The sequence below is a fragment of the Phocoena phocoena genome, chromosome 19 (genome assembly GCF_963924675.1).
Source record: "Phocoena phocoena chromosome 19, mPhoPho1.1, whole genome shotgun sequence".
NCBI lineage: Eukaryota > Metazoa > Chordata > Mammalia > Artiodactyla > Phocoenidae > Phocoena > Phocoena phocoena.
In genome coordinates this window covers 15,594,474-15,714,764 of record NC_089237.1, presented here as the reverse complement: position 1 = coordinate 15,714,764, position 120,291 = coordinate 15,594,474, and the positions used below count along the sequence as shown (strand labels likewise).

Genomic DNA, 120,291 nt, shown 5'->3' with positions numbered 1-120,291 from the left:
TGCTGAGCCTGTGCATCCGGAGCCTGTGCTCCGCAACAGGAGAGGCCGCAGCGGTGAGAGGCCCGCGTACCGGAAAAAAAAAAAAAAAAAAAAACCAGGAGTAAGGCACTAAGTTCCAAAAGAGGGAGTTGGACCCAGGCGTTGTTGTACTCATGCCACTCAGGATAGGGAAGGTCTCGAATATTATTTATTTATTTTTATTTTTTAAAATAAATTGATTTATTATTTTTATTTATTTTTGGCTGCGTTGGGTCTCTGTTGCTGCGCGCAGGCTTTCTTTAGTTGCGGCGAGCGGGGGCTACTCTTTGTGGTGCGCGGGCTTCTCATTGCGGTGGCTTCTCTTGTTGCAGAGCACAGGCTCTAGGCGTGCGAGCTTCAGTAGTTGTAGCACGCGGGCTCAGCAGTTGTGGCTCGCAGGCTCTAGAGCACAGGCTCAGCATTTGTGGCACAGGGGCTCAGTGGCTCTGCGGCATGTGGGATCTTCCCGGACCAGGGCTCGAACCCGTGTCACCTGCATTGGCGGGTGGATTCTCAACCACTGCGCCACCAGGGAAGCCCATCAAATATTATTTATTTTTATCAGGACCAAACTGGATTCTGCCTGATCTGAGGAAAAACCCTGACTGCAGGTCATTTTAAATGCCTTCGTAGTCTCTGCAACTCAGAAATAGTGGTTTTCCACATCAGTCAGCTGTCTGGATTCAACCCCCTACACTCATACATCACAAAGCAAAAAAATAACAAAATTAAAACAAACCAAACCCCCAACCCTCATTTCATTTCCTTAGAAAACAGTCCAGGTTCAAGGTCTAGTCTAGTAGGGAATGTCTCCTCTCCTGATCTGTTTCTGGATAGGCAGGGGAGCAAAGTCCCTTTTCCTCTTCTCCGTGACAGGGTGTCGCACAGGGCTCCAGAGAGAAATGTCCACCAAGGAGCAGAGCCGGACCCAGGGCTCCTGTGCCCGTGACCTCCCTTGAGTTCAGTGCTCATGAGAGCAGTGGCTACTGTCAGGCACCGGGGTAGGAAGATGATTAGGAACGGATCCCAGAGACCCACACACAAACCACTCACCGTAGGAAAACACAATGAATGCTCTTTTGCAGTGGGAATAAAGTGTTGCAGCTGCACAGAGAAAGAAGGGAGAGGGAAAAGCTTCGGTGGTTCTCAAAATGGTTCCCAGGCCCGCAGCAGGAGTGCCACCCAGAAGTTCTTAGAAACACAAATGCAGGCCCAGCCCAGACCCACAGAGTCAGAAGCCCTGGGGGTGAGGCCCAGCAAGGTGTGTTGGAAGACACCCCCCAGGCGATTGTGGTGTGAGCCAAAATTTGAGAGTTATGAGGGGGCTGGCAAACTGCCTGTTTTTGCAAATAAACTTTTAACTGGAACACGGCCACAGTCATTCAATTACGTATCATCTGTGGCTATCTTCCTGCCGTGCTGGCAGGGTGAGGCTTGTAACAGAGACAACATGGCCTGCAAAACCTAAAATATTTACTGTCTGGGCTTTATGGGGGGTGGGGGATGGGGGAATTGCTGCCCCCAAGGAGGGGGGTGGAGACACCTGAATCCCCCTTCTGTGGCCGGTGCTGCTAGGGCCTCTGCAGTCATGCTTCAGTCAGCTCAGTGCTGGGACCCAGCTCTAGTCTGGGGACTTACGGAAAAGACTAAACAGTCCATTTGAAGTGTGAACAATATAAAGAAGCCCCCAGTTACTGAGTCCCTGTTGTGCTCAGTGCTGTGCTTGATGCTTTAAGGGCCTAACTCCACCCTCTAAGATGGGCATTGTATCCCCCTTTTACAGATGTGGAAGGTGAGGCTGGGAAGATGAAGTAACCAGCTCAAGTTCACGGAGTCCAGGACAGGAGACCTTGGACTGGACCCTGGATCAGCTTTGCTCCCAGCTCAGGCTCTCTGCCTCTCACCTACCACCTCTGTTTTCCCAATTATAAGATGGAAACTCCCTCAATGGACAACGGGGGCAGCTCTCAGGAATCTGTTAACATAACAAGCACAATTTTCATACTTTTTCCACTGGGGAGATGAGTCACCAGGGGCTGGAGAACCCAACCCAGGCCTACATCCTGGAGGTGTCCAATCCTATGGGGAGCACGGCAAGGGGAGGGCAGGAGATGTAGGACCCACAAGGACACAGGACCAGCTCTCACCTGCTCTAGCCGAATGGGGCAGGTGGGAGCATGCAAATGCTGAATCAGTGCCAGGTGGGATGCAGCCTCTGGGCACTGTTACCACCAAAGGCCTCCCAGTGCAGCCCCTTCCCCACATTCCAATCCCACAGGTCCTTCTGTCCAGCTCCTGGATTGTCAGTGTGGAGATATGTATAAGGGGCGCCCCAGGGAAAAAGGACTTCGTAACTTAGGTGAGTCTTATATCTGTGGTAGAAGAAAATAACCTATCAGGGTATTTCCTGCTCTGATACAGGAGTGGAACGGATCAGCTGGTCAATAAGATACTAAGCCAGTAATCAGATTGGGGAACCTGTTACTATGTAATATTGCAACATCGATGCCGGTGATTGAAACAGCAAAAGTAAAATCTTGCCCTGCTACCATTTAAGAAACGTGGGAGCTAAAACACCACTATCTGGGTGGCTAAAACAGTGACCAAGAAAGTCTGTCCCCCATGCACATATGCAGTATCTATTTTGGCTTCTGAATATTTTGTTAGAATAGGAAGATAAAAAACATTCTTAACAGACACAAGAGCTTGGTTTGTCAGGCAAAAGTTAAAACCTCTGAAGAAAGAAAGCATTTTGAGGAGAAGACTAGTGATAAACTGCTTTCTCTCGTCAAACAAATCAATGACATTTAATTATTTTAAACAAGCATCATTGGAGTGTCTTCTGCATGCCAGACACCACACTAATCTTTCTGAACCTCGGTTACCTCATCCCATCCTCACATCAGCTCTAAAGGGCAGGTCATGTGAGCAGCCCCATTTTACGGGGGGGCGGGGGGTTCAGGCATAGGGGAGGACACTTGGCTGAGCGTCACCCAGCATGCGCGGCAGAGCTGAGTTTTGAACCCAGGACTTGTGACTCTGCGTCTTATATTCCTTTCAGAGCATCGCATTTACTCTGCAACTAAAAACTAATCTGGACAAAGCACAGGGAGACCAGGGAAACACAATAGCCAGAGTCTGTGGATGGCTTCACATTGAGGCAGTATTTATTAGGGCAGTGGTTCTTGGACCTGATGGAACCACACTCCCATTGACAAGGGCTGCTGGGCTGCTGCGTGAATGGGCAGTGTAGGCTGCAGATCGTGTGCAGGGCCAGCTGTACTGTCACCGTCTTTCCCTGTTGCTTAAACTGTTGTTTTAGGGGAAACTTGCCTTGAAAGAATAATTCTGTTTTGCATTTACATGACACTTTTTTTCCCCCCTAAATTTCAGAAGACTTTTTTTTGTTGCTGTTGTTGTTGTTTTTGCGGTACGTGGGCCTCTCACTGTTGTGGCCTCTCCCGTTGCGGAGCACAGGCTCCGGACACACAGGCTCAGCGGCCATGGCTCACGGGCCCAGCCGCTCCGCGGCATATGGGATCTTCCCGGACCGGGGCACGAACCCGCATCCCCTGCATCGGCAGGCGGACTCTCAACCACTGCGCCACCAGGGAAGCCCCAGAAGACTTTAGTGTGTTAACTGACTTAATCCTTAGAGCAACGCTGAGAGGCGAATAGGTGTTAGTTCCCGGTTTGATAGAGGAGGAAGTTGAAGTAACTTTCTGAAAGTCTTATGCTAATGAATATTAAAGCAGAGTCTCAAACATGAGGCCTCACCAAGATACCTGCAAAACCAGAGAACAAAACTTGGAAGACTCCACGGTGATGGAGGAGATCAGCTACCTACAAAGCAGCAACTTTGGCTAAAAATGGGTTATCCAAATTTCCAAGAAAATGTAAGCCTATATATATATACATTGTGGTTGCAGAAGAGGAAAGTCCAAGAGAGGGGAGTCTAAAAAGCAGGGCTCTGGTGTAATTTCATGAGAGGGACAGACCCAGCGTCCTGTCCCTTTAGAAGACAGGGCCCTATTTCGAGGAATTGGGAACGGCAGCTGAACACAACTGTGCGCGGTGGAGCCATTAAGGCCATGCCCTTTCCCTTGCTCACCCATGCCCTTTCCCTTGCTCCTTGCTCGGAGGTGCCTTCCGAGCAGCTATCCTGGGATCAGCGTCTGTGGGTCAAATGTTGCCACTTGGCAGTCACATCCCCCTTTTGAAATGAACGAGTTGGCATCCAGGGCTGTGAACGAGTTGGCACACAGGGTTATGTACCATTCTCAGCATTTTGATGAGGTTCTTCCCAAATTGGATTAACTCTGGGACCAGGGGGACCCGAAGACCTGAGAACCAGATCCTGTGCAACGGTGAGTTTGGTAAGAGTCTTACCTAAGTGACTAACCAGCTGCCCACATCCACACCTTCAGAGGAGGTGGAAACTAATGGCCAGGAAGGAAAGCTGTGAAACACAATAAATATGGGGTAATGAAGCCAGAAGCCAGAAGCAGGTGACAGAAAGTTAGTGTTAACTGAGGCAAACTAAAGGAGCAGGTGGAACCTGGAGTCAGCCAGGAGGGGCAGGATTGAGCACTGCGCGCCCTGGCCCACGCTAACCCTGCCTGGTGGGGCAGAGGGCACCGGTCCTGGAGCCAGACCGCCTTTCAGAGAACTCCCTCCCCTCCTCTCCACTGTCTCCTCCTCCTCTGTATGGTGGGCCTCCCTCAAGGTTGAAAGGATTAAAGGTAATAATGAACATGCTCTCATTCCAGTGCCTTCCCCATAAGTGCTCAATAAATGCTTTTTGTTATAATCCCTGCCCTTTGGGATCAGGCATTAAATGCAGGCTCAAGACACTGAATCTCACTGCAGCATAAAGCCCCTTATTATGTCGAAACCTTGGTGAAACTGTGGCCTACACCCATGCCCGGCTCAGCAGCAGGCATCTTCTCACCCTGTCGTGCAAGGCCCAGAAGGCCCAGAGAGACGCTGCAGTTTTGCCTGACAAGTCATCCTGCTGCAAACATGCTGGTCCTGGCCCCAGGCCATTTTCACTCACTGTTCTCTCTGCCTGGAAGGCTCTTCCCCCAGACGGTGACAAGGTTTGCACTTTCGTTTCAGACGTCACGTTACCAGAGAACAGCTGTCCCTGACCTACCTCCCTATATAAAGTAGCATCCCTGCCACCACTGGGGTCTAGCACTCTATCCTCGTACCCTGCTTTCTATTTCTCCATGACACTCAGCACCTCTGACATATAGTTTTGTGTTTTTTGTCTGTTTCTCTCACTGTCATGCACCTGAGAGCAAGGATTTGGTTTTGGGATTTGCTCTTTTTATTTTGTTTTTATCTTCCAGTTTTATTGAGATATAACTGACCTACAGCACTGTATAGGTTTAAGGTGTACAGCATAATGACTTACGTACATCATGAAATGATTGTCACAATAAGTTTAGTGAACAGCCACCATCGCATATAGATACAAAATTAAAGAAGTAGAAGAAAATTTTTTCTTTTTTAAAAATTTATTTATTGTATTTATTTTTGGCTGCGTTGGGTGTTCGTTACTGCGCGTGGGCTTTCTTTAATTGTGGTGAGTTGGGGGCTACTCTTTGTTGCGGTGCACAGGCTTCTCACTGCGGTGGCTCCTCTTGTTGCGGAGCACGGGCTCTAGGCGCACGGGCTCAGTAGTTGTGGCACGTGGGCTCCGTAGTTGTCGCTCATGGGCTCTAGAGCGCAGGCTCAGTAGTTGTGGTGCACGGGCTTAGTTGCTCTGCGGCATGTGGGGTCTTCCCGGACCAGGGCTCGAACCCGTGTCCCCTGCATTGGCAGGCAGATTCTTAACCACTGCGCCACCAAGGAAGCCCCCAAAATTGTTTTTCTTGTGATGAAATGGTCTTTCTTTTCAAACTGCCCTCCTCACTTATTTCTCCTCAAGAGCCTAGCATGGTTGTCTCTTGAAACGGCCTGCAGGTTCTTCTCACTCTATCATGGAAAGGCAGCCACTTGCCAGCTCCGTATCATTATCACACATACGCAGAAGATAGGACACATTCCGTGCAATGCAGTAACATGTGGCCACACCTGCTAAGTGTCTGGTGAAAGTGTTTCAGGTAGAGGGATAGTAAGTACAAAGGCCCTGAGGTGTGAGAGGAGGCCAGTGAGGCTGGAGTGGAGGTGCTGGGGATAAGGGTGTAAGAGAGGAGGATTCCAGGGTTTTTGATATAAATAACGAAAGAATGGAAATGACATTTTCTAACATGAGTTAGGTAGGGGGAGGAGCAGGGTTTGGATGTAAGTTTTATGATGCTTTCAGGTTGGAAGCACCTGGCAGGAATCTGGCAGTAAGCCAGGTGCTTTACATACATTATCTCCACTGCACGGATAAGGAAATCGAGGCTCCAGAAGTCACGTGTCCTTGGGTCTCAGAACATGTATGTAGAAGGGCTGGGATTTGAATCCAAGCTGTTTCTGCAAGGGTTTGTCACCCTGAGAAGCACTGCTCACTGAAGAAAGAGCTGGGAGAGGACTGCTTGCCTGCAGTTGGAAGAGTCAAGTATTTTGCATAAGGTGAACTCAGATCTCCTTTCCAAATTCTGCAATACCAGGACACAGAAGGCCCTTCTGTAGTTGGACTGGTACGTTTAGGGCCAGTAAGAGGAAGCACCACATCACAAGAGGGCTGGGGCTGCCATCCCTTTGGCCTCAGCAAGGTGGCTGGCAAATCCATTTCCACGGCTATTCAGGCTGTCACATGATGCCAAAACAGTGGGATGAAATGTGGAAGATTCGACTGAGGTTATTATCATGGGTTACACTCCAATTTTTCATATTTTTAAAGATTTGCTCACTGGACTTAACAAAGCATTCACATAAAGCTTTCACTAATGTAACAGACAAGTCTTCAGAGCATTGAAATCCAGTGTGGGCTGCAGACCCGCAGCAACAGCATCACCTGGGGCTGTCAGAAATGCAGACTCTCAGGCCCTATCCCAGATGCATTTTGGCAAGATGCCCAAGGGATACGTATGCTTGGTCCAATTTGCGAAGCCCTGGCCTAGAGCAAGGGTTGACTAAGTTTTTCTGTAAAGGACCAGATACTAAACATTTTAGGCTTTGCCTGCCTGTCACAACTACTCAATTCTGCCATTTGTAGTGCAAAGTCAGCCACAGACTGTATGTAAAGGAATTAGTGTGGCTGTGTTCTAATGAAACTTTACTAATGGACACCAAAATTATTTTATGTAATTTTCACGTCACGAAATACTATTCTTCTTTTGATATTCTTTCAGCCATTAAAAATAAAACTCATTCTTAACTCATCCATCTTCTGACTTGCCTTTCTGGGCTGACCATGCCCAAGGCCACTAGCCGAATGATCCCCTTCTGTCTTCTCTGTGGGCTTGGGCCCCCTTTCCCCATGACCTGTGCCACTGTGTCTGAAGGTTGATTACTTAAGCCTAATATGAAAGGTCAATGGAAGAACTAAGATTTATAAAATACACTTTTGCCAGCTTCCACAAATGCAATGTGTTTGCTGTTGTTCCCTATCTTGACGTTTTCTGAGAAAGACCAAAATGGAGGATTCAATAGCTCAGGGGAGGGGGCTTGTTACTTTTCAGGGGCATTTATTCTCTTTGCTCCTCTACTTGTTTCTTTTACATTTCAGCTGCTGGGAAGAAGGAACACACAATTCAGGGAAGACAAGTATTAAAAAGTAACATTTGGGGAGGGAGTTGAAAGAGGAAATTAAAGAAGGGAGGTACTCTCCAGGAGAATAAGAATATTGTTCCAGCATCACTGGGCTGTGGGGAAGAACGCATGACGATAAAGAAAGTAAAGTGTGTCAAGGAGACTTGCTCAGGAAAGCTTTCTGAAGCAAGCTGGGCAGAAGAAGGGTATGAAAAACATAGAGATAGGGGAGAGATTGGCAGAGAATCTTACGCAGGCTGAGATCTGAATTTATTTCATCTATAGTGCACTTTCATGGCAACCAGATGCTTTCCCACTTTGTTAGGAATGGGGAGAAGGGAGGAAATAACACTGACCAAATGCCTACTGTATGTCAGGCACGGTTACAAGGCATTTCCTCTCACTATTTCAACTTTAATTAAAGCCACTCATGGGATTAGGTGTGCTGGCCAGTTTTCAGATGAGGAAACTGACAGGTGAAGAGACAGGGTTAGGACCTAGTTCATTCCAACCACCAGTGCCCTGACGTTCTACGCTGAATTTATAGTGCCTACCAGAATTTATAGTGGAAATATTGCCTTCACAAAATTTGTTATTTCTTCTCACCATTAGAAACCCTCAATTCTCCAGGATGGGGGAAGAACATAAACAGACCAGATGACTTTTACATTTTTCTCTACTTACCCGCCCCCCCAAAATAAAATGTAATACTTTTTTTTTTTTTTTTGTAATGCTTTCTTTAAAGGGACGTCAAGTCCTTTTTCTGTTATGAAGAAAATAGCCCCACAAACAACTCAGTACATTGGCAGCCTGGTTTCCAAAGTTAAACTGTGCTGCTAACCAATCCAATGACAAACGTCTACATCCTTGGTAGAAATGTGGTTTGGGGACCAGTTATTTAGGGATTACTCTGTCAGGCACACACCATTATCTCATTTCATCTTCCAACAGTCCTGTGAGGTTCTTAACACCATTTGATGGATAAAGAAACTGAGGCTTAGAGAAGTTAAATATCTTGCCTAAGGCCACACAGCTGGTAAGAGGCAGGGCCAAGATGAAAACCAGGGGGCTGGACTAGGAAGTTTGTCCTCTTAGCCACCACACTGCAGGCCCCTTCTGGAAAAGGTGCACGTAAGGCCCCCTGCTCAGTAATATATGCCAGATGGTGGACATTAAGAAACATTGAAGAAGGTGCTGGACATTCTTTAGTGTGGTACAGGTGAGAGGGCAGAAGAGTGCTAGAACTACTTTAGTTTTTCCCAGTGTCTTTCTCAAAACACCTCTCCCATGAGTACCTGAAACCACAAACCAGCCAACAAACCAGGGTGGTGGTTCCAAACATCAAATAGGAAACCACTGAATACCCTGATCCCCCACCTGGAGATTGTCATATGCCTATTGTACATTTTAGGCTCTAAGTAGTACTGAAATAAAGGATTCCACTTTAACCTAGAGTTTCCCGAGGTCCAATGTACATCTACTCCCTTTTTTTTTTTTTTTTTTTTTTTTCGGTACACAGGCCTCTCTCACTGTTGTGGCCTCTCCCATTTGCGGAGCACAGGCTCTGGAGGCACAGGCTCAGCGGCCATGGCTCACGGGCCCAGTCGCTCCACGGCATGTGGGATCTTCCCAGACTGGGGCACGAACCCGTGTCCCCTGCATCGGCAGGCGGACTCTCAACCACTGCGCCACCAGGAAAGCCCCATCTACTCCCTTTAAAGCATTTAACCTATCGAGATGTGCAGAGCACAGCTTGGGGAACACCAGTGCCCTGGTCCTCTCTGTGACTATGAACATGAACCTGGAGGACTTGTCATACACTGAAGGCAGGAAGGACCAGATGATCAACGTGCACATCTAAATGAATCCATGTTTGAGCCTTCTGAAGCTAATGGGAATTGGGCCTTTGCATGGAGAGTGTCACCATTTGCCAGTCTATGACAAGTTGAGTCTCACAAAGTTGCCCTGTGAGCAAACACACTTTAATTAATTAATTAATTTCTGGCCACGTGGCATGTGGGATCTTAGTTCCCCGACCAGGGATCGAACCCGAGCCCCCTGCATTGGAAGCACAGTCTTAACCACTGAACCGCCAGGGAAGTCCCAGTAAACACACTTTAAACAGGTTGGTTCATGAACCCAAGGTTAAATTACATTGTGAGAACCATCTGACAACAACAGAGCTTATTTTGAAATTATCCATCTATTGTTCTTTTTCCTTACTGTTGATATTTTCATTTATATGATGCTTATAAACAGAAGCACCTCATTTTTGTGGTAAGCAAATTCATTAAATTCCTTTGAGCAATTCCTGTTGGGATGAGTGTTAAACGTGGAGTGGGGCTGTGAACAGACCTACGGCAGTGTAAGTTCTTTGACATGCAGAGGAAAATGCACTAGGCAAAGTGAAACTAAAAATCTCATCTTTTCCTGTATTTCAGTAACTACTTTTATTTTTTTAAAAATAATTACCTCAGGGACTTCCCCAGTGGTCCAGTGGTTAACACTCTGTGCTCCCAATGCAGAGGGCACGGGTTTGATCCCTGGTTGGGGGAACTAAGATCTCCCATGTCGCATGGTGCGGCCAAAAAAAATTAAAAATTAGCTCAAAAAATAGAATCATAGCCTTATTATTATCTTATTATCCTCTAGTCCAAACTCCTTCACAGATGAGGTTGGCGAAACTTGAAAGGTTAGGTAACTGGTCCATGCAGCTTGTCTGTGAAAGAGCTGGCTGGAACTCAGCTCCAACTCTGTCCAGTGTTCTTCCTTTTAAACTCTTCTCATTTGAGACATTCCAGTGTCATTCGCTATAATGACAGAGCTTGCCTCACTTGCTTTTCGAGTCGTAGGGGAAGGTACTCTTGGTTCTCCTTCTCTCTTGATAGTCCTTCACCTTGCCCTTTTTCACCCTTCTCTGCCTGGAACTTGCTCTCCCCCTCCCCTTCAAACATTGTTATCTTTGGAAATATGTGCGTGCACAGGGCCCAACCTGGCTGGGTTCGAAGCAAGGTGACTCTTGGTTGAATGGAGTTTTTCCACAGTGCTTGAATTTGTCTAAGGCTTTGGAAGGCTGCGCAACTAACAAAAAGTAAACTGCCATCCTTTGCCCTTCCAGCAGGTCTGTGTTCCATTAATACAGGATGAATTAAGAATAAGGAAGAAAGAAAGGCAGAAACTCCCCTTGAAGTACTTGCCTACCCCCTGGAAAAGTTCTAGGCTCTTGTTCATTATCTGAATTTTTCCCAAGTGATTTGCCTGTAGTCCTTAAGTCATCTTCAGACATCTGATCAAGGCAGTATCAAAGGAAAATAAAAAGTTGGGTATTTGCGTTGAAGTCAGTGTCCTGGCTCATAGAAGTCGGTGGAGAATGTGATTTTTTTCTCTGGTGCTGGGTGATCAAAATGGGAGGCTTTTCCTGTGCAGGAAGCCCTCCTAGCTGCGGGAGCTACTGCACCCTTTCACATTTCCCATTCCTCAGCAGACACTGAGGGGCAGGCCTGTTTTCTCCATTCTAGCCCTTACCCTCCGAGCCCCCTAAGTACCCAGGAGGGCCTTGTTGTTAATCAAAGGTTGAAATGGAACCTCCCCCCGGGGGCACCGAGAGAGTCCCTTTGGGGCAGCATCCTGGTGGGGGTAGGGAGTCAGCCTTGATCCCAGAGGACCTCTTGTCCCTGGAGACGTCCTGCCAACCAGGTACGTGGAGGTGAAGCGCTGTCCGCTTTCCAAGGCGGCTTGGATTTGGGGAGTGGGAGGGTGAGTTTGGAGAGTGGCGGGGCGTGGGAGCCGGCCAACACGGGTGGGCACAGCCAACTCACTAACTGGGCGTCTCCGGGGAAGTTCGGGCGGGGTTCGCCGGCACACGGGCATTCTTCCTCTAAAATCCATCCTGGGCAGAGCAACCCCACTTCTCACCCAAACTCGTGGAGATCAGGGATTAGGCTGGCGCGGGGTTCGACGAGGCGTATCGGGGAAGCGCCCGGCCCCGGCGGCGAGGCCCCTCTAGCTCCGGTCCGCGACCCAGGGCGCCGGCCTAACCTCCTTGGCTGAGGCCGGTCCCGCGGGGCGAGGGCCGATTTTACGTAGACGACAGTGGGGTCTCCGGAGCTCCGAACGGGTCCGACCTCTCCTAGCGTCGCTGCGGGTCCGCCGGCGCCGCCCGTTCGCCCGCCCTCCTTCAGCCGCCCGGCAAGGCGGCGGCCTTCTCAGCCGGCGCGGGGTCCCCTGATTAACCCCTGCCCGCCAGCCCGGCCGCTGATTGGAGGAGGCGGGGCGCCGGGGCAGCGGGGACCCCCCCCACCTTCCTCGTCCCCTCCCCCTCCTCCCCCACTGTCGGCTCTTCCCCCACCCCCACTGGACCCCCCCCCTGCCTCCCAGCCGTGCAAATCTCGCGAGGAAACACGCGGTTTCACTAGTGTGTTTACACCGATCACTACTAATCCGGACCGAACCGATCCGGATTAAGGGGCCGGAGGCGGGTCGTGGGCACCAGCGGTTCCGACCCCCCCCCCCCCCCGCCCTCCACGCCGCACCCGAGTGGCCCCTAGCCGAGTGGGCCCCCACCTCCCGGCCGGGCCTGGGCCCTTCTGTGCCTCCCTTGGCCTTTGTCCGGCGCCAGGAGACCGGTCCCGCGCCCCCCGCGGACGCCCGGGCCCGGGCCCGCGTCGGGCGCCTGGCTCTGTACGCGAGCCCGGGGATCTGCGGCCTCCGAGGCCCCCCTCCCCCGCCCGCCCTCTCGTGGAGCCCAGCGCCGGCGGCGGCTGCCCGGGCGGGGGGTTGCGGTGCTCAGGAGAGGCCCCGGCTCCGCCCCGGGCCTGCCCAGGGGGAGAGCAGAGCGGTCCGCAGCCGGGTCGGGTCGGGGCCCCTCCCGGGAGGAGCGTGGAGCGGCGGCAGCGGCGGCGGCAGGTGAGAGGCTGAGCCCCGAGCGGGGGAGGGCGCCGGGCCTGGGGCATTAACCATCCGGGCGACCCCCTCGGCTGAGAAGGCTGCGGCCCGGGCCCACACGGGGGCCGGCGCGGGGCCGCAGCTCCTCGGCTCTGAGGCCAGAGGGGCTTTCCGAGGGCTGCGGGTCGCTGAGGGGCCGGGCCGAAGATGGGGGAGGCCCAGGCGGCCCCGGCCTGGGAGTGGGGCCGGCGGCCGGCGGGGAGAGGGGGGCGCCCGGGCAGCTGGAGGCCCCGGCAGCTTCCCGGGCGCCCCCGAGAGCTGGCCCGCCCTCCCTCCGTGACAGGTGGGCCTGGAGTTGGGGAAAGTTTGGAGCCGGCGGGAGGCGAGGGGCGCCGGGACCAGGCCCCATCGGTCTTGCTTCCTGGCTGTGGGCTACAGGGAGGATCCCAGTCTAAGGCCCCGCTGGAATGGAACAGAGTGGATCTTTCCTTAACATGAGTTGACATTAAATGAAATAACCGCTGGGGCGTCATTTTCCGGGCCAGGCCTGAGGATGGAGGTTTAGGAAACGTGCCGAGAGACCCTGGGTCTTGAAGGGAGGTTGCAACCTCTGCCATTCTGGCCTCGATTAGGGCAGGGCGAGACGCGAGGAAGGCCACTTAGGGAAACACTGGCTCAATCTCTTTTCTTCTTTTTTTTTTCCTTTCCTTTTTCTTTTTTAAGATGCCTTTCTACCTTTCCGAGAATTTCCTAATTCCCTCTCTAACGTGCACTTGTCTGTGTGGGTGAAACTTTAATTTGCCACCCTTTCATTCCCCTTTGCCCCCGGCTCTCAATCCAGGAAGGGAAATGAAACTGGAGGACTTTGTAGGGGTTGTTACTGGAAATTGTGGAGGTGTTAGATTGCAGAGGAGCATGTTTCATTCATGTTTTCAGTGAACTTTTAAATCATGCCAATCATTCCAATAACTATTTAATAATGTGTTCAAAGGGGTTCTATGTAATGGTATATGCACCTCTTCTACTTTTAATATTGGGGAGGTTTCCAATGGGTTCTGGAAGAGTTGATCTCTTGCAAACGATGGAGGTATTTGCTGAGAGTAGCCTGTGCATTAATTGGTCGTGGAAGGAGTTTAAAAATGGTGTCTTCCTGCCCCTCCCTGCTTGGAAGGAGTGCTAAAAGCAGATGTCTAGAGAAACCTACTTGCTCCAGGGAGTGGCAGAGAAAGATTTTGTAAAGGGATGGTTATGGAGCTATACTAATTTCCTGAGTGAATGCCGGTTGATGGTTTTACCATGGGTTCTCTATTAAATTTGAAGTAATTCCATTTTTCATGGGCTACTATCTGGTCCTTAGAGCAAGGAGGCATATAATAGCATTATTTTAAGTTACTAGTAGCTTCTGATTCATGCTGTATTTTTTTTTTTTTTTTTGGCTGCATTGGGTCTTAGTTGCTGCGTGTGGGCTTTCTCTAGTTGTGGTGAGCGGGGGGTTACTCACTGCAGTGGCTTCTCTTGTTGCGGAGCACAGGCTCTGGGCGCGTGGGCTTCAGTAGTTGTGGCACACAGGCTCAGTAGTTGTGGCGCACGGGCTTAGTTGCTCCGTGGCATGTCGGATCTTCGCGGACCAGAGCTCAAACCCGTGTCCCCTGCATTGGCAGGTGGATTCTTAACCACTGCTCAGAAGAGGACTTTTGAGCCACTTTATAACTTTAAATGTATTACTGTTTGGTGCAGCACATTGTAGTTTATTACTTGTATGCCATATTTATTTGAGGTTTACCTGTATGTGACCATTTGGTGAAATAATTACTCTGAGTTTTGTTATATCTAAAAATTGGTTCCTCGTGTTTTAGCTTTTATGGTCTCACAGGTACTTTTTCTTTTTCAGTAGAAATGATGGAAGAATTGCATAGCCTGGACCCCCGACGGCAGGAATTATTAGAGGCCAGGTTTACTGGAGTTGGTGTTAGTAAGGTGAGTAAAATGATGATAACAAACATTGATTATAGTCTAATGTAAACACATTTAAAAACAAAGAGCAATTTGGGTGGATCATACAGATACACTGAAGGGGAGACGATTTGGCTTACAGTTCCAGTGAACTTTTAAATCCTACCAGTTGTTCCAGTCATTTAACAGTATGCTTGAAGGTACTCTCTATGGGAGGATATACTTCTTTTTACCCTCTAATATGGGAGAGGTTTCCCATGGGTCTGTTGCAAGGATATTAACAGGATGTATATGTAGATTCTATGTCACATTTTGTCAAAGCTCAGTCACTCAGAAAAAACTGTTAATGAAAAGGTATTGGCATAGCTTCATTACGCTGGACTTTCTGGATAGTTATGTGTAGAGTTTTGAAAAATCTGCCTCTGCTAGGTCTGTCAGTTCTCCAAATCTGCAGTTCAGCAGATTCCTCCTGGTTGTACCCCCAGACTGCTTTTTCTCTCCTTCTATCTTTCCTTCTTGTTCATTCTTTATTTTGTTCCAGGAGCATAAAATAAGATCAGGCCTCATTAATGGGCGGGTGTTAAGTTAAGCAGTGTTATGGCTTCCTGTGCATTTGTATATACCTGCTACCTCACCCCTCTACTCTCATAGGGTGGCTTTAGTACAAAATGTAAAACATATTTATGATTTTAATACAATATATAAAATATATTTATGATGTTTTATTTAAAATTTTCACCAATCCAAGATGTTGCTTCCTTGGGCTTGAGACTCGAGAATTTTTGATCTTTGACTTCATGTGATACATTCCTTCCTGTGCTTTTCAAGAAATCTTATTTCTAATGGTGACTTAGATCTTAGTCTTGTGCTTTGGTCAGTAGCTTCTTAATTTTTATTTATTTATTTATTTAGGCTGTGTTGGGTCTTTGTTGCTGCACGCGGGCTTTCTCTAGTTGCTGCGAGAGAGGGCTACTCTTTGTTGCGGTGCACGGGCTTCTCATTGCGGTGGCTTCTCTTGTTGCGGAGCACGGGCTCTAGGCATGCGGGCTGCAGTAGTTGTGGCACTTGGGCTCAGTAGTTGTGGCTCGTGGGCTCTAGAGCGCAGACTCAGTAGTTGTGGCACATGGGCTTAGTTGCTCCGCGGCATGTGGGATCTTCCCGAACCAGGGCTCGAACCCATGTCCCCTGCATTAGCAAGCGGGTTCTTAACCACTGCGCCACCAGGGAAGACCCAGTAGCTACTTAAAGGAGAAGGTGTTTGTCAGGGTTTAGTTGGAAAAACTGGCTGCTTTGAGGAGTCTCATAATTTTGGTGAGCTGGAACAGCCTGATAGTTTTTGTTCATTCAGCAGCTACTGAGTACCTGCTCCATACTAGGCATTGTGCAGGGTGTTGGGGATGCCGCCTCAGCGCAGTGCTTCCAAGCCCCCCGCAGTGTGGAGAGAGCAAGTGCTCTCGACGGAGAGCTGATGCTGTGATGAGAGCTGTGGTGAGGTGCTATGGGAACACAGGATTTGTTACACATTTTTTTTTTTTTTTTTTTTTTTTTTTGCGGTATGCGGGCCTCTCACCGCCATGGTCTCTCCCGTCGCGGAGCACAGGCTCCGGACGCGCAGGCTCAGCGGCCATGGCTCACGGGCCCAGCTGCTCCGCGGCATGTGGGATCTTCCCGGACCGGGGCACGAACCCATGTCCCCTGCATCGGCAGGCAGACTCTCAACCACTGCGCTACCAGGGAAGCCCTGTTACACATTTTGTAATTCTTGGTTTCTTGGCCTCTTTAATTAAGTAACTGACTTTTGTGGCACTTTGGAGCAGCTATACTCCTGACTGTTGCTGTATATTCAAGTTACATGTGTAAATGTAAATTCTCTGATCTAGGTGAAGTAGCTTCAGCTGTAAGTGAGCAGTATATTTGAGTACTAAATTGATCTCTGATTCAATTGATTACCTAATAATAACCTTTGTTGTGTCTTTTAACTGGGGAATTCAGCAAAAGGCTCTTATCCAAATCTGTCTGTTTAGATGGTCACCTACTGAGTAAAAGTGAGTTTGTATTCAAATTGTATGTGGTTTAAACTCTTTAGGCTTCCTTGTTAGGATGCTTTTCTTTCCTTCTGTTTTTAGGTTCATGGTAGCTGTATCCAAGCATACTTTCCATGGGGTAGAGCGTAAGTTAGGGGAATGAGTAACATTGTGAATTCTGCTGCCCAGGCCCAACCTAAAATCATGTAACTAAGGTGTCAGAAAACTTTATCTGTTTAATAGGAAGTTCTCCCTTTGATACATAGAAAGAAGTTACTTCATATCCAAAAGCTTTTATGCCATTAATTGTATGTTATTTTGAAATTTCCAATCATGGTAAGTATATTGATTACAATAAATTTGTTATTCATGGACTAGCAGGAGAGTATTTTTACCCATAGCAAAGAAACTTGGGAAGAAAAAAAAAAGGCAAGTAAATTATCCTGTGTTTTGTGGAGTTAGGAAGAGGAAAAAGAAAATCTCCATTTTGCAGGACTTCTTTTGCCTGCAAGACATTGTATCTCTCAGACCACTGATTTGAAATAGGAGTGGGGAGGTGACCACAGTACTGGGAGAAAAGGTGCTTTTGGATAAGCTCCTCCTTCTAGCTTGGAATTCCTCATTATGGGTCATAATTTCTCAATGAGGATGTCACTGTGTTGATGACAGCTTTCATTTTTACAGAGATCATGAGCGCTTTCAGCCCTTGCTCCAAATGGGAGAGCAGAGTGACTTTCCTGTGATAGTGCCATCTAGTGGGACTGGTGCAGCCTCATGGGCTGTCTCTTGAGTTTCTGCGAACTATTCATAACATTTTCAGTACTTTTTGATGTCCATAGAAGGAAGAAGGTCAGTGCCACTGTGGATTCTTTCCTAGTGGACAGGGTGTTTAAAGTAGCTGCAGTCTTTGAACTTCCTGGTTATTGTAGATATTCTGTCATGTTGCCTTGAGTGTTTTGTACCTGCAAATTGGATATACATCACAAAACTTAGGCTAAAAGAAAATGGCCAAGCCACTGCATTTATTACTTACAGTATTTAAGTTGCTCTTTACTTATATTTAGGTTATTGGCAAATTAAAAATTTTATTGTACATTGCATTTATATGCATTAATTTTATATAATTTTATGTATAATATTTAACTTATAATAATTGGTAAAACAAAGGCATTTGTTTTGTGCTTTGGGATGCACCATGTGGTTTTGTTTAAGAGATTGATGCTTTCTGTCATCAGTGAGTTGATAATAGAGGAAGGTAACCTGATGTGCACTAAGCTATAGCTGACTTTCCTCCTCTAGTCTAGCTGCCACTTTTACGAGGACCTGTAGCCATACTCTTAGCATTTTTGAGGTGATAGATTAATTGGGTTACGAACCTACTTCTTCATTTCTTGTTGACTTGACATGTGAGCTATCCTTCTTTAAGTTCTCTTCCTTTAAGTGCTAGATAATCCACTTCCAGTAATGTGAAACTGACTGTACCTTGTATTCATATGTTTTCAATGAGGACTTAATGCAGTTTATATTCCCTACTCTCTCCCCTTTTGACAACTTAAATACAGGTAGTCTTGTCTCTGATTCTGGAGACTGTAAAGTAGGTGGATTTCCACCCTTGCATGCACTGTTACCTGTACCTAGTTGAGTTTTAATGCTAAGATAGTAACAAATACTCTTAAAGTACTTTCTGTGTGCCAGATACTGTCCTGAGTACAATAAAAGCAATAAGTGAATTTAGATCTTTCATAACAGGGATACTAGTCTTAATAAACACTCCTACTCTTTTTATAAGACATACTAACTGATGCCCACTGCATTGCTCCCACCAGTTGATTTATAGACTTACCAAGAGTCACTTTATGACAGCTTGCACTTGTATTATAATCATATAGTTCAATACAAAATTGTGTTAACCATTGACATATGATTGTAAAATGAAAGAATTGTCGATTCGGTGAAAACTAAGGTAACTGCCTTGGAAAGACTGAATATAAAATGAGTCAATAAGGAGATAACTATAAAAATTTATAAAAAAGTTTTTCTTTAATCTGGAAGAATTCTTCATTTAGATCCTTGGCAAGTATCTTTAAAGTTCTTGCTTCACTTTTAAAGAAATTGAAACTGGAAATTGTAGATGATGCATTATGGGTGTGGTTTGTGTAAGACAGTGTGAAACTATAGTGGATCTATAACTCAAAGGGCCTGTATCAAAAGCTTGGCAACAGAATAAACATTTATGTTTTAAGTTCAAAGAAAACGTTTAAGGTGTTATTTTTTTAGGATTCCACACTATCACTTACTTTTTTGATGAATGTCGTTGGTTTCAGTTGTGTTGAATGAAATGGATTATGCAGTGTGTTGATGGTATTGACAAGAAGAGCAAAATGAGAAGCCATGAAAAGTGGGACTGTCTCTTTTGGCACAGTAAGAACCTTCACTTTATAGAGCCTGAAGCAAGAGCGTGTAATTTTAGGTAGTACCACATGGTAGATTATTGATGTCTTCTTAAAGAAAAATGATCTCTTTTCCTATCTTTTATAAATTTGTGAGTCTGATATGTGAACATTTTAAATGATCACATTTGATTTCTGAAAAGACCTTTAACCAGCCAATACCTTTCTCCTGTCATTTAGTGAATTGCATCAATTAGAAGGTGTCAGTTATCAATATCTAATGTTAGCTATTTCACGTACCAGTGCCAGTAATTTTGAACAATGTGTTTAGGTGTTTATGTTTAGTACATAGTTAGATGGTCAATAAGCATAAATGTTGAAAAATAGTGTACATTTATACCGGTTAGTTTTAAGGAACTGTTGATAAATTTATTATGTTTGCTTTTATGTTGCGTTCTCCTTTTCATTACAGATCTTCCTCGACTTACAGTGGGGTTATGTCTTGGTAAACTCATTGTAAGTTGAAAATATCAGAAGTTGAAAATGCATTTAACATACCTAACCTACCGAACATGGTAACTTAGCCTGGCCTACCTTAAACGTGCTCAGAACACTTACATTAACCTACTATTGGGCAAAATCATCTAACACAAAGTGTATTTTACAATAAAGTATTGAATATCTCATGTCATTTATTGAATACCATACTGAAAGTGAAAAGCAGAATGATTGTCTAGGTACAGAATGGTTGTAAGTGTCTTGGTTCTTTTACCCTCATGATTGCATGGCTCACTGGGAGCTGTGCTGATGCCGCTGCCCAGCGTCGTGAGAGAGTGTTGTGTCACGTATTACTAGCCCGGGAAAAGATCACAATTCAAAGTTTGGAGTATGGTTTTAACTGAATATATATCATTTTTGCACCATCATAAGGTTGAAAAATCATTAAGTGGAACAATGATAAGTCGGGGACCATCTGTACTTTAGTATTCATTTAATTCTACCCTCATTTCACATGTAGTCAAGTATCAGCTCATTTCTCTTCTTTCTCTAGTATTTGTCTGCGCCACTGCTACTGCCTTAATCCAGACCTTCCTCATTCATAACTGTAATAGCTAGTTTCTCCTATCCCATTCATCTTTTTGTAAACTGCCACCAGTTATATTTCTGAAAATACCAATATTATTGTTTTACTCCCTTGCTTTAAAGGCTCCACATTGTCTACTGGATAGAGTTAAAACTCCCTATCCAAACTTTTTAACTTCATGGATCATCTACTCCTCCACTGCTGGTCGCTGCTACCTCAAACCATGACTGATCTTCTAACCTGTCATATTAGTAAACAGGGTTATGATGTCTCCTGTACCGTTCCTTTTTATTTGTCAAATGAACTTTCAGTTTACTTTTCAAAGCATAATCCGGATATCCCTTCTGTATAGCTTTTCCAGATAGCTGTACTATCTAGTTGCATTATCTTATTAGCACCTGATAACCTACTTTTATTATAACACATTTGTTTTCCCCATTAGTCTCCTTGAGAACATGGGTGATACCTTTATTTCTGACTATTCAAGTGCTCAGCACATTGTATACACTGAATAAATCTTTGTTGAATTGGAAAAGAGTATTGAGAAGATGAAAATAGAGTTAATTGTCACCCATCTTAGGCAAGTTTCTTTTTCTTTTTTTTTTTTTTTTTTCTTTACGGTACGTGGGCCTCTCACTGTTGTGGCCTCTCCTATTGCGGAGCACAGGCTCCGGATGCGCAGGCTCAGCGGCCATGGCTCACGGGCCCAGCCGCTCCGCGGCATGTGGGATCTTCCCGGACCGGGGCACGAACCCGCGTCCCCTGCATCGGCAGGCGGACTCTCAACCACTGTGCCACCAGGGAAGCCCCCATGTTTCTTCTTTTAATCTAGCTCCAAACTCTTGTCTAAGATTGTATTTAAAGCAATGACATATATTTTGGCTTAAATCTTCCTTATGCTTCTTTTACCTTCTTTCGAAATTTTTAAAAAATTTATTGAGTAATTATCTGCTATGAAAGACAAACATTCTCATACTATTTCCCCCCACCTTCAAATTTTTGTCAGTTATATTATTATTTATTTTTAATATTCCATTTTTCCACCTTCTAGTTTGAAAGTTATGCACTCTTTTATTGGTTACCACAGAAATTACAATATGTATCCTCAATTTATCAAAGATTAATGTTAAATCAATACCTTTGCCCTCCTTTTTGTCAATATAAGGGCCTTGAACATTTAACTCCATTATTCCTCTCCCACCTCACATGCTATTGTTCTGTATTTAATTGTATATGTATATATATTTAACTAGTAGGCTTTTAGAGCAGTTTTATATTTATAGAAAATTGAGCAGTTAGTACAGAGAGCTGTCATATACTACCATCCCATCCCTCCAGTTTCCCCTATTATTAACATATTGCGTAAGTGTGGTAGACTTGTTACAATTGATAAACCGGTATTGATACATTATTATTAACGAAAGTCCATAGTTTAACATTAGGATTTACTCTTCGTGTTGTAGAGTTCTGTGGCTTTTGATACATGAAGAAAAGTCATGTATTCACCATTTGTATATATATTTTTAGGAGTTATTATTATTATTAGATTATTATTGCATCTGTTTTATAATTACGTTCTTTTTGCCTAACCAACATGTTCACCTATGTGTTTACCACTTTCTTTGTCATTCATTCCTTTTCACATCTCTGCCCTTCTATCTGGAATATTTTTTCTTTTGCCTGAAATATATCCTTTGGAATTTCTCTAGTGTGGGTCTACCAGTGATTGTCTTTCCATTTTGTCTGCTTTAAAATGTCTGTTTTTGGTTTTATTCTTGAATGGTGGTATTTTTGCTAGGTTTAAAGTTCTAAGCTGGTTGTTATTTTCTTTCAGTACATTGTTTACTATTGTCCGCTGACTTCCATTATACTCTTTTTATTTTTAGTCTCACTGCCATTCTGTTGAAGGTAATCTATGTTTTCTTTGTCCATTTTCGAGATTTTCTCTTTGACTTTGATCTTCTGCACTATAATGTAGGGATGAGAGATATGTCTAGATTGGATTACTTTTTTTCTTTATTATTTTCCTGAGCTTTATTTACATCTGAATATTTTTGGGGAACCTGAGAATACACTTAAATAGATTTTAGTTTTTAGAGCAGTTTTAGGCTCACAGCAAAATTGAGTGGAAGGTACAGAGATTTCCCAGATACCTCCTGGCCCTGCACTTTTGTTACAACTGATGAACCTATATTGACATATTATCACCCAAAGTCCATAGTGTACATTAGGGTTCACTCTTGGTGTTGTACATTCTATGGGTTTGGTCAAATGTACAATGATATATATTTGTTATACTATCATACAGAGTAGTTTTACTGCCCTAAAATCCTCTGTGCTCCAGCTGTTCACCCTCCCTCCCCTAACCGTAGGCAACTACTGATCTTTTTACTGTCTCCATAGTTTTGTCTTTTCTGGCATGTCATGTAGTTGGAACCATACCGTATGTAGCCTTTTCAGATTGGCTTCTTTTACTTAGTAATACTCATTTAAGTTTTTTCTGTGTCTTGTCATGGCTTACCTCTTTTTAAAAAAAATTTTTTTTAAAGCACTGAATAGTATTTCATTGTCTGGATGTACCACAGTTTATTGATCTGTCCATTCACCTACTAAAGAATGTCTTGGTTGCTTCCAAGTTTTAGCAGTTATGAATAAAGCTGCTATAAACATCTGTATGCAGATTTTTATGAATGGTTGGATTATTTTGATTTATTCTGCTTGGAATTTATTGGATTTCTTAAATCTGTGGGTTGCTGGTTTTCATCAATTCTAGAATATTCTCAGCCATTGTCTCTTCATATATTGCCTCTGCCTTCCATTCTGTCTTCTCGTTCTTGCATTCCATTTAAACATATGTTAGACCTTCTTACTGTATTTTCTCTCTGCCTCTTACCCTATCTTCTGGATTGCTGGTCTTTATTTCCCAGAGCTGAATACTGAGTAGGTTGTTCTGAAATTTCCTTGCACTTTTGTATTTCTTCTGATACCTCCACTTCTTTATTTTCTCTTTAAATTTGTCTAATCTCCATAATTCTATCCATTGAGTTTTCATGAGGGCTGGTGTATTCCTAGGTGGCTGTTACCCTGAAAGGGTAGCCCTGTGCTCTTTGTTTAAAGTATAGGGTAGATTTCCCAGAATACCCTCATTGGGCAGGTCCTGGGCTTTGACTTTCTTCTTTCTCCACACACTCAGGCCTCCTAAAGTAGAGCTAGCTCAGTTTCAAAGCTTTTTCTTTAGAATTAAACCAGCAAATGCCCTCAAATAGAAATACTGTTTTTTGAGTGCTGATCTTACCTTTCTGAATTATTGTCTTATGGATTTTGGTGCAGTTATACCTTATTTCTCTTTTTCACAGTCAGTAATATAAATTTGGTTGACACTTAACAAAGTGTACATGAACTCTTGTGCCACAGTGGTTAGAGAATCCATATCCATATCTAGTTTTGCTCCTTGTGATTTTCACTTTTCATCTACTTCCTTCCTATATGTGGTCAGTATTGTCATTACACCTGGCTGTTAGTCATTTATGTTACTTCTTATTTTCTGTTTACTTTTAGTTAAAGATTAAATTGAAGTATTTCTTAAATTTTTTTTAAGGCAAGGAGAAAGAAAGCAAGTAAGGTTGTATTATCAATGATTTTTTTTTAACGTTTTCTGAATGCTTTTAAGGCTTTATTTTTTACTTTATTTATCTTTAAATTTATTCATTTATTTTTGGCTGCGCTGGGTCTTCGTTGCTGTGGGCTTTCTCTCTACTTGCCGTGAACAGGGGCTACTCTTGGTTGTGGTGTGCGGGATTCTCATTGCGGTGGCTTCTCTTGTTGCAGAGCACGGGCTCTAGGCATGTGGGTTTCCGTAGTTGTGGCAGACAGGCTCAGTAGTTGTGGCTCACAGGCTCTAGAGCGCAGGCTCAGTAGTTGTGGTACATGGGCTTAGTTGCTCCGCATCATGGGGGATCTTCCCGGACCAGGGATTGAACCCGTGTCCCCTGCATTGGCAGGCGGATTCTTAACCACTGTGCCATCAGGGAAGTCCTATCAATGATTTCTTATTTCAAACGAGTCTAGAGATGGTTTGGCTTGGTTAGTCTTGTTCTTCCTCTTTACCTTGTCTGGGTCTCAAATTGCTAGGTACCTCTTTAGTTTTCAGTGCTAATGTTTATAAAGTTGCATCCTAAAAATGTTTCTAATAAATAGTTTTAAACAAGATCTGTTGCAATGTGTTTTTTTTTTTTTTTGCTAGGTCCCTCTTGATGGTAGGCTTCACTTGGTCCTAACTACTACTGTGTATAATGGGATGGATTAGTTTAGAATCTGCTTCCTAGTATGTTAGCCATGTTTAAACACTTCTTAGGCTGTTCTTTTTGACGTTTTACAGTCCAGTTTCCCTTTTTCCCTGATCCAGAAAGAGACTTGGCTTTTTCTAGTCCCAAATTTACCTTGTTTAGACTTTAGTCATATTTTAAAAAAAAATCATTCCTGGAGTATTTGATGACTTTGCCCTGCAGAAGCGTTGCCCTTCCCATCTCTCTGTTCTTTTTGGTTCATTTGAGGCTAGGCTTTGAGTTAGTGTGGCGCCACAAAGTTTCTACTGTAGGGTCATTTGTCCTAGCACCTGCTTGCCTGCTGGTCAGCTTTTTTTGCCCTTAGAGACTTTCATGGGGAATCTTGTTTCATAATTTGGACTGCTCTTGCTTTCTACCCCAGGAACACTCCTTTGCAGGTTAGAGCAGTCTGAAGGATCTGGAGTACTAGTAAAAGCTCTTCTTCTCATTTGGTTGATTAGTTTTGCCTGTTTTCCAAGGTTCTCATGACTAAGTCAGGCTCTTTGCTTTCTTCCCACTTTTCATACACTAGTTTTGTAGAATCTTATCTTTACTGTTTAACAATAGAACATAGTTATACTGTATTAGCCATCAGATACAAGCAGTATCATTCCCCCCACAGATATACCCTGTGCTGAGGAAAGTTCCCAGTCAAATGCTCACAGTAAGAGAATTTTGGTTTTTTGTTTGTTTTTTTACTTTTTGGCTGCACCGTGCGGCATGTGGGATCTTAGTTCCCCAACAAGGGATCGAACCCTTCCCCCCTGCAGTGGAAGCAGGGAGTCTTAACTACTGGACTGCCAGGGAAGTCCCTGGTTCAGTTTTTGATAATTTTAGAAACCTAATTGGTAATTTCCTGTGCAATTTGGAATACAGAGCTAAGAATGGAATTTCGTTTTAGTCATATCTTACTCTTTTAACTTAACCTCCCTCTGCCCCCTTTTAACTGCATATACTGCAAAGTGTACTGGAATAGGAATAATCTAGCTTTGGTTCTGGTACCTTCTAAGAAGTTAATTAACTGTATGACTTGGAAGTCAGTTCAATTCTGGGTACTTCCAGTTTAAGAAAATTATTTTTGATGATCTGCACCAAAAGAGGGAGCCATATTTGAGAAAGGGGAAAGCAAAACTAAAAAATTCCATTTAGACATTAATCCTATCAAAGAACGAGTAGTGGCGTTAAAATACAAAACCCTCAGGAACAAAGGCTAGAAAAAAATCTTGCCAAAATCCTTTCCTTATTAACCCTTTCATTATGTGTATATAGACTTCTGGGAATTTGGATTGCAAATACCAGAGGAAGAAGAAAAGCACTTTGTTCTGCCCGTTAAGTATACTGTGAGACAGTGGCAAGGAAGATAGAGGTGGAGTGTTTTTCTAAAAGTATTCTTTAAAAATGGGTGATGTCTGTTTCCTAATTCTAACTAGATGAGAGAGATAAAGAAAGAGGTTGGTCATCAAACTTCACTCTTTTTTTTTTTAAACTGAAGTATAGATGATTTACGATGTTGTGTTAGTCTCTCGTACAGCAAAGTGATTCAGTTATCTATCTATCTATCTATCTATCTATGTATATTATTTTTCATATTCTTTTCCATCATGGTTTATTACAGGATATTGAATATAGTTGCCTATGCTATACAATAAGACCTTCTTTATCCATTCTATATATAATAGTTTGCATCTTTTAATCCCAGACTCCCAGTCCAACCGTCCCCTGCCTCCCCTCCCCCTTGGCAGCCACAAGTCTGTTCTCTATGTATGTGAGTCTGTTTCTTTTTCGTAGGTAAGTTTATTTGTGCCATATTTTATTATTTATTTATTTATTTATTTATTTGTCGGTACGCGGGCCTCTCACTGTTGTGGCCTCTCCCGTTGCGGAGCACAGGCTTCCGGACACGCAGGCTCAGTGGCCACGGCTCACGAGCCCAGCCGCTCCGCGGCATGTGGGATCTTCCTGGACCAGGGCACGAACCCGTGTCCCCTGCATCGGCAGGCAGACTCTCAACCACTGTGCCACCAGGGAAGCCCTATTTGTAGACTTTTTAATGATGGCCACTCTGACTGGTGTGAGTGGTACCTCACTGTAGTTTGGATTTGCATTTCTCTAATAGTTAGCGTTGTTGAGCATCTTTTCATATGCCTGTTTGCCATCTATATGTCTTTGGAGGAATGTCTGTTTAGGTCTTCTGCCCATTTTTTGATTGGGTTGTTTGTTTTTTTGTTATTGAGTTGTATGAGCTATTTGTATATTTTGGCAATTAAGTCTTTGTCAGTTGGATTGTTTGCAAATATTTCTCCCAGTCCATAGGTTGTCTTTAAGTTTTATTTATGGTTTCCTTTGCTGAACTTCACTCTTTTTAGAATTGTAGTCAATATACATGACATAAAATTTATCATTCTAAGCATTTTTGAGTGTACAGCGCATTCACTGTGTTGTACAACCATTACCACCGTCCCTCTCAAAACTTTTCATCTTGCAAAAATGAAACTGTACTCATTAAACAATAAATCCACGTTTATGCCTCCCCTTAGTCCCTGGCAACCACCATTCTACTTCGTTTCCATGAATTTGACTACTCTAGAAATGTCATATAAGTGGACTCATATGGTGTTTGTCTTTTTGTGACTGGCTTATTTTACTTAGCATAATATTCTCAAGGTTCATCCGTGTTGCAGCATGTGTCGGAATTTCCTTTCTTTTCAAGGCTGAATAATATATGTACCACATTTTATTTATCCATGTATCTGTCAGTGGTCACTTGGGTTGCTTCTGTGTTTTGGCTACTTTGAGTAATGCTACTATGAACATGAGTGTACAGATATCTGTTCGAGTCCCTGCGTTCAGTTATTTTGGGTGTATATGCAGATGTGGAATGATTGGATTTTATTAAACTCACTCTTTTGTTGAAGCTTGATCTCCTCTCATCCCGTATCGTTGACAAAGCGCAGTCAGAAAATGGTGATTGTTTTTCTTTTAGTCCACATTTAGCAAAAGCCCTAGAAGTCTTGAGAATTTTGTTAGCATCTGCACAACTAGTAATACTACTCAAATGGCAGTTATTTTTGCAAACAGTATTATTGGCCCAGGATGTTGACAAAGTAAGTAACTTGGTGAGCTACGTAGCATTGTTGAGCATCTTTTCACATGACTATTGGCCATCTGTATGTCTTTGGAGAAATGTCTATTGAAACGCCTTTTATTTTAACCAAAGCATAGTTTAGTTTTAAAATGGTAACAGTAAGTGGCTATCCAAATTTGCTGTACTAGAATTTTTTTTTTTTTTTTTGCGGTACACAGGCCTCTCACTGTTGCGGCCTCTCCCATTGCGGAGCACAGGCTCCGGACGTGCAGGCTCAGCGGCCATGGCTCACGAGCCCAGCTGCTCCGTGGCATGTGGGATCTTCCCGGACTGGGGCACGAACCCACGTCCCCTGCATCGGCAGGTGGACTCTCAACCACTGCGCCACCAGGGAATCCCTAGAATTTTATTTTAACCAGTATTATCTCAAGTATTAAGTCCTGTGAAGACTGTTAATGTTGCCTACATAAAGATAACAAGGTGATGGTATCTATTGTAATAGATGTGCCCCGCGTGACTGATAACTTTGCTTTTATAAAGAGTAAGTATGTGACTTTTATCACATAGTCTGCTGCCAGGGTTCATGTTGATTTAATTTCTGTTTTGTCTGTCTCCAGAGGAATACTAAGGATTAATTGTGGAATTAAAATGTAATCTGAAGGGCCAGCTAATCTCAGGAGATGGTGCCTCTAGTTCAGGATATATTCTGTTACATTAACTAACTTCAGCAGGCAGATTTAATGTTCAAATTTGGCAGAAGCTACTAGCATCAAACCAAAACTAACTTGTCCAATCTCCATTATATTAACAATTGACTAGCTAGGATCAAGACACAAAATGTTCCATCAGCTTCTAACGAAAAGCCGTTTGACCTGCTGTGTGATAATCTGGGTGAGATGAAGGAGAAGAAATATAATAGCTGTATTGAAATTTTAGTGCCCCAATTTTTCAGCAGTTGAGTTCAGCTAACTCTTACTGAGTTTGTACTATGTATAGGTGTTACAGAGGATTAAAAAAAAGTCAACCAGATGCACTGCATACTCTTGAGGCACTTATAATCAGGCAGGCATGGACCCATATGTCTATGGCATACAGCTGATGGTGGATATGGAGATGTGAAGGTATTATGAACCTAAAAGAAGGGAGCACAAGTACATATGTATATTCACTCCCCTCCATTAAAAACAATATGGAGATGTGAAGTTATTATGAGCCTAAAAGGAGAGAGCATAGTAATTAATTTCCTCGGGGGTCAGATTGTGGAAGGATGAGACTTTTTGTTTCATAGTAAGATCACTATAGCTAAACAACCTAAGAAAAATTCTGATAAAATATTATTATGAATAAGTCACAGAATGATAGTGTAGAATAGCTTGGTTTTTTTTTTTTTTAATATTTATTTATTTATTTGCCTGCACCTGGTCTTAGTTGCAGCACATGGGGTCTTCATTGCCGCGTGCGGGATCTTTAGTTGCAGTGCGAGAACTCTTAGTTGTGGCATGTGGGATCTAGTTCCCTGACCAGGGATCGAACCCGGGCCCCCTGCATTGGGAGCGTGGAGTCTTAGCCACTGGATCACCAGGGAAGTCCCCTAGAATAGCTTGGTGTTTTGTTTTTTTTTTTAGAATAGCTTGGTTTTAAAGCTTAGCAAAACTGCTTAGGGTCTAAGGCAGAGTTTTTTTAAGAATTAATTTTGATTAGGTGATATATTTACATAGTACCAAATGCAGAAGATCTCAAAGATACACAATGAAACATCTCTGCTATGCTTTTCCTTTTTTTTTTTTTTTGGCCACACCATGCGGCATGTGGGATCTTAGTTCCCCTACCAGGGATCGAACCTGTGCCCCCTGCATTGAGAGCATGGAGTCTTGACCACTTGACTGCCAGGGAAGTCCCTGCTACGCTTTTCCTATGTCTGTCTGGTTCCCTTCCCTGGAGACAGCTATTAGCAGTTTCTTGTATTTTATTTGTGTGTGTGTATATCATATATATCACACGTGACAATGTATACATTATATATGTGTGTGCGTGTGCAAATACATATGTATATTCACCCCTCCGTTTTTTAAAAATACAAAGACAAGTATGTTATATACATTATTTTTTTTTGTGGGTTTTTTTTGCGGTACGCGGGCCTCTCACTGCTGTGGCCTCTCCCGTTGTGGAGCACAGGCTCCTGACGCGCAGGCTCAGCGGCCATGGCTCACGGGCCCAGCCGCTCCGCGGCATGTGGGATCTTCCCGGATCGGGGCACGAACCCATGTCCCCTGCATCGGCAGGCGGACTCTCAACCACTGCGCCACCAGGGAAGCCCTATATACATTATTATTGTGTATTTTCCTTTTCGTGTTTAGAATATTTTTTATATTAGAATAATAGAACTTGTTTTATATTAGTACACATAGAGCTTCCTTGGCTGTTTAATAGTCCATTGTGCAGCTGAACCATAATTTAACCAATTTCCTGTGGATGGACGCTTAGATGGACAGCACTGTTTTATTGACATAAGCAGGGCTATAGTGAATAGCTTCGTAATACACAGTGTCATTTCACACATGTTTACTGGATAAATCCCTAGAAGTGGAATTGGTGGATCAAAGGATATGAGAGTTTGTAATTTTGGTAGTTACAGCCATATTCCTTTCCATAGAGAAGAGGAATATAACTGTATTCCTCCATCAATGAATGAGAACATTTGTTTCCCCATAGTTGAGTATGTTAAGGGAGTTAGTTAAGGGAGTCTGTGGACAGATGCTAGTGTTCCTGAACCTTGTAAAATGATAGGTAAAAATTTGTACGTATGTATTTATGGCTGTGTCTTTTTCCGGGGGGACAGGTCCACAGTTTTCACTACATTCTTAAAAAGTTCAGTGATTGAGAATAGGGTTAAAGGAGCTCCGTATGGCACAGTGGTTAAGAATCCACCTGCCAGTGCAAGGGACACGGGTTCGAGCCCTGGTCTGGGAAGATCCCACATGCCACGGAGCAAATAAGTCCATGCGCCACAACTACTGAGCCTGTGCTCTAGAGCCCACGAGCCAGAACTACTGAAGCCCGCGTGCCACAACTACCTAAGCCTGTGCGCCTAGAGCCCATGCTCTGCAACGAAGAGTAGCCCTCATTCGCTGCAACTAGAGAAAGCCCGCATGCAGCAACAAAGACCCAACACAGCCAAAAATAAAAAAATAAATAAAATTAAATCTTTTTTAAAAAATAGGGTTAAAAACCACTATCGGGCAGTTAGTTGTTTAAAATTAGAACATATCGCTTTGAATCATATTTCTCTTTTACAGAAGTATCTGAGCAGAAGCATGTAAGTAATTATTAGAGATGTTGTGTGGAAAGTTATTGTGTAGGAGAATGGACTAAATGTAATTCCCAATCTTTTATTATTCTTCCCTTCACTCCCTGGGAGGCCATGTTTTAAAAGGCCTGTTTTCTATTAAACTGAATATATTAAGCAATACCTTATTTCCCCAGTTTTATTAATTAGAGCTTTAGAGCAGTATGAGGTGAGTTTTACTACATAGAGTTAATCCTTTCATCTATACTGAGTTGATGAAATTTTAGCTAAAGTCAAGTCAGTTTATCATTTTAAATAGGCTGTGTAGGTGAAAAATAGTTCAGGACCCCCACTGTTATCTTTAGGACTTATTAGAGATCTAAGGAACAAATCTCTACACCAGATAATCTCCAAGGCCTGTTTGGGTTCTGTGTGTCAGCAGTACATATTCTGAGGTTTTTTGTTTTGTTTCTTTTTTTTGCGGTACGCGGGCCTCTCACCGTTGTGGCCTCTCCCGTTGCGGAGCACAGGCTCCGGACGCGCAGGCTCAGTGGCCATGGCTCACGGGCGCAGCCGCTCTGCGGCATGTGGGATCCTCCCGGACCTGGGCACAAACCCGCGTCCCCTGCATCGGCAGGCGGACTCCCAACCACTGTGCCACCAGGGAAGCCCAATTCTGAGGTTTTGATGAGGACCATATTAAGTTCTAATACAAGTACTATTACAAATAAACTCTCACCATAACAGATTCCATAGGGCTTTCATATTTTGGAATAATTGGGAATTAATCTGTAATTACAGTATGCATATTATTGAAAGTCACAATTCTGTTAAGTCCTGGAGAAAAAAACAGGAGCTATCTAAACTGAATTAGAAAGTTAAAAGATTTAATTTATTTAGAGCTAGTTGGTGGTGTTATGTAAAGCCCTCTCTTTTTTGATGCTATATTATTATTTGGTGGCTTGTTTTGAAAGGGGATTTTTCTGGGGATGATTTAGAATATTTCATGTGGGGAAAAGTGAGGTGAATCTGTATGCCATACTAGATACTGGAGCAAAAGTTAAAAGGTCTTGCCTGTTAATAGCACTCAATTAGGACAATTTTTTAAAAAATTGTTACATATTCTGGAATAGAACCTGAGGAGCTGTTTGTTATACAGAATTATTTGTTGTAGATAACTTATTTTATCTAGTTCTCCAAAGTTTTATTTATTTCTGAATAGAAATTTAGAACAAAATTTTTGTTATGGGCTATCCTTATAGAACTTTTTATAGTGACATTTGCTATAATGGGAATCTGCTTTTACTAACAAACCTTTGATTACAATGAATTTTTTTCTTTTTATTGGAGTATAGTTGATTTTCAGTGTTGTGTTTCATGAGTACAGCAAAGTGAATCAGTTATACATATACATATATCTACTCTTTTTTTAGATTCTTTTCCCATAGATTATTTGGAGGTTGGTTATGATAAGTTAAATGTGCATACCACTAAGAAAATAACAAAACAGAGATAATAGCTAATGATCTCTTAGTGGAGATAAAATGGAATACTTGAAAAAATATGTATCTCAGTTCTAAAGAAGGATGGGGAGGAGGAAAAGAAACAAAAGATAGGAAAAGAAAGTAACATAGTAGGTTTAAACACAGATAATTAATTTGTAAATGGTCTAGCACTCCAATTAAGAGTGTCAGGTTAGGTCATTGTTATGCGATCCAACTATGTGCTGTCTACAAGAAACCCACCTTATTTTTAACCTGTATCTTTGTATTTAAAAGGATGGAAAAAGATACTGTATAAACACTAAGTATAAAAAGATTGGCGTGCCTATAGTTGTATTAGACAGAGGAGACTTGAGAACAAGGAAAATATTACAAGGGGTAATGAAGGGCATTTCATAATGAAAAAAGGATCAATCCATTGAGAAGACTCAGCAGTTGTAAATGTTATGCATCCAGTAACAGAGCAAAGCAAAAACTGACAGTTGAAAGGAGCAGTAGACGAATCCACAGCTTTAGTTGGAAATTGCAGTATTCTCTCTCAATAACTGACAGAACAAGCAGGCAAAAAAATCAGCAAGGATATAAAAGATTTGGACAATACTGTCAGTGAACTGTACCTAATTGACATTTATAGAACACTACACCCACATGCTTTTCAGGCGCACATGGAACATTTACCAAAATGGACTATATCCTGGGCTATAAAACTTGTTTCAACAAACTTAAAGGGATTAAAATTATATAGAGAGTATTCCGACTACAACAAAATTAAATAAGAAATCAAAAAGAAAAAGATACCTGGAAAATCTCCAAATATTTGTAAGTTAAATAACATACTTTTAAATAAACTTTAGATCAAAGAAGAATTCACAAGGGAAATTAGAAAATCTTTTGACCTGAGTGAAAATGAAACACAGTCTATCAAAATTTGTGGTATGCAGCTAAAGCAGTGCTTTAGAAGGAAACAGTTTCAAAAGAAACATCTAAAATCAATGACCCAAGCTTCCCCCTTAAGAAGTTAGAAAAAGAGCAAACTAAGTAGGAGAGAAATAGAGTTGAAATAAATGAAATAGAAAGCAACTAGGAATAACCCTATATTAATTAAAGAAATTGGATTTGTAATTAAAAGCCTTTCCACAAAGAAAAGTCCAGGCCCACATGGCTTTATTGGTGAATTCTATCAAACATTTAAAGAAGAAATAACAAATTTTTCACAAATTTCAGAAAACACTTATGAGACCAGCATTACCTTGATACCAAACCAGGTAAAGACATTATGAAAAAAGAAAACCATAGCTCAGTATCCCTCATGAATATATATGCAAAAATCATTAACAAAATATTAGTAAATTGAATCTAGCTCTCTGTGTATCCTATATGTATGATAACACATCATGACCAATTGGGTTTAATACCAATTGCAAGGTAGATTGAACATTAAAAGTCAATGTAATCTACCTTATTGATAAAATAAAGGTGAAAAGCTAAATGATCTTGTAATAGATGCATAAAAAGCACTTGAACAGAGTTCAGCACTAATTTGTGATAAAAGCTTTCAGCTGGTTAGGAATAGAAGGGAACTTCCTCAATCTGATAAAAGACGTCTATTAAAAACCTGCAATGAACCTCGTACTTAAATGGTGAAAGATTGAGTGCGTTCAACCTAATGTCCAGAACGTGTCAAGGATATTTGTTCTCACAGCTTCAATTCAGCATGTTCTGAAGGTCCTAGCCAGATGCATTAAGGCAAGTAAAACGAATAAGCTTATAGATTGGAAAGGAAAAGTAAAACTATGTTTATTTTTTAGATGTCTTATATTGCTTTGGCCAGAAAGTTCCTTTGGTATTTAAGTAAAAATAAAAGACACATTTTTCATTTTCACGAAGAACTTTGTTGAACAGCGTATTCACTGTTTTGTTCTACTACCTTCTGCCATTTTTCAGGCAACTTCATAATTCCATCTTCCCAAAACTTTCTCTTTTTGAGCAAAGAACTGTTCCATGTGCATTTTACAGTCTTTCAGGGAATTGAAATTTTTTCCATTAAGAGAATTTTGTAAAGACTGAAATAAATGGAAATCCAAAGGTGCAATGTCTGGTGAATACGGCGGATGAATCAGAACCATCCAGCCAAGCTGTAACGGTTTTTGCCTGGTCATCAAAGAAACATGCAGTCTTGCCTTATCCTGATGGAAGATTATGCATTTTCTGTTGACTAATTCCAGACACTTTTCGTCGAGTGCTGTTTTCACTTGGTCTAATTGAGAGCAGTACTTGTTGGAATTAATCTTTTGGTTTTCCAGAAGGAGCTCATACACAACTCCCTTCCAATCCCACTATATACACAACATCACATTCTTTGGATGAAGACCTGTCTTTGGTGTGGTTGGTGATGGTTCATTTCGCCTGCCCCACGATATCTTCTGTTCCGCATTATTGTACAGTATCCAGTTTTCATTGCCTGTCACAATTTGTTTTAAAAGCGGAAACTTTTTGTTACGTTTAATTAGAGAATTGCATTCAGAAATATAGTCGAGAGTTTTTTTCGCTTAGCTTATGTGGAACCCAAACATCAAAGTGAGTAACATAACCAGGCTGGTGCAAATGATTTTCAGTGCTTGATTTGGATATTTTGAGTATGTCGGCTATCTCCCGCGTGGTAAAACGCTGATTGTTCTCAATTAATGTCTTGATTTGATCGCTATCAACTTCAACTGGTGTACCCAACCGTGGAGCATCGTCCAGCGAGAAATCTCCAGCATAAAACTTCGCAAACCACTTTTGACACGTTTGATCAGTCACAGCACCTTCTCCATACACTGCACAAAAATTTTTTTTGTGTTTCAGTTGCATTTTTACCTTTCTTGAAATAATAAAGCATAATATGCTGAAAGTGTTGCTTTTTTCCCTTCCATCTTCAATATTAAAACGGCTGCACAAAAATTCACCAATTTTGATGTTTTTTAAAAATGCACACTGACAGCTGTCACAATACAGTCTAACAAAATTGTTTCGAATGAAGTTAAAGGCAACTAAGTGCCACTAGAGCCATCTTAGGGAAAAAGTCGAACAAACTTTTTGGCCAGCCCAATAGATGACATGATTATGCATGTAGAAAGTTCTGAGTAATTGGTGTAAAAAAAAAGCTAGTAGAATTTAAGTTTAGCTAGGCTACAAGTTCAATTTCTGAAATACATCAATTGTATTTATGTAAACTTGCAATGTACAATTGGCAATTGAAATTTGTAAAGCAATACAATTTACAATAGCATCAAATAGTGTAAATATAAAAACATTCCCCAAGAACAGAAGGGTGAGAATATTTCTTAGAGTTCCTTGTAATAGAAGTTTCTTTGTATTCCCACTTCATTAATGAGGACATTGAGGTACAAAGGATTAAAGAACATCATTTGTTTATGAGCACACCTTCGTTAAATACCTGTTATGTAATAGATACTGTGCTAGGGACATAGTATGTAGTAGTGAGTAGAAGATTATCCCTTCACTCATGGAGTTTATAATCTAGTGGAGGTTGCAGGGAGAAATAGGTTGAGGGTGCTGCATTCCCAGCCTTGGTTTAGCATTTTTTATTTAGATCAGTGGTTCAAAGCCATTACCTTTTAGTTAGATTTTAAATATTGTGACTTGTGGAATAATCTGGCCTCTATGCGGGCAAACTATTTTATTCTAATATATGCCTGACAGTTTATAGAGTGCTTAAAACTGGTTGGCTTGGTTGTTTAAAGTTTCATGTTAAGGATGGTCCATGCGTATCTTCCCGTACTCCCATTGAGCACTACTTTATTTCAGGCAGTATTTTACCCACCTCCCCAATATATAGTATTATTTAATTCTTGCAATATCCCTAAGGTGGGTGGTTTTTCCTTTTTTATCACAGATGAGAAGACCAGAGTTCATAGAGCTTAAGTGATTTGCCTAGTTTCATTCAGTGGTTCAGTGATTCAGTCCCACACTTACCTGACTTTAAACTGTCGGTACCAGCTATTCTCATTTTTCTATTGGTCACAACCCTGGGCCATCCCATTCTTGCCCATTCAGGAAATGCGAGTAAGTGAGATTAATTTTTATAGTGCTAAGTTTGAATCTTCCTTTTTTTTTTTTTAGAGAAAAACTTTTATTTATTTATTTATTTTGGCTGTGTTGGGCCTTCGTTGCTGCGCTCGGACTTTCTCTAGTTGCGGTGAGTGGGGGCTGCTCTTCATTGTGGTGCACGGGCTTCTCGTTGTGGTGGCTTCTCTTGTTGTGGAGCATGGGCTCTAGGTGCACGGGCTTCAGTAGTTGTGGCACGTGGACTCAGTAGTTGTGGTGCACGGGCTCTAGAACCCAGGCTCAGTAGTTGTGGCGCACGGGCTTAGTTGCTTCGCTGCATGTGGGATCTTCCCGGACCAGGGCTCGAACCCGAGTCCCCTGCATTGGCAGGTGGATTCCTAACCACTGTGCCACCAGGGAAGCCCTGCAGTAGGAGTTTTGTTATACTGTTTCCTGTAGGAGAGGGCAGTGGGTTTGTTTCTTACAGATTAATTAATGATCTCTTCGGAACAGTAAAAACCAGGAACCTTAAACTTACTGATCATCAAACTTTCTTTAGAGTTATGTATCCCTTGGATATTTTAATTCTGATCATGATTTTCTTTCTTATGAAAGATTATGCTGATCTTTTAATTTTTGTTCTTATGACCATTTCTTCTGTGTTATCTTTACTGTGAACGTGCCCCATGATTTTGTAAATAGCTTCCCTTTTCTATCTGTAAATATTAAATTTGTAGTTTTTAATCAATAAAGGAGAGGTTTTTTTTGTTTTTCAGCATAAGGAGTAAGGTTAAAGGCTAAATTGTAAGCTTTATGATAAGCTATAAAGTCCATATGACTTGCTTTTATGTGAATTGAAGTCATACTCCTTTCCCTTAGGATTCGTTTTTTTAAATGATTAATTTTCAGTTGTATAAGGAATGCATGCATACTTTTATCATAATGAGAACTGTAATTGTTCAGAAAACTTTGGTGTGTATCCACCTAGATTTTTAAAACACTGTACTTACCCACTTGCACACATATTTACCCGTAGGAAACATACAGTACTGATTTCTCTGTGACTTTTACAAACATTATTATTATTATTGTTCTGAACTTACTTTTCACACAGCAGATGATTTTGAGATCTACCATAAAGAAGTTGTTAAATGTAGACCTAGTTTGGATCACTGTTTAAATAATCATCCCGTAAACACATTTGTAGAATGGTGTTTTGTCACTTACTTAAAGAAATATTAGATAAGGGATTAGAAAATTAGAAGGAGAAAACATAGCCTGATCCTTTCCATAGATGATCAGGAAGCTCTGGAGGGCAGGATTATGTTTGATGCTCTTCTGTATCCACCACAGTAGCAGTACAGTCCCATGGTTGTAAGTCCTTCCTGTATTGAGCAAGAGTGCACTGATTTTTTATTTTTTTAATTTAAAAAAATTTTTGGCTGTGTTGGGTCTTTGTTGCTGCGCAGGCTTTCTCTAGTTGCGGGGAGTGAGGGCTACTCTTCCTTGCGGTGCGTGGGCTTCTCATTGCGGTGGCTTCTCTTGTTGCGGAGCACTGGCTCTAGGTGTGCGGGCTTCAGTAATTGTGGCTCGCGGGCTCTAGAGCACAGGCTCAGTAGTTGTGGCGCACAGGCTTAGTTGCTCCGTGGCATGTGGGATCTTCCCGGACCAGGGCTTGAACCCGTGTCCCCTGCATTGGCAGGCGCATTCTTAACCACTGCACCACCAGGGAAGCCCGAGTGCACTGATTTTTAAGTTTTATTAAGATGTAATTCACACAACATACAGTTTACTCAATTAAGGTATACAATTCAATGGCTCCAAGTGTATTTATAGAAACGTGAAACCATTACCACAATCAATTTTGGAACATTTTCCTCACCTCAAAAACCAAAACCAAACCCACAAAACCTTACCCCTTAGCTTTCACCCTCAAAATCCCTCTCTCTCTCAGCTCTAGGCAACCATTAGTCTACTTTTTGTCTCGATAGATTTTGCCTGTTCTGAAAATTTAATATAAATGGAATCATACAATATGTGGTCCTTTGTGATTGGCTTCTTTCACTTAGCATCACATTTATAAGGTTTGTTCCTGTATCAGAACTTCATTTCTTTTTATTGCCAAATAATATTCCATTGTATGGATAGACCTCATTTTGTTTATTCATTCTTTCAGTTGATGGACGTTTGGGTTGTTTCCATTTTTTGGCTATTATGAATAATGTGCCATGAACATTCATGTACATGTTTTTGTGTGCACATATGTTTTCATTTCTCTTGGGTGTATTCCTAGGAGTGGAATTGCTGGGTCTTATGGTTAAGAGATAGTCCATTAAGGGATGAACATAATATAAAACTAAGGATCTGTCTATTTTTTTTAAGTTATTAGTTTAACCCTTGAGGGACTGCCAGACTGTTTCTCAAAGTGGCTGTGCCGTTTACCTCTCCACCAGCAGTATATGAGGGTTAAACTTTCTCCATATCCTTGCCAGTGTCTGTCGTATTATCTGTCTTGTTGGTTATATGTGCCAGATCTTGAGTAAATGTATAGACTTCCATAGGCAGGTTTGTCCAGGAGAAAAAACAAAGGATTTCTTATTCTTATTGTTGGACTTGCTTGTCTGGAATTGGATGTTAATAAATTACATGGTTAGGATTTTGCCATTTATTTAGGACTGAAATACTACTAAAAATCATTAATATTAGTTAAGGATTTTCTTGACAATATACTGTAATATTTTGTTTGCTTGCCAAAACACAAAGTCATTCATTTAAAATCACCCCACTGATTTGACTCTGCTATGGGGTGAAAAGGTGGTGCTAACTAATGACTAAAAAAGGTACAGAGACCCCTAGTTTTAACCCATTAGGTCTAGTCTTTAATGGAGTATCTTTTTTTTTTTTTTTTAATGGAATATCTTTTAACTACCTCAGGTAGTTTGACCCTGTTGTCAGCTGTGCTCCTTTATACTTAAGTTTAACTTTTGTCTGCTGTTCTCAATCCCTTTTAAGATGCCAATTTAGTTCAAGGAGGAAATGAAGACTTTAGAAACTAAACAAATGTTGACATTTAAATTTTTACAAGAGTGAAAGATTAACCTTTGGCCTCCACTTCTACAAGGTTTTCTTAGTTCATATAGGCTTCATTCATGTGCTAAAGGTTGGTTGTCAACATTCGTATTTTAACCTCAGTTTTCATAAGTTTATAACTTGTCCACAAGGTTTTCTTTAGGCTTGTTACTGAAGTATTTTTAACCCCCCAAAAGTGCATTTAAGTATATTAAAAGTGTGTTTTATTTTGTTTTGGGGAGCCCTGCTTTTTTTTAAAATGAGAAACTTGACTCTTGTCTATTTTTTAAACTGTCCATTTGGTGTTTTACTTAAAAAAAAATCATTAGCAGGAGACAGGGTAATCAGCTTAAATGTTAGCGTAGAAAATAGGGCTTTTACTGAGGAGTCTTAACTTATTATCATACTTTGTTTAAAAAAAATTTTTTTCTTTTATCTTTATTTAAAAAAATAAACTTGTGTTAAAGGCTGACTTTCAACAGATTGAAGATTAGGAATGAATCAATCTAGAGTTGGAAAATTAGAAAACAAAGAGGAAAATGGAGGAAGTAAATGGAATATAACAAAATTGAGGACTTAGAGAAAAAAACGAAATGGATGCTGTTAGTTATGTGATTAATATGAAAATCTCAGTGAACTAGATAATTTCACTCAAAGATAGTAGGAATTAATGTTGACAAAAATAAGATGTAAAATCAGAATAGACTCCTATAACCAAGGAAAAATCAAGATTTTAAAGTTATTTCATCCTCCTCCTCTTCCTCCTACTCCTTTGAAGCAGTGCAAAAAAATTCACTCCCTGGTTACTGGTGATCTCTCCTAACCTTTCAAGAAGTAGATAATTCTCATGTTAAATAATAACATAGGGATAATAAACTCTGATAGCAAAACCTGACAGATATGAGGAAGTAAAAGTATAACCTAATTTCATTTATGAATATATAGATGTTTAAATTCAAGTAAAAACACTTGCGAATGGCTAATTATTTTGTTTCAGGGAGTTTATCCGAAGAATGTTGGACAAGTTCAGTATTTTAAAAATGTATTAATAGGACTTCCCTGGTGGTGTAGTGGTTAAGAATCCGCCTGTCAATGTAGGGGATACGGGTTCAAGCCCTGGTCTGGGAGGATCCCACATGCCGTGGAGCAACTAAGCCCGTGTGCCACAACTACTGAGCCTGCGCTCTAGAGCCCGTGAGCCACAACTACTGAAGCCCGCGTTTCTAGAGCCCGTGCTCCACAACAAGAGAAGCCACCACAATGGGAAGCCTATGGACCGCAACAGAGAGTAGTCCCCGCTCGCCGCAACTAGAGAAAGCCCTCGTGCAGCAACGAAGACCCAATGCAACCTAAATAGATAAATAAATTTATTAAAAAATATATATGTAGCACTCACTTAAAAAATGTATTAATATATGTAGAGATGACTCTATATTAATATATCTAGAGTATAGTGCTACTGAACGGCTAGTAGCACGTATTTTGAAGCCAGGTAGCTTAGGTCTAGATCCTGGCTCTGCTTCTTGCCAGCTGTGTGACGTTGGGGAGTTCACTAAACTTCTCTTGTAGTTTCCTCATCTAATAATGAGACTACTGATAGCTATCATATAAGGTTGTCATTAGTTTGCTAGGGCTGCCATAACATAGACCGGGCGGCTTAAACAATGGAAATTTTTTTTTCTCACAGTTCTGGAGGCTGGAAGTTCAAGATCAGCATGTCAGTAGGATTGATTGCTTTTGAGGCTTTCTCTCCTTGGCTTGCAGATGACCACCTTCTCGCTGTGTCCTCATATGGTCTTTCTTCTGTGTGTGTGCATGTCTGGTGCCTCTGTGTCCTAATTTCCACTTTGTATAAGGACATCAGTCGTATTGGATTAGGGTCCACCCTAATGACACATTTTAGCTTAGTTACCTCTTCAAAGGCCCTGTCTCCAAATACATTCTGAGGTTTTGGGGGTTAGGACTTCAACATATAAATTTGAGGAAGACACAGTTGAGCCCATTATAGGTTGTTAGGAGGATTAAATATGCTAATATAGAATACCTGACCGTGTAGCAAGCACTACCTAAGTATTGTTTACCATTATCATTTCTCAACTATAGCAAGTAGTTATACCCCTTCTGTCCCAATGTAAGCACCTCATGTAATTATAGTACAATATTAAAATCAGGAAGTTGACATTGGTGAAATCCACAGAACTCATTCAGGTTTCATGTGTACACACATCATTTGTGTGTGTGTGCGTACATGTACTTCTGTGAAATTTTATCACTCATGTAGCTTATTGTATCCACCACCACAATCAAGATGCAGAACTGCTTCGACAAGACTCTCTCCTGCTACTCCTTTGACAATGTTGATTCTTCCAATCTAAGAACATGCTATATCCTTCGTCTGTATGTCTGTCTTCATGCCAGTGCCATACTGTTTTGATTATTGTAGCTTTGTAATAAGTGGAAGTGGGAGACCTCCAACTCTAACTTTTACAAGATTATTTTGGCTCTTTGCAGTCTTATTACAGTTTTTAATGGTAAAGCACTAGAGGAGTCACCTTGAAAAAAGAACAAAACAGTGTTCTTTATGGTGATTATTTATGTTTTATTCAAAGCAGTAAAATATGAAACAATAAGAGATATAAATTATGGAAAGGAATGTATAAGCTTATTATTTATAAATGCTATGATTTATATCTAGACAACAAACTCAAGAGGAACAAACTGCGAGATGATTAGAAAGAATAACAGTTCAGTAAAGTGACTGGCTAAATGAAGTATATGAAAATTATATAATTCCTGAATGTCAGCAGTATCAGAAAAATAGGAAAAATTGAATCCCAGTTATTTTAACTTGGGAGATGAAGACGAAGATGTCACAGTGGTGAATGGGAGTTAAACTTTGGTAACCCATAAGCTTTTATGCTTTTGGGGTTAATTTCCCCCTGGGGATAGTAATTGAGGCCAAAGGCTTGAACTGGAACTGTATAAGGCTGGGAATTGGGAAGGGGCAAACCTGTCTATGAATTAAGACTAGTAAAACTGCCCACCAGTCCAGGCCGTAGGATGGAAGTGAGCTGCCTAACTTTGGATTGTGGCTGTTAAAAGCCACAAGAAATGGAAACTACAATTTTGTGCGGAAATCCTGGGCAGGAAAGCTAATGTATAAATATGTTTGGAACTGATGAATGTTGTAGGGCACTGGCAGAGGTGACGGTTAAACTTCTCTTGGGACTGACTGCTCCTTAACCCCTGAAATGTGGAGAACTCCCCCAAAGCTGAATATGAACTCATACAAAACTTATAAAGCACCTTAGTAAAAAGATGCAACAAGTAGGAAAATTTACAATTGAAGGACTGATAATAATAGACCGGAACTTAATTATCTAGTGTAGTCCATATTCAGTTTCTGCCTTTTTCCCAATAATGTCCTTTATTGGTTTTGCTTTGTTTTGCTATCCAGAGTCAAATCAAGGATCATACATTGAATTTAGTCATGCCTTTTTATCCTCATCTAATTTAGCTCAGGTTTTTTCTGCCTTTTTTGTTTTTTAATGATAGTGACATTTTTGAAAGATAACATTGTTTGCCTAAAAGCCTTTGGTTAGCTCCCTTACTAGACAGTAAGCTGTTTTAGAACAGGGAATGTATGTCATTTATCCCTGCTAATTAAATTTAATGATTTTATAATAATTTGGGATGCTGTGCATCAGAAAAGGATGGTGAAAGGTAGGATTAAGTGATTCTTAATCCTTTTTTTCTTTTTGTTAGACACACATACCCAAGGAACCACAAGGATCCTTGCTTGTGCCTCTTGCATCGATATTTCAAACACTACAATGTACACCACTGTTACGCACACTCTATAGTTTATGTCATTATCAGTAATTGCTAATAAAAAATAGTTTCTTCAGTTCTCTCTTGCCACAACTACTGAAGCCTGTACACCTGGAGCCTGTGCTGCGCAACGGGAGAAGCCACCGCAGTGAGGAGCCCGTGTACCGCGGTGGGGAGTAGCCACCGCTCGCCGCAAATAGAGAAAAACCCACACACAGCAGCAAAGACCCAACGCAGCCAAAAATAAATGAAATAAAATAAATTTATATATAAAAAAAAGGAAAAGGCAAGTGTGATGAATGAAGCCCGCCATTTCCTTTTGAAAATGAGGGGTAGGGCTTCCCTGGTGGCGCAGTGGTTAAGAATCCGCCTGCCAATGCAGGGGACACGGGTTCAAGCCCTGGTCCGGGAAGATCCCACATGCCGCGGAGCAACTAAGTCCGTGCGCCACAACTGCTGAGCCTGCACCCTAGAGTCTGTGAACCACAACTACTGAGCCTGTGTGCCACAACTACTGAAGCCCACATACCTAGAGCCCGTGCTCCGCTGCAATGAGAAGCCTGCGCACCGCAACTAGAGAAAGCCCCGCACAGCAACGAAGACCCAACGCAGCCAAAAATAAATAAATTAATTTATAAAAAAGAAAATGAGGGATAGTTGGTGAGTAAAGCGGATAGTTAAAATATAGTGTACGGGGCTTCCCTGGTGGCGCAGTGGTTGAGAGTCCGCCTGCCGATGCAGGGGACATGGGTTCGTGCCCCAGTCCGGGAAGATCCCACATGCCACGGAGCGGCTGGGCCCGTGAGCCATGGCCGCTGAGCCTGCGCGTCCGGAGCTCCGCGGCGGGGGAAGGCCACAACACTGAGAGGCCCGCGTACCACACACAAAAAAATAAAAAATAAATAAAATAAATAAATAAAATATAGTGTACGTTTTTATTATTATCCAAGGGGAGGGGAAATACTTCATGATGGTTACAATAAAGATAATTCACAAACGGAATATTTTAAGAATTTAGGCATAGAAAGATTCAATTTAAATTATTCTAGAATTCTTATGTGAATAAAGCTCTTTTTTTTTTCAATTAAAATATCATGGAACTCTTATTATATCTTTAAAGGAATAAGTCCTTTGTTGATTTATGTCACTGGGAATACATGATTTGATTTTATTTCTTATCCCTAGTTTCACTTTATTTTTTTTATTTGCAGTTTCACAAGTATCTGTGAAGCCTTCTGGTATATTGTGTTGATTACAGTTTAAAAATAGTGCTTTAAGGACACAGTGAAAAGAAAACTAAATACACCCTTAAAGGAATGTAAATTATTTCTGACGCTAAGCCTAGTAATTGTTGTTTTTTTAACAACCTTATTGAGGTATAATTCATATTCCATACAATTCACCCATTTAAATTACACAATTCATTGGTTTTTAGTATATTCACAGATACGTACAACCATCAACACAGTTTTAGAATATTTTTATCCCCTCCAAAAGAAACCCCATACCCTTTAGCTATCACCCCCATGTTCTCCAACTCCTCCCCTAAGCAACTACTGTTTACTTTCTGTTTGTCTTAGATTTCCCTATTCTGGATTTTCACATGAGTAGAGTCATTTGATATGTGGTCTGTTGTGACTGGCTTCTTTTACTCAGCAAAATGTTTTCAAGGTTTGTTTATATTGTAGCATATATCATTTCTTGATTCCTTTTTATGGTCAAGTAATATTCCATTGTATGAATATACCATATTTTGTGTATCCATTTATTAGTTGATAGATATCTGGATTGTTTCCACCTTTTGGCTTTTGTGAGTAATGCTGCTGTAAAGATTTGTGTCCAGGTTTGTGTGTGTACATGTTTTTATTTCTTTTCAGTATGTACCTAGGAGTAGCATTCCAGGTCATATGTAACTCTGTGTTTAATTGTTTGAGGAACTGAACTGCCCGACAGTTTTTGAAAGCACCTGCACTATTTTACATTCCTACCAGCAGTGTGTGAGGTGTGAGGGTTCCAGTTTCTCCACATTCTTGCCAGCACTTCTTGTTGTCTTTTTTGAATCTAGCCATCCTAGTAAGTGTGAAGTGGTACCCCATTTTGGTTTTGATTTGTGTTTCCCCATTGGCTAATGATGTTGAGCTTCTATTCATGTGCTTATTGGCCATTTGTGTCTCATCTTTGGAGAAATGTCTGTTTAGACCTTTTGCCCAGTTTAAACTGGGTTATCTGTGTTTATTTCTGAATTGTAAGAGGTCTTTATACAGCATACAAGTACCTTATCAGATGTGTGATTTGCAAATATCTTCTTTTGTGGGTTTTCTTCGTTGATAGTGTCTTTTCAACCGTAAATGTTTTTAATTTTGAAAAAGTCCAGTTTATCTTTTTTTTACTTTTGTTGTTGACACTTTTAGTGTCATATCTAAGAATTCTTTGCCCAGTTTGAGGTCATGAAGATTTACCCCTATTTTTTTTTTTTTAAGGGAACTTTTTGGTTGCATTGGATCTTCATTGTTGCGTGGGCTTTCTTTAGTGTGGTGAGTGGGGGCTACTCTTCGTTGCAGTGCATGGGCTTCTCATTGCAGTGGATTCTCTTGTTGCGGAGCACGGGCTCTAGGCGTGCGGGCTTCAGTAGTTGTGGCACGCAGGCTCAGTAGTTGTGGCGCACGGGCTTAGTTGCTCTGTGACATGTGGGATCTTCCCGGACCAGGGCTTGAACCCGTGTCTCCTGCGTTGGCAGGTGGATTCTTAACCACTGCGCCACCAGGGAAGTCCCTTTTCCTCTACTTCTTTAGTTACTGTTTCCTTTGGTTCCATGAACACATTTAGGATGGCTATTTTGAAATATTTTTCTGTTAAATCCAGCATCTGGTCATTCTCACCAGCAGTTTCTTTTGCCTGCTTTTTTTTTTCTTTTCCTGGTATATGGGTCGTACTTGTTTGTTTCTTTGCATGCCTCATGATTTTTTGTTGGAAATTGGTCATTTTAGATTATACATTGTAGCACCTCTGGGTACTGATTTCTCATCCTGTTCTTTGGGGCCTTGATATTGTTATTTGCTTGTTTATTTGTTCAGTGACGGCTGGATTATTTTAGTGAAGTCTGTTCTACCACCTATCCCCCCAGAGCTAAGCCTCATGGTATTCCTCAGGGAGGCTTGGCTTTAGGTAAGCCTGCAGGTACCCTGTGGTGACAGGTACTCAGTAGGGCTCTTTTCCTGACCAACCCAGCTGTTAAACTACACTAGTTGTCCAGATTGCTCTCTTGTTTTCAACAGTGCCCTGAGGCATACATTCCTCTACAAACTACAAACTAATCCAATCAAATTGGGGCTCCTTGGAAGGAAAAGTTTCTGAGGTCAATGTTTGCTATTTGCTCTGACCCCAGGGAGGTCTCCTCCCTGGTGTCTTATTCCTTGATTCTCTCCTGCAAACTAGCTGACCTACAGTCTAGACTGTATCTTCATTACACGAATCTCTTTCCGCTTGCCTTTTACCAAAACCTCCCTTAGATTTAAACTTGTCCACACTCTGTTGGGAATGAAGTCAGGTCCTTTGGGAAAAGATTTGGTACTACATGTTCCAGCTTTTTCCCCCTGGCAAAATATCCAAGCCAGGGTTCTGGAGCTGGGGGTGGGGACAGTGAGTAATACTTTTCTGTGAGTGACATTCAGGCTGTAGGAACTGAGTGCCAGGAGGTAGAATGTGGAGATGCGGCACCACAGCAGCTTGTCTCTCCTGGTGTTGAACCACTGTCTCACAAGCTGAGCGAGAGGGCTGTTGGGGTCCCAGTATTCTCAGTTGACCATGCCTAAGGCAGAGCCTCTGTTCCACAAGTCGGTGTTGGGCAGAAGGGAGCCTCCTGTCTTTGATGTACTTGCCTGGGACTTAGCCTCAGTAATGGGAGCTGGGGACGGGTTAAGAAGTCCGAAGTCCTGCTCCTCCCAGGAAGAAAGCCCTTGGACTGAGAGCTGGGGGAAGAGGGGACCTTGTGCTCTTGGGTGCAGCAGTCTGGAGCCTTGCTGAGATGGGGGGGGGCGGGGGGGGGTGGGGAGAGTGGTCTTGGTTCTAATGCCACAGACTTTCACCTTTCAGGCTGAATTTTCATAGATTTTACTGAATGGTTGTTTCTTCATTTGCTGTTTGCCCTTAGGGACCATTGTCAGAGGCTTTGAATGGTGGTTTTTAAAAATAATTTGCATCAGTTTCCCTGAGGAGTGAGCTAGCAGAGATCCTCACGCCATTAGGCTAGAAGTCAATCTCTTGTAACTGTTTTTTGAGCTAGCAGTCATGCCTGTTTTAAAGCATGATTCGAAAAAGTGTTTCCTTCATTATGGTCTCTGACTGCCTCCTCATGAGGAACCCTTGACATACCCCTTAACACCTCAACTTTCAGATATTGCCTGTGTGATACGAGAGGCCAAGAGAATTGATTTTCCCCAGCTTATTTTCCTTAAAGAATGAACTTGCTACATGTGAAAGTACTCTAGAAGGGAAAATTTGCACGAGTTAAGAGTTTATAAAGGAAATGAAAATAATATTAGCTAGAGAATTTTAACATGAGGGCCCTGTACTATATGGTTGATTGAGTTCTTTTCAAGTTGGCTCAGAGGTGTTGCAGTTAACTCTTGGCTTCTTTGACCTGACTTAGATATTAAAATCAAATGGCTTCTCCCTCATTTTTGCTGTCATCCTTAAATTAGTTTATTTTGATTCCTTTTCTTTTTTCTTTCTTTTCAGGGGCCACTCAATAGTGAGTCTTCCAACCAGAGCTTGTGCAGCGTGGGGTCCTTGAGTGATAAAGAAGTCGAGGTAAGAAGCCACATCCATTGCAAGACTTCTCATATTCCCACACTTTGGGTCTGGGTTAAACCATAGCACTGCAAACTCTGGTGTCCTGTTAGGGTCTGGGTGAATGACTCCCCTTTGAGTTGTTTGCTCGTTGTACAGTTGTGATGTGGCCTTGATGGGTTTTTATTACGATAATAATAACCATCAATAAAGGGTAGAGATTTGCAGTTGTAGCTGAATTAGCCTAGGTGCCACTGAATTTTAGCACTTTTTAGTACTTCAACAGAGTGGGTTAGTGTGGCCCGACAGACTTTAGTAAGAAAATTTGAAGTTTTTTTTTTTAAGGCACACAACCTAGCTGCATAGATAGGTAACCGCTTACTTTGCACTTAGATAAAACTTTCAATAAATTAGTCAGTTGATTATGCATATCTTTCCTTTTTGGAAAAAAGGATTAGATTTAAGCTCTTTTAAAGTAGAAATATTGTGGAAATTCCCTGGTGGTCCAGTGGTTAGGACTCGGCACTTTCAGTGCCAGGCCCGGGTTCAATCCCTGGTTGGGGAACTAAGATCCCGCAAGCCGAGTGGCATGGCCAAAAAAAGTAGAAATATTGTAACAGCTGCTGTCTGAGAGCCTACTATATGCTAGATGCTTGTACTACATTTGTGCTTTGTAAAATTGAAGCTCTGATACTTTGAGCAGTTTGCTAAAAATTGTATAGGTGGCTTGGTTCCAGATCCTGTACTCTTTCCATGACCCTGCTCTAAGAGTTGGACACTCATTTAGGACTTGTCTGAGCCAGTTAAATATCCTTATAAATTTGATATTTTGTACATACTCTCTAATTTTCATAATGTGAAAAATTTAACAAAATGCTAATTGTGATGTATATGGTATTTAACAGACTCCTGAGAAAAAACAGAATGACCAGCGAAACCGGAAAAGAAAAGCTGAACCATATGAAACTAGCCAAGGTAGTAATAATTTCACACCGGTAAAAATACTAGATTCTTATGTACTTAGGTAGAAAATTTCCAGCTCACACTAAGTAATTAGTCTGTGCACAGGGATTCCTAACAATGAAGATTTGTATTCCTTAAGGGAATATCAGGTTGTTTATTATAGACTTGCCATTTGATACACACTTGACGAAACAGTGTCAGTTCTTTGGGGACTCTGGTTTTCTCTGTTGTAAGTTAACCATCTTCTCGCCATGGGTTTGTCTTCAGACTAAGTATTTATTGTACAGAAAAGAGGTTACATTGGAGTTTTAACTATGTCTTGCACTAGATCAGTGATTTGCTAATAATAGGCAAGCAGAAATGGTTTCAGTCACATGGCTGTCCTTTTACCTGCCCTTCTTCCATGTCAATTATTTAGTTGTACATTGGTGCCCAGTGGAATAAATCTGTAAATATGATGGTGGTAATGCCAAATTTCTGTAAATAATTAAAGGAAGAATAAATGAAATGGCAGAGCTTCCAAGAAATGGACACCCTAGTCTTTTTTTTTTTTCCATATTCTTTTAATCTGCAAATCATTTCTTACTTTTTTGGGAGAAAATTTTCCCAAAGTGACAAGGTCACATAAAGTTTTTTGTGAAATAGAATAAACCCTTTTGCTCTGATGAAGTTGTTTTGCAGTTTTTGTCCTCTTAGTTGGGGGTATAGTTTGTGGTTTAGTGTTATTTTGATGCACAGTTGTGGCATGAGTTTTGTTAGTGCACTCGTAAAAGAAAGATTAGTGAATCTTAAAGGAAAGCGAGCTGTGAAAAAGTCTTTCACTGCTTATTTCAGTCTTTAATTTTGTGGAGGAAACTGTCTTCTGTTCTTATGATACAGGTATTTTGGCTCATTTGTTAAAAGTAAGCTTGACATTTGAATTGATAACAACATAAGCAGTTATTGAATACATAGTACACTTTAGCGAATGATGGTTTACTTGTGTTACTGGAAAAACTATACTTACTTTGGTTTTATTTTCAGGGAAAGGCACTCCTAGGGGACATAAAATTAGTGATTACTTTGAGGTAAGTTAAATTTTTGGAAAAAGAAATCTATAGTGATTTTTTTTTAAAACCTAAATCCTTTTGTTCATTTAAGGCTTTAGAGAGGAATATATTGCCTTTACTGTGCTCTCCTCCCCTTCCTCCCCATCTTCATCAACCCTATGCTGCCCCATCTCTGTAAGAGGAAACGGCTGCTGACTTCCTAAATTTAAATTTGTTTATGATGTGTCTTTTCTGTGATGATATAAAAATTCACAAATGAGGTGATTTTTCTCTTGGCCAGACTAGGTTTCGTGTCTTACAAAGATTGAAGTGAAGTGACTTGGACTCTTGTTTTGTCCTCTTCCCTTTAGTCCATTGGAACCTGTAGTAAGCTCACTGACCCATCCTTAGTGGTTACTGAAGAAGACACTAACATCCACTGTACCACTATACTCCTGCTTCGTGTATTTTGAGACAAGAAGGGAAAACATTCTTCTCTTATGTCCTTTCAAAACCATGTGTACCTTCAGCTTTCTAGCCATGTTTTCTTTATATCTTGGTACATTTCTGCTGGAGCTCCTCCTTAAAATCTCATTGAAAAGATAGCAGAATTTGACTTATATGGCATTTTCTCTCTAGAATAAGATATATTGACTTAAAGGGGCCGTATATAATTAAGACCTGTTTGTGTATTAATCTTTTACTCTCCTTATTTGAAGCCTAGTACTGTTGTGAATTATTCATATCCATTTTTCCCTGTTGGCCAGTTTGCTGGGGGAAGCGGGCCAGGAACCAGCCCTGGCAGAAGTGTTCCACCAGTTGCACGATCCTCACCGCAACATTCCTTATCCAATCCCTTACCGGTAAGCATTCACCTGGAGAAATTTGACACCTGTTGTAGGAGACAAGAAGCCCAGGAACACTCGAGCAAAAGTTTCTCTTCCGTTAATTACCCAAGGGGAATGAGGCATTAAGGAGAAACGTTCATAGCATTACCTATGAATCACTTAACTTAGATTCAAATCTGTATCAGTAAATTTACATTTTATAAGAGCTGACCCTTTTCTCCCAGTATAATAAATTACTTCTAGGCCTGCAACTCATTGTTCTGTCAAGGAACTGATTTCCAATCCAAATATTAGATTTTTATCCTTGCCAGACTTAAATGTTCCTATAACTAAATTCCTTAAAAAAAAATTTGATCAGCTCCTGGCATTTGAATTATTTTTAAGGCTTACTCAGTGATGTAGTAGAGAAGCTAAAGCTACACAAATTTGGGATAGGTTTGTTTTCTGCCTATAAGTGAGACCTGAAACTCTTAAAAACATTATAGCCAAGTTAGTGGTTCTCAACCGGAGGTAGTTTGTCCCCTCAGGGGACATTTGGCAGTGTTGGAGTAATTATTGGTCAGAAATAGAGGGTGAGTGGAAGGATGCCATAGGCGTTTACTGGGCAGAGGCCAGGGATGCTGCTGAACATCTTACAGTGCACAGGACAGGCGCCACCACGAAGATCCAGTCCAAAATGACACTAGTGCCAAGGTTGAGAATCCCTGAGCTAGCTAATGTAGGGTTTTGTGTTAATTTGCTCAAGTGCCTTTGGATAATTTGTTGATACCAGTAAGAACTCTGTACTTAAGAGTGTATTATGTCTACTGATGCTTCAGGTATTGCTGTGGGATCCAAGGGAGTTTTCATCCTAGGTCTCTGTTTAGGAAAGTTGCTTTTCTCTGCCTTAGCAGAGTTGATTAATACTACTTTTTTCCTAAATGATTTAGTCTTCTGTATTGTTAAAGTATTTTAAAATATCCTTCCCCTCTTCTCTCTCAGGAAAGCATGCATTCACTAGGGTGATTATAATTATTAAAGCATTTAGGAAAATGTATTCAACTTGAAATTTTTGCTATCATTTTGTCATCCTTGTTATATTTTAAAAATTTAGAAATGTTTGATGTGTAGATCTGTTTGGTTAGGTTGAGGTTTGTTAGATAACTTTCGAGGAGGCCTATATCTATATTTTTATTAAGTTTTAAACCAGTTAAAGTTTTAAAATGTTAAATGAGATTGCAGAATTATCTATTTGGGACGAATATGATTTGTAGAATTTTGTTGTCTATTACTCTTCTCTCCCTGAAAAATATTTTTTTTTCATTTGGTTTTTAGTAGTGTACCACCCATCTATCATGTGTCCGTTTAAGTCAGGTCTTACCTGAAAACAAAAGAGATGATTCAATGATCTGTAGACATTTCTACCACCTCTATGAATGGTGGTGGGGGCCTCATCATTATTATGCAAATCTAAGTATATCTTGGGTGTTAAAATAGGAACCAAGCCTTAATTTCCTTTTTCCATTGCACTGAGAAGCTCTTTATCCTTCTAACTTAGATTCTGTGTTTCATTGTTATAATTACTGATTTGTGTATACCCTTCAATTCCCTTTCCCCACTCTCTCTCTATCATATTTGCCTGAAAAAACTCAGCCCTGGTTATCTAATTTTCCACCTTTTCCTTGTCTAAGCAGTTCAGCGTGGTGAGAGGAAAACACATATACCCATGCGGACTGATCTCACTTTAAGTTCATGACCACCAATCTCATGAACCCCCTAGTTGCTGCCAGTCCTATTATATTTCCATAGTTAGTTCCCTTTCCTAGATGAATATTTCATATTTTTGTCATTTCCTGCAAGCCTCCAACAACACTTCCTCCTCCTCTACTATTTCAACTGATGGCTTTACTTTTTCATCTTCCTGAGAAAGTAGAAGCAATCAGAAGAGAACTTTCACATGCACCTGTGCCAAATCTACCAAGTTACTTGTATCATTATCCATATCTGCCTTTTAGGATGAAAAAACTTGCCAGCCCTTTACTTGGGCACTGATTTCCCTGAAAATTACGTATACAACTCTACGTGACATTTCCACTTACATAAGTAAATGGGCAGCTTAAAAACATCCACAGAGGAACTCTTGCTCACTAGCAAAACAACACAACAAAGTGCTCTTCCTGCAGTCTACCCTGTCCTGGTAAATGACAGTTTACTCTGTCCAGTTTTTCAGATCATAACTTCATGCCCCATATCTAATCTGTCAATAAATCCTGTTTTCTTTTAAAATATACCCAAATCCCAACCTCTTTTTCTATTCTTTTGGTTCTCTGCATTAAATCTCCAAAGTGGTCTCCCTGCTTCTGCCTGTGTCTCACCTATTTTCAGTATAGTAGCCAGAATGATTCTGTGAAAAAATTAAGACAGATCCTGCTCAAAACAGTCCAGACTGTTCTGGGCTTACATGGCCTAGAAGCTCCTACATGATTTTTGCTCCCCCCATCCGCCTGACTCCATCTGCTCCCCTCTCACCCTCATACCACTCCAGCCATGCTGGCCTCCTTGAAGTTCCTTGAACACTGTGAAGCACTCTTTTGCTTCACGGCCTTTGTACCTGCTATTCCCTCTTCCAGGAATAGCATGATTAGCAATCTCTTCATCAGGCTGTTGCTCAAAAATGACCTTATCAGAGAGGTCTCTCCTGGCCAACTTCTTTAAATATCAGTCCCTCTCACCTTGTAACTCTGTCCCTAATCCTGCTTTAATTCTTAGTTATTACTACCTGACATATGTATTTAAATTTTGATATGTATGTAAATTTTTTCATTGATTCATACTTATACATATAGAAGTGTTATACATGTAAGTCTACAGCTTAATGAAGTTTCACAAACTGTGTACCAGTACAAGAAACAAAATACCAGGCCCTCCAGAAACCCCCTTATGCTCCCTTCCAGTCATTAGCCCCCTCCCTGCCACTGGGGATAGCCACTATCCTGACTTCTCACAGTACAGGTGGGTTTTTTTTGTTTTTGTACTTTGTATAAAAGGAATCATACAGTATATACTCTTGTGTCTGGCTTCTTTCATTCAACATTACTTTTGTGAGATTCATCCATACTGTGTGTTGCTGTAGATCATTCATTGTCGTCGTGCGGTATAATTTTAATATTTTTATTTAATAATTTACATATCTTAATTTTTAACTATACACTTAGTCTATTGCCCAGCTTCTTCCACCAGAATGTTAATCCTAAGAGAGCAGGGATTTTGTTTTATTTACTGCTGTTTCCATCTCTTACAGTGTTTATTACATAAAGACGTAATCATTTTAACTGTCCTCCCCCCCTTCACATGGAATAGATATCTTGTTCAATTTTTAGTCTGTAACACCCAAAACAGTGTTGGGTACACAGTGGGGGCTCAAGACTATTTGTCAAAAGGGAAGAATGGATAAAGAATTACTTTAGCATTTTTCCCCCTAAATGATTCTTTTATATTTTTTGTTAAATACAAGAAAGTACATAAACCGTGAGCCTTTTATGCAGGAGTTGGTAAACTACAGCCCACAGTTGGCAAGCTAAGAATGATTTTTAGATTTTTTGAGTTGTATAGACAAAGAAGAATATATATCACAGACATGATATGTTGCCTGAAAAGCCTAACGTATTCCTATCTGACCCTTCACAAAAAATGTTTCCAGGAAATCATTACGAGGTTAACTCCATGTAATCATCACTTAGGTCAGAAAGTAAAATATTTCCAGCACCCTGGAAACCTTCCCTGATCACAACCCTCTCCCAATACCCTAGAAACAACCACTGTTCTAATTTTTGTGATTATCATTTGCTTTTCCTTATAGTGTGACCACATATGCATCCCTAAACAAAATAGTTTAGTTTTGTCATTACGATAATTTTGTTAAACATGGCATTTAATCACAGTGTTTAGATCTTCTGTATTCTGACTTTTGGCTGTTTGTTCTGTCAATTACTAAGAGAGGTATATTTATGACTCTCATGATTGTGGGAGTAGTTTGTTTCTTCCTGTATATATATTTTTGCTTTATGTATTACTAAGTGATTCTCTTCATTCCTTCTGATATTTTTGCTCTAAATGCAGGATATCTGATATTTAGTATATCCAAACCACTGTATGGTGTAAATACTTCCATTTTTATACTATCAACTTTTCATTATTTTGTTATCAGCATATTGACAAATATCATATAGTTGAAATTTTTTTCTTTATTCAGTCTAAAATCGTTTTTAGGGAATTCCCTGGCGGTCCAGTGGTTAGGACTTGGCACTTTTACTGCTGGGGCCCGGGTTTGATTGCTGGTTGGGGAACTAAGATCCTGCAAGCTGCATGGCACGGCCAAAAAAAAAATCTTTTTTAAACTTCAGTATTTATCCTATTTACATTTAATAAACTTATCATTATATTGGTTTTAAATATACCAGCTTTTAATGTATTTTCTGTTTATCTTACCTGTTCTGTGTTACTTTTTCTTTCATTCCTTGTTTTCATTTGGATTAAAAAAATTATTTCATATTTTTCTCCTCCACTAGTATGTAGGTCCTATGTGGTGTTTCTCTTAGAAGTTACCACAGGTATCTTTAATATGCCAAAGTTTGATGTTAATAGTATCTTTGCCCTCCTCCCAAATATATGATAACCTTGATTCCATTTATGTGCTACTGCTTTGGTGGTGGTGGTGTACGTTTATATTTTGCCTTTTTTTTTTTAGTTTCATAAAACATCATTATTACACTGTCAGTGTTCATTTAGATTTATCTATATACTTACCTCTTTGCACTTCTTCCCGTTTTACATATTACACCTTCCACTCTAGGGTCACTTCCTTCTGCCTTCAGTGGTCCTTTAGTATTCTTTTAGTACAGTGTTTATCTGCTGGGGGTTAACTCTGTAGGTTTTTGTTTGCTGAAATAACTTTATTTTGCCCTTATTCTTTTTTTTTTTTTTTTTTTTTCTGCGGTACGCGGGCCTCTCACTGTTGTGGCCTCTCCCGTTGCGGAGCACAGGCTCCGGACGCGCAGGCTCAGCGGCTATGGCTCACGGGCCCAGCCGCTCCGCGGCATGTGGGATCTTCCCGGACCAGGGCACGAACCTGTGTCCCCTGCATCGGCAGGCGGACTCTCAACCACTGCGCCACCAGGGAAGCCCTGCCCTTATTCTTGAAAGATGTTTATGCTCTGTATATTTCTAGATAGGCATTTTTTATCTTTATACACAATTGAGTGTATAATTACCATATTCTGGTTCCCATTGTTACTACTGAGAAAACGGTTTTCATTTACTTGTTATTTCTTTTGAAAGTATCTGCTCTGCTTCCCCCCATCCCCAGCTGCTTTTAACATTTTTATATGTGGTGTTCTGCAGTTTTACTATGATGCATCCTTTTATTTTCTCCTGTAATTTGTTGGGCTTCTGGTATTTGTGGGTTGGTGTCTTGTACCATTTCTGAATAATTATTTGCCATTGTCTTCAGATATTATCTTGGCCCTGTTCCTTTTTCCTCCACCTATAAAATTTCAATTAACTGTATGTTAGACTGTCTCACTTTATCACCATGCCCCTTAACTTCCTTTTTCTTTTGGTCTCTGTATGCTCCATTCTGGATAGTTCTTGCCTTTCAGTTCCCAAATTCTCTGTTTTGGTGTATCTAATTTGCCCCATTGAATTCTTAGTTTTTGTTATTTTATGTTCCCTGCAGATATATTCAAACGTGTCTTTTATTTTTTTAATCTAGTAGACATAGTTGTTTTATAACCTGTCTGTTAATTCTTGTATTTGAAGGTGGTTTTTTTTGTTGTTGTTGTTTTTTGCGGTACGCGGGCCTCTCACTGCTGTGACCTCTCCCGTTGCGGAGCACAGGCTCTGGACGCGCAGGCCCAGCAGCCATGGCTCACAGGCCCAGCCACTCCGCAGCACGTGGGATCCTCCCGGACCGGGGCACGAACCCGTGTCCCCTGCATCGGCAGGCGGACTCTCAACCACTGTGCCACCAGGGAAGCCCTGAAGGTTTTTTTGAACCTGTTTCTGCTGTCTGTTCTTTTTCCTAGTTGTTGCTCAGGGCTTTATTTCTTTTATGCTTTTGGTTTTTTGTCTTTGTGCTGCTCATTGCTCTTGAAAAATTATTTGTGAAATTTCTTTGAGATCAAGAATAAGATATGTTCCTCCAGGGAGAATTTTTATTTGCTTCTTTCAAGTGCCTAGAGATTCTACCCATCTCTACAAACTACTGAATTCATGGCTTGCATTTTGTCTGTTTGGTTAGCTTATTTTGTTTCTTTCTTTCAACCACCCAGGCATTATTGATTCCAATTATGTTAACATTTCTCAGGGGAGCCTCCACCACATGCATGGCCAAGGCAACTTCATTGCAGCTCCCTGAGGGCAGGGGAAATGTTTCTTCTGGCTTACATTTTCCCTGAGGCTGTAACCCTTTGGAAGTATAGCTAAAGTGGGAAGAGTTTCATAATGAACCCCCTACCCTGGGTGGGCTTTGGCCTATGACTATCAAGTTGGCAACATGGTGCCCTAGAAGTGGAAATTCAAGATCTGCAGGTACTCTTAGGGCAGATGTGACTTTGTTTCCCTTAGGTTTTACCATGACAGACCCCTACTATTTTATCAACTTTTCATTGCTTTTAATATCTTTTTTTTATATTTTGTCCTGTCTTTACAGTTAAGGGGAGGTTGGTACAAACATCCCAGCCTGCTATATTCCAGAGATATTTAAAGATCTTTCAGCCCTTGGCACATATTTATTGAATGTATAACAGAATGGTTTGTTTTAATATTGCAGCTTCAATGATACAGTCTCCCAAGTAGTGAGAATATTGTGAATGAGTATTACAGGTATTCTGGAGCCTGAATTTAAACCATTTTATTGGTTAGGGCAGGAGTGTTATTTTTAAGGCGGTAGATTCTACTCAGATTTTTTTAAAAATAAATTTTTTGTCAGGATCATTTTGATTAGTCTCTTTTACTTTTGTTTTCTAAAATGAAAGTATTAAATAGATTTCCCTGATAAAGGGATACATGCTGATTATGAAAGTCCAACAGTTGAGAAGTGGTAAAATATAAAGTCCTTTCCACAAGAACTATTATTAAAGAGTTTAGTGGGCATATATGTGTATACATGTATGTTCATGTAGTAGATTTCCTCATTTTCATTGTATTAATCAATAGCCTTAAACATTTTGTATTCTGTAAGTAGTGCTGTAATGAATGTCCTTGTATATACATCTGTACTTATGCATGTTTTTCCTTTGGATAAATTTCCAAAGTACAGCTCCCAAATCAAAGAATATGCTCACTTTAAAATGTCATCACATGAATGATAAAGAAGATGTAGTGTGTGTGTATACACTCACACACACACACACACACACACACACAATGGAATATTACTCAGCCATAGAAAGAATGAAATATTGCCATTTGCAGCAACATGGATGGACCTAGAGATTATCATACTAAGTGAAGTAAGCCAGACAGAGAAAGACAAATATCATATGATATCGCTTATATGTGGAATCTAAAAAAAAAATGTTACAAATGAACTTATTTACAAAACAGAAATAGACCCACAGACGTAGAAAATAAATTTATGGTTACAAAAGGGGAAAGGGTGGGTGGATAAATTAGGGGTTTGGGATTAACATACAACACACTACTGTATATAAAATAGATAACCAACACGGACCTACTGTATAGGACAGGGAACTGTACTCAATATTTCATAATAACCTAAAAGGGAATCTGAGAAAGAATATTTATATTGTTATTTATTTATATATATATATATATATATATATAACTGAATTATTTTGCTGTACACCTGAAACTAACACAGCACTGTAAATCAACTATGTGTCAATTTAAAATAAAGTAAATGTCACCACATAATTGCTAGCAGGCTGTCAGCAGTTTGAGAGTCCCAGTTTCTGCCTCCCCTTCTTATACTGAATTTTATCATTATAATCTTTGCCAGTGAGAAAATACCTTGTTTTAACTTGCATTTCTTCATCAGTGATACTAAACATCTTTTCCTATGATTAACGGCCTTTTGGATTTCTCTTTTAATGCTTACTCAGTTCCTTTGCCTATTTATTTATTAGTGTATTGTCTTACTGATGGGTAGGAGCGCGTTATTTATTAAGATTGTTAACTCATTGTCATTTATATTGTAAATATTTTTTGCCTGTTTGTACTTTTTTAACTTTATGTTGACTTTTACCATTCAGAAGTCAAAAAATTTGAAGTAGTCAAATTTATCAATGTTTTTCCTTCATGACTTACTGGTTTTGTCTTATTCTTAGATGTTTCTATATGGTTTGTATTTTTACTGTCATGTTTAAAAAGTCCTTCACCACTAGAAAGTCATAAAAGCATTTGTTTATATTTTCTTATAATTTTTATGTATACTATAAGGAAGCAATCTACTTTTCCTTTTTTCTAATATCAACACACATATCCTATCATCTTCGTAAGAAATTCCCACTAATTAGAAATGCACTATAATCACAAATTATACATCCATTTTATATGGGTCCGTTTCTGAATTTTCTGTGCCACTGATCAATCTGTCTGTTCCTGTACCAGTGTTATGCTCCTTTGGTTAATGTTGCTTTGCAGTAAGTTTTAATAGCTGGTCAGGTTCCCTGATACCCTTTATCAAAAATTATGTGGCTAATTTTGATTATTTTTCCAAGTGGACCTCAAAATTAACTTGTGAAAATCCATAAAACATTCCCCCGAAAGAGCAAGAGAGAAGCTAGATGATCTCTATACTACCACAACACCTTCTCTTACAAAAACAGAAGCAAAAATACACAAAAAGCCCTAAGTAAGCACTGGCTTTTAGAGAAATTTGACATGTGTAAAATTTTAACTCAGGAGCATGGTATTGCCATTTAATTTAGGTCATCTTTTATATTTGTTAGTGAAGCTGTGGGGTTTTTTTAATGTGTAATCTGCATATTTCTTAAGTTTCCTTTTAAGTATTTTACAGATATTTTGAATCTGCTTTTTCTTCTGTTACTACTTGTTCAGATTATATTCAGTTGTGATATGCGGAGAAGTTACTGATTTTTGTGTATTTATTTTACATTTGGCCACATCTTACTGAACCCTTACTTGTTCTTTTTCAGTTGATTTGTTTGGTTTCCTTTGTGAATAGTTATATCATCCAAAAGTGACACTTTTTAATGTTTAATATTTTCTAATATTTATACCTCATATTGTTTTCCTTATCACTTTGGCTAAAAATTCTATGATAATGGTGAATGATTATGATATTAATGTGTTAACCCCTTTCTAGTTCCCAATTTTAATGAAAGTGCCTGGAGTATTGCACCATTAATTATATTTATGTTTATTTCTGAAAAAATACTCTTTGTTGTGTTAAACATGGATACTCCCAGTTTCTGTGTTTTTTTTTTTAAGCATTGCCCAACAATGTGCAAATCTTGTTTGGCGTCTAAAGGAAAGAATTTTGATTCTCTGCCCACCCCCACCCCCCACATTAATTTAATGAATTACATCAGTAGAGAGAATAATGAACTATCCTTACATTCCTGGAATAAACCGTACATAATTGTGGTATATTGTTCTTTTGTTTGTATTTATTTTATATTTTTGCATATAGGTATAGTAGGGTGAGAATAGAATAGAGTGAAAATAAGTTCTCCCTGTAGAGTAGGGGACAAATGCCTTAATCTTTATTAATCTAGAGGAGAGAAATAGCATTTCCTTTGTAGAATTGAGGGTATTATGAAGTTGTTCGTTGAACTCTACAAAGTAACCTGCAAATTCAGAGTTATGTAAATATAGAACCATTAAAATATAATTTTATGGAATTTGAGTAAGATACTAACTCAGCTTTTTAGATAGGTCATAATCCAGTGATAATGTTATTATGCTTTCCATATTTGTTTGCAGAGGTGTTTTTTAAAAAAAATCCTTCTTACATCTGATAACCGTGTTTTAATCTGTTGCATGTTTTGGCAGTATCAGATTTTCTTTCTCATGTAATTTGTGTGTTTTCCTTAATGTTTTCCAGCGGCGAGTAGAACAGCCCCTCTATGGTTTAGATGGCAGTGCTGCAAAGGAGGTATCAGAGGAGCAGTCTGCTCTGCCAACCCTGATGTCAGTGATGCTGGCAAAACCTCGGCTCGACACAGAGCAGCTGGCACAGAGGGGAGCTGGCCTCTGCTTCACTTTTGTTTCAGTGAGTACTAAGGCTAAGTTTATGCAGATCCTTGTTTTCCTGGAGCTCCAAGATGAAGGTTGAGTAATTATTTTGGTAGACAGATGATGATTTCTAACTCTGTGTTACTTCTAAAGGTATGTGTTTGTACTCAGTCCTGCTTGGTTCAGGGGGGCTGAGAGACTGCTCTGTCAAAGTCTGAGTGTACCATGGGAAGGAAAACACAATCTTAGGTTGACAAAGAAGAAAAGAAAATAATTGTAATAATGGAATCAAATTCCATTAGAATTAAAAATAAAATCTCCAAACTCCAGCCATCACTTATTTAAAGTAATATTCAAGTTAATAAAATCTTAACGTAGGGACAAGCATGCTTACCAGCCATTTCCCCCCGTGTGGTACTTGGGCCACCTACATGCTTGCCTTCTCTCACTTCTTCAGAGTGTTAGCACAGTTACTTTTTCTAAGAAGATTTGGCTCCGTGTCTGCTCCTTTCAGCTTGCTTCCTTCTTCTTCCTTGAAGAACAAGAATTTGATTATTATAAATGTTTGACCCCCATTTTTTTTTGCTGAATTATAATGCAGCTTGGCTTAAAAGTTGTTGCTTTTCTTGGTTTCTTTGCCCTACCAAGTACCTGTTTGTTGCCAAGGATGGTATAAAGCAAGAGAAAGCCCCATTGCCCTATTCCTCCATTTTTAGGGGCATCATTCAGAGCTGACGTCACCATTGATCAAAATTTCTTTCCCTCTTACTGGTTCATTTTCTCCAGTAATAATCTGTTTCCTCTTTATTTGCTCTGTGGATTCTGAGCAAATAAATTTCTAATCTCTGGTATTAACCCACATATGATTGTATTAAGAAAGGCCATGGAATGGTGGGTGTCTTAAGGAAAGGAGATAAAAATAATATAATTAGATAGGGATCATTGTGTATTATTTGAATCGATTCCTCCCTCCCTCCCTTCCTCTCTCCCTCCCTCCTTCCCTTCCTTCCTTCCTTCCTTCCTTCCTTCCTTCCTTCCTTAGCTTAAAACAGCACCCATTTATTACCTCACAGTTCTGTAAGTTTGGGGGTAATTTGTTGCAGAGCAATAGAGTACTAATACACATGGCTTTATCCTTAATGCCTGTTTTTCCTCACATTCTACATCTAATCCATCAGAAAATATACTTATATCCAGAATCTGACCATCTCTTACCGTCTCCACTGCCACCACAATGGCCCACCATCTCTCTGCTTTGGAATACTTTCTTGTAGTTATTACTGCTTTCCCTCAAAAAAGAGGTAATACAGCTTTTTAAAAATGTACAATTTTTTTTTGTTGTTGTTTAACATCAAAAGAATGGAGAAACTTCTTGTGTGAAGACAGTATAATTTTGTGCTTCAGTGGCAAAGGAGACAAGACGTAAAATGGGAGAATTGATCAGCATAGTATTTTCAGTGGGCCTGACAATAGTATGGAATAGTTTGTATGAGAATGCAGTAGTGTTGTTTTAGAGAAATGTTTGTCTCTCTATGTATGTATATATTTCATTGTGTGATAGGCAGATAGTCAAATACACAGGATTTTGATTAGCAAGGACTCGTTCCCCTGATGCGAGCCTTCCGTCAGAGGTATGGGCATGCAGGCTGGGGGCGGGTACACGTGAAGGACAACCACCTGCTCAGTCCTGTCACCTAGCACTCAGGCTGTCGGAGGAGTTGCACGTGTTACAGCCAGATTGCTCTCATGTGGAAGAGAGATGACAGAGGAGTAAGAAAATAATCATGTCTGAAGAAGGAACATGGAAACAGAATAAAAACCAAAGGCCTAGAAGCTTTGGTATAGTTGTTTCTCTCTCTTTTTTCTTTTTTTTTAAAAAATAAATATATTTATTTATTTTTGGCTGCATTGGGTCTTTCTGCTGCATACGGGCTTTCTCTAGTTGCGGAGAGCAGGGGCTACTCTTTGTTGTGGTGCGCGGGCTTCTCATTGTGGTGGCTTCTCTTGTTGTGGAGCACAGGCTGTAGGTGTGCAGGCTTTAGTAGTTGTAGCATGTGGGCTCAGTAGCTGTGGCTCGCGGGCTCTAAAGCACAGGCTCAGTAGTTGTGATGCTTGGGCTTAGTTGCTCTGAAGCATGTAGGATCTTCTTGGACCAGGGCTCGAATCCATGTCCCCCGCATTGGCAGGCAGATTCTTAACCACTGCTCCACCAGGGAAGTCCAGTTCTCTTTCTCTTGGCTTCTCTGCAGTTCCAGCCGGGATGTAAACTTAGTGATATAAAAAAGAAAAAAAGCAAAAGAGTTAACATTAATATATAACAAATGTTAATTAATAGATAGAGACAAGCAGTTTCCTTTAAAAAACAAAAGACAAAGACTATGAACAGGCAGTCTTACAGGAGGAAGAAAAGACAAATGACTAATAACAAGAAAAAATGCTTAACTTCAGCCATAGAGAAATACAAAATAAAATAACTCTTGAATTATCAAGCTGGCAAGGATTAATAAATTTGATAATTCCTAGTGCAGGTAATAGTTTAGATACACATGCAGTTTTATACTGACTATAAATTCGTGCAGTCATTTGGACAAGTTGGTAATGTATCTCAGTGTTAAGTTTACACATCCTTGGGTCCAGAAATTCCATTCCCATAAAACTACACAAAGATGTTTATTGTATTGTTATAAATTGCAAAAATCTGGAAGCAGTGTCCCTCCACAGTGTTTCAGAGGAACTTAGAACAAGGATATCTGTGACCTCCATGTTGCTGAATCCAGCAATCAGTTCTCAGAACTTATTCAATATAATTCATTAGCCACAGTCCCTTCTTCTCCAAGCACATGGTCTTCTCTTGGCTTCTCCTCTTTTGGTTCTTCCTCATTTCCCGGATCTCCAAACACTGGAGTGCCCCAGGGCTCAGTCTTCAGACCTCTTGTCTACCTTCATTCTGTAATGAGAATCTCATTTAGTTTCTTTGTTTCAGTTATCACCTATATGTAGAGGACTTCCAAATTTATATCTCCTGCCTAGAGCCGAGCCCTGAATTCCGGACCTATGTAGTCAGTTGCCTCTTTATGTCTAATAGGCATATCAGATTTAACATGACTGAAACTGAATGCTTCATCTTGTTCCCCCACTCCAGACCCCCATTTCATCCACATCCCAGTAATTGTCAACTCTCTTCTTCTAATTGTTTGAAACTCTTGGAGTCATTCTAGTCTTATCTCTTTTACACCCCAATTCCAAACCCATCAGCAAGTCTTACTGATTTTACTTCAAAATACGTTCAGAATCCTGCCACTTCACCCCCCTTAATGACTACCACTCAAATCTAATCTCCCACTGAGATGATGATGGCAGTCTCCCAACTGGACTCTTTGCTTCTGCCTTTGTTCTCAACAGATCAGGGTGATCCCATTGAAACATAAGTCCAGTCATGCCACTCCTCTGCTCACAAGTGTTTCAAATGGCACATAACGCTTTGTATGGCCTCTTTCCCACCACCTTGACATCTGTTACTACTAACCTCCCTTCCTCACCAAGTTCCATCCACACTGCCTACGTTTCTGCCTCAAATACTACCTGACATGCTCTCACCTCAGGGCCTTTGCGCTTGCCGCTGCCTTTGCCTTAACACCCTTCCTCTAGTTATCAGCGTGCCTTGCTCCCTCAGTTCTCTCTAGTCTCTGCTTAAATTTACAGCCTGTCAGGGAGGCTGCACTGTATAAAGTGGCACCACTTCCTGCCCACCCCACACATTGTGTCGCTCCTGTGCCCTGTTTTTTCTTCTTGGTCTTATCACCAACTGACCTGCCATAATTTACTTCTTTGTCTCACTGCCCACTCCCACACTGCCTCCCCTCCACTGGAATGTAAGCTCCATCAGGTCAGGGACTTTGCGTTGTTCACTTCTGTATTTCCCGTGCTGGAACTGGATCTGCTCTCATAGACACTCAGTGTAATTATATGTCGTATGAATTAATGAGAGCATCTTTCATATAAGGACTAGTGAAATAAAATATAATACATATATACAGTGGAATGCTCTACAGTTGATCAAAGAAGTGAGATATATATGTGCTAACAATGAAAGCTCTATAGGTATTGATAAATAAAAATAGGTGGCAGCATATTATGATTTTGAGCCTTTAAATCGTATTGTTACATAATTTTATATATTTCGACCTAGGAAATTAATTTTTTTTTTTTTTTTTTGGTGGTACGCAGGCCTCTCACTGTCGTGGCCTCTCTTGTTGCGGAGCACAGCCTCTGGGCGCGCAGGCTCAGCAGCCATGGCTCACGGGCACAGCCGCTCCGCGGCATGTGGGATCTTCCTTGACCAGGGCACGAACCCGTGTCCCCTGCATCAGCAGGCGGACTCTCAACCACTGAACCACCAGGGAAGCCTGGAAATTAATTTTTAAAATTATAAGCATATAATTTTCTAAATTGTAAAAATAGTACATGCACATGGCCCACAAAAAATTGAAGTGATGGAGAAGAGTAAAATTCTTTCCTTTGTGTTCCTCAGACAGACAACCACTCTTAAGAGTTTGTGTTTTAGATTTTTTCTACTGAATACCATTTTAACGTCAAATTATCTCTTGTGTAATCAACTTTATTTTTTTTGAATATTTATTTATATTTTCTGGCTGCATCAGGTCTTAGGTGTGGCACGTGGGATCTTTCGTTGTGGCGCGTGGGCTTGTGGGATCTTAGTTCCCCGACCAGGGATCAAACCCGCGTCCCCTGCATTGGAAGGCAGATCCTTTTTGTTTTAACATCTTTATTGGAGTACAGTTGCTTTACAATGGTGTGTTAGTTTCTGCTTTATGACAAAGTGAATCAGCTATACATATACATTTATCCCCATATCCCCTCCCTCTTGCGTCTCCCTCCCACCCCCGCATTCCACCACTCTAGGTGGTCACAAAGCACCGAGTTGATCTCCCTGTGCTATGTGGCTGCTTCCCACTAGCTATCTGTTTTACATTTGGTAGTGTATATATGTCCATGCCACTCTCTCACTTCGTCGCAGCTTACCCTTCCCCCTCCCCATGTCCTCAAGTTCATTCTCTACGTCTGAGTCTTTATTCCTGTCCTGCCCCTAGGTTCATCAGAACCATTTTTTTTTTTTTAGATTCCATATATATGTGTTAGCATACGGTATTTGTTTTTCTCTTTCTGACTCACTCTGTATGACAGACCCTAGGTCCATCCACCTCACTAGAAATAACTCACTTTTGTTTCTTTCTTTGGCTGAGTGATATTCCATTGTATATATGTGCCACATCTTCTTTATCCATTCACCTGTCGATGGACACTTGGGTTGCTTCCATGTCCTGGCTATTGTTAATAGTGCTGCAATGAACATTGTGGTACATGACTCTTTTTGAATTACAGTTTTCTCAGGGTATATGCCCAGTAGTGGGATTGCTGGGTCTTATGGTAGTTCTATTTTTAGTTTTTTTTTTTTGCGGTACGCGGGCCTCTCACTGTTGTGGCCTCTCCCATTGGGGAGCACAGGCTCCAGACGCACAGGCTCAGCGGCCATGGCTCACGGGCCCAGCCGCTCCGCGGCATGTGGGATCTTCCCGGACCGGGGCACGAACCCGTGTCCCCTGCATCGGCAGGCGGACTCTCAACCACTGCGCCACCAGGGAAACCCTGTTTGTTTTCTTAAAAATATATATTTAGCTTTAGTTGAATGCAGTACTATTAGGGTGATTAACATATGTTGTTGGCATGGATTTTTCCCTGCAGTGGCATAGTACTGCTTCGCAAATAGCCCACCATTCCGGGCATTGGGAGGCGGTGACTGTGTTCCCTGTGTAAGCATCTCGCAAACTCTAGGCAGAAAGACCAGCTCCTTTACAAACATGGAGGTAAGGAGGGCATTGTTTTGATAGGTAACTGTTTCACTCTTAGTGATGTATTCCATTTCTTCCTCCATCGTGTCAGTTGTGGAGGGCAGGGGTACTGTACTTATAGCAGGAGCCCTCCCCTGGACCCACTTATTTATCATTTTTAAATATTTACATGTTTGTTTTTTATTTAAGAGACCAGTTCTTGTGCTTTACCCTTGGGTCAGAAGCAGTAGTATCCAGGGCCCACATTATGCAAGGAAGAGATCAAGAGAGGACCCTATTGGACAGTATAGGTTTTATTTATGTATTTACTTATTTACAAGTAAATAAATAGGTTATTTATTTATTTGTTTATTTATTTATGGCTGCATTGGGTCTTCGTTGCTGTGCGCGGGGGCTACTCTTCGTTGCAGTGCACAGGCTTCTCATTGCAGTGGCTTCTCTTGTTGCGGAGCACAGGCTCGAGGTGCGCGGTCTTCAGTAGCTGTGCTCGTGGGCTCTAGAGCGCAGGCTTCAGTAGTTGTGGCGCACGGGCTTGGTTGCTCCGCGGCACGTGGGATCTTCCTGGACCAGGACTCGACCCCGTGTCTCCTTCATTGGCAGGCAGATTCTTAACCACTGCGCTACCAGGGAAGCCCCGTATAGGTTTTAGATGTCTGATAGTTGTCCCATGGGTCACTCCTGGTTCTTTTAAAGGTAAATCTCATTGTGAGGCTTTGGAGGAGCTCTCTTGAAAAGACCCAGCCTGTTTTACTGCTGATGTTTTCAGCTGTGAATTTCTTTATTTCACTTTCTCTCTCAGTCTGATCCCAACTGCTTTTGAATATTTCTTAAAATTTAAAGTTTTAAAAAATTTCTGATTCTCAACTCTTCCTTGTTTCTTAGTGCTATTATGATTTTATTTTTTAAAAATCTCTGAATATCAGTAGGACTTTGGGAGATCCAGCCTGTAATCATGAATTAGAAGCTAATATTACTTTTATAATAGGAACAAAGAATATGGAAGTCTGGGGAGAATGTTTTGCAAAGTAGGGGTAGGACTAAATTTACAACTACAGTGGCCCGCTTAGCAAGGCCATTGACTTCTGTTCTCATTTCTCGAGGACATGATTCTGTAATCGTGGACTTGTTGGGAGACTGTAAGCTCTCTTTGTTTTCCAGTGTTGCACTTCTAGTGTTTAACACAGGACCAGGCACAGAGGTTCATAATTAATATCTAATGAATGATCAGATTTAGAGCATTTTTTTCTACCATGGATTCACTTGTCACAGTAGGTCCTTATATTTTTGTAGTTCTTTTTTTTGTTTGTTTTGTTGTTTTGTTTTTGCGGTACGCGGGCCTCTCACTGTTGTGGCCTCTCCCGTTGCGGAGCATAGGCTCCGGACGCGCAGGCTCAGCGGCCATGGCTCATGGGCCCAGCCGCTCCGTGGCATGTGGGATCTTCCCGGACTGGGGCACAAACCCGTGTCCCCTGCATCGGCAGGTGGACTCTCAACCACTGCGCCACCAGGGAAGGCCTATTTTTGTAGTTCTTTTACCTTTTGAAAGTATTATTTTCGTTTTCATGAGGATTTGCTACCTCCTTACCTCTGTCCCACTTCCTCAGTTAACTTTCTACATTTTTACTTCTTATCATGGGGCTATTTATATGTACATTTTTACAGAGAGCTTTAATTTGGAAACATCCCCTTGAATCACATTCTAGCAATATTGGTTTGCTGAAAGAAAACTTAGAAATGAGCACATGTTAAAAAAGCATTTTAACAAAGCCCATATACCAAAATCTACAAGTTCATAGAAGGACCTTTTTAGCCGGTCATGTGATTCTTACTGGCTTTTATTATAAAAGCTGCTCAAACAGTCATGTTTGTTTAGAGACAAATTTTAAAAGGAGAGGATTGTAAGAGCAACCTAATGATAATGCTTGTATCATAGTGCAGTATTATATGTGAGTTTATTTATTTTTAAATAAATTTATTTTATTTATTTTTTTTGGTTGTGTTGGGTCCTTGTTGCGCACGGGCTTTCTCTAATTGCGGTGAGCGGGGGCTGCTCTTCGTTGCGGTGTGCAGGATTCTCATTGAGGTCGCTTCTCTTGTTGTGGAGCATGGGCTCTAGGCGCGCAGGCTCAGTAGTTGTGGTGCACAGGCTTAGTTGCTCCGGGGCATGTGGGATCTTCCCGAACCAGGGCTTGAACCTGTGTCCCCTGCACTGGCAGGTGGATTCTTAACCACTGCGCCACCAGGGAAACCCAATATGTGAGTGGTGATGACCCTTAATCGGTAAGACAAGGTTAGATTAGCCACATTGTAGAAAGAGTGGGGAACATTTTCAGCTCTAATCGCTGCTCTGACTTACAGGCTGTGCTCATTGTTTAACCTCTTTGAGACTGACTCCTCTCTTTTTACTTCTTTGATCCCCACATCATTCTTCTCTCTTCCTCTAAGGTTCTTGTATGGAATGTGAGAACCTGGAATCATCTCCTTTCTTTGATTGCTTATTTCCTTCAAATCTTAACTCTGATATTACTTTCTCAAGGAATTCATCCCCAACTCATTAAGTTAGGTTATGTACCCTGCTGTGTACTCTTATAGCATGTATCCTAATTGCAATTTTGCATTTATTATACGATTGTTTATTTAACAGTTTCTTTCAACAGGTATTTATCGAGTACTTAATACATCATCTCTTGGATTGTAAGCGTTATAAGGCAGAGTAATGACTGGGTCTGTGGGTTTTGTTTCTGTTTTTCTGGGCCACTGTGTCCCTAGCACCTAACACAATGCTTAGACGTAGGGTGTTCTCAGTGAGTACTTGTTGAATGAAGAAATAAAAATGGAGATGATAATACTGCCTAACTTACAAGGCTGTTGTGAGCCCTCAGTGTAATTGTGTGTATGAAGTGCTTAGCTTGCTTGTGGCCTGCTCACAGCGGTACCTGTAACTGTTGGTGTGAGGCATCAGTGTACCGTGGTCATAGAGATCGGGTATTGTGGATGCAGATAGCCCTCTATTCTTGTTCCCCCACTAACTAGCTTTGTGACTGCATGTAGGTGCTTAATATCTCGGATTTGTATCTTCTTTATGTATAAGTGGAAATAATAACTACCTTATAGGGTTTTGTAAGGACTGTGTGTGATCATGGTGATAATTGCTCAATAGGTGGTGGTTATACATTGTTTTAACGTTCATGAATAAGAAAATAATTAAAGGAATATATAGGAAGTATCAAAAAATTTACATATGTGGAAACACTGTATTGTCTGATGAGATGATAATACTGTATTGCCATTAGCCCATAATCCCCAGAATATCCAATATTTTCTAATTATGTCTATGATGGGTTGTACTGTGTTGGGTGCAATTTTGTTTTTAAAAGGACTTTCTGAAGTACAGGTCTTCCTCGACTTACGATGGGAATTAGGTCCTGATAAATACATCATAAGTTGAAAATACCATTCGTAAGTCAAAATGTGTTTAATACACCAAACCTACCGAACATACCCGTAGCTTAGCCTTGCTTACCTTAAATGTGCTCAGAACACTTAACGTTAGCCTCCAGTTGGGCAAAGTCACCCAACACAAAACCTGTTTTATAATACAGTGTTGAATCGCATGTAATTTATTGAATACTGTAGTGAAAGCAAAACCCAATGTGATTGTCTGGTACAGAATGGTTGTAAGTGTATTGGGTTGTTTACCCTTATGATTGTGTGGCTGACTGGGAGCTGTGGCTCGCTATTGCTGCCTAGCATCATGAAAGAGTATTGTGCCATATGTTGCTAACCCAGGAAAAGATCAAAATTCAAAATTTGAAGTACCATTTCTACTGAATGTGTATTGCTTTCACATCATCTTAAAGTTGAAAAATCGTTAAGTGGAACCATTGTTAAGTCGGGGACCATCTGTTTAATGATTGCATATTCTTGGACAGTTGAATTATATTAAGTCCTAAACCTTATAAACTTGAAAATGCCTTAGAATGCCCCATCATTTATGTGTAAAAGTCACAGTAAGCAAGTGACAGTATTGGAAATCAACCAGGATTTTTTGGACCACTGAATGTTCATGGATAATGTTTGAGGATTTAGGACGCTATTCTGAATAGTAGTTCACAGTCCTTTCTGCCTGGAGTCACAAGCATCCCCTGTGCTTTGGATGCTTCACCAGCCTTTCCTGCAAAACATATTAAAATACAGTTGACCCTTGGACAACATGGGTTTTGGACTGATTGCTCAGGTCCACTTATATGTGGATTGTTTTTCAGCAAATCCATTCTACAGTACTACACCATCTGAGATTGGCTGAATCTGCAGGTGCAGAACCATGGATACCGAGGGCCACCTGTAAAGTTAGATACGTGGATTTTCACTGCACTGTGGGCAGTGGGGTGGGTGGGGTGGTCGGCACCCTTAACCCATGCATTGTTCAGGTATCAACTGTACAAGTGAAAAGGGCATTTACATATTTAAAAAATTCATTTATAAGCATTTGATGCTTTTAACTATTTACAGTAATGTAGTCTAAGCTACCATGTCTAGCCCTTACTTTTCATTGGCATTGTTTATACTTTCATCTTGGCTACATGGCCCTGACTTTTGACTTTCATCAGCAAGTGTTTGTTTTATATAGAGTTAATCATTTGCATTCATACAAATGTTTGTGGAGAAAGATGCAAAACTTTCTTGTGATTGGTGATGGACGTTTATTACAGGCTCAGCAAAACAGTCCCTCATCTACGGGATCTGGCAACACAGAGCATTCCTGCAGCTCCCAAAAACAGATCTCCATCCAGCACAGACAGACCCAGGTAGGTCAGTGATTGTTAAACAGAGGAGGAAAAGAAGGGCCGAGGAATAAATACTAATAACTACATATAAAATCTAGGTCCTCCCTTTGTTGTCCCTTTATTTCTCTGACTTCACCTCATTATTTGTGTGTGTCGTATTCAGAACTTGCATTATGAATATTTAGAGTCTTTTGGAAGGTGTTTTTAATTTAACTTTTTGAGGTGTTTGTTTACCTTTCTGGTGTATTGCAGCAGAAATGATTATACTGCAGCATGAGGTCAGGGAAAAGACCTCTAGGACTAGATTCAAACTCTAGCTCTACGACTTATACCTTATCTTTTTGGGCCTTAGTTTTCTTCAGTTCAAATCATCTATAAAACTGTGGTTGATTATCATTATCTTAGTGTATACAGAACACTTGTTGGGACAGTGCTTATGGTAGGCTTCAGTGAATCTTAATTCCCTACTTTGTGAAAGTACTTAATTTTTTCCTTATATATACTCATTTAGCAAGACCTAGCTAAACTTCTTTTTTTTAGAAATTTTTATTGAAGTATAGTTGATTTTATAATATTGTGTTAATTTCAGGTGTACAGCAAAGTAATTCAGTTATACATATATATGTATATGTCTATATTCTTCTTTCCAATTCTTTTCCATTATAGTTTATTACAAGTTATTGAATACAGTTCCCTATGCTATACAGTAGATTCTTGTTTTAAACTTCTTTAACATGTGGCACACCAACATAGTTTCTCCTTAAACAGTCTTCAGAAACTCCTTAATTTAGGGAATGTTGTGAACGTTCAAAGATAATATCTGAAAAGGATAGTGAATATATCCTCCATTTTGTGGTATTGAGCTAGCCAATAATATTATGCTTGGTTTTCTTGAAGTCTGTTGGCACTGTGTTGCCTTCAAGACAGATGCTTGGCAATCTAGGAGAATTTCTTAAGATGCAAGAGCTAAACGTTCCCTCAGGAGCAGATTTTCAATTTTATTTGAATTAAGCTTTTGAATAGTTGAACAGACTTAGATAGTTGAGCGTTCATCTCTCCCTTCTGGTTACTCTTTGTTTCCACTAGGTGGCATGTTTGTTCTTTAGAGATTTGGGTCCTGTCTCCTCTGATGGCCTTTTCTATTCAAAGTTAGTTTCATTTCTAGAGTAGTATGTTTCTTTACTGTTCAGCGCACAGCAGTTTGAAAATTCATATATTTGATTCCAGAGCTAATATATTTTTGAAGGGCAGGTGTAGCAGAACATAATGCTTAAAGAATGGGATGAGGAAAGCAGATTTAAATTCTTGAGCCATGCGATTCCAGGCTAGTTGTGTTGGCAAGTGCTTTTTTTTCAGAAAAGTAATGAGAAAAATGTGATGACATGTAGTATTTTGAGACTAATTCTAAATTTGTTTTCTCTTTATAGTCTGACCTCACAATAGAAAAAATATCTGCACTAGAAAACAGTAAGAATTCTGACTTAGAGAAGAAGGAAGGAAGAATAGATGATTTGTTAAGAGTAAGTATTAAAATGTTGTAAGAGATTTTATAACAGCACTAATTGATTTTATGTGTATTTGAATTATGTACATATCATAGAGATAATTACCATAGCCAAATAATAAAGTTAAAAAGTAAACATTTGGATATTTTCCTTTAATCTGAGGGAATCTGAGTAGGGAACGAGGATCAAACCTATATTCTAAACTCTGTCTTTAAATTGGACATCTCAATTATAGAATTTTAATATTTAAATATATACTAGAGGAATATATGTGTGGAGTATTATTGTATTTCATTTGGAACTGTGAGAATAGGTATAAAATGTTTTCCCATTTCAGGAAAATTGTTTTTTTTAATGTCCTTGAGTTTTAAAAACTATTTCACAAGTACTTTTCAGTCCTGGTTTTGTATTTTGTATCTTTTATAAGCTATTCATGTAAAGTTTTTTGTGCTTACAAGAGAAACTTTAAAAATAACTAATATGGAATTAAAAATATACCTCTAGAAAATATACAGTGGTTTTTTTTTAATTTTAATTTTGTTGGAGTATAGTTGATTTACAGTGTTGTGTTAGTTTCAGGTGTATAGCAGAGTAATTCAGTTATACATATACATATATTCATTCTTTTTTAGATTCTTTTCTCATATAGGTTATCACAGAATATTGAGTAGAGTTCCCTGTGCTATACAGTAATACCAGATATTTTTTGAAATAATTTTTTTTATATATATAAATGTATTTATTTTATTTATTTTTGGCTGTGTTGGGTCTTCATTGCTGCACGTGGGCTTTCTCTAGTTGCGGTGAGCAGGGGCTACTCTGCAGTGCGCAGGCTTCTCATTGCAGTGGGTTCTCTCGTTGCAGAGCATGGGCTCCAGGTGCACGGGCTTCAGTAGTTGTGGCTCACAGGCTCTAGAGCACAGGCTCAGTAGTTATGGTGCACGAGCTTAGTTGATCCGCCGCATGTGGGATCTTCCGGGACCAGGGCTCTAACCCGTGTCCCCTGCATTGGCAGGCAGATTCTCAACCATTGTACCACCAGGGAAGCCCTTGAAATAATTTTTTAATATACAGTTTGGCATATTGACTGACCCATTCTTTACAAAATTTTTTTAAGGTTTATTGGTTTCTTATTGTAAAAGCAATACATGCTCTTTATAATAAATTTAGAGAATAGTAAAAAAAAAAAAAAAAGACACCCATAATTCCATTACTGAGGTAAAACATTTGGTACATTTGCTTCAGTAATCTTTTGAGCTATTTGTTGCATATATATAAATTTTTAAATTTTTTTATTTTTATTTTTTGGCCACGTCATGCATCATGTGGGATCTTAGTTCCCTGACCGGGGATCGAACCTGTGCGCCCTGCAGTGGAAGCACGGAGTCTTGATCACCAGACTGCCAGGGAAGTCCCTGTAGCATATATAAATGCATCTATACATAAATACTACCAATTTATAAATAAAATCGGCTAACATTTTAATCTTCTCCAGTGTTTTTATTGTTCTCAAGCTGATGTTCCCTTTCCTATTCAGAAATATTTTTCCTTAGGCCTTTTTTTTTGTTTGTTTGTTTGCTTGCTTTTCTCCGTCTTTCAATGAGGAGAGCCATGTTTGGACTCAGTATCTATTTTCCATCTTTCATTGTTAGCATCCATACTTGCTTGGGGTTGCTCTTATTCCTGTTTTTGTACACTTGGGTGCTCGTTGAATTACCAAGATTTATAATTAGATATGTGGGTTTAAAAAGTTCCTAACCTAGTTGCAGTATTGGCAGGCTTTTGTCCAGGGTTGCTCTGCTGGACTAGAAAAGGATCATGGGCTTGTCTTCTTCCTTCATCACCTGACTTTCTTAAGATTGAGAAGATGAAGTGAAAAACTGATCCTAACTTAGGACTCTTTTTTGGGGGGGTTTTAAAAAAATGTCTGGTTTAATTTTCCAGGGAGTGGCACGTTCTCTTTACTCACCGCTACCCTCTTTCTACTGCCTTGTTTTCTGAAGGTTGTAGTCTTTCTTTGGGTATAGAGCAGTGCCAGTGGAATGGATATGTCAAAAAAGAAGACACAAAAGGACAGCTGCCATTTTTTCAAGTTGATGAGAGCTTGTGTTTCTGATTTGGAGGGACAGGGGGAATGACCACTGCTCTTTATATCTCCTTTCAGGCACGCATGGACCATTCATTGAGTTTTTCCATTTTAGTTAGATGTTTGGGTAAGGCTGCATCAGGAGCTGCTAGCCAGGTGGTATTTTAAACCTGAATGCAAAATCGTTAGTGTTAGAAACCACAGAAATTGAGTTCTTAATAAATAAGCTGCCAGAGATTGATTGATGCCATAAATTTGATTACAGATTTCAATGCTCACCTTCCGAAAGTAGATTGAATTTCATATAAACATTACATGATCTTTGTTGTTGTTGTTTTAATGTTTGTTTATTTATTTATTTATCTGGCTGCGCCGGGTCTTAGCTGTGGCACACTGTATGTGGGATCTTTGTTGTGGCATGCGGGCTCTTAGTTGCAGCATGCAGGCTCTTTGTTGCAGCATGTGGGCTCTTAGTTGCGGCATGCATGCGGGATCTAGTTCCCTGACCAGGGATTGAACCCAGGCCCCCCCGCATTGGGAGTGCAGAGTCCCAACCACTGGATCACCAGGGAAGTCCCAACATTACATGATCTTTGCCTTGTAGATTTTTAAGTATGAATTAGTCACATTTACCCAAATGTGCTTGTACTTAGCCTTCGGTAATGTGGTCCATAGAACTCTAGGGCTCTGTTAGAAGAACTAATGAGAAGAAATTATGTTTATGAGGAGAGTAGAAATTTGGAGATGGAAGCTGTTGTACAGTGGTCACTTTAAAATGAAGCTGAAAAGTCTCAAAAATTGAGTGTGCTAATAGTATCTTCCATTTGTGCTTTTTACTGTTTCAAAAGCACATATCATTTGATTGGGAAATGCTGTATTTTTTTCATAATTCAAGCAAGTTATAAAGTATCATTTACTTGCCAAAAGAGTAGATATCTTTTGTTTAACACAAGAATAAATTCAGGAGTTGCAAGTCAAAGTTGACCTTGGGTTAGTGGTTCTTCCCTTCTCTGTTATTGTAGGAGGCTTGAATTTTTCAAAGTATTTAGCCCTTCTGACCACAGCTAAAGTAACTGTGTATTTACATTCTGGTGTTCTTGAACCAAGATGCTGTATTCAACTTCTTTGTTAGTTCTGTCTTAGGCGGGCATGGGTGTGCCTGGCTTCTCTGGTAAGGAACATTTATATAAATCCATGTCTCTTCTTTGGAAACAAGAACAGAAAAACAAAGAACAATTGAACATAAAGACATTATGTAGTTTTTTTTAAAAAATTCTGTAATTTTTTGGTAGTGCTTAATCACCCTTTGGAAGTATTTAATCTGTAAGTGCGAAAAACTGCTCTTTATATGAATTTTAAACATCTCATTCATTGTAGGTTTTTTCTTTTATTTTGTGACAATTTAAGTATGTGTAATGTACTAGATTTATCTGTAACTGGCTTTGGGGAGGAATAAAATATGATCAGTAGAAAAACATGCCCACTTCTAGTAATAGAATTCATCTTTAATAAATGCTAAGTTTATTTAAAGAGAATCAAGGAATCTTCTTTTTTAAAAAGACATAGTTACTCTTACCTCTTTGAACCTTAATTTTGCTTATAATTTAACAACAAATGATTTTCAGACTCCCTAGAAACTGCTTTTGTATTAATCTATCTTCCTTGGAGCTAATTAAAAAAATTTTTTTCCATTGAAGGCCAACTGTGATTTGAGACGGCAGATTGATGAACAGCAAAAGATGCTAGAGAAATACAAAGAACGATTAAATCGATGTGTGACAATGAGCAAGAAACTCCTTATAGAAAAGGTAAGTGATTAGTGGTGGCCTGAACTCTGTACCCCAAGATGCTTAGTATGTTTCATTATTGTGGCTTCTATACTCTTTACCTGAAATGAAAGTATTTCAGAGTAGGGCTTCTTAGGAAAAGACTTCTCATGATTTGACAGTTAGAATTCTTTCTTGTGTGGACACTGAACCAAGTATCCAGAGTGATAATTTGGGATATTTTTTCTGATTGTGCTTTGCTTTGAGTATGGTGTTGGTTGGACAGGGGCAGCTTGTCCTAGTTGAGTTTATTCAGGGTATTGCTCTCCAAAATTCTTACATTCGTCCTATTAATTAAAGCATGTGTCCTGTTACTATTACAGACATTTAGCAATAGTTTTATGTCTATTTCAGATATGGTATTTGGAGTAACATGTATATAATAATGTGATAATTCAGTGCTTTGTGCTTAAAAAGACTAAGTTGGTATTTACTTGTATATGATTACTTTAATTGGCTGATGTCTCCTTTATTATAGTAACTGATTAGTTGCAACTTGCTTTTAATAGATGTAAGTAACTATTTATTGAAAACTTTTAAAATATTACATCTCCAGTACTTATTTATCTTATAGTGAAAGTTTTAAGATGACAGTACTTCCTAATGAAATTATTACAAGCTAGAGGTTTGAGACAGACAAGTGGTTTTTTTTTTTTTTAATTTTTTAAAATTTATTTCGGCTGTGCTGGGTCTTCGTTGTTGCGGCTTGTTGTGGTATGTGGGATCTTAGTTGCAGCATTTGGGATCTTAGATCCCCGACAAGGGATCAAACCTGGGCCCCCTGCTTTGGGAGCCTGGAGGCTTAACCACTGGACCGCCAGGAAAGTCCCAGACTAGCAGTTATTTTTGCTGAAGTCTTTGAAATGCTGTTAAAAAGACAGGGAACACTGATAAAAGTGAAGTGAATTATTTTATTGATGTCAAAGATACTGTGGAGAACTTTGCTTCATCTCTTAATCCATTAATCTTATAGAAAAGAAATAACTTTTTTCCACATTTATAAGAGAAATAACAAGGTATATGTTAACATAGAACATTTATGGGTTATATAGAACATTTATAGCTTTAGGGTACTTCCTGAAGTCAATGTAGATTTAGCCAGTTGTCCTAAACGTTGAGCAGTATAGTACAAAAAATAAACATAATGCTGTATATGAGTTCTCATAGAAAAATAAAATTATTTTCTATTTGTCATTTTCCCCTAAGTCAAAACAAGAGAAGATGGCATGTAGAGATAAAAGCATGCAAGATCGCTTGAGATTGGGCCACTTTACCACTGTCCGACATGGGGCCTCGTTCACTGAACAGTGGACAGACGGTTATGCTTTCCAGAACCTTATCAAGTAAGTGAATTGTGATGATTAAGTTGAGAACTGAAAAGTTGGTTTGGACTTAAAAAATTTTTTGTAATTGTAGTCATTAATATCTTAGTAGTGGCAGTCATTTCATTCAGTTTTTGTCACCACATGTGTTAAGAAATGTAGGGAATGAGATAAAGTCCTGGGAAAAAAATGACAATCAGATGAATAAAAAACAAGTTCTACATTAAGGCTTAAAAGAATCAGAATCAGCAAAGCCAAGAAAGAAAAATCTGGACCTGACTTGATATATTTGTAATTATGTAATTGATTTTCATGAGGAGTACACCCACAGTCAGCATTTATTCTGGGTCCACAGGAAAATGAAATAGGCAAAGACCCAAGGAAGGATTTCCTGAGTTAGGTATAAAACAAAATAAAGCTTAGGAAGAACTTATAGGACATGTCCCTGGGGCCCTTTAAGGGGAGAGTATCCAGTCAGCAGAGATAATCACCTCCTTGGAGGCAAGGACTGAGCCATCAGTCAGGCTGGTGACCAGCCCCACTGCCTGTGCCTCTCAGCAACTTGGAATCTTGAGCATTCCTTCACTTTATTATAACTTTGGTTTGAAACATTCAAGTATTTACTCCAAGGAGAGCGTTAACGTTTAAACTCCTAGAATTCCAACTGTGTAATATTAGCTCAGGACTTAAAAAAACCTTCAAGTTATAGTACCTTTTATTGTATCTTATTTATTTATTTTGATTTGATAGATCATTTCCATTTGAGACTGGGTTACGGGGGGCAGGGGTGGCACATTGTAATTTTTTTTTTGCGGTACGCGGGCCTCTCACTGTCGTGGCCTCTCCCGTTGCGGAGCACAGGCTCTGGACGCGCAGGCTCAGCGGCCATGGCTCATGGGCCTAGCCGCTCCGCAGCATGTGGGATCTTCCCGGACCGGGGCACGAACCCGTGTCCCCTGCATGAGCAGGCGGACTCTCAACCACTGCGCCACCAGGGAAGCCCCTGGCACATTGTATTTTTAATCATGGGCTCTCAAACCTCTGATCTGTAGATCACTGCGAGTTGAAGGGTTCCATAGACTGCCTTTCCTACCTTTCTTTTCTTGCTGAAATAACTTATTGAGCATCGATTGGAGAGGGTAGAACTACTTTTGAATAGTACTGAAACACAAATCAATAAATTTATGTCTGAAAGAAAAGTACAGATGCTGATATTATTAATAATATTTTGTTAATGTGAATTCTCTGGTGGTCCAGTGGTTAGGACTTGGCACTTTCACTGCCAGGGCCCAGGTTTGATCCCTGGTCAGGGAACTAAGATCCCACACGCCACGCTGCACGGCCAAATTAAAAAAAAAAAAAAAAGCTTTGTTAAAACCAACCTCTGGATTACATATTAGTAGTCAGTGCTTTATATGTGATACATTAATCTCCAACTTGGTTTAGGTGTGTTTTTGCCTCACAAGTACACCTCATGTATGTATATTTGGGTGTGATAAGAGGCTGTCAGTCAGAGATACAATACTGTGGAAGAAAACAGGCTTTTGAATTAGGCCAGATGCCAGAGGCTCAGAGTGGCATCCACTCTGAGCTCTATGCATAGATGATAGCAGAGTTGCACTAGGGCAGTGTAAACGGCTGCTGTAGGGAGGCATGATATCTATCCCTTAACACCCCGACTGTGATGTGCAGATTGCCCTGGAAGGGACTCACTATCCAATTTTGTTAGAATGGGACAGAAGATAAAACATATCCCCCATTATTGACCAGAGCTACCTAATGTTTACAGTGAATCCGAGATGTGATAATGACTCCTACCAGCCCATGACAATGGTTACTCCTCAGATGGCAGTTTTTAGAATGTCTAAAGACTTAAACTCAAAAGGTTAGTGGATTTGTGTAGAGATGTAAAATGTAATTACTTTAAAGAAGTGATTACAGTTTTTGCTGATAGTAGCGGGTGTTTTTATCTTTTTACTCTATAAGCAGCCTGATGCCCAGAAGGTTCTGGAAATCTTATATAGTTAGAGGACAAAACAATGACTTTGCTGTAGAACCATCAGGACCAGAGAAACTGGGACTATCTAAATGAGATCCCTAACCAGGTTTGCTTCTCCTAAGTAGATAGCATTTTTTTCATGGTTTTAAGTCACATAAATTGCAGACTATCCATCTGTTCTCTTGGGAAGCTATTTGTGGCTGATAACTTTTTCTTTTTTTTTTTTTTTTTTTTTTTTTTTGCGGTACGCGGGTCTCTCACTGTTGTGGCCTCTCCCGTTGCGGAGCACAGGCTCCGGACGCGCAGGCTCAGCCGCCACGGCTCACGGGCTCAGCCGCTCTGCGGCACGTGGGATCCTCCCGGACTGGGGCATGAACCCGCATCCCCTGCATCGGCAGGTAGACTCTGAACCACTGCGCCACCAGGGAAGCCCTGATAACTTTTTGTTTGTTTGTTTGTTTTGGCACGCCACACGGCTTGCAGGATCTCAGTTCTCTGACTGGGGATTGAACCCGGACACCAGCAGTGAAAGGGCCGAGTCCTAACCACTGGACCACCAGGAAAGTCCCCTGGCTGATACCTGTTAATTATAAATATTTTATTTTTTAAAGTTGTGCTTTAATCAGTTAATTCCCTTTCTTAATTTTAATGCAGAATTGAAGTTCTTTAGTTGTAAAAGGCTGTAGCTGATATCCTCACAAATGATAATTTTCTGTGTATAAGAAACTCCATGGGGCTTCCCTGGTGGCACAGTGGTTGAGAGTCTGCCTGGCGATGCAGGGGACACGGGTTCGTGCCCCGGTCCGGGAAGATCCCACATGCCGCGGAGCGGCTAGGCCCGTGAGCCATGGCCGCTGAGCCTGTGCGTCCGGAGCCTGTGCTCCGCAACGGGAGAGGCCACAGCAGTGAGAGGCCCGCATACTGCAAAAAAAAAAAAAAAAGACGACGACAACTCCATGACACATAATTTGGTGGGCAAGGTACCTGAACACAAGGCAGGAGTACTAGGTTTTATAGGAAGAGGCAAACCTCAAGACATTAAATTTAATCAGGTAATCAAATATAGTCTTAGTAGGAGCCTCAACACAGTGCTTTTGTTCTTACTGTGTCCTTGGCTCTGTTTTGAATGATCTTTATTAAGATCCTAAAACAGAAGATTTACTGTCTAATAGGAAGATCATAACAGATTTGTAATGTTTTTTGACCAGGTTAGTAATTTTTCCTAAAAATATGTTTGACTCTATTGAAAAAGTAGCTTATTTTATAGTTCTGAGAAAGTAGTTATATTAAACACTGTTGTTATTCAGGACACAATTTTTTATTTAAACAAGTCTTAAAGTCTCAAATAATCAATGGCAAGGCAATAAAAACTTTTTATTAAGATTTTCTTTATATTAAAGTAAACCACATTAAAGTAATGGAATTTGACCTGTATACAAAATCGTGGTTGTTTAAGATGTGGATTATCAGAGGGAGTAAATTAAACTTTATAGCATTGTTCTGCTAGTCCACATAATTATTCTGGTGTGTAAGGAATCATAGCATTCCATTTTACAGTCATTTCTCCTGAACCATCTGATTCTTGGTCACATGATCCATAATGAGAGACAATTCTTTTGTTTTAATTTTAATTTTTTTATTGAAGTATAGTTGATTTACAATATTCTGGGTATGCAGCAAAGTGATTCAGTTATACATATATATATGTGTTGTTTTTCAGATTCTTTTCCATTATAGGTTATTGCAAGATATTGAATATAGCTCCCTCCGCTATACTGTAGGTCCTTGTTGTTTATCTATTTTATATATAGTAATGTGTATCTGTTCATCTCAAATTCCAAATTTATCCCCCTGTCCTTCCCCTCTGGTAACCTAAGTTTCCATTCTGTGTCTGTGAGTCTATTTCTGTTTTGTAAATAAGTTCATTTGTATCATTTTTTTAAATTCCACATATAAGTGATATCATATGATATTTGGAGAGACAACTCTTTTTGTTGATTTTATAAATGCCAGATTTTCCTTGGGTAGTATATACCATTTTACAGTTTCTAGTACACACGGAACATATGAAATCCTGGGAATCTTTAAAAATTCTTATCTTGGATATTTAGACGCTCTCTGTAGATCACCACTAAAATTATTTTGGTTAAAATAATGTCTGAAAATATGTGCATTTGTTTTTTTAATACCTCTCCTACTAGTTATGATACAATTTTGCTATTGAAGTTGCCTGTAATCGTTTCCTAGGGCTACTGTCACTAAATATCATAAACTGGGTGGTCTAAAACAACGTAAATTTATTTTCTCAACAGTTCAGGAGGCCAGACACCTTGAAATCAAGGTGTTGAGGACCATGCTCCCTCTGAGGCCACTAGGGAGGCTCCTTCTTTGGTGTTCCATGGCTTGTGAGCATAGCTTCAATTGCCTCCGTCTTCACATGGTATTCCCCTATGTGTCTCTGTGTCTTCTTTTCTTATGAGAATACCAGTCATATTGGATTAAGGGCCTACCCTACTCCAGTATAACCTTATTTTAACTAATTAAATCTTCAGTGACGCTGTTTCCAAAGGTCATAATCTGAGGTACTGGAGGTTAGGACTTTAACATATCTTTTTGGGTGATACAGTTCAGCTGATAATGGTACCTAAAGCTGATGGTCTTCTTATCATTACAAATAATGGCTTTTTAAATAGTTATTTAGATTTGAATGAGATAAATTTATCAGGTCATCAATACTTTTGTAAAAGATAGTAGAACTGAGACTTCCCTCGTGGCGCAGTGGTTAAGAATCCACCTGCCAATGCAGGGGACACGGGTTCTATCCCTGGTCCAGGAAGATCCTACATGTTGCGGAGCAACTAAGCCCACGCACCACAACTACTGAGCCTGCGCTCTAGAGCCCACGCGCCACAACCACTGAAGCCCGTGCACCGTAGAGCCCACGCCGCAACTGCTGAAGCCCGTGTGCCACAAGTACTGAAGCCTACGTGCCTAGAGCCCGTGCTCCACAACAAGAGAAGCCACCGCAGCGAGAAGCCCGTGCACCGCAACAAAGGGTAGCCCCTGCTCCCTGTAACTAGAGAAAGCCTGTGTGCAGCAATGAAGACCCAATGCAGCCATAAATAAATAAATAAATAAATAATTTTTTTAAAATGTGTGGATTTTCCCTGAAAACATTAGGAAATTAGTTTTATTTTAATTTAATAAGGGTAGTTGCTAAAATCTCAATCTTCCAAAGCAGTTAGTCTTCAGAGACAAAATGTTGTGGCACTGCACTAGTACACTGCGGTTTATAGTTAAAATATATATTATATGGTTATCTTCAGAGAGTTCAGAGTGCCTTGAACTCTGTGAGGCCCCTGAAAGGGTAGAAATGAGCTTAAAGATATTTTACCAATTTTTTTGATTGGGAGACTCATATTCAGAGAAGATAAATGTTTTCCTCAAGGACATTCATTAAGTGAGAAGGAAGCTTGTGATTTTACCTAAGGATTCTTTGTCTTAATCCAGAATTCTTTCAAGCCATGAATTATTCATATATATATATTTTGGAGGGAAAGGCATATCTCTAATAGTTAAAAGATTTTCTTACACAAGCAGACAACGCTTGAATTAAAATTTCTACTCTGCTGTTAAATTGGCATCTAATCAATAACCCAGCTCATCTTGAAGCCAAGAGAATCGTATTATCAAGTGAATGGATATTTATTTGCGGTACTCTGTCTGATCAGGTTAACCGTGCTTACGGTGTTGCCATTTTAGATGTGGCAGGGTAAATTGTACTATGGGCATCTGCTCTGTGGTGTATAGTCTTGTTTTTCTGGTTGCCGTTCTTCCAAGAAAGATACACTGAATCTGGAAAAGGTCTAGAGACCGACAACTATAGTGTTCCTGGAAGAGAGTCGAGTAGAGTTCATTTTAGAATATAGGTTTAAAAAATTAGATTGTATCATTCCGCAAAACTGTGAAGTTGGATTGAGAAAAGGAGATGGGAGGTAAAAGCATGGTAGAAAGAGAAGGTGAAGGAAGACATTTGACTGTCAGGTCAACTATGTTGGGTGATTTAAAGACTTTAGTCTGTTAGGTCTTGGTATACTTTTATATGCCAAGTCTATAAACCTTAGTGTCTTTCAGGTAGCAGGATACGTGAGAGAAAGTGGATTACTTATATTGGTATTTTTATTGACTCCTAGTTTGTAAACTAGTTATTATTTAAAAATTAGACATCTTATTAGGAAATACTCTAATGGAAATGGTGTTAAATATCTTAAGAGTCTTTATATATGTTTTTTATTAATTCATTTTGCGTACTTTTGCCTAAGGAGTTTTTACTAGTTGAAAGGCTTCATTTTGCTGTCTCTAAATGTACATCCTTGTTCTTAAAAAACTTAGTTTAGGGTTTCCCTGGTGGCACAGTGGTTGTGGGTCCACCTGCCGATGCAGGGGACACGGGTTCGTGCCCCGGTCCGGGAAGATCCCACATGCCGCGGAGTGGTTGGGTCCATGAGCCATGGCCGCTGAGCCTGCGTGTCCGGAGCCTGTGCTCCGCAACGGGAGAGGCCACAACAGTGAGAGGCCCGCGTATCACAAAAAACAAACAAACAAAAAAAACTTAGTTTAGGTTCCACCATATTAGTGACTGGGAATGACTTGGCTGTGGTAATGCCTCACTTAGACTAGAATAAATGATAGGTCTAGAAGGAAAATCTTTTTTACTTTGTTTAGCATCCTTCAAATTTGGTATCTTTCTAGATAGAATTTGAGGAAACTGTAATCCAATAAAAATAAAAAGGCACTTGGAACCTTTTGTACTTTCTTATATAAATACAGTTCTTTACTTTAATGGGTTCATTACCAGGAGTTGTTTTCTTAACTGTTAAAAAGCAATCAGAACATTTTTCCTTTTGAGTTAGAAAATAAGGTCACAATAGAAATTTGATATTGTTTCTTCCTGCCCACTTTCCTACTCTGAGAATTACCATAATTAGTGTCTTAAAAGTACAGATTCATTCCGGAAAATAGTTCTATCACCAAATACTTGGCTTTTCCAACCTGAAGTTAAAGTCAAATCTTTACTTAAAGGGGTTTATTTTTTCTGGAGTCTATCGAATATGCAGGTAACAAATATATTTATGTTTATTCCACAGCCATGTTCAAAAAATTTTGACCTTCTTCCTCTGTGCAACATCTTTTGTATCTCTAGGCAACAGGAAAGGATAAATTCACAGAGGGAAGAGATAGAAAGACAACGAAAAATGTTAGCAAAGCGGAAACCTCCTGCCATGGGACAGGCCCCTCCAGCAACCAATGAGCAGAAACAGCGGAAAAGCAAAACCAACGGAGCTGAGAATGAAACGTATGTTCTTTATTAATGTGAATTGAGATACCATATTCTCCCCTGAGATACAAACCTCCTATTGAGTGCCACTGGAAAAAGTGATAGATTGTGGAGATTTCTAGAGCTTAAATTTTCTTTTTAGTTACATTAATTTATTTGCTCAACTCATATAAAAGCCATCTAAAATTGACTTATTTTCTTAGTCACGATCTTATATGAGGAGTTTCAGATGAGAGGGAGAAAAAATGTCATTTAACTTGATGTCATGATCTTTGGCCACTCTTATAACAAATGTGAAGTCATTAGGTATTCAAATGATATAATTGCTTACATGTGGTTCCAGGTTATGGTATGTTGGCTTCATCTTATGGAGATTACCTGACTCTATTTCAGACTGAAGAATGCACAACGAAAGAATGCTATTTAGTAGTCTAAAGAACACTAGTTAACACTCACAAATTTAGGTGTAACCTAAGAAAAAATAGGTATTATTTTAGGAAAAGGACATTTTCCCAGTAAACCAAATCTTGACATTCCCAGTACTTTTTCCTCTTCTGGCAACCTAAGGAAAACACCAGTATCTTCACCTGCAGTGTAGTCACCTATTTCACTGCCAGTCAACAATTATTCCATAGCTACCATGAATACGAGGAGTAGAATATTCAGAGTACAAATGCCTTCTTTTTTCACTCCAGCCCCGTGTCAGATTTCCCTAACTGATTTTTGAATTCTTGACCACTAAGAGAATCTTCCTCTAGGACAGGAGTTGGCAAGCTTTTTCTCTAATGGGCCAGATAATAAACACTTCAGGCTTTGCGCACTAGAGGATCTCTGTTGCAGCTACTCAACTCTACTGTTACAGCTTGAAAGCAGCCATAGACAGTACATAAGTGAATGGATGTGGCTGTGTTCCAGTAAAACTTTATTTCTAGAAATAGACTGTGAACTGAATGGCCCACAGGTTGTAGTTTGCCAACTAGGCAGGACTGTTAAACAGTTAGAATTGGTGCGGGAAGTAAAACCTGTATGTTACTTACCTGTTTAAAATATTTCTTATGCATACCCTGAAGACATTTAAACTATCACCTCTGTCTTCAAGAGGCTTTCCAATTAAAAAGGAAAAAAAGATCTACAAATAATTGTGTAGAAAATCTCTACAGAATTGATGGTAGCCATGAAGTCATTTTCTGAATTGAATGTTTGAAATTTAAAATATATTTTTTCATAGAAACAGTCATTGGTATTGTAATCAGTATTTCCATTGTGGCTACATTAGTTTTTCAAGGGAAAAAGAAATTTTGTAAAGCTGTCACTGTGGGATTTAAAGATAGCTACAAATAAGAGATAATGATATTATGTAATTTATTGACTAATATGTCTTTTGCCATTAATGTTTTCATATTAGTTCACAAAAACGTATTAACCCATAATCCACCTCAAGTATAATAATACTATATTACACCATTGTTAAAAGTTCATGACATCCCAGAAATGTATCTTTCTTCATTCCAGTGAGAAAGATGGCTTAACACCAGTCTTCACCCCATACATACCTGCTGTGTTGGGGAGCCTTTTCTTTGACATTCATTTATTAAGTCTGTGTTAAATGCTTATTATATATTAGGCCCTGTTCTGGACTGGGGTACAGAGCTGAAAGATACAGCCCAGTCTTAGGAGCTCACAGTTTATTTAGGGGAAATGAACAGATGAATAAACTAATAATTACTTTAAGTATTGTGATAAAGGTATACACAATGAATAAGTTTGGAAAACATCTTCACTTCACAAATATTTTAAAACTAGATTCTAAGTAAAAAATATTTCCTTTCAAAAAGTCCAAGTAGGAGCCCAGATTCGAAGAATTCTTCAGGCGAATGTTGTACACGTTAATCTGATTATTGTCTTCTTTCATGACTCCTATATTTATTGTGTGGGGACTCTCCTTCCAGTGTTACTTGAAAATTATTTCATACTAGTGCATAAAACCATTGGCTTAGGAGTAATAAAGTAGGCATAGGTTGTTTTTTTGTCATAGAATAATAATTAGAATTCAGTCTAGGCCAGTACTGTGCCAGTAAGCAGTTGCCATCTGGAGTCCTGTGTAAAATCCAAGCTGGAAGGCCTTTGGTCTAGCCTTTAATAATTAGAGTATCTGGGACTTGGCTCGTTCCTTCGGCCAGAAGCCAAAAACGGTCCTCTGGAGTCTTGGAGTGGGTTACGTTGTCCTTTCCTGGTATTGAACCTATTTCAGGCAGAGAGAACTTTAAGCTCTGATTTTCCATTCCTCCCTTTTTTACTGGTGTGATATGGAGTAATAGATGTAAGTTTTTCTGCAGCTGTGAAATGATAGGTGTAACAGCCCTAATGGGTGTATTTTTTCTTGCTCTTTTTTTTTTTTTGTGGTACGCGGGCCTCTCACTGTTGTGGCCTCTCCCGTTGCGGAGCACAGGCTCCGGACGCGCAGGCTCAGCAGCCATGGTTCACGGCCCAGCCGCTCTGTGGCATGTGGGATCTTCCCGGACCGGGGCACGAACCCGCGTGCCCTGCATCGGCAGGCGGACTCTCAACCACTGCGCCACCAGGGAAGCCCTTTTCTTGCTCTTTTTATCTTCTTTTAGTCAGACCTCAGAGACACTATTTTGTAGCCCTTCCTGGTTGACAGGATAGCTGTTTCTTCTTTCTCCTGCTATTTAGAATATATCTAAACAGTGACACCTCAAACTTTGAAGTATATGTGTGTGCTTCTAGAATGTGAAGAGGGTGAAGATGGAGGAGTAAGATATCACTTCTTACATGCTCATTCTTGAGATACGAGGATGAGATCAGGGTAGGTGGAACATGAAATGAGTGATTACCCATCAAGTAAGCCCTTTGAGAACTGTGTTAAATAGCATTTTACAAATTATAGATTCCTTTCATATTCTCATTTTAATAGTCACAACAGCTTTTTTAGATAGGTATCATTACTTGCTGCGTTTTTAGGAAATTGAGGTTAAAGTTGCTTGCCCAAGTTCACATGGCCCGAGTTGTGCTTTGAACCCTAGTCCTCAGACTCCAGATCCTGGACTCTGTCCTCTAGGTTCTTCTCCTTGTATCAAAGTCCAAGAGTTATCAAAAATAATCAAATATGTTGGCTTATTAACATCCCCTTTATAAAAACTTTTAGACATATAATTTGGCTACCTCTCCTAATGGATTTTCATCTGAGTATGGTATGGGACAAAACTCATTTCATAAGTAATGTGAGAATTTAGCTCATTTATTTTTCTCATTTTTTTAATAAATTAGACTTCTGGCTTTGAAGTCCTTCCTTCACATCACATCTGATAAATCACAGAAGTTTTCTCTTGTCAAAGGACTGCAAGATAATCTATCTTTTGGTCATTTTAACTAAGAGACTTAACATACGGTATAGCATGCTTTGGCCTTTCTCTTTAAATAGGCACACTGTGATTTCAAACAATTTCCTGAAAATTTTATCATTATTTTCCAGGTTAACATTAGCAGAATACCATGAACAAGAAGAAATCTTCAAACTCAGATTAGGTCATCTTAAAAAGGTAAGTGTAATGAGAAAACCTGTCTGGAGAAATGTAATTTTTAGTTTACATTTGGTGTTTTAGCTCTTTGGTCATTTGGGCAAATTAATAGCTTTACATACCTGTGGAAATCTTCAGTAGTTGCTCTGTCACACCTCTATTCTAATGGTGGACTTCATATCTTTCAAGTTGCAAGTCAACTGCAACCACCCGGTGAGAGTGCCTTTTCCATCAATGATGTACCAGTACTTAATTCTGTATACCTCATTCGGCTCCACAAGTGATTATGTTTTTAGTAAAAATTAAATATAAAATAAGAGCAGATGGTTCTAAAATTGATATTTAAATTATTGTGATGTTTTAAATCACATAGCAGCTCTTATCTCTTGCTAAACTGGCTAAGAAGAGAAGGTCTTGCACCAACCATATTGAAACACAAAGGCAGCTACACAGAATTTGTTATTGAGTGTTCACGGAGGTATCTTAGATGTAGGTCACTCATCTCTTAAATTCAGCAGCCTGTGGGCTTCCCTGGTGGCGCAGTGGTTGAGGGTCCGCCTGCCGATGCAGGGGACACGGGTTTGTGCCCCGGTCTGGGAGGATCCCACATGCCGCAGAGCGGCTGGGCCCGTGAGCCATGGCCACTGAGCCTGCACGTCCAGAGCCCGTGCTCCACGACGGGAGAGGCCACAACAGTGAGAGGCCCGCGTACCGCAAAAAAAAAAAAAAATTCAGCAGCCTGTACTTTTTTGGTGGATGCTGCTTATTCTGAAGATGATAAGTAAGTGTCTAATAAATTGCTATTGGTGTGTATTTGTCGTCTCCTCCCCTTTCTCAGATCCTGTTAAATCGGTGGAACTTAAGGCACCAAGTATAATCCCTCCTTACAGAACAGAACCAGATAGAGAATGTGATTTTTGTTTTTTAAAAAAGATTGCATGCCTTATATGTATACACACAAAATATTTCTGGAAACTTACACAAGAAACTTAACAGTGATTATATCTGGGGAGTGGGCATGGCTGGAGGTGGACAGAAGACTTTCACTTTTCCTGCTGTACTTCTATGATTTCGATTTTATTTACTGTTTTGCTGTGGGCTCGTTTTTATGATTAAAATTCTAGTTCTTAAAAACATCTTTTTCAAAGTAAAACATCTTAGCTTTTCATAAGAGAAATGTCTGCTTTTGTTTTTGAAATGAGATTCTGAAACGGTAAACTTTCCTGTGTTCTGAGCTGTTTCTTTCTTTTTCACTTTAGGAGGAAGCAGAGATCCAGGCAGAGCTGGAAAGGCTAGAAAGGGTTAGAAATCTACATATCAGGGAACTAAAAAGGATACATAATGAAGATAATTCACAGTAAGCAACTTGGGAGTAGGTTGGGTTGGAGATTGCTGAGCACTTTCTGACATGAATGGTCTAGAATGATATTTTTGCTTAATGTAAATTTGGTAAACCATTCCACTGTGTATTTAGCTCTGTTGTGGGTGTAATACAGTTTTATGAATAAAATTTTGATTTGCATTAGTTTAAATACATATAAATATATTAGGTTTATATATTAAGTATACATCTATACATACAGCATTTTTACACAAGTAGAGGTCACTAAAACAATACAACTTTGTAGTTGCAAATGGTTTAGATACACTGTGTATTCAGATTTACCCTCAGAGCCTTACTAAAGGGAAGCATGGGATGACAGTGTGGTGTTGTGGAAAGATTACTGGGTTGAGATGACATTCGGTTTCTGAATTACCTTTATGGGCCATTTAAGTGTTGAGATTTTTAAGAAAGACTCTCTTAAGTTCAGCACATTAATTATAGATAAATGCCCATCTTTGTTTGTAAGTCATTTAAGGAGCTGAAACTGTGAAAAGTAGATTTCAAGTGGGAAATGGCTTCTAACCATAATCCTTTCTTTTCCCACATTTTTCTGACTCTGAAACATGGGGGTTTGGGCATGGCTACAGCTTGTGTATTTTTGTTTGACCAGAGTGAGCCATGGACTTTGCTTTCTGTAAAGTGGCAAGCAACAGCAGCTACCATTACTGCATAGTCTCTGTGTCAGGCAGAGTGCTAAGTGTTCCTGTGTTCTATCACTTAATTGTCACAATAGCCTAATGAGGTACGTCATCTTCAATACATAGATCTGGAAACGGGCTTAGACAAATTAAGTTAACTTGTCCAGGGACTAGTGTGACCAAACAAAGAGTTGAAATGTGGATCTGACTCCACAGCTAACTCCCATGCAGTAATTAGCACCTCTCTCCACAGGCATGCCACTGTCTCAAAATCAAAATAAAGTAATTTCAGGAATATTAGTGGGGCTGATGAGGAACTAGGTAGAAATAATCGAAAAGTTATTTTTGCCAGAGTCTCTCATTTCTTTGTCTCATTGTTAGAAGTGGAATCCTGTATGGGGAAAACAGTTATATCATGAAGACTTAAAGAGAGAAAATGAATGCACGTAGAACATGTGACTCACTTTATAATGAAATCTGTTTTAAAGGCCATGTAAACTATCTTGGAATTTTATTGTATGTAGTTGTGGAATGGTGGGAACGAGTGGTTCTTGAATGGTTTGGAGGACCCAAGTAGCACAGTTTGAAAACCCCTGATCTAGTGTTATCTCCTCCCCGCTCCCGCCCTCCACCTTTACAGCAGGGCAGAAAGGGAGGGAAGTCAACAAAGGTCAGTAGTCTAATTGTGGCTGTGCTGAGACTGGCACCTGTGTCTCATGACTCCACAGCTAATGCTGTTCATTGTAATTATGCTGTCTCTTTGAACTATAGAACTTACTTTAGGCTCAGAATTAGCTATATTGTGATGATTGCCAAACTGTTGGCAGCATCTGTAGTCATGTGTATAACATGTTAGATATTCTGGAAATTTTGCAAACATGGAAAATTGTGTAGTCCTTGACCTCAGGATGTTGTTATCTATCTGCTGTTTCCACAGATTTAAAGATCATCCAACGCTAAATGACAGATATTTGTTGTTACATCTTTTGGGTAGAGGAGGTTTCAGTGAAGTTTACAAGGTAAGTATGAAGTTTACAGGGACTGAGGGTTAAATTATTGGTTATTACAAACTTGGAGATCATTTAGAATAGTGATATAACTCTGGGTTGATATCTATTGGTTAAAATTCCAAAAACTTTTAAGAACCTTTATCTTTGGGAGAACTACTTCCAGTAAACTTGTTGACTAAAGCAGGATTCAATATTTTACCCTGTTTTCAAGTTTGAAAAGTAAATAATTACAGATTTTAAAAGAAAAAACAGGAAGGGAAAACAACACTCATTTCTGAATAATGGAATCTTTCTGCCTCATCTGTATTTGTTAGAGATGAGTGTTACTTTTATTCTCATAAGTTTTTGTTTTGTTTTTACAAAATGGATGTGTTAAAAAGTTAATTCTTTGAAAACCTGTTTTTTGCTTTTAAAATGTTCCCATCTTCTAAGTCAGAGTGTTTAGTAGCACTGGTGTTCTGAAGGATTGTCCTGGCTTAGAGTACTTCAGTTGGGCCAGCAAAGAACAGGCTACTAATACTAAGCCTCCAGTTGATTTTCCCTAAATGAGGAATTCGGCCTGTTTTAAATATACTTGTAGATATATAACATGTTCACCAGTCACAGCCTCCTTGAATTTCTCTAGATGTTTCTGGCACCTGGCTTTTAAATGCTGAATTGGTTTATTAAGTGGTCTTTACTGCATGACCCTGGTAATTCTCTCTTTTCTAAGGTGTAACCTTCACTTTTAATGATTTATATTATGCCCATGAGTTTTTATATAGGAAATCTTTTGAGTAAAATAATTAGTTTTTATTTCAGATAAAAACTAGTTCTGTTTTCCCTTTTTTTAATGTTAATTTTTTCTTGTGATGATGTATACACAAAATTTGCCATTTTAACCATTTCTAAGTGTACAATTCAGTGGCATTAAGTACAGTCACAATGTTGTGAAACATCATCACTTTCCATTTCCAGAACTATAAGAATATTTCTAGTGTACTGCTGGGTTTGATTTTCTAATATTCTGCTCATATTTTTAATCTGTGATCATAAGTGGGACTGGCTTATAGTTGTCTTTTATGTGCAAGCAGCATTGTCTAGCTTTGATGTCATAGTTATCCTAGAATGAGTTGTGAAATTACTCTTTTCCCATGTTCTGGAATGCTTTGCATTACATGTTGGCTACTTGAAAGTTTGTTAGAGCTAAATCATAAAATCACCTGGGTAGGTGTCATTTTAGAGGAAAACTATTTGACAACCTTTTCAATTCCTTCTACAAATATCGAGCTATTCAGATTTTTTCCCCCTCCTTAAGTCAGTTTTGGTAATTCATTTTTTCTGAAAAATCATCCTATTTCATCTTGATTTAAAAATATCATGCATACCTTAGTTATTTCTCTTCTCTTATGAAATGTTTATTTTTGTATCTCTTGACTGATAGGCCAGAGGTTAGTCAATGTTTCTTTTTTCCTCTGGAGATTAACTTTTTATTTTTGTTGATCGGATCTACTATTTGATTTGTTGTCTATTTCATTAACTTCTGCTTTCAAACCTTCTTTCTTTCTGCTTTCTTTGTTTTCATTCTTGAGTCATATACTTAGTTTATTTTTTATTTTTGGTAACTTTTTTGATTGTGATAAAGAACACATAGCATAAAATTTACCAATTTAACATTTTTTAAGTGTATAGTTCAGTAGTAGTAGGTATATTCATGTTGTTGTGGAACAGATCTCCAGAACTTTTTCATCTTGCATAACTGAAGTTCTACCCACTAATCAACAGCTCTCCTTTTCCTTCTCTCCCCAGCCGCTGGTAGCCACAATTCTGCTTTCCGTTTTTATTAACTTGATTACTTTTAGTTAACTCATACGAGTGGAATCACACAGTGTCTGTCTTTTTGTGACTGGTTTATTTCACTTAGCATAATGTTCTCAAAGTTCATCCATGTTGAAGCATGTGACAAGATTTTCTTCTTTTTAAGGCTGAATAACCCTCAATTGTATGTATATACTTCATTTTCTTTATCCATTCATCTGTCAGTGGACATTTGGGTTGCTTCCTCCTCTGGTCTGTTGTGAATAGTGCTGCTTTGAACGTGCATATGCAAATATCTCTTTGAGACCCTGCTTTCAGTTCTTTTGGCTATATTCCCAGAAGTGGGACTATTCCTTTTTTAAGATCATCAAAATTGGTTCTTGGGGCTTCCCAGTTACTTGTTAGTGATTTTTTCCTAATGTATCCTTCAAACATTTTAACACTTCTGAAATCTAAATGCTTCTGACAATGATGTGTTCATTAATGTAGTTATTCTTTTGCTGTTCTCCACTCTCCAAAAGCCCTTCTTAGATTAGTGGTGGATCACAGTGCCTTGGATTCAGAAATAGGGTTTGGTAATTGGAGAAAATGACACTTGTAGTTCATTAGTGCTCCTACAAATTAGGTGGTATTTAATCTGGCTTTTAATAGCTTGAAATGATTCTCTCTTATAGCCATGATGGATACATGCATACAGGTGGACTTCATTCAGACTCTAAGAAAAATACAGTTCAAAAGTTTCCATTTCTGTGAAATAAGATATTCTGTTTGAATTGAATGGTTTTTATATTTAAAAAATACTGGTTTAAATTTGGTATAAATTAGAAGTTTCTTTTATAATCAGGCCTCTCTTGTATCCTGTGCTTTCTTAGAGGTAGCTTACATCTTTAAAAGGTCTGTAGAACGGTAATCACCGCTATTCATGGACTGTATATCCTGTGCGTGTTGCCTTCATCTGTTCAAACATTTGTGGAAACTGACAGATAGGTGGTAATAGTGTTGAAACTGGAGTAGTAAGTTTTTAATCTGAACTTTAAAACCTAGGAAGAACTATTCATTCTAAAAGAGTTCCTCAGTAAATTCTTTTGTATTGGGGAAATCTATTGTAAAATGCTACTTACTTTTTTTGAAATTGTGATTTACACCAGGCATCTTTGAAAATCTATCCGTTACCTTTTTTCACCCCATAATATAGCACTACCTAGCTGATGTGGAACTTGCCAGCAGTGGTGGTCTTTGGGGAAAGTATGTCCCTTTCTTTGGACAGTGCTGGAGAAGTGATTTGGTGTGACTAACTTCAGACATAGTTGCGATCCAAAATTGCTTTTTATTTATCCAGTATATAGGGGTGGGATTAAGTAAATTAGCAAAGAGGTGTATCCTGGGGGTTTCTTTCTCAAGGAGGCAGATAGTCTATGTCCCTAGCATTTCAAAAGTGGCAGGACCTCTGAACCTAAAACTGCTCTAAAAATAAAACCTATTAAAAAATCTTTAAAAAAAAAAAAAAAGTGGCAGGACTTACTGTTGAAGAATGTCAGGTCCCAGTGTCAGCTGAGGGATGAGAGCCAGCTTAGGGAAGAAAGGTCCCAAATAAGGTAGATGATGTCCAGAAAGAGAATTGTTTAGAAGTGACTGTTAAGGCATGGGCTGTCTTTCTGTTTGTGGTGTATGCTTGGTTTTATTTTCTAAACCCTTTGGTGCCAGTGCGTCTGGAGACTTCTAAATTATCTGATCACAAGTTTCAAGAAAGATGATTGCAACTCTGAAACAAGTGTGTGTTGTGTTGTCCACTGTTGTTGTTATTTAATAATGCATTTTGGACTTGGAGTATGTTGGTCTGTTGAACAGAAGCTTCAAGTCAGTTGCCTGTAATTCTCGTTAGCATTATCCAGAATATAATTTATTCCTTTTCTTTATAGGCATTTGATCTAACAGAACAAAGATATGTAGCTGTGAAAATTCACCAGTTAAATAAAAACTGGAGAGATGAGAAAAAGGAGAATTACCACAAGTAAGTGATATTAGAGTGTCTGATTTTTCAAAATTTAGTAATAATAGCTGTAGTTTGAGCACTGTGTTAAGAGCTTTACATGCATTGTTGTTGTTTCATTTAATCCTCATAACTGTCCTAGGAGAGTGAATAAATTTTCCATCTTACTGCTAAGGAAACTGATACTTAAAGAATTTGAGTAACAGTTAAGAAATGGCTGAGCTGGTATTTAAATCTAGACTTCCCTTAATCCAAAGCCAGTGGGTTTAACCATCCCCTTCCATTGAGCATCTAAAATTAGCTATAATAAACAAGTAAAGCCTCAGAAATTATTGTTGTTTGTCTGTAGAAACCAGATGTGAGAGTGTTCTTCTGTGGTCTAGGGACCCTGGGGAGCTTCGGGTGGGGCTTTGTCTGCTGCTTCAGTCACCTCGTCGTAAACAGGAGACAATGCGGGGCACCTGGTGTGCCTTGGTGGTACTTGTTTGACTTGTTCAGGCCCTCAGTGCTGAGCTCACCTTCCCCATCATAGTTTGCCCATCTCAGAGTTCTTGGTCTTCAGCGTCCAGCTCGCTGTGCTTTCCCCTCTTCAGAATGCCACTCATGATGGCCCTCATCTGTGCTTGGGGTACGGGGTGAGAGGGTGGCTCTTTAGAATGAATAGTTATTACATGAGCGGGTGTGAATGTCTTTGTTCCACTGATGTCAGGCCTTGCCTGTCTCTCCTCTGAGCTTCAGAACATTGGAGTTCATGGTTCACTTGCTTTGGAGGCCTTGCAGACTTAATTTGGTGTTAGGATCCCCACTGGGTTTAATATTGTTTCCTTGGTAGGTACAAGTACTACATTAGACATGTCCTACCCCTGAAAGGAGGAAACAGCCCCTTTTGATGTAAAGCAGTCTACCTCCTTTCTATAAAAGCAGTTTTGTTTTTTTTTCCTATAAATAGTACTTTGGAGGGAAAAAGGCAGTGGACTTTAGCCAACTTTTAGTTAGCTTCTAAGTCTTAGTGGAAAAATAAAACATTTCTACATCATCAACCCATTCTTCAGGCATGGAGCAAGGCAACTCCTGCTCTATACCTACTGTTCATCCGGGACCTGGGAGCTCTTGCTGTTCCATGCAGATTGGCAGTGGTGCTCAGCACTCGGGGAGAGAAGGTTCCTGTGGCATTAAGAGGAATGGGGCTTAGCAGAGGTAGGAAAATGGATGATGTGTGCTCTGTGCATGGCACCCCTCATGCATCCCTTATGTGAGAGGCAGCTGTAGTCCAGATGCTTCTGAGGAGCAGTTACCTTATTATAAGTACATTCCAGGCATTTGACACGCAGGGACGAACAGCACGCGGCAGCGAATGCCAGGGAGCACTTGAGAGAAGGAAACCACATGTTATTCTGACCAGTTAGAAAAGCGGCGAGAAATGTCCTTATTATATTGAGACTCAGAGTACCTAAGGGTATAGGAACGGTTCCTGCATCTCTTCCAAAATACCCTTCAGCTATCCTCGGAGCCTGTGCCGCAGCTTGTGTGCACTGCCCACTCCAAACCAGCTGACTCCACAAGGGGACAACCTTGGTCAACCTTGAGGAAGTAGTTCCTGTGCAGAGACTTATACAGATTTTACCTAGTCTCAGTATCTAGCTTTCAGGCTGATCTTAAAGAGAGCGCTGGTGTCGAATACTGTAGTGACTGCAGGTGGGGTTGTGCTCACTGTAGCCTTTTTTTTTTTTTTTTTTTTTTGTGGTACGCGGGCCTCTCACTGCTGTGGCCTCTCCCGTTGGGGAGCATCAGGCTCCGGACACGCAGGCTCAGCGGCCATGGCTCACGGGCCCAGCCGCTCCGCGGCATGTGGGATCCTCCCAGACCGGGGCACGAACCCGTGTCCCCTGCATCGGCAGGCAGATTCTCAACCACTGCGCCACCAGGGAAGCCCCCACTGTAGCCTTTTGAAGCAGTGAGGGATTGAAGTCAGGACCATGCACCTCCTTGACACATTTGGCAAGCTGTTTTGAGTCCTGACGGGTGTAGATTGGTTCTCTTTTCACATTTGTCTACCAGATGGAGTCACAGAGCAAGTGAAGGGGACAGTCTCGTTTTTCTGAGTTCTGTACCGGTTCAGCTGTGGTTCGCAGTGGTGCCCTCCTATTCTTTGTTTCCTCACCAAGGCGGGAGTCCTGACTCCTGAGCACCTTCTGTGGAGCTGTCTGGGCAGGAGCTGTTTCCCAGTTGACAGACACACTGGGGAGGGGGTGTGCAAAGTTGTTGTGACCTCTTCATCCTTGAGGGGAAATTCTTAAAGCACTTCCACCTTTCTTTGAAAGATTTTGCTTGCTAACTGATATGAAATCATACTGATGAATTTCAGGCTACAAATGATAGTGAATTAGCAAAATGTTATTAACTCCCTTGAACTTAAATTAAGGAGGCTTATATCAGGCACCAAACAGATTTTAGAGAGTGCTTCAAAACTTCAGTGTTAAACTGAAAAGTAGTACACTTCAGTGTTGTGGTAACATTATGAAATATGAAAATGCTACTGTTACCCTGCAGTAAGGTCTTTTGATTGCTTTTCACTTTGTGGGGATGACTTCCAAGCCCCATCTGGAATCAGAACATTTATTTGGGTAAAAAAGAAGGAAAAATTCAAAGAAAATAGAAGGTTGTTGTATTGTTTATTTATTTATTTATTTTTTTGCGGTATGCGGGCATACCACTGTTGTGGTCTCTCCCGTTGCGGAGCACAGGCTCCGGACGCGCAGGCTCAGCGGCCATGGCTCACGGGCCTAGCCGCTCCGCGGCATGTGGGATCTTCCCGAGCTGGGGCACGAACCCGTGTCCCCTGCATTGGCAGGCGGATTCTCAAGCACTGCACCACCAGGGAAGCCCCTGTATTGTTTATTTTTGAGTTCTGTTCTATACCCCCTTTCCTCTCCTCTCCCCACAAACACAGAGTAAACTGATTGTTTTACTTTTGCATTATTAAAGCATTAATAGGTATTACTCGATTTCTTTAACTCCCCAAAATAGCATATTAAGAACTTTATGGTAGGAAAAACTTCATATAAAACTATCCACAGAAATAATTGTATCTGAAGTAGTTAGTATACTCTTTTTTTGTGGGTGGGGGCTGCGTTGCTACACGCGGGCTTTCTCTAGTTGCAGTGAGCAGGGGCTACTCTTTGTTGCAGTGTGGGGTCTAGGCGCGCGGGCTTCAGTAGTTGTGGCTTGCGGCCTCTAGAGCGCAGACTCAGTAGTTGTGGCTCAGGGGCTTAGTTGCTCCGCGGCATGTGGGATCTTCCCGGACCAGGGCTCGAACCCGTGTCCCTTGCGTTGGCAGGCAGATTTTCAACCACTGCACCACCAGGGAAGTCCAAAGTAGTTAGTATACTCTTGCATGATACTCTTTTCTAATTTTCTAGGATAAAATTATTGAAAGTCTAAATATAGATCCACTTAGAGTAAAAGACTAACACTTAAAAAAAAAAAAAGACTAACACTTTAGTGGATAAGTTTCTTCCAGCCTTCTATTTAAGTTTCTGTATTTATAGTACATTAATCCCTTGGATGCTTAGTTGAAAGTTGAACATATAAAGGACATGGCAGAGCCTCTGCCTTGCCTGCTGAACTGTAAGGAATGGCCTTAGAGCCTGACGTGACATTGAGGGAGTGCTTTCAGTGACACACAGAAAGTTTTCTTAGTTGGTGAGGACTTTACCACTTTCTTTGATTCATAATTTTTGCCTCCTTTATTTTCCTCTATTTTTTATACCATGATGGAGAAATTGGTCTCTACTTTGAAAAGCACAAAAATCAAAAAGTTAAAAGGGCAGAGGACTATAGATTTATAGTGTGTGAAAGTAAGAAATGACTTAACAGTAATCTGTTTAGACCATAGGTTTTTAAATTTGTTTTCTTTTTTTAGAAACAGCATCACCTTTATTTTACCAAATGAAATATTACATGGAATCTTTTTTTTGGCTGCACTGTGTGGCATGTGAGATCTTAATTCCCCAACCGGGGATCACACCTGTGCCCCCTGCATTGGAAGCATGGAGTCTTAAGCACTGGACTGTCCTGTGGAATATATATATATATATATACACACACATATATGTGTATATATATATAGTTTGTCTATTTATTTATTTATTTAGGCTGCATTGGGTCTTCGTTGCTGTGCACGGGCTTTCTCTAGTTGCAGCGAGCAGGGACTGCTCTTCGTTGTGGTGTGTGGGCTTCTCATTGTGGTGGCTTCTCTTGTTGGGGACCATGGGCACTAGGCACCCAGGCTTCGGTAGTTGCAGCACGTGGGCTCTAGAGCACATGCTCAGTAGTTGTGGGCGCATGGGCTTAGTTGCTCCACGGCATGTGGGATCCTCCTGGACCAGGGCTTGAACCTGTGTCCCCTGCATTGACAGGCGGATTCTTAATCACTGCACTACCCGTGGAATCTTGATATGTAAAAAAGGACAGTGTGGAGCTGCTTTGGTGGGATGGGGAGTTGGGTCAAAGCTACGTTTGCTTAGCTTCTCTTGGGAGGCATCCAAATCTAGGGAGCTCCCTTTAAAACTTCCAGTCCACTGCCATGATGGTGCAGGCCCACAAGGCCGGAGAGGGGGCATCATGGAGCTCAGACTCAAAGCCTGGTTTCTTGATCCCAGTGCCTCCTGTGTTCTAACGCTGCTCTGCCTCAGTGCTGGAAAGTTTTTTCTTTTCAGAAAGACATAAAGATGCTGATGAAATTAAGCATCAGAAGAAGCAAAAACTGCCAAAAATGGCCACTTGAAAAATAAGCCTAGTCAGACAAATTTCCATTGGGGAAGAATTAATTACTTTTAGATTCCTATCCTTCCCCTCCCTCTTCCCCTAGTTGTTCCTCAGTTTTTCTTTGGTTGAGTACTTTCTGTGTATTTTTGACATGCTAGAGTACATTTCAGAAAATAACACACTTTTTTTTTTATCATACTATGGAAAGTTTCCCTTTTCTGACTCTTGTCTTACAACAAAATGCCCCAAACTAAATGGTGCTAGATTACTTAAAATATAATAATATCCTATTACTCTGTTTGTAAGTGAGAACTAAATGTTACTCTTTTAAAATTCAGTATATGAATTTGCCAGATTATATCGTACATTTTTGTTCCTAATCTTACTAAATAATTTTAAATTGGAAAAGTACTAAAGAAGAAAGATGTTAATACATACATACATACATACACACACATGTATATATTCTTGTTATAAGAAAACTAGGGTTTCCATAATTTCAAACTTTTGATCAAATAAGCATTTTCTTAAAAGAAAGTAAAGCTGATAGTCTTTTAAATTTCTTTTTGTAAGGAGTAGGATTTAAAAACAAACAAATACAAAGCACTGCTAATTGCCTTTTCTAACAGGTAATCCTTTTACCCAGTGAATTTACATGGTAAAATTGATCCCCTTGATGTAACCCCAGGATATATAACATTTATAGATAGAAACTATCAGCTTTAGAGGAAAGAAAAAAATGCTGTCTTTATAATTTTTAAAGTTCTGATATTTGGGTATAAATATAAAAGAGATGAGATTACCATAGAATGAACTTGAAAGGGATAAAAGGTTAGCACCTACTATTTTCTCAACAGCTTGGTAGATACTGGTAGAGAAAATAAGATGAAGAAAGATCAGGGGACTAGATGGACCTGAATGGAATGAATGTTCGGGAACAATGGAGAAGTGAGAGAATAAATTAGGAGTATCCTGGAAGAGTTCTAAGAGACAGGCCAAAACGCAAAATGTTAATTTTCCATTTTGTTTACAGGCATGCATGTAGGGAGTACCGGATTCACAAAGAACTGGATCATCCCAGAATAGTTAAACTGTATGATTACTTTTCACTGGACACTGACTCGTAAGTGCTATGCCATTTTAGCTTAGCAGATAATATTTTCTTGCCGTGTGTTGACTACTCATGGAATAGAGTTTAAATCTGGGTCCAGGAAATGCTCTCTGAGGGGACCAAATATACTTACGGGCAAATGATCATATTTGAATTCAGATTTGGGCCAGCAAGACGTCTCTTGGCCACAGGGTGTGTGCTGTTGCGTGCTGGTAAATGTTTAACAACCAGCTTGGTGGGGAGAGGCATAGGGCTGATTTGTACTGTTTGCCAATTTCTGTGGTATAAATACTCTGAACATGTCCAATTTAAAAAAAAAAAGCAGCTTTATCGATGCATGTTTACATACATACAGTTCACCCATTTAAAAGTATACAGTTCAGTGGGTTATAGTGTATTCACAGATATGTACATTGCAGCCATCACCGTAGTCAATTTTAGGACATTTTCACCACCTCAGAAAGAAACCCTGAACCTTATGCTATCATCCCCCTATTCTTCCACCCCCACTCCCTGCCGTAAGCAGCCGCTAATCTACTTTTTGTACCTGTAGATTTGCTATTCTGGACTTTCATATGAATGGATCATATAGTATGTGAACTTTTGTGACTGGCTTCTTTCACTTAGCATGGTGTTTTTTCAAGGTTCTTCTTGTGTCATGTATCAGTACTTCCTTTTTGTGACTGGATATATTCCATTGTATGGATAACACTACCTTTTGTTTATCCATTCATCCTACCAGCGGCTTAAAAGCCAGCTCACAAAAGTCCTGAAAATTTATCAGCTCTCAGAAACTGGCACAAATTGGTGCCAGCGTACCACCGAGAAGCACCAGTCAAGAGAGTCTCTGCCCCATCCTGATGAGCACTGACGGGCCTTTCGAAGAAGTGCCAGCAACGTGACTTTATCGCAGGATGCGAATGAACGTGGCGTAGCCCAGTGCCGCATCCTAAAACATGCATTGGTTCAGAGGCTTATAGGGATTTCAGTCCAGCCCTCTCACTGTGTAGGTGGAGATTTGAGGACCAGGGAAGTTAAGTGACTTGTCTGAGATCTTTAATAACCGTAGGTATTGTTGTATTTCATTACTTGGTATAGGTAAGCTCTAGGCCTCTCGGTTTATCCAGGAGTTTAGAAATATTTCAGCATTTGGAGACATTTTCTCTGTTGGAGTCTGAAATGAATCAGGAGAACATACCTAGGTCTGGCCCACAAGTGTTTCCCTCCACCTCTCAGGCTGTTCAGCCTGTTCCAGACAGCAACTGTCTCAGAGGTTGCTGCACAGAGAGCCGGCCGGCATTTAGAAGTGACCCAAAGGGAGACCATAATTCCCTTTGGAAACATCCACTCAGGGATTTCCCCTTTCCAGTCGGGTGCACCCAGCACAGTCATTTGTGTAGCATGGAGTGGGGTTCAGAAAACCCCACTGTAGTTAGAGAGCAGGTTTCCACAGGGTGGCTTACTGTTTTGCTTTCAGTAAGTTCCTTGAATACTAGGAAGGACACACACACACACACGCACCCCCAAATGTAAGTACAAAAATCGTTTCAAAAATAAATATAATGACTCGGATTATCTGCTGTTTTGAATTGTATACACACTTTTAACTAATCTGAGAAATTGAGTTGATTCTATGCTATTGTTAAGTTGTTTACTTTGTTCTTCCTGTTGTGTGTATGGTGAATTTTTATCAAAAGTAAGTCAGACCATTGTTTTAGAAAGTCTTCTGAGGGTTGTTTAGGTATTAAAAGTGAGATTTTATTTTCAGCTTGCATTGGGTCCAGAATAAATTCACTAAGCATGAGAGTCTTTGCCTCAGATTTTAGCATATCAGATCAGAGAATCTATAAATTTTAGGCATATTTTCTCAAATAGGGTGCTAGCATGCTAGGACATGCTATGTTTCATAAGAAGCATGAGCTGTTGTTCAGTTTGGGGATCCCACAGGACTGTGTGTGTCCGCATTTTGTTCCTGTGCTCTGTGAAGGCCTCAAACTGCCCAGAGCCCCATAGTGCTAGGCCTGCGCCTCTTTAATCTTAGCTGAGTTGGCCCTTGCAGGGCGTATTTACCAGGCTCCTTTGTCAGTTGTTATTCAGTGGGGTTCAGCCAATGGGGAGATAGGTGGTGGTGGGTGGAGACCCCTCCGCCCAGTTGTGGTTGCAGTTTCCCTTGGTGAGTCTGGTTCTGGTTGCACCACCTCCTCCCTTTGGCCCTCTGGCCTTAGGGTGCTAATGCCTTCCTGCTCTAGATGATTTCTGGGGTGCTCACTGGCCACTTTGTCTTCTCAGCTCTTCCGTCATTTCTGGGATTAGTTCCCTGAATTAAAGCCCCTCTGTTTTAAATACTGGTTTTTATTTCCCAGCTAGACCCTGAGTGATTTACCCATATTGTCACAGAATAGTTTAAAAGGTATTCATCTCTCAGGAAACCTTCCTTTAGCTTATAACTGCCTTGGAAGATAGACACATGACCCTTAGTGGCACGAATGGTATGTAGTTTTAAATTTGGGTCTGTATGATATATATACAATGGAATATTACTCAGCCATAAAAAGAAACAAAAGTGAGTTATTTGTAGTGAGGTGGATGGACCTAGAGACTGTCATACAGAGTGAAGTAAGTCAGAAAGAGAAAAATAAATGCCGTATGCTAACATATATATATGGAATCTAAAAAAAAAAATATGGTTCTGAAGAACCTAGGGGCAGGACAGGAATAAAGTTGCAGATGTAGAGAATGGACTTGAGGACACAGGGAGGGGGAAGGATAAGCTGGGACGAAGTGAGAGAGTGGCATGGACATATATACACTACCAAATGTAAAACAGATAGCTAGTGGGAAGCAGCCGCATAGCAGAGGGAGATCAGTTCTGTGCTTTGTGACCACCTGGAGGGGTGGGATAGGGAGGGAGGGTGGGAGGGAGGGAGGGAGACGCAAGAGGGAGGAGATATGGGGATATATGTATATGTATAGCTGATTCACTTTGTTATAAAGCAGAAACTAACACACCATTGTAAAGCAATTACACTCCAATAAAGATGTTAAAAAAAAATTGGGGTCTGTATGATATACTGATATAAGTGAAAGAAAAAAACTCATACTGTGTAATAATACATTTGTTAGAACCATCAATACTGTACTTTAAAAAGCTCTTTTATACCTTGTGTGTTTAGCAAAGAGAAATCATAGTATGTGCCAATCTGGCAGGAGAGGTAGTATGTAACCAGCCCTTGGGACCTAGGCAAACCCTAGATTCTTCCTCACTGTCAGCACTTGAGGGCATATAAAATGTTTGCAGTGACAATTGTGTATTTGATCATAAGGTACTTGTTTAGAAATGGAGCATTGTGTAGATAGTAAAAGAGGTATCTAGCTTAAATACATTACGGTTCCTGTCAGTATTGTTATAGTCTTGATTCAAGGAGAGGTATGCCCTGGGTGAACTTTAGCACAGCAGGTTCCAACAGGAAGGGTGCAGACGCTCTTCACCAAAAGAGTAAGCAGTTTTCTTCCAGTAAACCACTCAGTTAGCTAACACTGAATAAAGAATAGAAGGATATTTTAAGGAGCAAAGAAGAAAGAAGTGAGAAGCTAATGACCTGACGTTTTCAGTCGGGCTGGTTTAGACTTAATCTGCTTGCTCTTATCCCACGGTCAAATGTTGGTTTATTTATGTTTAGGTTTTGTACAGTATTGGAATACTGTGAGGGAAATGATCTGGACTTCTACCTGAAACAGCACAAATTAATGTCGGAGAAAGAGGCCCGATCCATTATCATGCAGATTGTGAATGCTTTAAAGTACTTAAATGAAATAAAACCTCCCATCATACACTATGACCTCAAACCAGGTATGTCTAATTTTTAGGAGACAGTATTGGTAGTATTTCTTTGGTCTTATAAGTGACTTTTAATTTTATAAAGTTAGGGGACTTGGCCGGGGACCAAGAAGGCCTAATAACATCTGACTTTAAATTGCCTGGGTAGTGGGAATAAGAGAGTCCCAGCCACACAGCACTGGGTTTATTAGGAGGGTGGGTTGTATTAAATGCTCTGGAGAAACAATGCCCTTGTCTTAGAGCCAGGGCAGTTCATGATGTCAGTCCGATTAAGAAAGAACTGCTCTGGCAAGCTCGGTTTTGTTTTTTTCCCATTACTCACACTGCGTAGCAGTTCCTCTACTCCAAGTCTCTCTGATAAGTGCCCCCACATTAACAAATTATTTTACACATATGCCTCCCATTTCATTAAATTCCGAGTGGAATTTTCCATCTTTTCTCATGGTTACTATCTAACTTTGATAGTCGCCAGTAGAGTAGAGAGCAATTAGACTTCTTACTTCTGTCTGTTGTTGTCATTCTGGGCTGTTGCTTAGAAGTCTGCCTGTGTTGTCTGTAGACAGCTCTAACCAGCTGAGCTTAGGTGTTGGGAAGATTCCCATTTACCTCCTGGTGGGCACGGTTGTTAACTTTGCTTTCCTCTTCTGATAGCTACATGTTAAATCTCACTATTCACTATTCTTTAATTTTCTAGTATAATTCAAATGACTAAAAAATTCATCACAATGAAGTGATTTTTTTAAAAAGATGGCTATTGTGTGATTGGGTTTTCTGTCACTGAATCCATTACATTTTCCTGCCCCAGGAGCTGTAGGTGGCACTGTGGTACTAGCTTAGATTCCCTTGTATGGTTTCTTTGATTCCCCCCGCCCTCCCCCGCCCTCCCCCCTGCCCTCCCCCGCCCTCCCCCCCGCCCTCCCCCCCGCCCTCCCCCCCGCCCCCGCCGAAACTACTGTCCTAAACAGGGTGGTTAAGAGATCCTTACTGAAAGTTCGGATGTAACTTTCCCACTATTTTTGACCAACCATAGAAGTGATACTCTACTTTGGCCAGTTAATTATTTTTTTCCACTGCTCATAGTGGTGGTTTTGGCACATTAAGCAGGTGATTCTTGGAAAAGAGAAATTTGCCGCCAGACACTTATAACTCTCCCCTAGCATCCAGAGTCCAGATCGTTTTATTCCAGAGATTTAAATGTTTGCTGTTATATGTAAGAGTTTCAGTTCAGTTGTCCTCTTCTTGCCTGTTATTACCTTGGTTTATTTTAATTAGTAAGTTTTTTATTCATGAAGTTTTTTATCTTTTTAGGTAATATTCTTTTAGTAAATGGTACAGCATGTGGAGAGATAAAAATCACAGATTTTGGTCTTTCCAAGATCATGGATGATGATAGCTACAATTCAGTGGATGGCATGGAGCTAACATCACAAGGTGCTGGTACTTACTGGTAGGTATCTGGGAGATTCGTCACGTTGGCTGATGGAGATGTGGCTGTGCTATACTGAAGTGTTGGTAATTATTAATTAAACTACATCCTGTCTGCTTAGGCAAAAATGCTGTATACCATAGTAGACTTTCCTCTCCAAATATTTACTGTCTTTTCAACAGTTTGACTCTTTGTATTTACATGAATTTGTCTTAATTTTTCTTTCTGTTCTTGAAAAACCATTGAGAAAGAGATTATGTGGGGCCACGTGTTTGAGTTGTTTGTTTCCTCCGTAGGTTTGCCCCTACTGAGTAGATAGAGGATGAGGTTGCTCATGCGTATGTAAAGAATGGCCTTAAATTCTTTTCAGAATTTCAAATGCAGGTCTCTCTCTTCATGAGTTCATGGGATGAGGGATTTGTTTTTAGAGTTGCCTGAGGATCGTGGACTCTCAAGAACTAAGGAGTTATGAAGATTAGGATGTAAAATAACCATAGCATCCCTTGAAATCTAAACAGGAAAACGCAAGCATGGTTTACCAAGAAATTTGTCCATTTCTGGCAGCCACGTTCTAAAAGGTTTTGAGCCACATTTCTTCCCATCTGTTGTCACTCATCTACTCCCCAGCCACCCCACCCCAGCTAGCTCTGCCTGCCTGTTCTATGCCCTATCCTACTCTGCTGAGTATTACTTTTGACAGTGAGAACCATAAAAGATACCTGCAGCTCAGGCATTTGGCTTTGTGATTGTAAAGGCATGTTACCAGAGCTTTCTTTTCACGTCTGCGGTGGTGACACAAAGCCATACATTGGAATGTGTAATTCTGAACATGGGAAAGCCTCCAGTAGCACTAAGGGAGGGGGAATACATACTGTTAAACCCCAGGGTCAGTTGGCCAAGTCACTTATGTTTGAGACTGGAGGGCCCTGGCCCTTAGGAGATTAGTGACTCTCTTGGAATGAGGTTGTTGATCTGAAACAGACAGAGAAGAGGGGGATGTCAGTCCTGGTCTTACCACTCCCATCATATTAAAGAAAGACTCAATCATATCCTGCTAGAAACACCATGTACACAAAATTTCAACTTTCCTTGCTCCGTATTGTTTGCGGAGATGGTACCTATAGTGAAAATCAGTCCCTAAATTAAAACTTTGAGATTCTAGGTTTAAAATAGAAGCTACATTTACAGTGTTTATTCACTTGGTGGTGGTTGTGGGTTCCTGTCAGTAAATGATACAAAAATATCTGTTGTTGGAAATTCTGGAAGCAGGTCTATACCTCTGCTATATAAATTCACCAGAACTTGGATTTTAGCTTTTCATTTGATAGCTTGTTCTTTTTTAAAGGTAAAGATTTTTCATGTTTAAATTAATTATCTCATTGCTGCCTATTGCTGTATTTGCTAAGCTATAAAATTCAGTGGTTGGAATTTAAATAAAAATATATAATGTTTGGGATTTGCTTCAAAGTAATCTGTTTGGGGGAGGTGGAGAGGGGTGTATAAGAGCAAAGATTTGCCGCATCTTGACAATTATTGAAGCTGGATGATGTTTACTTGTGGTTCATTTTACGATTCTTTCTACTTTAGATCATATTTGAAGATTTTATTTTCATAATAAAGAGTAAAGTACAGAGGGAGCTACTGAGAAAATTAATTTTATGGGTTTCTATGAAGGTTTAAAAAGTCTCCATATTGGTGTTTATAATCACCATCCTCAATATGTCATCCTCGTATTATGTCCCAGAGACACATAGATAGAATGGGGGGACATAACAGATTTTAAGTGATTGTTTGCGGCATTTGGTTGTTCCAGAATTCTTCTATGTGGAATACTACTTTTAAATAAGGAACCCCTAGACTAGGCCTTGAGAATCATTTTTCTCTATGAGGATTTTATCATGATGGCGTATGCAACTTTGTTTTTTAAATACAATTTAGTGTAGTATCTTAGAACTGTCTTCTACTCTCCCTCCCAGAGTCCTTGATAAGGACTTAGAATGCTTATTATTTGGGTGAAGAACTAGTGTATTTCTTCATTTATAGTTGGGGAAACTGACTCCTAGAAAGTGATATGCCAGATTTGTACTGTTAAGGGACAGTGTCTATTTGGCCAAATTATTGCTCTGCATTTGGAGAAGTCCAACAAACTCTGTTCTTCCTCACCACAAACAAGAACTTACTTTTTCCCTACTGCTTCCACCAAAGAGTTATAAGTACATTAAAAAAATCATTTTAGAATCAAGGTTCTATTTGTTATTTATCCAAGATCATATTTAAGTTATGTATATTAAAGAATCAAGAACCATGAAAACTTACGGTTCAGGGAGGTTTTAGTGGCATTTGGAAGAGCTGTTCTTTTAATAGATTCTTTTGTCTATATTTTTATTTCTTTGCCTTTCTCCCCCACCCCCCTTTGTGAGTTCTCTGTCTATATTTTCACTTTTCAATGTGTGTTTTGGCTAAAAGCTTTCATTGTGAAATAATAATCTAGGTCAGTGGTCTTAATCATTTAAAAATGACTGTTAAAAATAAAAAGGAACAACCTGAAACTAAAATTCTTTAAAAAAAAAAAAAAAGCCCATCATCTGAACATTTTCTGCCTCTCAACTCTTGTGATTCTCTTCCAGCTATACATTTAGATTTTTATACCAGAAGCACAGCAGGGTTTATAATAGTTTTTCACAGAATTGATTTTGCCAGCATGAAATCTGCAGAAATCAATTTGTTATCTTCAGAATTCTGCCTTCCAGCTGTGCCATGGTGAAGACTCCAGACAATGAGGAGAAACATATCTATTTTGTTTCCTAAATGCTAAGAGGCACTTACCTGCCACACCATACAATTTGGTGTGGTTGGCTGTCCAGCTAGTCTTTTTAGAGGCCAGGGGTGGGTGGGGAAGGAAGGAATTCAGATGAGGATTGAGTTGGGCTAATAACTGGTAGTTTGTTTGGCTTTTTATGCACTATTTGTTAGTCTTCCATAAGCCCCTGATCACTCTTAAAGTAGGGAATGTAAAATATCCTTTCATAATATGAACTTTAATGTCACCATTGACTATAATTGTAGTTATTTTTAGTCTAGATTTCCAAAAGAGTCTACCTTAAGCAGACAGAATAGCCACTCCCCTCAGATTTGTACTGGGTCCTGAATTCATTTGGACTTTTAAAGGAGTAATTTATTTTGGAGACATCTTCTGCCAGCCTGAAAGGAAACCACACCACTTCTAGTTGTATTTTAATGTTTGTTGTGTGCACTTCTTTTGTGCTCCCTCTCTTTTTAAAAACTTGTTGAATGACACCTATATTAGGCACAGCACTGGGAAAGGAGGCTGGGGTGGGTAAAGTAGGAACTAGGGACAATATTCACCTCTGTCCGTAAGTAAGAAACATGTATTTTAAGGCTTTATAATAGGACATTGCTGCCTCCTTAAGTTAGAGTGTCTTTTCATCTACTTTATCCAGATGGGTCTAAGTTGGCTTTTCAACTGTTAAGATTCAGATATTTTTATTTCTAACGGGGTCTTTATTTTGCCTTTTTGTAAATGTCTTAGATTTATACAGTCTTTTTTCTAAGAATTTTTATTTCCCTTTTGTCCCAGGTATTTACCACCAGAGTGTTTTGTGGTTGGGAAAGAACCACCAAAGATCTCAAATAAAGTTGACGTCTGGTCAGTGGGTGTGATCTTCTACCAGTGTCTTTATGGAAGGAAGGTAATGAAGACAGTTGGATGTGGTGGCTTCTGTCTTAGGTGGTGCATGTACATGGTGGCATTGTGTGGATTATTCTCTTGGAGTTAATCATTGGGTTATACAGAATGGAATCCTGAAAGTTGTGGTTTGAAGAAAATACAGACTTCAATTATAAAAGCTTTATGCATAAGCAGAAATTTTCAGTCCCAGGGCACCTAATGAATTCTGCGGAGCTGTTGAAGACATGCACTTTTTGCTGTTTTCAGATCCAGTCTATGTTTTGATTCTGATAATATGTACAGGGAAATATATGAAATAGTTTACTAAAGTATACAGTCTTCCCAAGAGCCATTCTTAAGGGTCCCAAGAATTGAAACTTGAAAAATCTGCAAGGCTTCTTATTGCCAACCACCCCATTAGTTAGAGCTTTTCTTAATAAAAGCATGCTTTGTATTTCTGTACCGGGTAGGTGACATCAGAAAGTACTCATTGTCTGTTACTTCTGGTAAAGGTGATATATTATTTGCGTAAGTAAAAACGTAGATGGTAAACTACATCTAATGAATTGTCACATTTGTGTTTTCCTTATGAGCATAATATCTTGTATAAATGTATATATTGGGATCCAGTTGTATATTTATATTCTTATTTCTGCTACTGGTGTGTTTGTGTGTTTTAGCGTTCCCCATTGGGCTGTGGGTTTAAGCCATTTGGGAGTTCTACAACTCCCTTAGACTCCTAATATTTTGATTACAATCTCCAGACCAAATTCTTAATTCAGATCTCAGCTTCCTCTTTAACTTCTCCTTGGGTTTGTTTCTTTATGGTACCTATCTAACGTGGGGAAACTATTCAGAACTAATAGGGTTTAATTATTATTTATACTCTGATATTGTGGAAGTGCGGCTGATAATAGTAGTAGAGGTTATCTAGAAAGAATCGTGATCTCGGTAGAAACACTGTAGAGATGACACTAGGTGTGAACTTATTTTTTTAGGAGTTTATTAGAAGATAGCAATTTGTGGCACAGACGAAGCCACTCACTGAGTAGCCCCGACTCTGTTTTTTCCCCACTTTGTTGGTACCCCTCTCCTCTTTCACTTCCTTTCCATTTCTTCATCTGTGTCTCGGGCCTGTCAGCGGCACACATATATATTGCTTAAGCCCACAGGTATCACTCAGGGCAAAAGAGGTTGCTGGTTCCTGCTCTGCATCTTCATTATCTTTGCTGTGAGCAAAGCTTAGCAGAGGTGCTGTGACGTAGCAGGTGCTGCTTCTGGTCCCAGCTCTGCCTTAACCTAGATGTTAGCATTTGAGCAAGTTACTTAAGCTCTGAGCCCTTCCATCCATTATCTATAAAATGAGAGAATTAGAGGAGATCATCTCCAAAGTTCATTCTAGCAGTTCTTGTTGAGATGTGTCTTCTCCTTTCCTTTCTCTTTGGTTTTGAATTGTGTTCTCTCTCTCAATTAATTAATTAATTTATAGTTGCGTCAGGTCTTCGTTGCTGCATGTGGGCTTTTCTCTAGTTGTGGCGAGCGGGGGCTACTCTTGGTTGTGGTGTGTGAGCTTTTCATTACGGTGACTCCTCTTGTTGCGGAGCACAGGCTCTAGGCGTGCAGGCTTCAGTAGTTGTGGCACGTGGGCTCAGTAGTTGTGGCTTGCGGGCTCTAGAGCGCAGGCTCAGTAGCTGTGGCGCACAGGCTTAGTTGCTCCGCGGCCTGTGGGATCTTCCCGGACCAGGGCTCAAACCCGTGTACCCTGCATTGGCAGGCAGATTCCTAACCACTGTGCCACCTGGGAAGTCTGTGTTCTCTCTAATTTTAACCAGAGGCATACCTTTGTTTGTTTTGTTTTTATATGATAGCCTTTTGGCCATAACCAGTCCCAGCAAGACATTCTACAAGAAAATACTATCCTCAAAGCTACTGAAGTGCAGTTCCCGCCAAAGCCAGTAGTAACACCCGAAGCAAAGGTAAGTTTTGATCCATTGGCCAGCAGAAATGTCTGCTTTGCTTTCTCTATTATTTCTCTGGGTAATTTGTCCAACCCCTACCTTCTTCTCCCCCTCTCTTCCCACAACAAACATTTATTGGGTGCCTATTAAGTACTAGACACTGTTCTAGGTAGTAGAAGGAGCTGTGACTGTGTGGCAGTGAACTACACAGACAAGGTCCCTATGCTTACGGAGTTTACATTTTACTAGGTGAGACGAACAATAACTAAAAATGAATACGTTTCAGGTGGTGATAAATGTTTTGAAGAAAGCAAATCAGAGTAAGGGAGTAGAGAGGGGGGGAAACCCCCTTTTTTGATGGCATGGTCGGGGAAGGCCTCAGTGATGAAGTGACTTTTTTGAACAGTCTTGGCTGATGTGAAGGTGGGAGCCATGTATAGATTTGGGAGAAGAATATTCTGAGCAGAGAGAAGTGAGTAAAGCTCAGATGTGAGTGTGAGCTTAGCAGGTCCACAGAGCAGGCTGAGCAGAGGGGAGAGTAGTAGGAGAGGCAGCAGGATAGATTGTAAACTGATGGAAGGCAGTTGAAGGTTTTAATCAGGGCAGCTTTGTGATCTGATTACTGTTTCAAAAGCCTGCCCTGGAAGCTGTGTAGAGGGAAAGTTCAAGGCAAAAGGAGTTTATTTGATCGGTGTCCATCCCAAGAAAACCTTCCAGCTCCAGGTATCTCACTAAGAAAGCTTAATTTTTTTTTTTTTTTTTTTTTGCGGTACGCGGGCCTCTCACTGTTGTGGCCTCTCCCGTCGCGGAGCACGGGCTCTAGACGCGCAGGCTCAGCGGCCATGGCTCACAGGCCCAGCCGCTCTGCGGCATGTGGGATCTTTCCGGACCAGGGCACGAACCCGTGTCCCCTGCATCGGCAGGCGGACTCTCAACCACTGCGCCACCAGGGAAACCCAGAAAGCTTAATTTTTAAAGGCCAAGGATCCTTATGTTCATTTCTGTGAATTTGTTATTTTCCAAATGCTTTAATAAAGCAACTATGTGTAGGTGTCTTTGCTTTTGAAAAACCAGGAATTTTATTAATTAAACATGAAAAAAATAGAAAATCAGTAGTTCATTTTATGTTTTAGATATATTAAAATAGACTTTACTTTTCAGAGCAGTTTTAGATTCACAGCAAAACTGAGTGGAAAATAAAGCATTGCCATATACTCCCTGCTGACGCAGCCACCCCATCCACGGATGCACAGCCTTCCCCCTGTCAGCATCCTGCACCAGAGTGGTACATCTGCTACGATCAATGGACCTGCATCCAGGCATCATTACCACCCGAATGTAAAGGATGGACTTTGGATGATAATATTTTAGATTTTTTTGAAATTGATTCAATTTAAAAGAATTATATTATAAGGCTGTGATTAAATAGAACTGTCTGGTTAAGAAATAGGAGAAGACAGATAATCTACATAAGGGCCTTTGTGTTTAAAATTGTAGAAACTGAGGCTACATAGCTCTTCGTATCTAGCACAAAGGAAACCTCCATGTTGGTAGTGAGTTAGGATTCCGAATCAGTAAGTTTTCATGTCTGCAGTACTCTTGAGGAGACAAGTCCTGTTCAGGTTTTCCTTTACTACTTAGACGTAGTAGTGCCTGATCATTTGCCTGCTGATCTTTCAGGGAAAAATAAGACACACCGAGAAAGCATTTACCCATCTGTGGCACACCGTAGTGTTAGTCAGTATTGGTCTCCTCACCCTGCACGTGGTGATAGTTTGTCACTACAATTTCCACTTCCTCAGGAAGTTCACACGAGACCGTGGTTTGTAGATGCAGAACTATGAAGTTATACTGTGCCCATGCACATCAGCCAAGGCAGAGAGGGGGAGTTTTGCGTTGGTCTTTGTGCTTTGGGGACAGAGATCTTTAGAGGTCATGCCCCGTGCCCCCCTTGGGAATGGCTCAGGCACCTTCACTGGGGAAGGAACCAGCGGCCACAGAGAGGTGCTGCGTCTGGCACGTCTCTCCTGGGTCTGCCTACTGGTTTCCAGGCAAGGCCCTAAAGCCCCTTCTCTTTAGGAGACGTTTGTTCTGGGCCCTGGCAGCTGCTACAGAACCTCCTGGGTTCCCTCTTGGGGTGCCAGGATCATCTGCTTCAGGCTTCTTCAAGAAACTTTCCTTTCAGGCGTTTATTCGACGATGCTTGGCCTACCGAAAGGAGGACCGCATCGACGTCCAGCAGTTGGCCTGTGACCCCTACTTGCTTCCTCACATCCGAAAGTCGGTCTCCACAAGTAGCCCTGCTGGAGCTGCTATTGCATCAACCTCTGGGGCGTCCAATAACAGTTCTTCGAATTGAGACCCACTCCTAGCCACAAACTGTTCAACACACACAAAGTGGACTAATGGCATTCAGCAGCGGGTTTGGAACATAGCGAATCCAAATGGATCTCATGAAACCTGTACCAGGTGCTTTTATTTTCTTGCTTTTTTCCCATCCATAGAGCATGACAGCATCGATTCTCATTGAGGAGAAACCTTGGGCAACTCTGGCCAGGCCTCGTAGGAAAAGGCCCCGCCCAAGGTTCCGGCGTCAACGGCCACTGCGTGTGGCTGCTCTGAGTGAGGAAAAAATTAAAAAGAAAAACTGGTTCCATGTACTGTGAACTTGAAAACATGCAGACTCGGGGGGGTCCCTGATGCAGTGCTTCAGATGGAGAATGTGGACTTGAAAATACAAGACTGGGCTAGTCCAGTGTCTATATTTAAACTTGTTCTTTTCTTTTAATAAAGTTTAGGTAACATCTCCTGAAAAGCTTGTAGCACAAAGGCTCGGCTGGGGATGGTGTTTGACTTCGGAGGAAAAAAAGTTGCTCTTGCCTGTTAAAGGCACTAGAGTTAGTGTTTTATCCCTAAATAACTTCAGTTTTTAAAAACATGCAGCTTCCCTCCCCCCTTTTTTATTTTTGAAAGAATACATTTGGTCATAAAGTGAAACCCGTATTAGCAAGTACGTGGCAATGTTCATTCCAGTCAGATGCAGCTTTCTCCTCCGTCTGGTCTCCTGTTTGCAATTGCTTCCCTCATCTCAGTAGGGAAAAAATTGAGTGGGAGTACTGAGATGTGTGGGTTTTTGCCATTGGACAAAGAATGAGGTTAGAACTCTGCAGCTTGGAGTCTCTCTAGGTTTTCAACTATTTCTTCACAATTTGAACACTTGACGGTTGTCCCTTTTAATTTATTTGAAGTGCTATTTTTTTAAATAAAGGTTCATCTGTCCATGCAGTCCTCTTGGATTCTCTGAATGTAGTAACTATTGAAACTGTTCCAAAGGTAGGCAAAAAATGGGCTGGGGAGCCCGATGCTCCAGGGATCAGGAGTCCTGCCCACAGTCTCGTGTGTGCTTGCTAAATGGTGTACATTTCTTGTTAACCGTGATATTAAAACTTGATCAGCACATAAGCTTTCCTCTGTTAGATCTTTTGGCAGGAAACAACCTCCAAACCCCTAAGTTTTGTGGGTGTGTGTGTGCGCACACACTTTGTCTAACTCACTTTAATAGATTCATTGAGTGAAGTTAAAAAATAATCTCAAAGGAAATAAGTATTTCAAATATGAACATTCTCTTGGAACTAATTTTTTTGTAATTTGGTTGTTTCTGAGATGTATGATCAACTGAAGATGGCGCTGAAATGGGAGCTGCGTGGCCCCACTGTGCCCTTGAAACAGCAGAGCACTCGACAGTACAGGGGGAAGGAGGCCAGAGTCTGAACATGTGGTAGCCAGCTTGGAATGTTACTGACATATGTGGCAAAAGGGCTCAGCCAGAAATATTTAAAGATGCAGCATTCAGGCATCTGAGTTCCCTAGGCAGGGGGGAGGGCAGTCAGGAAGGGTAGAGAGCTCTCAAATGACTCATGACTAGTATTTCTTTTACATGTGAAAAATGCCAGTAGTGACACATTTTCTAGGACCTTTGTTTGTTTTGTGGACCTGCCCCACTCTCCCCAGTGTCAGGAGATCATAAGGGAAGATGGAGTGTTCCAAATTGGAGAGAGGTTCACGGATGTATTGTCCTGTGGAACTCTGAAGGGAAGGAAGTCAGCTCCAGAGTCCTTGTTGCCCCTAGCTTTCCAAAGCGATTTTATTGCAATATATATATTTATACACATGTGTGTATCGTACCTTTTTTTTAAACCATTACTTTCAAGCTGCTAATCAGAATACCCATGGGGTCTCAAAGGTTGAGCACAACACTGAAAGGATGGTGTCTGTATATGTGAAAAGATGGATGAAGTTGAGACCATGTTTAAACTTACTCAAGATAATTAAGTTCTGTTCCTCTATTCTTCCCTCTCATTCAATGATCTTGAAGTGTTTAATTTTTAACTTTCTTTTAAGGATGAAGGAATGCTGCATCTTTAAGACTTCCCTCTAACTTCCTGCCTCCTTTCCCCCAAGTTCTTATGAGTGAAGCTATAGGACTTTATTTGGTGATCTACCTTTTCTACCCTCACTTTGAAGAAGGGATGCCCTCTCTTCTTGCTTTTATTGGGTCTAGGGCTTGGTTGGAGCTGATTGGGCTTGGTTGAGTCTGGCCAAGGCCTCTTTCCACTGCATGGATAAGCCCCAGGGAACATGCAGAATGTTGACCTTTTCTAGACTTGTAAGTAACCAGTGAAATCACTAAGTGGAGTTCTTCCATGACATATTTTGTTAATATGGGTTTCACTTTTTCCAAGGATAATCCCTCATTGCCACAATGTTGATTTACTTTAAACAATGACAGAAAAATGTGTACTAATTTGTAATTAAATCCAGCCAGACTGTTTGGGCTTTTCCCAATTTGGGGGGTGGGGAAAATATTAAAATAAGTTTTAAGAAGTGATTTCCCAGCCTCTTGATTTTACTCTAGTCTCCAGCTTCACACGGGGCCCTTACCACCTAGAGTATAGCTAGAGGAATCCTGGCAGCTGGCAGAGTCCCAGTGGGCGTTGCAGGCATGATGGGAGTGTGGGATTCATGCAACATGTTTTATACCCCTGATGTGCCAACAGCTAGGCTTGTGGGTGGGAATACAGCAATGAACAGAATGGGGAAGGCCCAACCATGACCATGAGCTCACCATTCAGGGGTAAAGGCACTGGGCCCCAGGAAGGGATGGAATACAGGGGTCGAGGAGAAGGACCTGGGCTCTGAATCTTCCATCATGACATGGGCAGCTTTAAACAGAGAATCGCCAGTCAGAGCCGTACGCACCCCACCCTGTGGCTGACCTGGACACATCTGCTGTCCTTTTTTAGAGGGTTTGTTTCTTGCCTGCTTTCTAGTCCAGGAAAGACAGGGTTTCCTCCAGCTGAGAAGATTAGCAGTCAAGGAGCTCTTGTGTTTCTTAATTTAGAAAATAACTGTCCTTAAACATAGTTATCTCCTTGAATCCTAGAGCTAGAAGCAAGCTTTGGGTCCAGCTCCTTGCTCCTAAGAAGGCGAAGTTTACAACTAACTCGACCCACCTTTGGCAATCTTTTGCTTTCTGAGAATCTTTTCCTTCTCTCCATTACTCATCATTCCAACCACTCAAGCCCTCTTCGTCTGTAATTAAAATCCACGTGGGGTTAAGTGGGAGAGAGACATGGTGCACAAACTAGCTGTTCTGTTTTAGTTTCTTAAGGCAGAATCACCTAGAGGTTAAGAGCCTGGGCTTTAGAATTAGGTCTGGTTCAAATCCCCCTTCTGCAAGCTTCAGGAATATCTCTTTGCATGGTTATAGTGAGGAGTAGAAATAAGTTGTTTAAAGTACCTGGCACATAAGAGGGAAATCAAAAAGTGTGGTTTGACAAAGATCAAAAGATTTAGTGAGACTCCCAGGTTTGCTGGTTGAGGTTCAGAGCCTTTCTACTCCAGGTTGTCGGGAGATTTTGTCTGGAGCAATGATGTAGACCCTTCAGCAGCCTTCCTCTCTTGCTTGAGATTCAATATCAACCTCTGTTCTACAAGGTCAGCAGCCTCCTCTTACCCTGCATCCAAGACTGCTTCTGGCTGAGTGTGGGAGGAGGCGTTTTATAGGCCAGTGTGGCCACCAGTCCAGCAGCATCAGCATCACCTGGGAACCTGTTAAGAATGTATGTTCTCAGCTGCCCCCCTCCCATTATCTGTCTCCCAGATGGCATAAGCACTGAAGGTCACAAGCCCTACTGACCTAATCATCCACCCCAGCAAGGGGGCAGCTGGAGGGTGGCTCTCAGGACTTGTCTAAACTCACCCAGCTGGAAGACAGAGGTGGCTTTGTTTTATTTTTTGTGTTGGGGATAAAAATCTGCTTTAAGCTCTGGGCTGTCCTAGGACCAGATGTCATTTATATGCCCTTTTATACGCTTATACTGGTGCCTTGGTACCTAACAGTATACTCAAGAATCATTCACTCCTTCAGGCAAAGCTTCTTACCTTTGGCCCTCTCTTAAAATATATGTAACAACTCATCAGTTCCTTCTTGTGAATTAATTTATCACATTTTTCTTTTATCTGAGGGGTCCAGGGCTGCCGGAGGATTGAGACCTGGGTCTGCTTATGAATCCAGCCTGGTAATCTGGATCCGGGCTGAGGAGATCCTGGGGCTGATCTGCAGCTCCTTGGAAGGGCTCTGGGGAGGAGAGAGTTGCAGAGAGATCGTGGGTAGAGGAGGTGGGACTCCGGCCGACGCCAAGCTCTGTGGGTGGGTTGGGGGAACCTGCCAGAGGCTAGGAAAACAGGCAGGCCCGGGAGCAGGTCTGGGACATGGTAGGGGCAAGGAATAAAGAGCTCTATTGTGCCAGGGAAGCTCGCAGGGCCTGAGACAGGCTGGCCGGCGGAGGGGGTGTGTGTGGTGCTGGGCAAGACACCCCGTGGTGTGCAGGGGTCAGAGAGCGGCGGGCCACCGGTCAGGCCTGGGTGTGGCGGTAAGTGCCCGGCCAGAGAACTGTGGTAACCTCAACCTCCTTGGCCTCCAGGCACAGCCTGCCACTGTGGTGGCCTCCTGTGCTATCCCAGCCTTTGCACCCCCAAGGCAGCTTGGGGGAGGAGCTGCAGAGGGAAGTATCAGCAAACAGAAGGGGCTTTCGCACTGCTACTTTGCAGAGAAGTTCCTCAGCTGTGGTGCTTCATAGAAGCATCTCGCTGATTTTATATATGAGGAAACCGAAGCCCAGATTGATTTGGCGACTGGTAGTAGGTAGGTAGAGCAGGATCGAAGGGGAGGGACTGCAGGCTTGAACATTTTGTGAGGTGGATTCTCTGAGTGCCATCTTGGGGCAGAGAGCATTGGAGCTGAAGGCTGCACCTTGGCGCCCAGCCGGAAGCATATCTTTCTCTAATCTTGGGTTCCACTGCCCCCGGGGCTCCCTTCACTGAGTACCCCCT

General features: G+C 40.5%; 1 protein-coding gene and 1 non-coding gene across 5 annotated transcripts; both read left to right on the top strand.

The window, feature by feature from the left end:
* Positions 1-12,446: 12,446 nt before the first annotated feature.
* Positions 12,447-116,181, top strand: TLK2 (tousled like kinase 2). 4 transcript variants are annotated; one of them, XM_065897843.1, is made up of 23 exons: positions 12,447-12,612; positions 14,486-14,568; positions 47,928-47,999; positions 48,884-48,953; positions 49,965-50,008; positions 50,737-50,832; positions 60,887-61,054; positions 71,600-71,695; positions 73,102-73,194; positions 76,963-77,073; positions 78,298-78,434; positions 85,616-85,768; positions 87,375-87,440; positions 89,241-89,310; positions 90,549-90,646; positions 92,249-92,330; positions 96,038-96,129; positions 101,909-101,998; positions 105,667-105,836; positions 107,133-107,271; positions 110,849-110,960; positions 112,807-112,914; positions 115,082-116,181. In XM_065897843.1, exons 2-23 carry the CDS (start codon positions 14,488-14,490, stop codon positions 115,253-115,255), a joined length of 2,322 nt encoding a protein of 773 aa, XP_065753915.1. In that variant the 5' UTR covers positions 12,447-12,612; positions 14,486-14,487; the 3' UTR covers positions 115,256-116,181. The 4 variants fall into 4 exon arrangements, with proteins under 4 accessions (XP_065753915.1, XP_065753913.1, XP_065753912.1 ...); XM_065897841.1 differs by lacking the exon at positions 87,375-87,440 and having other exon boundaries at positions 12,484-12,612; positions 89,244-89,310; XM_065897840.1 differs by lacking the exons at positions 12,447-12,612; positions 50,737-50,832; positions 87,375-87,440 and adding an exon at positions 12,799-12,934 and having other exon boundaries at positions 89,244-89,310.
* Positions 79,656-79,727, top strand: TRNAE-UUC (transfer RNA glutamic acid (anticodon UUC)). Its single transcript has one exon. It is a non-coding gene; the product is annotated as a tRNA-Glu (tRNA).
* Positions 116,182-120,291: the final 4,110 nt, after the last annotated feature.

Coding starts and splice junctions, on each gene's coding strand:
- TLK2 (XM_065897843.1), top strand. CDS start 14,488: ATGATGGAAGAATTGCATAGCCTGGACCCCCGACGGCAGGAATTATTA. Junction 107,272..110,848: donor CAAGGTGCTGGTACTTACTG/GTAGGTATCTGG, acceptor CTTTTGTCCCAG/GTATTTACCACCAGAGTGTT. Junction 110,961..112,806: donor AGTGTCTTTATGGAAGGAAG/GTAATGAAGACA, acceptor TTTATATGATAG/CCTTTTGGCCATAACCAGTC.